At 39.8% G+C, this 111,336-nt stretch overlaps 1 protein-coding gene across 2 annotated transcripts; it reads right to left on the bottom strand.

The window, feature by feature from the left end:
- Window positions 1-13,716: 13,716 nt before the first annotated feature.
- Window positions 13,717-96,510, bottom strand: Kitlg (KIT ligand). Of its 2 annotated transcripts, XM_027394143.2 has the most exons (10): window positions 96,308-96,509; window positions 59,994-60,107; window positions 48,526-48,588; window positions 38,685-38,855; window positions 35,864-36,020; window positions 35,056-35,139; window positions 27,985-28,094; window positions 27,291-27,358; window positions 25,562-25,637; window positions 13,717-17,888 (listed from the first exon to the last, which is right to left on the bottom strand). In XM_027394143.2, exons 1-9 carry the CDS (start codon window positions 96,320-96,322, stop codon window positions 25,598-25,600), a joined length of 822 nt encoding a protein of 273 aa, XP_027249944.1. In that variant the 5' UTR covers window positions 96,323-96,509; the 3' UTR covers window positions 13,717-17,888; window positions 25,562-25,597. The 2 variants fall into 2 exon arrangements, with proteins under 2 accessions (XP_027249944.1, XP_027249945.1); XM_027394144.2 differs by lacking the exon at window positions 35,056-35,139 and having other exon boundaries at window positions 96,308-96,510.
- Between the last annotated feature and the right edge of the window lie 14,826 nt (window positions 96,511-111,336).

Below are 111,336 nucleotides of genomic sequence, written 5' to 3'. Positions count from 1 at the left end.
ACCATTAGCAGTGTAAGAAGATGAAGATGCTTCTTTATATTGGTGAATTCTGCTTTATGGATACCCCACTATAGGATACTTGACACTTGAGGAGTGTCAAGACTGAAAAGAATTTTCTTTATCTCCTGATATTTAGGGCAGTACATTTCAGGAAAAGCAAAGAACAAGATCAAATACTTTTAAGAAAAGCTGAAAGGTTTTAAAGGGCCTGGGATCAGGTAAGTAGGGAGTTTGAAGACATTCAGTGAACTAGAGGAAAGCAAAAAGAAAATGTCCAAGATGATAGATTTCATCATAGCATTTCCACACTTGGATGTCATGGACTTTGACCCTAATGACCTCATAATCCCTCTCAGGTTTGTATCCTTCCTCTCAAGAAGCACCCTTCCTTTCACAGATTTTTAGATTATTATTTTATTCAAAACATACTAATACTAATAAATTTCCAGTTCCTAGCAGCTAACACATACAAACCTGGCTGACTACAAGTTGTCTACTAAGTCTGATGTAGACTACTGGTCTGGAACAGTGAAAAAAGGCACGTTCTGCATTATCATTTTGTTGGATTTTGAATCTTTGAATTATTGGTACTCTTTTGCTTCTGTGAGCAACACTACTCCAAAGAGAAAGCCACTCTAGGGATGATGCAGGGCAGAGCAGAACACAAGAACTATTGGATAACGTCAACCTCAAGGCTGTTTGACTTCAAGACTTCTCATGACATGAGCCGATGCTCACCCTTGTAGGCTAAAACACTGAGTCACTTCCATTATTATGCACTGCAATGCACCATTCTCTATGATTGGGGTAGTCCCTTCTTTTCTTTATAGAAATGGAAAATATCCTTCATTCAAAGCCAAACTAAATGATCATATCTTCCATTAAGCCTGCCCTGTTATAAGGATTCAGGCATTATGCTGGCCTGCCCTGTCACCTGGCAGAATGCACTTAGACAGTACCCTTATCAGCCCAGGGTTCCATGGAGGTACAAAGGACCCCTTTAAGAGAAAGACCCTGCCCACTTTAACGGTCTTTTCTTTCTGCTCTCTTCTCTTTCCTGCTCCTGTCTTTCCACTCTCTTTCCTGTTCTCTTCTTTTCCTGCTGTTCCCCTAGCACAGATCAGATTTTTCCTATCTCCCTCTTCTCTCCCGTCCTCTGTCTCTGTGTCTCCTTACCTCTTTTCCCTTCCCCCTTCCATCTCTGTTCCCGATTGGTCAACACCTACCCCTCCCTTTCCCAATAAACTCCATGTGAGTTTATTGAGTTTTGTGGTTCGTGTTTCATCACCCACAGTAGTTGCAGCAAAACATTTTTTCACAAAACTCAACACCTATCCCACGAGCAAGAATCATTGATACTTTCATTCTCTCATATTTTTCTCTGACTTTATGATGACTAATATTTATGTTTCAATTTGACTAAGTTAAGGATTGTCAGAACAGTTGGTAAAGCATTGTTCCTCAGAATTCTTGCAAAGCTTCTAGAAGAAATTAGCATTTGATTACATAGGCTATGGGAAGATGGTATCTGCTAAAGACTTAAATACAAATGTGGAAGGGAAGATTCACTTTCTAAGTTGGGACATCCATCTTTTCCTGACTTCAGATGTGGGTACTTCTACTTCTCAGATCTTCACATTTGATCTGAACAAAATTGCAACTTTCTGGTGGGTCTAGGGGTGCTGATGGCATACAGTGTGACCTAGCCACAATAATCATGAAAGCCAGTTCTTCTAATGAATTTTTCTCTTTTTGCTTTCTATTTCCTTCCCCATCTTTCTTCCCCTTCTCCACACATATGTGTGAACATAAGAACACATACATAATTGGTCTGTTCCTCTCTAGAATTCTAACACATCTTTCTACTAGTCTTCCATCCACTCACTGTATATTTACTGGGGATTTGTATATGGCAGTTTCTCTTATAGGCAAAGCCACATACAAATGAAGACAATGGTGAAACTCCCAGTATACTTCATGGAACATACATTCTAGATGGTAAAACAAACTAAGTACCAGCAGGAAAAAAATGTTTGAAGGGTATTTAAAATGTTTGATGGTGAGTAAAGCCAGAAAAAATAGGATGGGAAGCCAAGGGGGAGTGGCTACAATATGAAGCAGAGGGGTTAGAGAAGGTTTCTTTCAGAAGATGACACTTAACCAAAGATTTCAAAGGCATCAGGAAGGCCAGGTGTGCTTGGGTTACACAAGTAATGCCACCACCTGGGAAGTAGAGGCAGGAGGATCACAGGTTTGATGTCAGCCTGGCCTATGTTGCAAGACTCTGTCTGAAAAAAAAAAAAACAGTAAGAAGTAAGTGTATATTTGGGGGAAATGAGGCAGGATGCTGGCCATGTAAACATTAGTGTGTCATGGAAGAGAAAGAATAGAGAACTAGAGAAGGTCAGCTTCTATAGTGGGACTAGACAGGAAGAAGAGAAGAGGGAATCATATAGGAAGCAGAAGTCAGATGAACAACATGTTATATGACCCTGACCTGGATTTGGGCAGATACTGCCAAGTTCTGACTTCTGACTTAAAAGCCTCCCTTGGTTGCTGATTTGAGAAATAACTTTGGGAGCATATGTCTCAGTTGTGATTGTTACTTGTCTATTCATTTCTAGCATTTCTCCCCCTTTATCAAGATTGAAGCTTGCTCATTTTGATATGCTTATTACTCAACATTGTATGACTTACTGAGTGGTTATCAATTTGTTGACTTTTTCTATTTCTTCGTTAGTCATCAGATGTGTGTGTGTGTGTAATGCAGTATATATAAATATGTGCATGTGTTAAATATAATCTGAAAAGGTATGCTAAGCATATTTCATAGAAGATGAAAACTAAACATGCAGGCAAATTTAAGTAGGGAAAAAGAGAAAGCTACAGAAGCTTGCACATAGGGAAGTAACAGATTTAAAACAAAGAATAGAACAAAATGCTATTAGCTTCCAAAATGAATTAGGTCCTAAATGGATTTAAGATTATGGCAAAATAAATGTATCAGTTCAATATCTAAAAGGACAATCACCCTATAATGCTGCCTATTTCCTTTAAAATTAAATGTTTCTAAAAGCCTGGGAAGAGACTCAGATGGCTATGTTGAATCACTGTTAGAGGCAAATCACCAGGTAAGTATTCCACAGCTAAAGAAACTTGTCCCCAGAATCTAAATCAAATGTGTGCTTGAGGCACATCTGTTACTTCAAGTACAAACTTGCAACTTCATTGAATTGTCAGACAATTGATAGGTTTTGCTGAACTTATTCTTTAGCACCAATTGTCTGGTGTTTGAAAAGCTGTATTCATGAAATCTCTGGAAAATATTTATAAGCTGCATGGTGCCAGGCACTGGCAAATGTCCTCCCCTGGACATGTGCTGAAGCAAATAAACCATACAGCAACTTCCCTCCCACATAATCTCTATGGTTCAGTGGGATTGGATGACCTTCCTGGGAACTCTTTACTGTAGTCCGCATGGGTGCCAAAAGCCCAAGGAAGCTTGCTGCGTTGTTCTCATTCAAATACTAAGCTTGCTGGGTTCTCATTCAGGCATCTTTAGACACACTTCCTTCTTGCTCAGCAAAAGTGCTAATTGGCACAGGAAACATCCTGGCTTTGTCTGTTTTCTATACAAGTTGGAAATGCTTCTACCTGACTATGCTGACAGAATTATACTTTCAATGGTGTGAATGCCCCAGACATTTCAATGACAACTTTGGGAGCAAAGTAACACATAATACAGTTAGCTAGTCTTCAACTGTCTCAGGAGACAATGTAAGTCATTTAAAGCAAAAATCCTCGGCAACTGGGGATTAAATAAAATATGTGTTTGCAATATAGCTACTTAAGTTTGGTGAAAGCCGAACACAGGACTTTTCTGTTTCTATGTTCTGCACCTTCACTGGCCCCCACCCACAAAAAGTTTAATCTGTTCACCACTTGCTGTAACTTAAAAGGGTAATTATAGTCGCTTTCCCAAGAAATGGTTTTTCATAAGCTCAAGAAAGCATGTTGTATTGCCAAAAAGAAAACTCAGAAAATAGTTCTTGTACTTACTGCCAGCCAAAAGCCCCTGTGTCTCACAAGGATTTCACGGTGGAGGTAGGGGCGGGTAAAGGAAGCCTTAATTCCTATTTTTAGCTCCTTCCTGCCTCTCCTGGACTTACATAGAGTGAAAAGCAAGGGGGAGGAATAATTAATCACTTATAAGCATATTGGGGACTTGGATTTAAATCATTATTATTAAGGATGACATTAACATTCTGAATATACTTGCCCAAGGCACCTTAAATTATTAGCGTATGTGTTTGCATATATTGGGGGGGATTTTTGTAGCTGCATCAAGTTTTACATGAGTCTTTAGGGGCTGTCCTTAGAGGATGGTATGTTCTGTTGTGATGATGTATTCTATTCAAATGCATCACTACCTTGACTAACAAGGTAGATGGCTATGTATAGAAAAGTCATTGCTAGACTTTTCTACACTTCATTAGTAAGAAATCCACTCATGCTACCTTATTTACAGTGTTAGAAGTTATTTGAGTCATTCAAATCCTATGTGCTGACAATATGCTCGGAACTGTGATAAACATTTGATGGATGAAAAAGAAGAAGCCTTTGCTCTGACAATGGTTGAATTGTGATTTAAAATTCTTATTTGTTGGAATTAGCTTTTTAGAGAGAGCTTGGAAGGGTAAGATATTATGCCTTAAACCTCAACTTAAATATTCATTAAATATGCAATGCTAAACTAGAAAATGTTTTCAGGATCACAGTGAGTTAAATAGTCAGTCTTTGCAAGGGCATTAAAATGATAGATAAAACAGAATTGACAGTTACTGAAATAAATACAAAATTCTCATGGGGATTTGGTGTGCGGCAAAGCTGTTACTTCAACACAGGGAGAGAAATCAATTATTTACTAAATAGGGGTGAAACAGCTGGCTAGCCATTTGGTTGAAGTTCAAGTGAACTCTACATTTTTTAATTGAAATAAATGTTTTAAAACAAATGGCTTAATAACAACACTAAAGGAACATTGAAAAAAGGTAAAATTTTTCTCTATTATCATGAAACAGGTAATGTCTTTTAAAAAATAAACCACCACATGCAGGATATGTGGAATCAATGACAGAATTGACTACATAAGAACTTGAAATTTCATATAACAGAATTATATAAAACACAGCACCAAACTGAACAGATAGAAAAAATATCACTAAAATGTACAAAGAAACAAACAAACAAACTGGTAAGAATATCTGCTCAACATAAAAACAAGAATTGAATTTCTAGGTGAGCAAAAATATTCTCAAACCCACAAAAACAATGAGAGGCACTTAATCAGCAAAAATGTAGACAGGAAATGCACAGAAAAGAAAACACAAAGGGGTGACATTCTTCCTCACCCCAGACCTGAAAATCATCCATTTTCCAAAACATTTATTGAAAAGCATGGCTATTCAATGTACTTGGAGTATCTGAGAGAGCAAAGCAGAGGCAAACCCCCGCACTTGAGTGCATTCCATCATGATGGTGATGGTGAGAAGCCATTTGTTTAGTTTGTCAATACAGAAGGAATTGTACCTTGGATTGACTTAGCCCTTCCTTCCCAATAGATACACTGTTGAAATTGCCAAGGATCTGAATATTGGTGTTCCCCAGATTTGTGTGTGAGAACTTAATTCTCAATGTCACGGTAATCATAGGGAAATGATTAAGTCATGAAGGTCCTACCCTCACAAATAGGATTAGTGTCCACATAAAAGAAAACTCTTTTTACCTCCTCTTCCATGGTCTGTCAAGCTGACAGCTGAGATTAACCCTCCTAAGTAGCCTTTCAGTTACACTGGTTTCTAAAAGCTTCCGGAAGGACATTACACTAATATATTTTATATAACCAACATTTCACATTAATGCACACTAGTATGGTTATACTTCATTAGATGACTTTTTTCCTTTTGCTTATAAAAGGAAACTATAGAAACTTTCATACCCTTCCCCAATAAAAGCTGTGTTTTGAGATAGTTTCAAAATGAAAATTAGGATATATAATAAATACTAAAGTGAATATTCCTATTCAGATATACTTAAGTCACAGCATGAATATTACTTATGTATTGTCATGTAAGTATTTTTAGGCAAATTAATTTTAGTTTAAAAAAGGGTACATATTAAAATTTACTTTGTAGTGTGTAATGTTCAAATCAGATTAAACATAGCTGTTTCTTCAAACATTTATTGTTTCTTTATGATAAAATCTCACAACAATTTAAAGTTATTTAAATACATTATTAACATTTAAATACATTATTAACATCTGTGATTACCATACTATGCAATGGTACATCAGAACACCTTATTCCTACACAACAGTAACTTGATGTCATTCATTGATTAACACTTAGCTTCCTCATCAAACAGTTTCAACTCAGGTCCTCTGGAAGAGCAGCAAGCTCTCTTAGCCATGGAACCATCTTTCCAGTCCCAGCAATGCTTTACTCTAGCAAATAATAGAGTGATGGAAGGTTATTCATCTAAGAGATATCAATTTAGGGTATAATTCTTAGTAGTTCTAAGAAGCCATTTGGATAACCTCATGTGTGTGCTGGAATTGAACCCAGATCTGTGGAAGATCAGCCTGCCATAGCTGACTGAGGAAGTGAGGCCTATCTAGTTGAATGAAGTAGATCACTCCTCTCTTAAGCTTCTCCTTCCTTTTTTCCCTCTCTGTTTCTTCTTAGCTTTCTGTCCTATAGTAAGTGGAGAGCCTTCTCTAGCACATTCTTCCACTGCTGTGACATTCTAACTCACCCCAGACCTGAAAATATTAGATCCCCCAATATTAACAGAAATCATGAGCAAAAGTAAGTTCTCCTTTAAAGTTATCTTAGGAATTTTGTCACAGTGACTGAAGTCTGACTAACACAGGCGTAATCAAAGAAGATGGGAAATGTCTGAAAAATCTTACAGCTTACGAATAAGAAAAAAATTTACATAGGACTTTCCCAATTTGATAATTCTATAAATTTACATGACACTGCAAAAATGAGCCATGACGATGAAAGAAACTTGCTATATTATCCAATTTTAAAAGTTCATTGGTCATATCATCCATGCTAAGAGTGTAACTTTGGGAAGACTGGTTTATATATATAAAACATAAAGAAAAGAATTGTCGGGCTGGAGAGATGGTGAGGTAGCCCAGCAGTTAAGAGCAGCGGCTGCTCTTCCTGAGCCTCTGAACTCATCCATTGATATAAGGAACACCCTCGTGATCCAGTCAGCTTGCCAGCTGTCCCCCATCTTTATCAGCAGGGTGAGCTCTCCAGCACACTGCCCCTTTACCTCTTGCTAGCTTACCCCTTGCAGCAATGAGCAAGGGGCGGGGCCAGTTCTACTGCTTTCATACCCTCTGGGTCAATTCTCCCACACCTGGACCTCAGGGCCAGCTCTCCCGCTGCAGCTGGTGAGGGGCAGGAACAGCTCTCCTGCTCTCGTGACCTCAGGGCCAGCCCTCCCACTGCCACAGGCAGGACGAGGCCCAGCCCCAAAGTTATGAGGGTGGGAGAGCTGTCTGTCCCCACTACTGTCTGTCATGCAGCTGCGAGGGAGAGAGGTTGCCCTCTTCTCCACTCCTCTCTTTCTTCCAGAAGAGGGAGACGACCCTCCCCATATCAGCTGTAGCGCTAGGGAAAGCGAGCTCTAGTCCTCACCTGGACAGCACAGCAGAGCTGACCCTATTCACAGGGGTACAGGTGAACTGGCCAGAAAACTGGACTTGGGAGATGCAGCTACACCCCTCGTCTACCATATGGTAGTGTGCACAGGCCAGAGATGCCTCCCCCCTTGCTGCCTGTGACGATGGAAAAGCAAGCCTTAAGGACACAAAATTACCAGTTGTATATGATATGTTTTTGTAGAATGCTGTTCTCACAAAGAAAATAATGCAATTTTCTTTCCTCGGTGATCTTTATTGATTTTTGCTTCATATTTATTTTATTTAAATGTCCTCTAAGTTATTTAATAACTGAGTACAGAGACAGAAATGGATTTTTAAATCTGTTTTATATGTTGAAATCAGGGTTCAATAATTTCTAAATTGTTTCTTACGATACATTTCATAACATCCTTCCAAATTAGAGTTAAATGTGGATACATTTTGCCAATGTTTTATTTATTTGTTGTGGCTTTTTTTACACATTAAAAATACATTCAAGAACTCTTTAGGATGGTATATTACATTCTATTGACATTAGCATGCGGTATACAGCATCTTGATATTGAAACCTCTTAAAAACCCCAGTTTTCGAGTGTTTAAAAATGTTTCTTCAACATGAGAAACCCAGGACAGATGTGACATAAGGGAGTAATTAATCTTGGTACCATGTAGACTGCTTTGTGAGTTGTGCTCTGTTCTTACATGAACAGAGTCACAGATTTGGAAAACACTGAGGAGAATGGGAAAGTGAGCCACAAGCTGGGGTAAAATGTGTGCACATCACATATCTAACAATGAACTTGTTTCCAAAATACACAAAGAATGCTTAAAACTCTAGATAAGAAAACAAACAGCTCAGCTTAACAGCGGACAAAATATGTGAACAGAACCCTGGCTGCACATATACAGATGGTGAATAAGCATATGAAAGACACTCGTATCATTTGTCACAGAGGAATAGCTTTCTGAACAATAACGATGCACTATTACCCCAGATTAATAGGCAAAACTGGCAATGACAGTTGCTGGCAAGGATGGGGAGCCGCAGGAAGTCCTATTCATTGCTGCCACGGATGTAAAATGGCATCATGACTTGGGGAAATAGTTTGGCAGTTTCTTCCACACCTACACATAGTTTTACAATATAACTAGGCAACAGTATTCCTAGGCATTTATTCAAATGATTTGAACACTCAGGCCCACACAGAAGCTTGCACAGTAGCACTCAGTTTCAATAATAATGTTCAAAATCTGGAATCACTCTTGATGCCCCGTATTAGATAAATGGATTTTTAAAAACCCTGTGATATACATACAACAGAATTATTGAATGAGATCCCAGGACCCACATGGGTGAAGGAGGGAGCAGACTCCTGCATGTTGACCTCAGATCTTCACATGGATATAGAGTTACACATACAAATGTTATTAAAGTTTCCCTTTAAAAAAGCCAATTTTTTTTAGTGGAGAATTTTTTTTTAATGGAGAGTGCTAGATGTCTCTACAATTTTGTTTAAATGACTGCAGAACCTGGAAATGCTGTTGCTGTTATTGATGCACAACATACTGCCATTATTGATATATATATATATATATATATATATATATCTCCAATTTTGTTAAATTTTATTGCTTAATGAAAAATAATGTCTGTTCTGTGTATACCTTCATCCAATCAGCCCTCATGTCTATAGGTCCCATGACCATGGATTCAGTCAACTTCTGTTAATAATTTTTCAAGTGTCTGTACAGGACTGGATGTTTGTACTTTATTGTGGTTATTCTCTAAACAACACAGTATCATACATATTAATGTGGCATTTTTATTTTATTATAATACATGGGGATGTGTATAGGTGAAAACACTATGAGACCTGGGCATCTTCGAGTTGGGTGTGGGCAGCAATCCTCCAGCATCAAGGAATAAGTGAACTGCCTTACTGTCTCTCAGACAAGGAGAAATTCTGTTTAGCCAGACTTGAATGAAACCAGTCTCCCTTTCTAATTTTACACAGCAGGTAAATTAGCAGTTAGGAAAATATTCTACAAAGTGTCTCTGGCTCCACGCAGTTCCTCATCTCTCACAAACATACTTCAGATACCGGGTCCATAGAACATGTTTCTACCACGTTATAGCATCCGGCTATGCATCATTGGGTCATAACGTGTTAGTGAACTGGTGGTTAGTGTCTGTCACTGGAAGCAGTCCCTCCATCAAAACAGCTACTGATAAATGGAGATGGCTGCAAATTTACAAAAATATGTGTGTGACCATGTGAAGAGATGACGGGATCAACTCTCAGGACTTATAAAGTATATGTGAAACGAGAGATTCTGACATTATAGACTATTTAGTATGACAGAAAAAAAAAAACCAGAAACTAAGACAATAGTACAAACAATCAAGTGATAGTGATCCAGGCATTGAAAGCACCAGGGAACTATCTGAAAATCTGTTAGCATGTGAAAGGAACAATGAATGACATTAAACGTACTCTGGCCATAGATGAGTCAATTTAGGGACCCAGAAAGTTGCCCCAGATGATGCAATGAGGAGTGGAGAACTCACCTTCAATTGTGTGGCAACTGTGGGGGAGCATAGCCATTGACGGAGAGGACTGAAGAGGCAGAGGAGTCTTGATAAGGGGCCACATTTAATTCAGACATGATGAAGGGAAATTTTGGAATGTATCATGCATTGGATTAAGCATGGACTGAAATGTCAAAAGACACACAACCTTAATGCATACCTGTGATTTCCTGGCTGTTGATGTATAGTGCAAGATTTTTCTAGGCTAATGCACATTCTTCTAAGTGTAACAGTCAAAGTACAGACCAACATTACATTTGTGTGTTACATTTAAAAAAAAAAAACCATTCTAGGGCAGCAAGAAAAGTTAGAATTGATACTCCTGGGCACAGCCAATTGTCCTGTTGAGAGATGATTGTAGGGTTAGGGCTAGTAGGGCTAGGTTTAGACTTTGAGCTGTACTTTATTCCTTAGTTTAAGGTAGTAGTGATTCATTGTAAAATGTGAAAGAGCTAAAAATATGAATAAAGTAAGACTTTATTATCAGTGGGATCCAGATCAGTGGATTCAACCAGTCATATAAAATGTTAGATAAACTATTCTATGTGTACTGAACACACATTGTTTTCTTTTTCTTTTCAACATTTCCTAAACAATTCAGTATAAAGACTCTTCACATAGCTCTTACACTATATTATATAAAACAGTTTACATTTTTATTTGCATTTATATGTGATTGTGTGTGTGTGTGTGTGTGTGTGTGTGTGTGTGTGTGTGTGTATTGTATGTATGTGTGTGTGTGTGCATGAGCTTGTATAGTGGAAGTATGGGCTCATATGTGTGCAGGTACAAATGAAGGCCAGATGCTAGCATGATGTCCCCTGAAGCTGGAGTTACAGGCAATCATTAGCTACCTGATACGGGTGCGAGGAACCACATCCATGTCCTCTTCAAGAGCAGCAAAGTGCTTTTCAGCAGTGACTTGTTTTTGCCAGCTTCTCTATAAGAATTTTTTTGGCATTCACCTGACAATATTATGAAAGGAGAAAAGATAAGGTACTAATAGAGGATTTGGTAAAAATAAGAAGTTTTAGGGTTGGACCATTGCTATGGTCACCTAGAAGTATAATATGTTCTCATGTCTATTTTTATATGCTGCATTTCAAATTTTCCATAACAAAAGGCCTTAATAATTTTTACCAGTGTGATAAATGATACCTACTTAGCCAAAGTTTGTTTCAGTTGCATAAGTACTTTTACTAAATTTGAGAAATGTGATGGTATAAGAATTTGTAGGCTTACCTCTCACATTATCTATGCCTTAGAAAACAATTAGCATGTGTAGTTAGAACTTTTTCTCTGTCTTGCTTGGTCCCATTGGTCTAGTTTCTTTCCTGACTGCCAGTCACTTCAGCTGCTTATTAAATAAATAATTCTAAGGCTTAATATTAATTATAATTGTTTGGCTGATGGCTCAAGATTCTTCCCGGCTAGCTCCACCTATAAGTTAACCCATTTCTAATATTCTATATTTTACCATGAGGCTCGTGGCTTGATACCTCACACCTTGCTTCCCTGACTTCACCTACTTTCTCTCTGTATCTGTTTGGATTTCCCACCTGGCTCCATTCTTCCTGGCCATTGGTCAAAATAGCTTTATTCATCAACCAATAAAAGCAGCACATATTCACAGCATATAGAAGGACATCCCATATCAAGTATGTCAACTCCTTCAAAAATTCTGTGATAGATAAAAGATTGGTGAGTCATACTGGCGTTTGTATTTTAGCATGAGAATAGTATGACTGTTTCAGTCATTTAGATTGATATTAGTAGAAAGGAAATGGGAGACGTGTAACTACTATGTCACAATATCACAGCCTGGAGGTTACGCCAGTGTTTTTGGTTTTTTGAGACAAGGTTTCTCTGTGTAACCCTGGGTGTCCTGGAACTCACTCTGTAGACCATGCTGGCCCTGAACACAAAGATCCACCTACTTCTGCCTCCTGAGTCCTGGGATTAAAGGCATGCACCACCACTGAACCCCTCATGAAGTTATATTGTCTTAGAACTCCCTCTGCTAAATGACTTCGTCCATTACTCTTGAATTCAGCCTCATGCATATTCTCAGGACACTAGCAGAAATCTAGCAGATTCCTTGTCAGGATGTAACAGAGATGGCCTAGCCCAGTTCCCCTTTGAAATCCCATAAACCAGGCTTTCACTGTCTGCACTTCTCTCAGCCTCTGGTATTACAAACTCCCATCAGACTGGCCTCCAAACCCACCTTGTAACAAGCTCAGGCTTCTGTAGCCCACCCATATCTCCAAATTCTTCAACAGTCCTCATAAATCCTGTGAGAAAACATTACAGTGACTTCCTTTTAGTGCCACTATTTTGCATTAGTAACTTTTGTGGCTGTGACATATAAAAACAATTTATGGAAGGGTTGTCTTGGCTCTTCAGGAATGCAGCCATGATGATGAAGGAATGACAGCATGAATGTGAAGTGTCCTCAGTCAGACATAAAAGCCAGGGTCCCATCCAACTTCTGTTTAGTCTGGGGCACCAGCATATGGGATGGTGCAGCTCACATCATATTCAAGGTGGGTCTTCCACTGTCAGTTTAAACTGTCTTGAAAGGTCCTTGCAGATAAACCCAGTATAATTTTTTCTAGACAACTATGTACAGTCAAATTGACACAGAGATTAATCATTGCATGGTCTCCAGCCAGTGCTAGCCAGAGATTGAGTAAGATGTTTATATACTGCCTAAACCACAGACATCATAGTGAGTTTAATTGGCCAATGATTTTCTGAAAAACACACATGAATGTGGACACTAGGGCTGTGTCTTCATTACCTGCTGTACCATCCAAAGGTCTCATCTCTCTGTGTGTCTCTTTTATATAATATACGCTCAGGGTATGCTTGTTTGATTAAGTAGAAGAAGCTAAGAGATTTTTTACACTTCTTTGCTTTCAAGTATGAGAATGTCTAATCCTTGTTTAAAAAACTCTGCCTGCTTTATCCATTTCTTATGTGTACCATAAACAGGTTAACTGGACTCCAGTTTAGTATGTAGGTAGCTACTTCAGTGTGACTTTGCACACATCATTTCTCTTCCCCACTTAATTCTTGAAAGCAACCCTTGATTATCTTTGCCTATTTGTGATGAAAATTTCTTATCTATTTGCATTTATATTTCTACAGAATGCTGACTTGACAAGGTTCTACATATAAATTGATTTTTGACTTAATAAATGCTAATCCATATTATTAATATTTAATAACCTGAAGATATCAAATGAGAGGGCAGATTTATGAGGGTGCATAAAATTCTTTATTTAGAACAATAAAGTATATGTTTATATAATGTAATTTCAAATTCAAACCTTGTATAAAAAGGGTCAGGACATATACCTATTTTAAAAAGTACACATACAGTATATACACATACACATCACATTTTACAACTTTTATTTAATTAAACTTCAGTCATAAACTATTTAGAATAGTGTTGACATACATTTACATTACAATATGCAAACTCCAATCTATGACTGAACTAGCAATATATCTGTGAAGCCATCTAAATGTCTGAATACTTCTCAAGTCTATTGACTTAAAAAAAAAAAACAGTGGCAGGTGGACACAATAATCACAAACCAATCCCTAGACTACTGGAGAATAAGACTATAGGAATTTTGATTGGAAAGTTTTATTTAGTGAAGTCTTATACCCTAGAAATTGAGTAAATGAAAATACCATGGTTTTTTTTTTCTTTAAACAACTTTCTTTTTCTAAAAACAGTATATAAGAAAATATTTGGAGATGGCAGTTGTGCATTTACAATACTTAGCAAACATTCCAGGATCATAAATATCCACCTTAGTATGGATCACTCCTAAACCCACACCTGGTATGAAAGAGGTACCGCTAATTTTATTCTGACAAAAGCATTTTAAGACTGGTTAGTGGAAGGCAGTAATAGAAATTGTGTAATCAGATCCCATAAATAATTTTTGATCTGAATGGTGACGTTTAAAGCCAATTTCACAATATTATTCCAAAGATAAACCAACTTACTTTAAAATTCTTGTCCTACTTTTCCAATTTTAAATGTAACTTATGAATTATCATTTTACAGATTGGCTCAAAAATATCTCTTGTCATCCAAGATCTTTAGTAGCACCCTACATTTTTTTTGTTCTTAGCTTTCAACAAAATGCGAACATTTACATTCATACTCAGACACATTTCCAAATGTTACACACATCTTGTATCTCTTCCTGATGAAAATTCACTACTGGTTTTCATTCCTCAGAAGTGATCCCAAACATTCATTTAAGCAAAGATAAAAGCCATCTCATGTGTAAATGGTTATCCAATTCACCCTACTTAAGACTGAATTTCACTTTTACTAGTGGACCCTATTTACATTAGAAACTAAAACAGAAAGGACTTCTACCGGTCCAAATGCTTATGCAGAAGCCCAGAGCTGGGTTTTTTTGTAGAATTGTTTCTGCTGTTTTCTCTGTTTTGTTAATCGTGTGACATAAGGGCTCACTCCTGAAGAATGACCTCAGAGCATACCCACACACGAATAAAAAACTAAGATCCAAAGAAGGAGGTGACTTATATCAAGTGTTCAAGTAGAGCCCCCTGACAGTCTTTCTCACTAGTCACTCAACTAAACCTAACTGCCTAATTTGAAAAATATATTTCTTCAAGAATGTGTATAGGATAGCTAAAATTCCATATTAGAATTAAATCATGAAATCAAAAACTACAGTAGAAATCATCACGATTCCAGGATGGATTTTTCTGTTCATTTATTACTTTGATTGAGTTAAAGAACCAAACTATGCCACACTGTTTTTTCAAAGCACATGAAAGCTTACTGAAATGTGTTCATTTCTTAATTAAAGCACACACTTCACTGTGGATACATACTTTTACATGTTTTCACTTTTTCTCAATACTTTTTTGTAATGCAGTTCTTTTTCAATAATTGTATGGAAAAATTCTTTTTTCTCTGATTAATTACAATGTGGCAGTGTGTTAAGCATGTAAGATAACAATACATAACCCAGGACTGCTCTAGCATGATCCACTGATCACACACATAATATTGTTAAAGGCTTGATTTCTCCTGAGGAGGTACAAAACTTTCAATACAGTTCACAATCTGCAGATTTCTTAATTTTCATTAAAAAGCAAATTTTAAACATTACAAAAGAGAACTCTCAGAAAATGCCAATTTAAGAGGTGATTTTACACTTTATCTTCTTGGTTGGGTTTTTATAATTTAAGAAAAATATTCAGAACATACACGGAATAAAATATGCAAAGATACATATTTTTATATGTGAAAGCAGATATGCCATAGTTAATGTCCAAGCAGCTAGCATTCAAAATAATGTCCAGCATTTTCCTATTGTTCATGCATTTTATTGAACTTTAGTATTTTTTAAAAAATTGGCAATCCACATAAATCTCAATGAACCAACATACTTAATAGGCAGAACATATCTTCCACATTATACCATATCAGACTTTATAACCTGTTAAATTTATTTATTCAGCACTATTGATTAAGACCATGTTTTTGCATGTTAAAATCCAACTGATAGCTTTAAGAACCTATGTATATTTTTTGTCCTCTCAAGCTCGGCAAACAGCATTGTCATAAGCTTGAGCAAAATGAAACGGCAGAGAAATAAATCAAGCCACAAAACTGAGAAATAACAGCAGCCTCTCTACATACACCTATGATTTGTGCTACCCTACACCTATTATTATTCTCAAAACAATCAATGCCAAACAACAAAATAGGCCCTTTCACTAACTAATCTCATTTCTAGTTTATTACTAACAGGTTGCATCCTGGGATATCTGAGGGCTTGAGCAAGTAAGTAAATGCAGTGTCTCAATGCGCTTAGCTTCATCTTGCAGAAATGATAGCATTGGAGAAACCTTGGAGCTTTAGATAAGGAACTATAGAAACCATCTGAACTCTTTGGTATAAAGAAGAGCAGCGGCCATGTACTGGAGTTGTGTTTGGACTAGCTTGGAATGTAAGCTAGACGTTTTCATGCACTTTCAGGACAGAATGGAAGTTAGCAGTATCCATGCATGTTTGCATCATTACACTGAAAATGGTTGTCTTAAGGTTTTAGCACAGGGCAAATAAAATTATTACAAGGATTAAGCTAGAATAAAAAGCTTTAAATTTTGCATATGTCTATGGTAGGTGAAAAGAACCTTCACCAAAATAAAATCAGAAGAAAAGTCATTCTTTGATTTTAACCAATTGTTTTCATGACTGAAAGAAAAGAAAAGGATCAGGGGAATCCACAACACATCTTGTAAGTTCTGATTTTTCAAAGCACAAGGTTCATTGTGGAATTACTGCCAATTTCTGTCTAATATGAGAAATGCTGTCACACATTTTAAATAGCAAACTGACATGCATAGCTACATAAAGCTCTCTTTTTATTTCATTTCATAAACCTTAATGAATATAGAGTGTCTGATTTTAAATAAATGGCTACTTTAAAGAGATAATGGTTACACTGTAAATAACTAATGTTTTTCTGATTCCTCCAATTCTTGTACAATCTGAGTTACTTAGTTTGCACCACCCATATTAGCATAAAGTGTACATTCCTAACCTTAGGTACTACACACCATCATTGATTTTTATTCTCTCCCATGAAATTTTTAAAGAGTGGGGCCCTTACACATTCAGCATTTCCTCCCAAGACTGTTTTCATAGCTCTGTAATAGTTTCAAAACATAAACATGTCACATTATATTTTTGCAAACATGATTTACACACTCTAGAGTGATGGTCAAGGGAAAGGACCGGCTTCACTAGGGGCCAGATATCTTTCTTGGCATGTTCTTCCACTGGTCCATGTTGACAGTGTCTGCTGCAATGACTGCACTGGAGAGTTTTCTGTATACCATGGCATCATACTTCAGTTCAGCACTGGTTCTGCTGCATGGCTAGAACCAGCCAACTATGTCCATTTTCCTGGTGGGATATGGTGCACGTGGTTTATGTCAGGATGAGCCGAAGCTTAGGCTCCTCTTATTAACCATTAACTACAGAGCAGATCTGCCTGATCAAAAGAAAAAAAAAGATCCCCGTGGCTTTCAACTCCATACAGTGGCTGTATGCTATGGAGTTATTGTTTTTAAAACTGCTCTTTACATCCCTTTGTGTAAAAAGAAAAAATCCCCCCACCCCACTATCCAGGCTGAGATCTACTTGCAGAGACCAGAATTAACTAGAGAGTGCAGGTTGTAACTGAAGAACATAGCTGTGTGGGTGTCAGCACTTAGACATTTCCCAAGCCTTGCAAATGTCGAGAGTGGACAAGACACGTGTTCTCTTCCCCATCATCATTTGCAAAACCTCCAGAGTCCTGCTGCTTGTGAATTCTTCTTTGTAGATGATAAATGCAGTGCCAGTTGCCCAGCTGAACACTCTGCTACAACTTCTGAATCATCCATACAAGGTCATGGGTAGCAAGAACAGGTAAAGATGAGGGCTGTCACTTGAGACAGAATAGGAATTGGTTTAAAGCTGCTTCATTTATGAAGCAAACATGAACTGTCACCAGCCTAGAGAGGGAGAAAGAAGAGAAGGATTAAGATATGTCTCTCCACCTTCTTTCCTATGTCAATAGCAAAATGCACAATACACATAAAACCCCAGAATGAGTAGCAGAGTTAATAATATGTTACACTTAGCCTTAAAGAACTGGGCAGGTTCTATTGTTTTGTTTTGTTTTTTAATCAGCTGTGGTGATCAGCCACTGTCTCCTTGGGAAGGCATATTATCTCAACAGACCTTATGTATGGTCTGTTGTCCATTTCTTCTCATTAGACTTTATAAGGTCAGATGACTTTGTCTATCATTTTCATGGTTGCAGCACAACTCTTAGAACAGGGTCTGGCATACAGAATTATATACACACAACAGACATTTATTGGACGTAAGAATGGATAAAATTTCACAGCTTCTCTCTTCATGAGAGCAAGAAAATGGAGCCAGCTGTGGTGCCCATTAACAGGTGGATGGATACTGAAATTGGGTCCCTATACACAATGGAATTGTATTCAGACATTGAAGAAAGGGAAAGTACAAATTTGGAGGAAAATTTGCATCTAGGATGTATAATATTAAGTGAAGTGACCTAAACCCAGAAAGGAAGAAAGAAAGAAAGAAAGAAAGAAAGAAAGAAAGAAAGAAAGAAAGAAAGAAAGAAAGGAAGGAAGGAAGGAAGGAAGGAAGGAAGGAAGGAAGGACGGACAATAACAACAACAATGTGTGTGGTCTTCTACACACACACACACACACACACACACACACACACACACACACACACTCACACACACACACACTCACACACACACACACACTCACACACACACACACACACACACACTCACACTCACACACACACACAGGCACATGAACACACAAACAAATAGGTGCAAATGTGGATAAAACCTAATAAACTATAAATGAAACCAGAGGGTGAAAAATAGGGGATGAGGAAGGATGGGGTGGGGTGGAGAAAAGGACATAAAAGAGAAGTGAAAGTGGAACAAACAATGCTGGGAGAGGGACCCTTACAAGGTGAGTGTGCCCTAAAAATCCAAGGTAAAAAATTGTAGGCTTTTTTCCTATACAGAAACAGCTGTAAACTATAGGGAAGTAGGAGAAATGAGGGGACAGAGAACCAAAAGCATACTTTATTCAAAAATATTATAATAACATGAGACCAGAATGATGATCACTTAAAAGTTAAAAATAATAATAAATAGATAAATGGGCTGGGGAGACAGCTCAGCTGATAAAGTATCCACCAGTGAAGTATGAGAACCTGCGTTTGATCACCAGAACCTATTTTGAAAATCACATATATATATATATATATATATATATATATATATATATATTATGCTTACATGTACACACATGTATGGTCATACTGAAACCCATTTCTTTGTAAGCTAATAAAAATAACATTTAATTTAAAAAAATCTAGATATGGTGGCATGTACTTGTAACCCTGTCACTATGGAGACTGGAGACAAAGATGGATAGATCCTGGACATCACTGGCCAGCCTGCCAAGGTGAATTGGCAAGCTCCAAGCTGATAAAAGACACAGTCTCAGAAAACAAGATGGCTGACACCCAGAGAATGAGAGCTGAAGTTGTTCTCCTGTCTCAACATGCATACACTCACATGAACACACATGCACAAGAAAAATGAATGAATAAATTAATAGTGTGGCTTTCATGCCCCCAAACCACCACTTATCTCGGCTTGTGGCAGGAGAGTGAGCAATCTATGTAGCTTTGAAGTTCTCTAGCACCCAGGGTAGTAGATGGATGATGAATTAAGAAGGTTGGAAGCCCACGGAAGTGTCTGGAAAGTGCAGAGGTGAAGCCAGATGGAGTGGCATAGGAGACATAGGGGGAGCATGTGGAGAGGCTTGCTGGAGGCTACCATACCAGCCTCATGGCTGGGCAGCTCCAGTGTTCTGGCTGCCTAGCTAGTTCTAAGCAATTGCTTCTTCCAGCTGAAGAAATCCCAGCAACAGGCTCACATTCTGCATTTCTAAACCAAGGAAAATCTACTGAAAGCCTCCCATCACACGCTGAAGAATTCACTTGGCCTCAGTCTAGTTTATTGTACTTGGTGAAACAAGAAAGGCATACTTTGTTTTAGTTTTTCAGTGCTGTTTTTAAATCACTGAATGCTCAGATATTTCTGCTTTCCAGTAATTTAGGAAAGCAAATTTAAATCCCCATAGATAAATGAAGACAGATTAAAAGAAAACTACAGAGACCAAGAATACATTGATTTAAAGTGGAGCATGGCAAGACAAGCAAATCAGAATAACAGGAAGCAAGGAAGCCATGCATAATTTGAAATTCTAGAGTTAATTAAATATAGAGAAACCGGATTGGAAATCTATTTTGGATTTTTGTCCTTGAGTTACTAAAGCAAAGAAAATAAAATTGAAGGCTGACAACAATTTTTCCATCAAACAAAATAACCTTGGATTTTGCAACACACTCATGGGAATAAATAGAATGGGCAGTATTTTATTTATTTATTTGTTTGTTTGTTTGTTTTTCAGACAGGGTTTCTCTGCGTAATAGCCCTGGCTGTCCTGGAACTTACTCTGTAGACCAGGCTGGCCTCGAACTCACGGAGTTCCACCTGCTTCTGCCTCCTAAGTGGTGGGATTAAAGACGTGTGCCATCATGTTAGTTGATTTTGTTGTAGAAATGGTGTAAGTTCAACAAATCTAGGTGGGCTAATGTGCTACAGAGCTAGGCTATATTACAATGGCGGCATTATATTATAAATCCACCCTAAGTGTGGCACTGGCTGAAGCATCAGCATATGCCCTGGGCTTGCTGATGAAAACACAAAGGTGACAAGATTCTAAATCATCCGGGATGCTACGACTAGCTGCAGAGCCACAGCTCGAGCTCAGGCCTAACCTAATCATCTCTAGTCTTTTGCTTTAGAATATGGAAATGAAAGGCAAAAGAAAAAACAAAACAAAACCAAAAAAACCCTCTCCAAAGCCAGACAATTTTAGAAAATATCTCCTATAGCAATCCGGGACCTTGGATCCATTTCCAAGCCTGCACCCCAAATGTCCAGGCATGTTTTGAACTTGTTCTCCTACCAAGTATTGGATGTGTTTCTCCCAGTGTAACTAAGATCTACAGGAAAATTTTAGCTTGTGCTGTTTTGACTCTTTCTTTATGGCTTTCTACTCATATATGTGTATACATATTTACATATACAAATCAATATATATTTCAAATATACTTAATTTTAGAACTTTTTGAAGTTATAATTTACTTTCTACTATTACAACGGTGAAATAACTGAAAGTAGCTAAGTGCATGCTACAAGTACCTGCTATTTACTACCAGCTAGCCTGCGCCTTCTCTGTGAGCCAAAAGTGTTTTTCTGAAAGTCTTAAGTAAGATTCTGTGTAGATGACTCTCAAATTCCAATCTGTAGTTCCAGTCCCAGGTGACCTCCATACTGTGAGGTCACTATATGTGGTAACTTCTCAGAACTGTCAATATTCACCAAGAGCTCTCTCTTGACTCCAGACATCCAATTTCTTTTAACAGCACCACCATCCTTTCTTTCTTAAATTCCAAATCATTGCAGAGACCCATCAAGCTGTTCAGTTGATTCTTCTACTGCAATATCTCCAAAGTGGTCCATCTTTTTTTTTTTTTTTTTTTTTTTTTTAGTTGCCATGTCCCTGACCCTGGTTCTCATTCTCTCCCATCTGAATGGAAGACAGTTCTGAGGGCATAACCTCTACCTCCAGTTCAAATCTCTGTCCCTCTGGCCACACCAATATTTGGTAAGTGTCTGCTTTCATGGCATCACTAGCACTTTTCCACGCCTTCAAACAGCTTTTAGATTACCTAATCCAACATAAACTATATTCCCAGAATGCAAACTTGCTTTCAAACTGATACCCACTCTTTCTTTTTAGCATTGAACCCAGGTGCCAGATCTCCCTCTCTCTCTCTCTCTCTCTCTCTCTCTCTCTCTCTCTCTCTCTCTCTCTCTCTCTCTGGTTTTTCCGAGACAGGGTTCCTCTGTGTAGCTTTGGAGTCTATCCTGGAACTCGCTCTGGAGACCAGCCTGGCCTCCAATTCACAGAGATCCACGTGCCTCTGCCTCCCAAGTGCTGGGATTAAAGGTATGTGCCACCAATGCCTGGCTCTCTCTCTCTCTTTTTTTTTATGCATCATTTTGTTTATTTTACATACCAACCAGTTTCTCCTGCCATCCCCTCCCTCTACCTTCCTTCTCCATTCAGAAGGGGTAAGGCCTCCCATGGCAGTCAACAAAGCATGGCATATCAAGTTGAGGCAGGACCAAGCTCCTCCCCTCTGCATCAAGGCTGAATAAGCCATCACCCCATAGGGAGCAGGTTCCAAAGAGCTAGATCATCCATTAGGGACAGGTCCTGGTACCACTGCTAGGAGCCCCACAAAAGACCAAGCTACACAACTTTCACCCAGATGCAGAGAGCCTAGGTGGGTTCCATGTCAGCTCACTAGAAGTCCATCCAGACTCCATGAGCTCCTACAAGCCCAGGTCAGCTGTCCCTATGGGTTTCTCCATCATGACATTGACCCCTTGACACAGGTTAAAGTCATCCGAGAGGAGGGAGCCTCATTTAAGAAGATGTCTCCACAAGAACCAGCTGTAAGGCATTTTCTTAATTAGTTATTGATAGAGGAGGCCCAGTCCATTGTAGGTGTTGCCATCCCTGGGCTGGGCTGGGTTCTATAAGAAAGCAGGCTGAGCAAGCCATGAGGAGCAAGCTAGTAAGCAACATCCCTCCATGGCCTCTGCATCAGCTCCTGCCTCCAGATTCCTGCCCTATTTGAGTTCCTGACATCCTTCAGTGATGGACTACAATGTGGAAGTGTAAGCCAAATAAACCCTTTCCTCTCCAACTCCCTGTTTGGTCAAGGTGTTGCATTATAGCAATAGTAACCCTGAGATATTCTCTCTCTCTCTCTCTCTCTCTCTCTCTCTCTCTCTCTCTCTCTCTCTCTCTCTCTCCCTCCCTCTCTCTCTCTCTCTCTCTCTCTCTCTCTCTCTCTCTCTCTCTCTCTCTGTGTGGTGTGAAAATGACAGAGAGAGAGAGAGAGAGAGAGAGAGAGAGAGAGAGAGGACTTCCACGAGAGTCCATTTGTAACAGCTGTACTGCTCTGTAACAGTTTGTACTCTGAGCCCCTCCTCATCTTGTTCATGCCATGTGAAGTATCTATATTAACTCTCTGAATTACTAATGAAATCAACCACCATTTGACGTATGTATCTAGCATAAACATCACCTCTATCAGTCACAGAACCAAGCCTATCTTCTGTTACCAGTGATTTCTCCACCCCCTCAGATAAAGACTTTGCCTTGAGTGAACCTGGCACAACCTAAGAGATTCTGTCGTCCATACCAATATCCGGGGTGTGACAAGCTCACATCTTCTATATATGGTGGCCGCCTCTTTTAACTTCTTGCTGTGTATCCTTTGCAAACTCCACTATTTATTTGTGAACTTTGTAGACTTATTTACTTCAAAATATGAATTACTACCAATTGTAGGCCATAGTTCACATGAGGACACAGCTATGCTATTCTTTTGGGCATGCACCAATGTACCTTTTACAGTTTGTTGGAGTAAAATTGTGAGGAAAATAAAGAACACAATTTCCTTATGATGTACCAACATAAATGAACCTTTTAATGTAAGTTATCTCTATTTTACTCCTCTCTTTTAAGCAATACTCCATATAAGCCAATTCATGAGTAAGCTGCTATCTGGGTAGTTAATATCATCTAGGTGACAAGCTCAAATTCTAAAGTAAAATAAATTTTTTATGTTTGATGTCAAATAAACACAACTCTAACACTTAGAAAAAAAAGAAAAACAAATTAGTCTTGTTTCCAGTTCATCATTTAATTCCTTCCACATTGTTTCCTTTCCTTTAAAATATTACTCTTATTTCAGTCTACAAATTTTATTTCCTTTGGAGAATTGACTATTCAGTGTTTTCTCTTTCACTTTGTTAAAATAATTTATGTCACTCAACAAACAACAAGAATCCGTATTGTACTTGCAGTGAGCTCAGTGCTAGGAATATGGCATGAATCACACAGACCCAGCTCCCATCCTTGCAAGGTATGAGACCAGTGCAAGTATGCATAACTCCTTTGATTATGTTGGTTCTAAAATGTCATCAATTCTTTTCTTCCTAAGCAGTGGCTTGGGTTCCCCCATCATATCCAAATGTCACAGGGCAAACACCACAATCCAAACCACAGGATTGAAGAACCATGTACCAAAGCCATGTGGTTCCCAATCCAAACAACAATGGGTATCACCTGAGCTTTTCAGATGCAATTATGCATTTAAGGGATGGTGTGTAAATGACTGGTATATAAGGACATGAAATGGCAGTTATGAGACACAGTGAAGCTTGTGCTAGGGCTGAAGGACAGAGAAAGGGGCTTCAAGGAAGAACAATGACTTCATCTTAAAGAATACCATTTTAGAAGGAAAGGAGATTCCACTTCCTCATAGTTTTAGAGAGGGGAAAACATGATCCTCAAAAGGCTGGGAGGGGAGCAGGTAAGAGTCATAGTCATACTCTCTCTGCACACGGTAGTCGGGGTGGTGGCTGACAGCAAAGTCAAATGTATGCGGAGCAATTATCTCCAATTAAGTCCAGTTGTTAAAAATGGTTTTGTATACCAATCAAAGGAAGTTATTAGAGCAAGAGGGAGAGACTATGACCCAGGTTCCCCAGGGAAGATTCATTCTGAAGATAATTTTGGAATCTAGGACAGAGTGACAGCTGGAAGAACAGTGACCCTATAGGGAAAGGAGAGAGTCCAGCAGACACTTTATCCAGAAATAAGAAGTAAATGGTCCTCTGACATGAAGGTTTGTAGGAAGAAGTGAGGCTCCAGGGAGGGGAGCAGACATTCCTACTAGCTGTGGAAAATGCACCCAAGGCTCAGAGAGCAATTATTAATGACCAGGTGCTGGAAGTGAAAGTGAGCCAAGGGTTGAACTGATATTGGATCAGGTAGATGACTTTCTGGGTGTCCCACCAACCACGTCTGTGCCTGAGAGCAGGAAACATAGATAGCATGAGAGATAATGAACATCTGTCCCTTCTAGCCATGCCAAACTCTCCTTTACTGCACAACCACATCAGGTATCTGTTCTTGGTTTATACGATCAGTATATGGAGCAGGCCTGCACTGAGTGCCATTTGCCTTGACAGTTTTATTCTGGCTATAAGATGCTGTTTTTTTTTTTTTTTTTCTTGAAATGGCAGGAAAATAGTTTGGGGTTTTCTCTTTATTAAATATCTAGCAAGTGGGTCAATGCCATTTGACAGTAGACACACCTAAATGAAATTGGATGTTTATTGTTTCTTAATTATTTCCTTTTACTCTAAGTCAACAATCAACAACAATTAGTGTTTTATGTATCTCCCATTTAAAATGAATCCACTAATGTGGACCAATACTACCTACCTTTCAAAACCTGAGAATTTGCTAGAGAGAAAGAAGCACAATTCAACTTTGTAACTGCCCCTAACATTTAGACACCAGTGCTGTCAAGGACATAACAATAAAGTTTGTTTCTAAATGTTGGTCTTTAAGATCCTCTATGGCTCTTGGATCTTGATTTCCAGCAACTTACCACTGTGCGAAGGTAACAATGTTGATACATCCACAATTACACCTCTTGAAACTCTCTCTCTTTGTGTTGCAACATACTGAAAAACAACAAGAAAATCCCTCATTTGCTTCTGGAGAAATTCTGAAGTACATCACCTAGATCTAGAAATGCAGTAAATACAGTAGCAAAAGACTGCAGGGAGGGAAGGGGATAATTGGAACACTTAAGAAGCTTAACTTCATGGCTGTCATATAGGGAGAGGGATGATGTTGTCCCAACATCATCAGCTGAAGCAGTTAAAAAATATTTACTGAAAAAAAATATATATATGGTCTGTGTGTGTGTGTGTGTGTGTGTGTGTGTGTGTGTGTGTGTAGATAACATGGATAATATAAACCCAGAGACAGATAATGGGATTCAAGCTGAAAATCAGAAAAGCAAAGCAGTCTGCCCGTAGCTTTTACCTCTATCAAGGCTGAAATAGAAATCCTGTCTTCCCTATGACTGAAAATTGAATCTCCCATGAGACCTTTTGCCTCTTCCTTATATACCTCTAGTGCTGGGATTAAAGATGTGAGTTCTGTTACTCTTTTAGATTGATTCACTCTTGTGTAGCCCTGGGTGGCCTTGAACTCACAGAAATCCTTCTGCCTCTGTCTCCTGAGTCCTGGGATTAAAGGTGTGTGACACCCCTGCTAGGCCTGTATGACTGACTAGCGTGTCTGGCTTTGCATTCTGATCCCCAGGCAAGCTTTATTAACTCATAAATAATGTATCACTGAGAGAGACAGAGAGAGAGTGAGAGAGAGAGAGAGAGAGAGAGAGAGAGAGAGAGAGAGAGAGAGAGAGAGAGAGAGAGAGAGAGTGTGTGTGTGTGTGTGTGTGTGTGTGTGTGTGTCTGTGTACTGACAGACATAATAAAATAAGATACTATGCTGAATATTATAATCTAAGGCGGATAAAACTATGTGCTGGAGAGAGAGGTGGAAGAGCCATCTGGGTCAGTTACAGTAGGTTGGAAAACATTTAAAATAATGATTTTGTTTAGCTTTAGATAAAATATTAAATAAATTGAGCAAAGTTCAGGGCTTCTAAACCAAACTGAAGCAAAAAGTTACATTAAGGCTGCAAGAGAAAGTCATCTAAAGGGTTTTGAACAGGAAGTAGAATCACAAACAGAGATCTAAGAAGTAACATGACAAAGAATGTGTTTATAAGAACTCTTGAAAAAAGATTCTGTGATAGCAATTAAGGTGACAGATACAATGCAGACACTAGACACATGTGAAAAAGTTTGTCTCCAAAGGACATAGATGTCTGTGGAAAAGGGTTAGGATTAGGGTTAGGGTTGGAGTTGGAGTTAGGGTTAGGGTTAGGGTTAGGGTTAGGGTTAAGGTTAGGGTTAGGGTTATGGTTAGGGTTATGGTTAGGGTTAGGGTTTAAGGTCAGCATTAGGGGCTAGGGTTTAGGGTTAGGGTTAGAGGTTAGGAATATGGTTAGAGGCTAGAGGTTAGGGTTAGAGGGTTAGCATTAGGGGTTAGGGTTGGAGTATCTTCAGAGACAGTCCACAGGTTAAGATGTAGGATTGAGTAGACAATGGAAGGTCAGATACAGCAAAGGATCTGGAATACACTAAATGGGAGGTGCAGCCCAACAATGAACAATACCCTAAAGATGTTTATGACCATGCACAGCGAGAGAAATGGCAACACCAAGCTTATCCGAACACACAGTTTAGAGAATAAAATACCTTATCTCATTATCTTCTTCATTAATCTGTATATTTTCAACGGCTCTTGTAAGACTTGACTGTTTCTTCTGGGAAAAATAAAAACAAAAAACAAGCCAATGACATGTATTGCAGAAACACCAATTGCTGCTGCAATGTTTGAGATCAGTGGGCTCCACTTATACCATTCAAGGCAATCAAGTGCCATCCCAGGTGCTTTTTCTTAAGCATGCAAGCATTATCAACATTTTTAGGTTGTTCTATAAAGAGTTATCAAATTTAAAAGATAACTTCTTAAAGCTGAGTCATAATGATTTAGCGCATCAAAATTTTGGACAGACTTTACTCAGAGAACAAAAGAGGTGGCATTCAAAGTAGCAGCCATATATGTTTGGCTTTTAAGCGCAGCATATGCTTCTCAATATATTTTCTTCCTTTTTCTATTCAATTTGGACCATTAAACTGGGTCCCATCCCTTATGTGTACATTCTCTGTTACAATGCACAATGAAGAATGATGGAAATTTTTCTAAAGCTTGAATTTCATCAAGGCTTTACCTTATGATAAGAATGTTCTTTTTTTCTCTTTTTCTTGATAAAACCATTTCTTGGAAAAGAGGAATAAGTTCATCACGTGTACATATATACGGTTTATTCGGTATGAACAAACAAATACATAAAATTGATGATAGGATGTGAAGAATAGCAATGCTCACCTTCCAGTATAAGGCTCCAAAAGCAAAGCCAATTACAAGAGAAATGAGTGCCGGCAATGCCATGGCTGTCCACTGTAATCCCTGGTCTTCAGGGGACTTTGCAGCTTTCCCTGCAATTCAAAGAGTATGGTGGTGAACACAGCTGCTACATTCTGGCGGTCTGCCCATTAGGCTGTGGTTGTTGTAAAGCTTTCTGTACTGACATGTACAGCCCTTCACAGTTTTCAAAAAGCCAGCCCTTCTGTGGAATTTTGATTTTGCAAGCAGTATAAATCCATTCAATCTTTAAAAGACGAAGGCATTCAAAAAACAAAGAAAGCCCACAGACAGAAGGAGACTTAAAGTGGTTAAGGTCCATGTATATTTGGAACACAGACTTGGTATGTTCCCGAGCAGGAAGGATTTCTCCCAGCAAGCAAATCTTTCTTCTCTAATCAATTGGCTGACTTTATCTAGCTTTCTCGATCTTGGCATTCTGACTCCCCAGCTTTAAAGAGCCCTGCAAGGTAGATCAGATCCTGCATGATTTCAGTTGGGGTTAATCTGTTGCCAACAATAAATCACTAAATGCATACTGCAGCCACAGCTCTCTAAGCAGCCTTAAAATTATGGCTCTTTGCTTATTCACACCCTCAGTACACACAGAGGAATGGGAATTTTTACTTTCTACATCACAAAGTTTGAAACTACACTGAAGAAGGCTGAAGCCACCAGTGTCACCCCATTCAAAATAATGACTTCTGGACAAAAACAAATGGCACTGACTATTGATCCCTGGGCCTGTTTCACCTTTCTCTAAGAAATGGAATGAGTTACAAAATAATCTCTTTCTCCCAAAGTGAAACTGACTTTGATTTTCATATAGGACTCCTTACAATGAACAATTTAGTTATCTGGAATCACTGGCACATTTGCTACCATGGAATTTCCTTTCAAAGAAATTAGAAATTTCCAGCCATTACAGGACTCAAATTAAAATAGGACCAAGATAAAGTGACTGCTTTTAGCTAACCTTAAACAGGAATTTGATCACAAGGTCAGCTTACAATTGCTTAACATCTACTACCCATCCAAGTGATTACTATAAAGGAACAGATCTACTGCCCATGCAGACAATGGAGAAACTTATACATTTAATCTAAAAGGTAAGAAATAAATAAGAAATAAATCTTATCTACTATAGTGAGAGCAGAAATCTTCTATTCCTTTAGCACATGTGAACCACAGGAAGGAATTTCCTTATTTTCTAATTCCTATACTTCCAACATCATGTTTGCTTGTGAGCTCATGCACACGCGTGTGTTAGAGGGGTTGCTAAGGGTGGGTGTTCATTACAAAATACAGGGATTGTGTGGGGAGTTATGGGAAGGGCTGTCATCCATTTATATAAGAATAAAACTACCTCGAGACAAAGTTAACAGTGCTCTGCCCTGCTACATCATACGGTCTTGGCACAGACATGTTTTAGGCATCCTAGGTTAGGGAACAATATTCATTAATCTCTCCAAACAAAATAGCCCTAGTTAGAAACCACTGAGTATAACTGAAGCAGTAATGTACATCACAATCAATTTTACCAATTTAGGAATTTCAGTATTACTGTCTACAAATAAATAATTTGGTTATCTGTGTTTGCATTCCTTTTGAAGGATGATCAGCTATGGCCACCACTGTCTACTGGAACTGTTCACCCTAGCACTATTGGTAGATACAAGTTGTGCAGTCTAGAATGCAGTAACATTCCATCTGTAGGAGAGGAAGAGAAAGGACCCTAATGACAAGGGGAAGAATGATATTCCTTCTCCAGACCCTAAAGACAAGGGGAAGAAAAGGCATGGATGATATTCCTTCTCTAGAGGTCAATGTTGCTTTTGGTATTTCACACTTGAAAAACCATGCCTCGGTTCTCACATGTATACTGATCATGCCAATCCCTGCAGAGAGTTATCAGAAAAGGCTTGCTCGAACTAAATCCCCAGAGGACGTCAGCACCGCCACCTCAGCTCTCCACCAGAATCGAATGCCTCAGAGCCCACAGGAAGGATATCTGAACCAAAGCTCATGTACATAACTGAGCTGTGCTTTAGTACAAAAATTGCTTGCCAAGACCTTGTGGGAGAGAGAGAGCCCATCCAGACAGGATCTGAGTCATCCTCAGTCCCTGGGTCATAACTGCATAGATGGTGTCTCATTTTTACTAAAACCTGTCCATGGTTGAAACAGCATAAGGACTGATTTGTTTGTTACAAATCACAGTAATAAACATCTGGAAAACACCTGGAACACAGACAACTCTTCTAATCTTGCCTGGCTTCTTTTTAGGGCATTAGCCTGCTTAGGAATGTCAAGACAATGGCTCTTTTGGAGCTTGGGAAACAGGCAAATGATTTAGATTCCAAACTCAACAATCACTGCCTCACAGACTCAGTGTCCCACAGTGTCTTCATATTAATGAGTAATACTTACTAGACATAAATGGGCTGCACACACATATATGCTAACTCATTTAAATTCACTGAAGTCCTGTGAAGGAAGATCACCAGCATGCTCTCATATGTCCATGTACTCGGATTCTTTTTTTTTTTTTTTTTTTTTTTCCGAGACAGGGTTTTTCTGTGTAGTTTTGGAGCCTATCTGGCACTCGCTCTGTAGACCAGGCTGGCCTTGAACTCACAGAGATCCGACTGCCTCTGCCTCCTGAGTGCTGGGGGTTAAAAGTGTGAACCACAATGCTGGACCATATTCTGATTCTTAACAGATCTCTAGGAGATATGCAGTTTATTACAAAGCAAGACTTTCTTTCTATACTATTTCAACACTGTTTGGAAGGCTCTCAAACAAGTGTCTGGAACCACTGTTTTGCTTTGCATAAAGAATGCTCCTATTTACTCTGTAACTATGATTCCACTCAGATAGCTAGTAGGCCTGCGTATGGCTCTCCCCTATCCATTCACATCTTTCATATGTCCTGATCTTCTGATTGTCACAGTTTATAACTCCTCCTTCTCTTCATCTTCATTTTTGGTTTTTCAATACAAGGTTTCTCTGTGTAGCTATGGCTGTCCTGGAACTTACTCTGTAGACCAGACCAGCCTCAAACTCACAGAGATTCACCTGTCTCTGCCTCCTGAGTGCTAGGATTAAAGGTGTGTGCCACCCACCACCCGGCTGCTTTTAACTCTTTTGTCTACAGACGATGATGCTTTTTTTTTCAAATTTTCCTGATCATTCTCCTTAACAGATTTATTTTCTTGATGCTACCAGTAAGAACATTTTAAAACTTCTATTGTGACTCATATTATATACTGCCTTTCATTCATATCTCTTAGAATGGGCGTACCATAAAGACTATTCTATGCCTTGGTACTTAATTTATGAGTGACATTACAGCTAGCCAAGTTGTAACATGTAAGATCTATGTCTCAACAAAAGAAAGAAAGGGGGCATAAGTTGAAATGGGGAAGTAGAGGAAAGCTAGAAGAAGGTGTCTACTTTGTTTTTAAAAAAAAGACTCAAATAGGTTTTAGACTTTGTATCTAGGTTTTTTTGTTTGTTTGTTTTGAAGTTGGTAAGTAGTAAATTCTTTGCTTTGAATCATGAGGGTGATAGCCTTCTCACTAAATAATTATTATCCTGGACACATCAAATGAAACAACTATTTTCACAATTTATCCCACCAACAGTACAAAGGTGTGCCTGTTAATAGCAAGAAATGCACTGAGACCCACTACTGATTCATTTCTAGCTTTTGGCTTCCCTGTGCAGGGAAGACAGAACTCTACCAAGGGTCAGTGTTCTCTTGAGATATGGAAGTTCAGTGTAAAGTTGACCAGTTGCATTTGACGGAAAAAAAAAAAAAAACTGTGCAAATGAGAATTATCACAAACCTTTTACTGAGTCTCTTTAGGTATCAGACAAGTAATAATCTGCACATGTGCAGGGAGAGATGCAACAAAGGCAGATAAGAACACAGCTCTTCAGCAGCAGACACATTGATAATCCCAAGGCAATACAAGGAGGTCTGTGGCACAGACTGTTCCGTATTCACAGTACTCTGGAGACATCTCAGAAAGCCCACGCCTTAAGAATGAGATTACCCTTTCCTTGTCCCTAACCACATTTTAAAACAAGCCTGGAAAGGAAGATGAAGCTTATCTATCAATAAATGAACCTCTAACCACAAAACTCAACAGCCTCTGAAAGAATGTTATGAAACCCAGAAGCTATCTAACAATACAACAGTCATAATATTCAGCATATGTTAAAAAAAAATTACAGACTGTTAAGAGAAATATCTGGCCACAATCAGGAAGACCAGAAAAAAAAAAAAAAAGAAAAGAAAGCTATAGACATTAAATGCGAAGATGACAAGATGACATAAATATTCACTGTATGTTCAATGTAGGTAGTAAGAATGTTAGGAAAAAAAAAAAAAAGAAAATGTCCTGATATGAAGATAAAAAAATTTGAGCACCAGAACATAAAAAGTAATCAGATAGAAATTCTGGAACATAAAAAAAAAAAAAAACTAGAAATGAAAGCAAACTCTGGTTGTAAGATTCAGTCCAGATATAGTAGAAGGAAACCTTAGTGAACTGGAAAACAAAAGAAGTGAAAATTATATATTGATATCAACCATGAAAAGGTGGTTTTGTAAAAATTAATACATGTAATCCCAGCATTTGGGAAGTGGAAACAGATGATCAGAAGCCCGTGACAATCCTAGCTACACACTGGATTCAGGGATAGCCTGGACTATGTGAGATTTTTTTCTTAAGTAAAAAGAAAAGGTAAAATAAAAGCAATGCTACTTTTCTGACACCTAACACAATGCCAAACTGACAAAATTATTCCTGACTGGTTATCTTAGGAGAGGAACAAGAGAATAAAGAGGAAATGTTTGCAAAAACTATGAGCAAACTCTCCCTAGCTTTGGGATTGGAAATAAACTCAAAAATTGAATAAACTAGACAAACATCAAGAAAAATGAATACAAAGAAAATCGCCCGTCATTGGCATTTTACACATTACTCAAAAAAGAATAAGGGGAAATATGTCCAACATAAAGTACATGGAGAAAAACAACACAAATGGTTGCTTTTGCCTTTCAGATATAGTATTTGCAGAAAGAAAATGTAATGGTGTCTTTAAAGGAATAAAAGAAAAAAATTACTAACTCAGAATTTACTATCTAATGAAAAGTACCTTTATATACAACGAATATTACAAACATTTCTCAAATTAAAAAAAAAAAAAGATTTGTTGCCAATAGATCTGTGTTACAGAAAGTGTTAAAGGAGTTCTATTTTCTGAGAAGAATTAATGCTAGGTAGAAAGTTGGATTGAGGAAGGAATGGAAGGTATGAAAATAACTTAAAAGGTGACATACTTTTTTCTACTTGAAAGGATAGGTAGCTGCTTAGAACAACAGTTGGAAAATTCTAAATATGGGCGTTTATGACCTAAGGGTATGACATTTATAAACACAATAGATTGGTCCATGTGTTTTCTTGAAGTACACCAATATTAACTTTAAGAAAAATATTACAAGTTAAGATGTATATTTTAGTTCCCCAAAATCACTATAAATAACGCAAAGAGATACTGAAGATCAAGTAGAAATGAAATGGATACCTCAGAATAAAGAGGCCAGAATAAAGAAAGGGCCAATAAAAACTGGAACAAGAAAGCAAAGAAAAAGTGACAGATCCAAGTTCAGCCACAACAATGACTTTACATATGAAGAGTTGAAATTCCAGAGACAGCTGGGTGTGGTACACATCCCTGTAATCCCAGCACGTCAGAGGCCGAGACAGGCAGATAGCAAGCCTGGTTACACATGAAGAATTTGTTTCCAAAAAACCAACGCACATACGCATACTTTTGAAAAAACCACAGAAACACAATATACAAAAATGTATGGGACTCAGCAACACTAGTGCATACAAAGAAACTTTCATCCTTAAAAAAAATTAGTTTAAAACAATGTTGTAATTTTCCCAATTTAAGAGTCTGGGACAGGTTGAGTAAGTAGTATGGAAATAGTAAATATTAATACCAATGAGCCAGGAACTGAGGGTATGAGATACTAAAAGTAGTTTCTCTGAAAAGATGAGTAGAAAACCCTTATGATGACACAGGCATACAAAGTCCAGTCCCTTTTAGAAACTTATGAGGTCTGGAGTGTTATGAATGCAGTTCAGAATTTTAGGTTTCCGAAGATTGTTGTCCTGCAAAGACTGGGCATTGTAGACTGCCAGCCAATGAGTTCTGGCAGCACCCTTCCCTCAAACGTATTAAATATCTATGCTCTGAAATGTATCGATGTCTTTTAGATGGATATAAGACTATATATAGCTTTATTTTAGGTTCAGGTCAAGGTTTGATGGAAAAAAATTCTAAAACGTGTACTTCAGAGATTTTTCTTTTAAAATGATGTAAGTTACTATAAATCTGTAAAAAACGAGGTCCAAGAATACACAGCACAGTCAATAACCTTTGTAATTATCATTTCACAGACTTGAAAAATAAGACATAGGCTTCCAAGAACCTGGGTTCTTGGGTGAAGAGGACAGAAATTTAGGGAAAGAAGTATATTCTCCTCCAACATACATTCTTAGGTAAAATAACAACATCACCAATTTCCCAAACATGCAGTAGTAACTACTGAGACACAAAACTGAAAATATCCTGGGAACTGAAGAGAGTTAGCACATGCACTTGAAATCTGAAAACTCCATTTTGGTCAGGGACATTCCCCACAAAGTTTATTTTAAGCCTACATGATTGAAAAAAAAAGTCTTTACCATATTTCTACAATTAATTTCATGCCTTATTTAAAATAATCTTACAGAAAGTTTATTGGCCTAATTCCTTCATCATTATCTTAAGCTCTAGGGAAACTCAATTCTATAAATCAGATTTTAATTGTCAAGAAGACCATACAAGGAATAACAGTAATAGAACAGTATTATTAGTAATAATGTATAAAAATTTCTTTAAAGTCCATGCAATACTCCTATAGAGGCTACTTGGAGCCATGCATGCATTAAGTCAGATATGTGTACTTACTATTACTGCTACTGCTGTCATTCCTAAGGGAGCTGGCTGCAACAGGGGGTAACATAAATGGTTTTGTGACACTGACTCTGGAATCTAAATAGAAAGCAATAACGTGTCAGTGTTACATGGTGATTTATATGAATTACAGAGTCCCCAAAAGGTGAAGTGCAATACCAGAGTATGTGCTGGGCCTGCTCCCCAAATCTAGATCATTCAGTTCCTATTTATTCCACACTCAGCCCTGCTGCTCACTTTCATCAACAAATCCACCATAGTTATCTTCCAGGACAATGATTTATTGCATGCATATACATGCTAAGAAATAATGAAATATGAATGAATAATGAAAAGTTGTTGGTAATTCGTCACATTTTAAAAGGAAGCAATGAAGTTAGTTCTATCATAGGGACCCAGCTCAGGGAGAATAGGGATTAGAATTAACTCGTGAGGATCAGAATTCAAGTCTTAAGGAAAAGATATGAGAAGTGAACATTAGGGACACTGGAGATGAAGAATACCATAATTCTACTATACTAACAAATAGCAGATAAGAAAATAATAATGTGAGCCCCCATCATGGATTGGTAAGTCACACAATGCTTCAATTCAAAAATATCAAGTATTGTTTTGGTCTTGGATACTGACATCTTTCTAATTATTAATAGATGATAATCATTAGTGGTCATCAATAATTGCTCTTTTATTAGAAAAGCACACATGTTCTTATTATAGCAACACACTCAGCTGATTCAGTAGAGTCTTACAGAAGCCCTAGCTTTCTATGTACATTGAAACTGGAAATGCTGAAATTCCTTACCTTTCTCAGGACCTAAAGTTGATGAAAGCACACAATCACTAGTGTCCGATGCCAATGTAAAGTCCTTGAAGGCATCAATGGACCTATTGAAAATACTGAAGAACTCTTCAGGAGTAAAGAGTCTGGCTTCTGGCCTCTTCGGTGATTCTTTTACATTCTAGAGCAATGAATAAATGAAGTAAGTAAACAAGATCCTATTTTTCAAATAACACACAGACTTGACTGATATCAAAATAATGGACAATTTACTATGTCCTCAAGATTCAAGTATTTGAACTTTACAAGCCAACAGTTTGAGCAGTTGTTCTAATAGACACAACTTAAATGGCTAAGGAGGATAATGATGGCATCAGATCAGTCTCAGACTCAAATGCATGACCTAAGCAACTAGACAAAGCAGATGAAATACAACAAGACAATGAAATGATTCCAATAAATAATTAAGAATTTAAAAAATACTAAAGTATGAGTGCTAGCTATTATTATTATTATTATTATTATTATTATTATTATTATTATTACTGACTTTTTGAGACAGGATTTCTCTGTATAACACCCCTACCTATCCTGGGATTCAATTTGTAGACCAGGCTGGCCTAAAACTCAGCAATCCACCTGCCTCTGCCTCCTGAATGTTGGGATTAAAGGCATGTGAAGGCATGTTCAACCACTCCCAGTGAGTGTTAGCTTTTACAAGACTCCTCCATAACACATGTTCCAAGAATTTACATCTGGGCATCCCAAATATAGACAAGGATTTGAATTGAAGGGAACTCTTTTAATTTTTTTAATTTCTTACTAATGAGTCCATATGTGTTGGGGGTGGTGGTGGTATGTGCATCTATGAGTAAAGATGCCCAGAGTCCAGCAGAGGGTCTCACATCCCCTGGAGTTGGAATTATAGATGGTTGTGAGTGTCTCAACATAGGTTCTAGAAACTAAATAAACTTGGACCCTTTGCCTGAACAGCAATTGTTCTTAACTGCCAAGCCATCTCCCCAGCCTCCCAGGAAACTCTTATACGTTGATCTAGAAATTCTGCTAATAGGCAAACACCCTACTGAAACTCTCATGCACATATATCATAAGACAGAGATAAACTGTTGCAGCAGTATTTGTAATCCTTGCCTCAATCAATGGATGTGTGGCTTAATAAATAATGATATTCTCAATAATAATGGAATACTCTATACACAACAAAAAATCAACTGTTATGTGTATGAAAATATATCTTATAAACAATACTGGATAAAAGAAACACATAAAAATAGTATGATTGACTTATATAAAGCTTGAAGATTCAAATCATACCAATATGTTAGGAACATATAAACAATATTTATAGTATTAATAGCACACATCTATAATGTCTTGGACTCTAGTAAAAATGTCATAACTAGCGAATGCACATTCTTTGTTATTTATAATACTTTATCCAACACTGCCATTTATTAAACAAAATTAATCTTCAAAACCTCAATATACATGATATTTCCTTTGTGATAACCTTGTGATGTACCCATTCTTCTGTGATTCATACTTGTTATGAATGAAATGTCATTCTATCTGCAACAGTACTATGATGTACGTAGATAAGTCAATATTAAGACATTGTGAATTTCAAGGTATGTACTAAGTTTAGAATTTAGATAGTGAAACAACAGAAGTGGTAAACTGTCATGAAGAGATTATTAATATGACAAGAACACCAAGCAAAGACAGCATTAAGTAGGACTTGAGTCTTGAAAAGTAGCTGGAGTTTTGATTAGAACAGAGTTAAAAGCAGTCAGGTCTTTCAAAAAAGTGTGTTTAGACTTCTAGAAGTTCAATAGGGTAAACTGGCTAGTTGAACCCTCTATCCAATTAGATAACTGGTCCTTAACCTTCCTAATGCAGTGACCTTTTAATACAGTTCTTCATGTTGTGGTGACCCCCCAGGCATAAACTTATTTTTGTTGTTACTTCACAACTGTAATTTTGATTCTGTTATGAATCACAATATAAATATCTGATATTCAGGGTATCTGATATGTAACCCCTGTAAAAGAAGAATGTCCCAAAAGGATGTGTCGCACAGATTGAGAACCATTGAATTAAATCCTCCAAGACTTAATCTATTACAAAGATAGTACTACAAATAACAATATCAAGATGCATCTACATTTATTTTTGCTGGATCTGTTGCTAAAGTACTCATCAGAGACACTCTATGGTTGATCCTTGGGAGAAGGATTGTGCCACCAACCCATTTTAGACATAAAGAAAGTAAAATACAGAAAAGTTAAAGATTTGTAAGATTGATCAGGGACAGAGTTAGAATTTGAACCTCTTGCTGTTACTTCCTTCAGTCCTGGGGCACATTACTGTTTCACAGCCTCAGAAGCCAGAGCAGAGTCATGTGATGACCCTGAAGATGCACGAGGAATCAAAGTGCACTGCTGTTGTCACTGTGTGGTAATTACATCACAGATAACAGGGTAAGTTGTCTGAGTTTTCCAAGAGCAACATTGGGTTTAAGTACACTTGTAACTTACTAGGAAGGTGGTATGAACTTCAATTAGTATGAAACAAAAATGCAAAAGCAAAATTGTTTTAGCATTACTATATTTTCACCTTAGGTGGCAATATTTAGGCCTGGATATCCATTTTAGCATTGCAATAGAACTACAGAATATGGACTCAACTTAAACTATTCTTAAATTAAAAGTTTATAATTCAAAATAACACAAAATCAGGAGGCACTCATCCCATCAATGCCATTGAATAGGAAAGGTCTTAAGATATGTAGAAGAAAAATTGATTCTGATGGCTACCACATTACCTTAGGTGCATTTTCTTCCATACATTCCACAAGGTCATCCACTATTTTCCCCAGCTTGTCTATGATGGAGTAATTGCTCAAGCCTTCAGAAATATTTGAAAACTTGTCCAGAAGGTCAGTCAAGCTGAGTGACAGTTGTATTACCATATCTCGTAACCAACAGTGACTGGGCTGGAAGATATTCAAAGAGAAGACCAAGCATCCATGAGTAAAGTAGAGCAGACCCAGAGTATTCTTCAAATCTGCTGGTGCCTTAGTCACTGGCTACAAGACAAAGGATTTCCTTAGAATACAGCAGGTCAATTCTTGTCCCAATCAAGTCAGATTTAACAACCATTTCAAAATAAACAAATGCACGGAGATCAGAGGAAATGCTCAATGATTTTGCCCTTTCATGGAAGAAAATGAAGCCAACATTGAGCCTCACCCTCCCCCCACACAAAACTCACCTATTAATGGCCTTAAATTCTATGGAAGATTATTTATGTTCTACTCACTGTGTCCTCAAATGAGCATTAGATACAGGTTGGATTACCAAAAGTTACTGGGGAAGGGAGTCTTAGCTCTGAAAGAACTCCCAGGCTAAGATAAATTAACCTGAAGGTCTTGATAGGTTTCAAGGCTTCTAGACAGAGAGATTACATGGGTAGGAACGTGGTTTGAGATCTGAATCGAAGCACTTCTTCCTAGTGACAGAACCAGCTGTGTTATTTGTGGGAGTAAGTGCAAAGTGAAAGTGTATTTCTTGTTCAAAATTATCATTCAGCAGTTTGTTCACAAACTATCTAAAATTTCAAGGTTGTGATAGTGGAACAGTAAGCCAAGCAGGCCCAGCTCACAGAGCCAGTTCTGCCCACTTGTTAGATAACCCCTAGAAGTTGGAATCAGGCCTTACTGCACTCAGGTCTAGCTGGGAGACTCCAGGCTAACGACATAAACTCCCAATCACACATTGCATGTGTGTAGCATAAAAATAAAGGAGATAGTATAAGAACAACATTTAAAAAAACAAAAGTCTTGTTCTCTGTGGTGTGTCTACTATAGAGTATTCTGGGGCATGTGGGGGTTGCTGAGAAACTACATATAAAAGGATATATGAATAAGTGGAAAAAAATTCATTAGAGGCTGGAGAAATGACTCAGTGGTTAAGAGCACCTTTGCTTTTGCAGAGGACTCGGGTTTACTTTCCAGCATCCTCAGGATAGCGCAGGAACATCTCTAACTCCGGTTCCAGGGACATAATGACCTCTTTTGGCCTCTGAGGGCACCTGGCAAACACACAGTGCACATACATGCAAGCAAGCACTCAACATAAAAATGTCAAAACTGCCAAGCTCCTACTTGGGTTACTAAGAAATCCCTTTCAAACCTGTCAGTCATCCAAGTTGATCCATTATGTGAGTATCATCTTCCATCAGGCCCTGAGAACTGTCAGGTACAGCCTTCTGAGCAAGGGCCAATAGGCTAGGAACACAGCACGCACTACAATACCATTTATACAGTAGAACAGCCATCACCAACCGGGATAATCAGCTACCACTATGCAAATTTTCAGCCATAATTTAGCTCTATACCACGCTACCAATATTCTTGTCTATCATCTTGGATCTTCTGCCACAATTAAATTCCTTTGTTTTGAACTAAGGTCCCCCTTTATCCTGTGTGGTTTCTTTAAAAAAATAAAAGTGTTCTTTCTCTCTTCTCTCTTTCTATGCCCCCACCCAAGACCTCCTGGCTACCATGGCAGACTATGCTCATTTGTTTCTTACTTTAGACCTGGGGAAATGTCAGAAGATTCACTACCTGCTCTGTTTAGCTCCGCTTACAAAATTTCATCATCTCCTTTCTATTTAGTTGTGATTGCTCTCATTTTCATAGACCTAAATCAAGTCTGAGCAATGGGATAGCCCAGGGCTTATCCTTTCAAACACATGGACACCTTGTCTTAATTATAACAATTTCTTTGACATAATGCCATTCATTCAGCCGGGCAGTAGTGGTGCACCTTTAATCCCAGCACTCAGTGGGCAGAGGCAGGTGGATCTCCCTGCGTTCGAGACCAGCCTGGTTTCAGAAGGGAGTTTCAAGATAGCCAAGGCAGGGAAACCCTGTCTCGAAAAACAAACAAACAAACAAACAAAAAAAAAAGCATCCATTTATTCATTCATTTCTTTCCTTTATCCCCACCCTGTTACACAGATAGGATCTTGCTATGAAGTCCAGATGAACCCCCTCTTTGTGATCCTCCTGCCTCTGTCTGTCTCCCAGGTACTAGGATTAGAGAAACATGCCACCATATGCCAGAATTGCTATACACTTTTGGGTATCCTGTTAAAAATACACATATTTCTAAGCCCTTGCTATATTTATCCAAAAGTCATTATTGTTCGTGGCATAGTTCTCTTGAAAAGACTGCATCTTTAAATCAGCCCCATGCATTCACTAATCTGTTTACACAGCTATGCAGCGGCTTTTAAGACTCTTGGATCTATTGGAAAGACAACCAAAGTAAACAATTTGTATTCACTGTCAGCCTCTTTTCACCTTCCTGCTGGGAACAGGGTCGGGCGCAGTGCAGGGGGAACCAGTTTTGACTAGAACATCAAGCAATTTCTCTTCCTTCTTTTTTTCTTTTTAATTAAATATAGTCAATGATTTGCAAAGAGAACAAAGCACAGTGGACTAAGCATTTCATTTGTGAGATGATAGGAAGTCTGTTTCTCAATTCTTCCAAGATTATGATTATGAAATAGATGATTAAGTGTTGTCAAAATCACAAACAGAATCTTTTCTCCATTGCCTTAAAATGGCATTATCACTGCTTCTTATCTTTCTGAGGCCATTAAAACTTTAATACTTGAAAACAAATATTAACTTACAGCAGTCATTAGAAGATAGAATGTTCTCGTTCACTCAAAGAATGCACAAGATTGGGAAAGTAACCCAAGATGTCAGAGACAACACATGGCTTGTACATTTCTAAAGGACATATAGTTTGATTAGCTTTCCTTTTTTTCTAATCCATACATATATCGATCAAAAGAAGAAATAAAAACTGCTTAGAACAGGGAGATTTGCCTGAGTTTTTCCTTGACTCCACACTACATATAATCTTATCTTCCTTCCTGGTACTTTCTGACTTCCATTTTCTAAGTATTTCACTCGTAAGATGATAGGAGGTTAATTAGAGTAGTCCTGTCTGAGACTCCTGGAACAGCTTGTGCTTCCTACTCCTATACATTTGTAATCTGTATTAATCAAAAATGCTAATTGACTTCCTGACATTAAACCAACATCTTTGTACCATGAGCAGATCACTGCTATTAGTGATTTAGCTATGAATTTTCTTAGGGATTTGAATGGACTGTGGGCACCAAATATCATGATTTCACTACATGACTAAGGAAAAGACACAATGAAAGGCATATATAATTATCAGTATTCTAAACACGAGTGGGAATATTAGCGGCAATGATGAAAATGTTCATGCACTCCTAAAGCCAAATATTCAAAAGGAGATGCATGGATCCTGTAATATGTGTGATGGAGCCATTCTGCAGTACTAGTACTAGTCAATTTGAGCCATGCATGAAGAAAACGCAATAGAAACACCTTGGGGCTTGCTAAGTCTGGCATATTCTGTCCTCTAAGAATCCAACACGTGATTCTGCATCAGTTTCAGAAGTACAGTCTCATTGTGGTCACTATAAGATTCATGGGCTCACAGTAAATAAAGCATACTTGGTAGCCTCATACTTTCTTAGGGAGCCTAAATTTTGTATAGTGCCAATATCAATCAAATTCTGAGGGAGAGACGCCCTATCTGGTAATCTATGAATGATATTTACAAGGAGTATTCACCCAACTTCTTTTCCTAGTTAAGCTTGATTTCACTATTGTTTAAAAAGGACTAAGGTTGTCCTTATCAGTGTGGTAAGATAATCTTCTTCAATACTTCTTTACTACAATTAAATGTTGTCTAGGAAGTAGTTTTTGAGTAAGGAATACACACATTGAGTCACCTAGAGAATGGAAAGGAATCCAACAAGGTGAAGAGGCCATTCCTGTTCTTTCTGTAGTTAAGAGAGAATAAACAAAGAAAACAACAACATCATCATGCCATCTGGGCATGGTGGCACACCCGTATAACAGCAGCCAGCACATGGGAGGCTGAGGCAGGAGGACTTCGACCATGAGACCTGCCAAGTTGTCATCATCAAAATAATAATGACGAAGATGATGATGATGATGATGATGATGGCATGGTTATTCACATGGCATACATAAGGCTTTTTAAAAATATCTTAATTATTCCTTACAACACTCTGAGATGAGTGCCTACCACATACTCGTTGATTGCCCTGTAAGTAATAGGCTGTTACACCCACAATGAATATCTTTTAGGAAATTACACAGAAATCAAGAGATACTAAGACAACATTCCTTCAGCACACACAGGGTTAGTGCACTGACCACTGTGTCTTCAGTATTAATCAAAACACTCAGTTCAGATTCTATGTGGTGCTAATTTCCTAGGGTCCCATATTAAAAGGGGAAGAGAAAGCACAGTCTAGAATGTAGATAAAGACCTTGTGTGAAAGCAAGACCTTAATCTGCTCTTAAAAGAGCCGTCAGCTAAGATATGTTCACTTCCCAAACAGCCACAATTGCATGGTAGGGTAAGTGGGCAGGAGCAAGGATATCCCTAGAAAGGGGAAGCAACCTCAGCGTAACACAGGAATGGAGAACAGGTAGGACTTCAGGGGGCAGTGATACATCGGGCTGGGTGATGAGTTGTGTAGAGGAAAAATGGATATTACCATGGGGAGCCAAGATTATGGAGAGTCTTTTTTTATAAATATCAGGCTTAGGGATTTGGCTTCAGCAAACTAGAACAAGGAGATGGTTCTTGAACAGAAATGATTCCATACAAACAGATTAGAAGACTCAAATTCAGAACTTAAAACCTCTTACAACCAAGACTTTATGGCATGGGCACAAGTTTCAAGGCATAGGAGCCTTGCTGAGGTTCAGATACTTGGAGCTGAGTTGCAGGCATCCAGCCATCACATCACCTGGGACCTCAAGGAAATGACAAGTGATGACACATCAGGGAAATGTTTCTACTTCATTTCCTTGCATCCTTCCATCAAATATTTATTAAATGCCCACCACTCAGAAAATACTGCAGGTATAGAATAGCATGTTGAAAGAATACAACATGTATGTATAGTCTTCATTTTTATGAAATTCGTTGGCTAGGGGAAGATATAAATCAAATAGCCCTGTATCCAATCAGGAAACTTCTGCGTCCTTGTTGCAATATTGCCTTTTCCTGTTTCAGAAGATGAATGGGAAATCATTCAGCAGATATACAGGAGAGATAGATCCACAATTGTATAATCATTTTGAAGTCTTTCTTGTCAAACCAAGAACTAACTAACGTACCCAATAACAAGTCCTGGGATGGTGAAGAACAAAAGAACACAGAGCCGCTGAAAGAGCCTCACAGAGTGAACCTGTTTGTGTCAGAGGAGAGCTACAGAGAAAGACAGCTAGGAAGCTTACTGTCCCAGTAATAATAAAGGCCCTCATCAATCATTTCCCTCTTAGCTATTCCTTTAAAAAAAAATACTTTATGAACTGGGCCTATGACTCAGTGTGCCTGGAATGAGCACAGTCTTGGGTTTGATCCTAAACACCAAAACAAACAAAAACTGAAAACAATGTACCAGTGGAGATTAGCTCAGGTAATAAAGGTCAGTAGCTATAAACTGAGATGAGGAGCAGGGTTAATGTGGGCTTAAAGTGTCTCCAAGACTGCTAATGGCTACATGCACAGAAATCAGGTGCACACCCTCTCTTGGGGAGAGAAACAAGCTGCCTTGTGGGAGATGGCATTCGGACCTGGAAGGGACAATCTGATCAAGTGTCATCAAGTGGCACCATGGCTTAGAATGCCTAAATTCCACAGAATCAGTAAGAGCTAACAATCACATTTCCAAGGGAAGGCTTTATCAGGAGGAAGGCTCCATTGCCATGAAGACAAAGGCTGAGGGACTTCTGAAGGGGACTTTAAGATAGAATCTGTTGATTTCCTATTGTAGCTAGAACAAATTACCACAAAGCTGGCAGACAAGATGAAGTTCATTTTACAGTTCTTGAGGGCAGACATACGGAATAAATCTTACTGAGGTAAAATTAAGTCATTCACTGGTACTGAGGGAGAACTTTGTCCTGCCTTTTCCGGTTCCTACAGGCTACCCACCAGTACTCCTGTAGCCACTGCTTTCATCTCTAAAGCCAGTTGAGGAACATTTGCAAATCTCCCTCTCTATCTCAGATCAGATTCCTTGATAAGGATGCAATTACATTCAATGGCTGGGCCCACTTGCCAATAAAATCTGAACTGAACTACTTCTTGATAGTCCAAGCTAATCTCATCTAGAAATCTTAACTGAACTACTTCTTCAAAGTCCCTGTAGCGAGATAAATTAACTGGACTATGATATCTTTGGGGGGAGGTCACTATTCTTGATATTAAGATCATGATACTGAAGAGATGGCTCAGCACTTAAGAGATATACTTCTGGTCCATGCTCCAAGTTCAGTTCTCCAGCACCCATGTCTAGCACCATAGCACCTATACTCGTGTGAGTGTGTGTGTGTGTGTGTGTGTGTGTGTGTGTGTGTGTGTGTGTGTGCATGTATGTGCACCCACAATTTAAAATAATAAAAATTAAAATGTAAATCATGATCATGAAATGGACCTTTACCAGAAGAACAGACATGAAAACACGAAGAGATTAAAACTGAAGACAGCCAATACATTAAGATATAATGACTGTTGCTAAATTTACTAGAGAAGAAAATGCCTTGCTGATAGGGAAGATAATTATTCTCTACTTAAGAAACACATACTAGCTGGGCAGTGACAGGCAGATCTCCGTGAGTTCGAGGCCAGCCTGGTCTATAGAGTGAGTTCCAGGCCAGCCAAGACTGTTTCACAGAGAAACCCTATCTTGAAAAACCAAAAACCAAAACAAAACAGAGTAACACATACTAAAGTATTTAGAAGCAAATGGCCACAATTTATTTGGAAAGATAATATGAGACATATTTATATAGGAAAAGAAAACCTTGATAAAGCAGATGGATGTTGAGGGAGAAAAAAAAGCAGTTGAACCTGGATTAGAGCATATAGTGTTCTTCTAATATTCTTGCAATTACTCTGCATAATGAAAGGCATTTCCAAAGAATTATGTACACACACATACACACAGAGAGTTTTCTTTTTCTTTGGAAAAAAAAATATATATATATACATATATATATGTATATATATATATAATTAAAAAATGATAATTTCCAGCACCTCCTGGTCTATGGACTGCTACACACTTTAGAACACACACAGCTTCAGCAACCCCATGTCCATTCTTTCTATAGTAACTGTTAGGTGAATGAAAGAGACAGCAATGTTCATTCAGGTATTTCTAAACTTCAGAAGTTGAGGGGAAAATCCTACCCATTCTACAGTTGTGAGGATTTTGAACTGGTGAATATCAGTAGACTCAAATATAACTGGATGATCACAACCTGCTATTTCTGAGAGAAGATCTGCTAGGTTACTTCCTAAGGCCCTTGAGTGAGGAAAGTAGACTTTTCCTTTTCAGTGTTTAGCTGGTTTTTATAATAAAAGTGAAAAATAAACAGTATCCTGCCCAGTGCCCAAGGCTGACTTTTATTGCTTTGGCCCCAGGGAATCTTTCTGGCATCAAGTCCCACTCCACCCTCCATTGTTTAAAGACAAAAGATTAGGCAGCTGGGGCTCTGACCACCAACAAATCACCACAGGCCACTCAACTGGGAAACGCCTCTGGTCTTGGCAGAAATGAACCCTTTAAAACGAAGGTAAAGGGTAAGACCCCAGTTTCTATGCTAAGCCCTCCACACTAGATTGCTTTTCCTGCCAACAGCAGTGGCCAAGAACAATGTTTCTCAGTAGTTCCATGATAGCGTGCCAAGACCAAATAATAGCAGGTTTCTCTCAATTGCAGAAACACACACAAAATATGTGGCAATCAGTCGGCTTTATTTTTACAAGCCTGGCTCTAGCTATCACCAGCTCATACTGAAATTTATGATTTAGCACCATCTATGATGAGACCAGCACAAAATCATCTATTTAGTTATTCCCGCCCAACACTTGCTTTAGCAAAGAGCCTCGGGGTTGCTTTGAGCAAGTCTGGCAATTGCCAGGCTCAAGGGGGCTGCAGTCAAGAGCGAGGAGTCTTTATTACCTAGAAACCTCCTTCTAACACTTGGCTCACCACTGTAATTATTCACATGCCCATTTTCAGTAACCCAGGGTTAAGAGTCAGATGGGTGGGGTGGTGGTGGTGGTGTATGCTTCTTAGGTCTGTCATGTTCAAGCTGTAGAACCCTGGTCAAAATAAGTCTGGGCTGCAAACCTCCTTGAGTCTTTTGTAAAATATGAATAATAATAGTCTGCCTAATTTAGAGGCTCTCCCTCACCTTTGTTGGGGGGAGGGGGAGTGACATCCTTCATTTTGAAAATGAAAAAAGAAATGTTACAAAAACGTTACGTACTCTTCTCTCAATTTTTATTAAGACGTTTTCATTATCTTCTTTTTGGTGCTGCGGATGGAATCCAGGACCTTACATATGCTGGGCAAGTACTTGAATGAATGCTGAGGCTAGGTTTTTAACCTTGTGAGCACAGGCTCAGTTGTGTTCACTTGTTGACTATGTGATCAAACGACTGCATTGACTAATTTTCAAGCCGCTCACTCTACTTTATGTTTCTATTTGCAGAGAGCTCTGTCACCTGAATTGACAGATGGTGGCCAGGCTCAAGGATGGTGGTCCAGCTTTAAGATCCATGTTCTAGGGAGTTCTAAAGAACATTCAGTAGTTCATGCTAAAATGGTCACCAAGTAAAACAAGTATAGCCACGGACAGTCTCTTGAAATGAAAACCTCGTGTAGTACTTGAAAGGCGTTTTAAAGAATGCACTAGTATGTTTAAACTGGTAATCATTTTGATTGATCCACAAAACCCAGAAACACCACATGGATAACCAACACACATGGTGAACATTTGGTATAGGGAAATATGGGAGTTGCAAAGGAGAGGGAAGCCCAAATGGCTTTAAATTTATTTCAGGGTTACACCAGCTACAGTGAATCAGCATGCACAGCATGTATGTTGAAAACATGTGACTAAGTTGCAAGCTGGAGCACACAGTATAACAGCATTAATATTACATGTTTTAGTATGGCAAACCTAGAGGTCTTATTGTGTAAAAGCATGCAGAGTTACTCTGTATTATTTTGGTCTACATAAGTCTACTGGAGTTTATCAACAGATTAACATCCAAGAACTTCCATAAAAACAGAGAATTCCAGCTCAGAACAACTTGTACCGTATATGTGTGCGTGTGTGTGTGTGTGTGTGTGTGTGTGTGTGTGTGTGTGTGTGTGTATTATGTAGGAGACATTGTCAAGGAAAATAATTAATTAACATGATTTTATATTCAAGCCCCTTTGGCAGATGTTCAGCGGAGAAGGGGACATAAGTTGCTAAGTATAACAAAGGTCAGATTCCTTTTAGTTTACAGGCCTAAAATACAAGCTAGAATGCCCACTGTTAATCGAGCAATGGCTTGAGGCAAACATTTTTAAAAACTTGTATAACTCAAAACCTACAGATATCATCTTCAAATCAAGACAAAGAGTAGAGAATTTCTTTAGTGTGGATGATCCCGTTTCCCCCATTAGCTACTAAAATACAACTCAGAAATGTACAGATTACATACCAAAACATCCATCCCGGTGACATAGTTGAGGGCTATCATATAGTCATTTGGAAGATTTGCCACCTACAGAGACCAATAAATAAGTGAGTAAATACAAAAGAATTCCTTGAGACAATCCATACATTCCACCTGTTATATAATTTACATTCCACTCCCCTTTGTAATCCAAAACACAGTGACAAAACAAAAACTTTTGAATTCTCAAACTGATCATGGGTGGCTAAATAGATTCCATACCTGGTACTGGAAACCTAGTCAATTACCCATGGCTAGTCACGGACCTTGGAGGAGAACCTAAAACCATCACTTTATTAATTCTACTGGGTTTTGGAAAACGTAACATGAATCTTCATTTCCCACTGTAGTCCAGGAATTCCCCTTCAGGACAACTTTCCAATTTATTTCTATGTAAGGCTATTATGCTTTTCTCGTCAGTAATTCTTAAGGCGATAGGTCAGGACGAAGAAGGAAACTTCTAGATGTACAAGGTCTCAAGTCTCAGCAGATGTGCATTTCATCTAACAAGTCCTGTGGGGATGCTGACAAACACTCTAGCTGGAAGGGTCCCATGTTGATCTTAGGAAGAGGGAGGAAAGCTTCCAGAGGACAAGGCTACTCTTGTAAGAAATGGACATTAGAATTAGAAAGGTTAGCTGGGCGTTGGTGGCGCACACATTTAATCCCAACACTCGGGAGGCAGAGGCATTTGGATCTCTGTGAGTTTGAGGACAGCCTGGCCTCCAGAGCGAGTGCCAGGATAGGCTCCAAAGTTACACAGAGAAACCCTCTCTCGAAAAATCAAAAAAAAAAAAGAACTAGAAAGGTTTAGATAGGACTTGGTTCAGTTACATGACATGCTTCATCAACCTGGTTAACTTCTAAGGGCTCTGAAAAACATCTAACACGCTTAAAGCAATAGATATAGCTGGTATCAGTGAATCAGCAATGGGCTGATGGATCACACTAGAAGAGTTTGGAATTAAGCTAAACTCTCTTCGTTTCCTTCATTTATAAAACAGATCCAGTTACCTGTTATCAGGTAAGTGAATGTGCCAAACACATTGTAAAATAGCAACCCATGTACTTTATTGAGAACTAGCTAGGAAACCTGTTTCAAAGGCGTATAATGTCTTTATCCTCTGTCTGCTGTCTTCACTGTTCCTATAGGAAGCTGGGATCACATGCATATTTACAAGGGTAGGTTATCTCCGACAAGTTTACTATGACATAAGACATAGCTGCTTCTTGGTCTTGCCAATAGCTTTTAGAATCTGAAAGCAATTTGGTGAGAAAATGTCAGGTAAACACAAGTGAACAGAGCAAAACTAAGATAGTAATTAATCCCACAGTGGCATTATTCCACCGCTCACCCATTTTGCCTTCAGTGGACAAATTTAACAATTGGGATTTCTGCAATACATGTGATGATTAATAGCAAAGGGGTCTAGCAGTTTTCAAAAATTCATGCTATTCTAGGCACTGGTATCTCTGTTTAACAAGTAAGACCAAATCACCTGATTGAAGTCACTAGCCTCTCAGGCGTTACTTGTGGACTAGAATCCAGGCTTTCCCAGTAACGGAAGATGCATTGCTGCATGGCTCAACTGCACATGGTCATCTAGTGTTCGGCCCCATGTGCGTTGGAATAGACTGTACCTAACAGTCTACATGTAAAATGCTATATACTAGCCTAGCATGGTGACACATGTTGGAACCTTTGTGAAACTATTATCCAACTTATACTATTCTCACTGCCAACTGGAAATAAACCCCGGCTTCTGTAGAAGGTGGTGCTGTTTTATTTATTTTAGGAGTTAACTCTTGCATTCTACACTTTAACTTTCTTCTTCTCAACCTTTCTACCATGCTTTTATTATTTCATTTGTCTTCTATATCTTTACCCCAACTTTGCAAAGCAAAACAACACAGTCATTGTACACAAGCCCCATCAACAAAGACATAGTGTATACCTTATATACCTTAACAGGCATGAGTTATTTATAGTTCATGATGGACTAACCATGTAGATTAAAGTCATTCCATGAGGAACACACAAGGAATGGTAATATGCTGAACACAGGTTGCTGAAGAGCTGGTTTGTATCACTTTTCAAAGTCGAAGTTTAGAATTAGTGTTTAAAAACCTTAAGACAGAGGTAAGGGAGATGCTGGCCAACTTCATTTTTATGAAAAATTAACACACAAAAGTTGATTTAAATAAGCCAAGGAAACCTCACAAAAAATGTCTATGTCCAGGGCACTAGCATCTCCACTGTGTCAGCGAGAGGATGCAGCTCCCACTAAGCTATTTGGTTCATGGTGAGACCAAAAGAAAGAAGAGACTGTATTTGAACACGGCTTTACAATTCATAGTGTGTTTTCATACAGTCACTATTGTAACCCCATGAGACATGCCTTATTAGGCCTATTTCACAAATGAGACTGGGGAAGGAAGTATGAGGGTATGGAGGTTAAGTGGCTTCTCCAAGGTCAGAGGTACCAGGAGGACCTGGAGGAAGGAAAAAACCCTGACTAACTGAGCTGCTGTCTGCCCACCAAGCCACTGTGAAGGCTCTTGTTAGCACTTGGCTTTTCTTGTTTGCTTTCCAATTACCTTTGGAAGAAAATTTGAAAAAACAGAGCTGTAGATATTTATGATCGTTTCATAAGTCCTTGTATTACTTTCTCAACATTTGCAGTATGTTGAATAGGACTGAGAAAATATGAATAACCCAGAAGTAAATTCCATGTCTCTATGTTTATTGATCGCCGTGGAAAGTTTTATAGAGAAAAGAGAGCCTTCAACCTGACAGACAGATATTACTTGAAGGTGAGGAGTTTGAAGTTGGGGCCAACAGTGCAGGATCTGAAGACAGACATTTACATTGGATGCTGGCCCGCCACCTGCTAACTGAGGTGTGGGAAGTGACTCCAACCACTCCATCTTTCATCTCCATGTGCATAAATGGAAATTAGACTAGACTGTGGCTAAAGGATTTATGAGGATTAAATAACTCATACTAAAGGCTAGCTGGGCATCATGGTGATGCATGCCTTGATTCTCAGCTCTTTGGAGGCTGAAGCAGAGGGATAGTCATCAGTGTGCGACCCCAGAGATACAGGATGTGTATGCAGCCCTTCTAGGTTATAGGGCACCAAATCCACGGTGGAAGAAAGGAAATGATGGAAAGAAAATAAGGAGGGAGGGAATGTAGGGAGGGTTTGGACATGGTATATAGTAGAATGCAATAAAGTGGGGGAATACTGCATACAAAACTATCAATGAAAAGATTGTGGTATGTTTGAGAGACTAGATAGAAAAGAGACATTGAATTAGAGAGACATTTGAAGGATAGCTGAATAGCAGGCAAACAGATTCCTGTGAGAGGCAGCACCACTCAATGGGAACAGTGGCCCTTAGGGACATCACATTATCTCCATGGACTTTCCACTTTGTCTGTGAAAGAGGATTAAGTGGATAATTACTAAGATTAAGTCTGGTTTAACTTTCTGGCAAGCAAGGAAGGAAAGGGGCAGTAAATTTAGGATGAATAGTCTAGAAGTACGAATGGAAAAATGGAGATGTCTGAGATCAGCAGAGAGTTATAGAGTCACTAGGGGCGTTCTGGACATTGTTCAACATTTGCACAGAGAGCAGAAATCTCTAGAAAAGCAGTACTAAAGCTAACTGTTGGTGTGCACACCTGTAGTCCTAGCACTTGGGAGGTGAGGACTGGAGGATCAGGAGTTCAAAGTCAGATACAGACTACATGGAGGGATGGCGAATTCAAGCCAGCCTAGGCTACATGAAATGTCAATGGAAGAGGAAAAGATAGAAGGATGAAGGAAGAGAAAGAGAAAGGGGGAAAGAAAGAGAGCAGGAGGAGGAGAAGAGCGGGGACATACATGGGCTGGATTCTTCAGAGGTAACATGATGGTGGCAGGGACCACACGATGCACTAACTGTACTAGAAGGACCCATTTGCAGTCTTCCTTGGATGGCTGAGGATTGACCGCACTTGGTGACATTGGAAAAAAACAGCAAAGGAGAAGAGTTTTCGGAAAGGCTCAAAACTTTGCCAAGGAAAAGGTCTTGGCAAGGCAAGCTGGCACTGGCTGCTCACCAGCCCCTGCAGGTATTTGGACTCAAGAGAAAAGAACACAAAGTTGGTACACTTAACTCCATCTCAGGGTCACTGATCTAAAATGTCTGGCTCTCATGACTCAAATGTCATCAAGGTCCCTAAAAGTCATGCAATCAATGGGCACTTGAACATCTGTTACAAGACCCTAATGGTCTCAGTGTTTCTCTCAAGTCCACAGTAGTGACTCATGGTTTCCTTGGCACCATCTATGCAATGTTTTCCTTTTCTGACCTCTCTGAGAAAAAAGGTCATGATCTTTGGTCTCATCAGAAGCAGAGATGTTTAAGAATCACGGCTGAAGCAGAGAATTCTCAACACATCCATCTCAGTTTGGTCAGCTTTCTCTAATGTGGCTTTTGGTTCTCAGTATACTTCAAGAAAAACACTTTTTAGTGTCTTTGGACAACTTTTTTCCTATTAGTAATGTCTAAAAATCTAATTAACTAGATCTGCTACCATTAATTTTTCAATGGTATCTGGGTGATTTGAATTGTCATTTTAAAAACTAAAATGACGACTTCAGAAAACTCCCCTTTTGTCCCCCCTTTGTCTTTTGACCCTCCCCAACATATGTGTACACGTGTGAAAGTCAGAAGACAGTTTGTGGGAGTCAGTTCTCTCCTTCCTCCTGGAGGTCCTAGGGTTTCAACATAGGTCCTCAGGCAAACATCTTTGTTCACTAAATTAACTCAACAGTCCCTCTTGCTGAGATTTAATTGTGAAAGATGGTGGGAACATGAGGCACCTTTAAGAGGTAGCTAGGATTCTGTCCTTAGGAATGTGGGTTGCTCTCTTGATATAATATATATATGAACTGGCTATCTCAAGAATATGATTGCCATATAAGCCAGCTTGACCAGGTCTTAGCTTTGTTTTCTGTGTTATTTCTCTGTCTTAGGACTCTGCAAACAGAACCACTAGCTACAGTCTTTGATGTATACCAAAACTATGAGCCAAATTAGAACTCTTCATAAATGACCAATTCTGAGATACTATTATGCTATTAGCAACAGGAACACAACAGGATACATATATATACCTTATGATGATTCCAGCTAAGTTATAGTCATATAGCTTCTAAATGTAATAGCTTCCAGTCACAATGAGAAAAAGTGGTTCAAGAAACAAAATTCATTGTCTTACTCTGGTAATTCACAAACAACAGCTGAAATGTTTACCACAGGCTGCTGGCAATGCCTTATCAATTATGAATATCAATCTACCACAAGAAAAAACCCTTTGAGAAAGACAAATCATGATTCAGCAGATATTCAAAGATTAAACAAACCAGGTAAAAAGATTTAAAAATTCACATGTAACTAAATTCTCCCAAATGAAGGGAAAAGAGTACCACAGATGAAGACTAGGGAGAACAGATGGAAAGAATCCCCTTGAACTATTTCAATATTTGGATGCCTTCCTACATGAGCAGTGACAAACATGAAGCACTGTATCCCAACTGTCCATAGAATTTTTCAAGTCCATCCTTTCCCTGGAGACTCGACACTTTCCTTAGGTAGGTCTGGGTTTGCCATTTAAAACAAGTCTTGCAACTTTTTTCAAAAACAGAGCAAAATGTTCTGTAAATAGATGGACTATTATGCTAAGTAAACATGCCAGAAGGATTTTAAATAAAAGCTGTGGGGACCATAGAGGCAGTACAAAATGTCCAAGAAGAAATTAAAAGAAAAAAATATAAAGCTATAAATCATGTGCTCGTGAGCCATGAGAATCACCCAAGCAAACATTCTTTAGGTCTGTGGGTATAGTGCAAGTTGTCACCTACTGTAAGGACACAGCTGGCAGGGAGTACAAGGGAATGATCTCCACTGGAGAAACGGCTGTGAGCCCAAAGGAAAAACATAGTGAGAGTTCAACGTTCTTCCCGTCACAACAAATGCACCGGGGTTACGCCTGCAAAACCTCTTTTTCCATACAATTCCCTTTGGTCTGGGCATGTTTGATTTATTGTAGGTGGTACAACCTAATTAGTGCAGAATAAAGTAATATAAAGCTCAGAAGGGCTGCCAAATTCTCTAATCATAATAGATCTTCTTCCTGAGGCCCCGGACTTCTCTGAGAAGTGAGGAAAGCTCCCTCATAAATGAACATAAAGGATAGGAAAGTACAATTTAGAGTTTGAAACATTAAGGATTCTGTGGTGCTCATATTCCTTGCTTCAACATTCAGAAAAGTGATTCCTAAAAGGGTCCAGTAGTTTGCCCATGGGCAGATGAACAGCTATTCAATGGTATTTAAACCACTCTGTGTCACCAGCTTCCACCAGCATGCTGTGCCCTACCATTCCTTAATAGAAATTCTGTAATTTTATGCCTCCATATTCTCAGCAGTCCCTCCCATTGGAAGGAATGGGGCTGCTCGATTAGCACAGAAAATGCTTATCTTTAAAATACACACACACACACACACACACACACACACACACACACACACACACACACCAGAGACAAACCTACATAAGCACTGTGGCATCTGGTGAATTGCCTCTATCCTACTTTGTAGCCTAGCAAGCCTAGGCCCACTTACAGGAACCACACCTCAGCACTCTGTAGTGGGGCCCACACAGCTGCCCTAGAAACTGGTGGAGCTTTTCTGCTCTAGACTACCAATTTTGGTGACAGCAGTAGCTTTTGAGCAATCTTTCAAAACCTCACCTGCGTCAAGCCAAGTTTTATCTGGAAGCATAGATCTCCAAACAAATCAAAGGTCTTGGTAGCTCTAGGGACCACTGACAGCTATTGCTCCTGAGGGCACAGAAGAGGTTAAGGGCCCCAGAGCTGGGCTTCACCTCTCCTACACTACAGTTTCTTTTTTGTTTAGATCATCTTTACATTCCCTTCTACATCCGGTATACTAGCACTACCACCATAAATGGCTGAACATCAGAAGGTGCTGGTCCAGACACTCCTAATTTCAATTCTCACAATCATTTGATAGGATTAAGCACAATTAATTTATTGTAAGTGGCAAGAAAACTGAGGTGGAGAGAAACTATGTGATAACTGTTTTTTATAAAAAAACAAAAACCTTATTTAATATCTACCACAAAACTGGGAAGTAGAAACTGAGATTTAGAAAGGTAATTACTTATCTAATGTCAAAGAACTTGGATGTAAACTCAGATGCGCCAAAATGTGTTATTTTAACCAATGTACACATCAGCACAGATGGGATCCTATGCTATGCTGTGGAATTTTAAAAAAAATTAATTACAGTTAGTGTGTGTGTGTGTGTGTGTGTGTGTGTGTGTGTGTGTGTGTGTATGTCTGAAGGCAACTTATGGATGTCAGTTCTCTTCTTCTTCCATATTGGGTCCCAGGGATAGAACCTGGGTGGCTAGCTTGTTATAAAGTGACTTTGCCTGCCGAGCCATCTTGCTGGCCCTGCTGTTTTTTATACAGGTACAGTGGGGCACTCACACTGTAATTCAGAGAGTGAATCTATCAAACCCCATCAATAATTCCCTGTGCTCAAGGGTTGTTTTATATATTTTAGTTTCCTTCTTCATAAAATATAGGCTGTGAATTGTATAGGTCTTAATTCAGTTACAAGTGACCCTCAGAGTCCTTTTTCCTAATTTGACTTATTTTCAAATGTCTTAATATAAAATATCCAAGGAAACATTTATTTCACTACAGGAACTCTTGGATGTTTTTCCCAAGTCAAATGCTGGAAGGCAGAAAACCTTTTTTTGTTTTTCTTTTTTCGAGACAGCGTTTCTCTGTGGAGCCTGTCCTAGAACTCTCTCTGTAGAACCTTGAACCACAGAGATCCACTTGCCTCTCCCTCCTGAGTGCTGGGATTAAAGATGTGTGTCACCACCGCCCAGCTATTAAACCTTTTTTTCTTGTTCAGTGATATTAACATTTTTGCTCAAAGTTAGAAATTATATTTTACTGTCTATATTAACAAATGCCCCTTTCCAAGCATTTCTTCTTTCCTTTTCTTTCTGCTTCTTAATGCTTTTGGAGTTTTTGTTGTTGTTGTTGTTGTTGTTGTTGTTGTTAATGTATCAACTTATTATTAAAATTAACTCATTACAATATCGACTTATTATGAAAAGGTAATACCTGCCGGGCATTGGTGGCTCACACCTTTAATCCCAGGAGACAGAGGCAGGAGGATCTCTGTGAGTTCGAGGTCAGCCTGGTCTACAGAGTGAGTACCAGGACAGGCTCCAAAGCTACATAGAGAAACTCTGTTTCGAAAAACCAAAATAAATAAATAAATAAGATAAATAAAAAATAAAAAGGTAATACTTGGCAAACAAAGACAAGAACAGAGAGTCTTGGAAAGTGTTTGTAGTACCCACCTGTGCTACTCGAAAATACCACTTTGACATTTACAAGAAGTGGTGCTTATTAATTCGTGTCCCTTCAACACCTTACAAGGAACTTCTCTTAAGCATTGCAATTCATCACCATATGTTCAGCCTGTGGTCAGATATGCCTCATCTTCCGACAAGTGGACCACCTGTTTTAAATTTATTTCATTTTGTGTGTATGGGTGTTTCTGCATGTCTGAATGTTTACCTCTGCACCATGTGTATGCCTGGTGTCAAGGTCAGAAATGGGTATAGGATCCCCGAGAACTGGAGTTACAGAACCCTGTCATCCAAAAGAGCAGCTTGTACTATTGACCTCTGAGCATCTCTCTAGCTCGTGACCACCTATTTGAAATTTGTGGCACCTCAAACTTATTCTCAGCATCCACCAATATAGTAGCAGCTCCAGGAGGTTATTTTCCAGTGACCTACTTTAAAGCGTATGTTGGAACTTTGTGTTAACCAATATTCTTAAAATCTATACAAGATAGAATCACTTGGAGATAAGAATTGGGACTGAATATACAGCAAAGATAATGACCTCTAGATTGGTTTTATATTAATATTTATTTATTTATCTGTCTATTCGTTTACTTTTTGCAGCACTCAATGTTGAACTTATGGCATCACACATGGAAGTTTTCTAGCCCTGAGCTGCACCTTGAGCTTTTGACAGAATAGGCCATCTAAAGCAAGCTGTTCTGAAACCTCCTTACAGAACTTCATGAAAAATGTAGGTGCCTGGACACTTTCCCAGACATACTGAATCAGTTCCCTGGATCAGAGCCCAATGTTTCACAAGCTCCTCAAGCAATGGTGATGTGCATCAAAGTGCAGCCTGTGCCTTCTCCATTCACCCAATAACAATGGATGATGATGAGTGTCAGGGTTAGTTTTAACTGTCAACTTGAGACCACATAAAATTACCTGGGGAAGGGAGTCTCAACATGAGGTTGCTTTGTAAGCATATCTGTGGCAGGCTATCTTGGTTGCTCTAATTGGAGAGGAAAGACCTACCCACTGTGGGTGGCACCATTCCCTGGGCCTGAAATGCCTACTGTATTAGAATGAAGGAAGTGAACTGAGTGCTGGCACCCATGTATTAATTTAATGCTCTCTGCTGACTGTGGCATGATGTTACCAGGAGCTTCAAGTCCCTGCCATCTTGACTTCCCCTCAGTGGTGGACTATAACTTCGAATTTTGAGCCAAATAAACCCTCTCTCTAAAGTTGTTTCTGTTACTCACAACAATGGAAAGGAAAACTAGGACAATGAGCCTGGTGTATGATGGCATGAATTAAAAAGATCACAACCTCGATGAGTTCAAGGTAGTCTACACAGGAAAGTCTGAATTTAAGAAATGAAGCAAACAAACAAACAAACAAACAAAAAACCACACACACACATATACAAAAGAAAACAACAAATTTCCCAAATACTTGAATTTTGTGCTGGTGATGCATGTACTCAAGAATAAAGCACTTACTTAGCTAATACCACATACCCAACACACAAGGTGGACGGGTGGTTCAACAAATTAACATCTTCTATTAATATACACAAAACTTAGTATATAGACACAGATTGTCTTTTTAATATCTCTTGGGTTGCCAATTAATGGGAAACTTGAAGAAAAGGGCCATGATCTATGTTTCCAAAACTACTTCCTCCTCACCCCCATATATCTGGTACTTGACACTGAGCTGGAGAGCCAATAGTGGCAAGTACTTTGCTCACCAGACCTTCACGTGAAACATGCATACACTGTCAGCTATTTTATGACTTTCAGCGCTAGGGAACAGACTCCGGGCCTTGTGCACACTGGGCAAGAATGCTTTTAAATCTGGAATGTCTTGGCATGCCAAGGAATCTGAATAAATTGTGTGTGTGTGTGTGTGTGTGTGTGTGTGTGTGTGTGTGTGTGTGTGTGTGTAATTCTTCACTGAAGCTAAGTTAGCCAAACCATAACTACAGAACTCAGTTTCTATTTTAAAGTTCTGTTATGAACAACACACACACACCCACAATCAACCTATAAACCAGTAATGTGTATCTAAAGGTAGAGCTTCCTCTGTTTCATATATTAATACCAATGAGTGCACTTTATTCATTTTCTCCATATAACAACTCTTATTTCTTCCCCTTTCTTGTATCACCTATGTTCTCTAGTTCATTTTTAAATAACTGAGAGTCTCGTAGTTAAGGAATTTTCACTCAATTTGCTTTCCTTTCTTTTATAAATAGGCTGTTATCCACCTTATGATTTTCCTGTCTCAGCTTCTTGAGTCATTGAATGTGTACTTCGTCATGCCTAACTCAAATTTTGATGATACTGAAATCATACTCGGTCTCCCAAGTAAGTATAAAACATCTCTCCTAGGTCACAAGAGTGCATTCCAGTTGTGCTTTGCTCTGACTTGAGTCTTGACAGAAGCATCAAGAAAAACAAAGTAGGAAGCTGGCTGCGGCCAAGCCACATGTGTACAGAATGACTTTTGCTGAAGGAAGACTTCCAGTGTGACAAGCATGGAGGTGAGTGGTTCTAGGGTGTGGGAGAAGCACCTCTTGCTACATTCACTGGGAGCAAATCTCTTGCCACACATGACAATCTTTTTGCTTATAGGGAAACATGACCATCATAGGTGTCCTGCAGCTAAACTTCCTACAAGAGCAGAAAGGCATGTGACAGACATAGTCACTCGGAGAAACTCCCTCAGCAGATAACGGGGAAAAGTCAGCCACTGTCTATGCTGGGGACTAGACCAGCAAAGAACTAAAGCCTGCATTGGTGCTCAGTGGGCCAGTTTTTACAGACAACTCCTCCAAGACCTAAACATCTCTCATGTGCTCTATAGAAGCCCTTCAAACTTACAACACCCTTGTCTTAGAGAACTATGAACTCGGGGCAGGATTGCCCTAAGTCTATGGTCAGCAAGCACAGGGAAGAGTCATAGCTGCCCAAATCATTTCTTACTTACCAATTTTGTGATGTCTTTTACATTATCAGTCACTGGATTCCCGCAGATCTCCTTAGTTTTGACGAGAGGATTAAATAGGAGCAGTTGAAGATAAATGCAAGTGATAATCCAAGTCTAAACAAAAACAGAAACATTTCTTGGAGCCCATCGGTTAAAAACCCATGATTATGCAAAACAGTAGCCACCTTATACCATATGCAGTACATGCAAATATACCAGCAAGTTTTCAAAAACCTGATGGCTTAAATATAATTAAATGTTAAGCATTCAAGCTGCTCTCATCAACCTTAAAAGAAAAAGAGCAACAACAACAAAATATTCCTGGATACAATTCTGACTGAATTATTCTTTCAATGGCTTTACTGTTAAGTTCTGTTGTAAGCTTTCTACAGCCAGTTTCCTAATAGCAATTAGGAATGAACTTGTAGCAACATGTGGAGGAATTATCACTTAGAGGGGAGGAATTATCTCTTAGGGGGACCTCAGAAAAAGTAGGAATGCATGAAATTCATACCCTGAGGCTGAAGGGAACCACTTTCCTTTTAAATGTAGACAGTTTGGCAAGCAGGAACACAACCTTGAGAGGGACTTTCATTGAGACCTCTACACTGGCACACCAAGCCACAGTGAGGCTGGGACATGTCCTTAGATGGGAGGCAGAATTTAAACTCATTTCTAAGACCAGAAGCGAACTGCTGTGTGGACTCAGTTTGCTAGCCACTTTATAGGGAAAACATTTTCTTAGCCAATAGTTAGATATTTCTGAACTCAGATGGGAACCCCCCTCTTTCCCCAGTCCCTCCTTCCCTCTCTCTTCCCTCTACCCCTCCCTCTCCTCTCCTTCACCCCTATGCCCTCTCCCCTCTGTCCCTCCCTCCCTCTCTCTCCCTCTTCAGTGGCTCTCTTCCCCTCTCTCTGTCTTTCTCCCTCACCTCCTCCCTCTCTTACACACATACACACACACACACACACACACCCATAAGAAAATAACACCTACCACCATGGATTAGTTATTTTTATGCATGACTTGTTTTTCTTTCTTACAACATATCATAGAATTTTCAGAACTTAAGCATCTGATTTGCTTTTTTTTCCTCTCTCTCTCTCAAGCATCTATGAAGCACACACACCAGTGTCTTGCATACAAAAATTCCTCAATATATGTTTGCCGGATGAATCCATGGCCAAGACAAAAAAATCCATTCTAATTCTTTACTCCAGTAACCACTTACAGAACAAGTGTTAGCAGGCAGTGTCTGCAGCAGTCACCATGAAAACAAAGATGATGAAGATGTCCTTGAAACACAGAGGCAGGTAAATAAATAATACCTCAATCCATGATAAATGTTTTGGGAACACAGAGAAGAAAGCAGTTAATCAATTAATCATAAGGGGAGAGAAGGACTAAGAAGGCAGCTCCACAGAAACTGAGAGAGAAAATGTGACTCTAGTTAGACCCAAAAAGACAAGGACTTTATAAATGACAATAAAGAAAGAATGGCCATTGCAGAACAAATAAATAACCAAAGCAAAGGCTCGTGAAAGCATTTAAAAACCCACTAGGTCTTTTATGAACTAGTCATCTGTGGCATTTTAAAATGATACAAAAACACAGGTGCCCATGACTAAAATCTTCCCTACTTCTGTAGCTTGCCACATGTTAAAAGAAACTAAATATTTATTTTTTAAATAAATATCTGCACACTGACACACTGGACCACATGACCATTTCCATGTCACTACAATAGCAGTTTGGTGGATGTAGTGGCTTACAAATGGAATTAAAACCTCTTATTCTTTCACTACTTGGGGTCTTCTTTGGCAGGATTCCTACTTTAGTTTATTTAGGGCTACTTTGAGCACTGTGGGGACATACTCTCATTATACTATCTCCCTTAGCCCATAGCAAAGACCAAATTGTACAAATGACCTGCCTGGGGATCTCTGTTTGGGGAAATAACAGTTCTCCTTCATGGGTATTTATTGCATTATGCCTTTCTCTTATATTGCTGATGCTGAGATGTGACTCCCCCTGAAAATTATTTCTCCAAGGCCCTTTATCCTGATTAGATTTGGGAAGCCTCCCCAAGGACCTTGGTAACTGGTCAACCTGCCAACCTCTCCAAGAATAATGTTCATATTGTAGGTCCTAGGAAACATGGAGGCAGAAGATGTTTCTTGTCTTCACCATGCACTATGTCTGATACTGAATGCATAAAAGTTGCAGAGAGACAGAGAGGGGGGAGAGGGAGGAACAGAGATAGAGAGAGATAAACGTTTCTCAATTCATTCAGCGAATAGTTATTGGGTATATATAATGTGCCACACCCTTGATATTGGGGCTATCCATTGAACAAAAGGCAAAATACATCTTCCTCCATAAACCTCACCTTTAAACTTAGGGAGATGAACAAAAAGCAGGAATGAAATTGTGTTACATATCCTGTTATAAGGATTTAGGGAAAAGAATCTTTAGAGCCAGGGAAAGGGGTTGGTACTAAAACAATTAAAATGAGATAATATGAATCAAAAATCACAAGTAGGCATCATTCTCTAAGAAAAGACCTAGGTATGGGAAAGCATACTCAAATTCATTGGGCTCTACTCTGTTGCACTTCAAAGCTATTGCAGTTTTTACAGACTGAAGGTTTGTGACAAACACATAGTGATGGAGTCTATGGGTGCCAGTTTCCCATACCTCTGGCGATCCTCAGAATTTTTAGCAATAAAGTATTTTTAAATTTCACTTTAATATGTACAAGTGTATTTTTTGCATGTATATCTGTGTGCCACATACATTCCTGATGCCCACAGAGGCCAGAAGGGGGTGTTAGACACCACAGAACTGGAGTTATACACAGTTTGTCAGCTACCATGTGGGTGCTGGGAATCGAACACGGGTCTTCTGAAAGAGCAGCCAATGTTCTTAAGCTCTGAGGCCTCAGTAAAGGATTTTACTTCAGCTGTGCATACTGTTTATTTAGACATAATGCTGTTACATACTTAGTGCTATTCAGTGTAGTATAGACATGCATGTTGTAAGTACAGGAAAATCAATGACTTAGTGACTCTCTTTACTGTGATGGTAGTTTTGATACAATGTTTGGAATGGAACCCACACTGTCTCCAGCTTCAGAGAAAAACTCTGGACAGACAGCAAAGAGGGGATTCAGCTGAGCTGAAGTCTCACAGCTTCCAAGCCATCTCTAATGTCTACAAGTCATTGCACACTTGGGATGCTCATGATACTGACAGATGACAGGTATGCATTACCGCCCCTCTAGCTATAACTTGCCAGTTCAGTGGCCCTTTAGAGACAGAAGCCTCATCCTTCTACCAGAGTGGCTGTCCCTCACCAAGACTTACCACAGCATTTAAGCACTAGTAACACTTTGTGTGCTACTTAATATCTTTAGCCATATTCTCTTTGATGAAATACAGACATGCTACATGCAAATCTTGAGTTTGAGTGTTTGGAAAAACTTATAGGGAGGATCAAATTCCCTGGCATCCCTGAGTCTAAAGAAACCATCAGAGCTAGCCTTTACCATTGTTCTTCCAGGACTACAGCATGGGTACGAACAGACCGCCATTTTAAGCACAGTGATCATTGGGTGCCTCCTGGGTATTTCTCTCCAAGGACTGGATGGAACTAAAGTAGTTCACTTAGACATCTGTGGGAAAACGCTGCTAAAGACAAAAGAGGATGCCAAGTCCCTGAAGGTATACTGAAGGGATCATGTGTATTTAAAGAGCTAGAGTAAACGGGAGAGGCAGATGGCATCAGAGAGAACTGGGGTGCAAAAATCAAGAGTATTGTAGTCCTCAGTCCAGTTGTACTGTGAGTGGGACAAGATTCATGGGAGGGATACGAGCAGACTTCAAATTAAAATAAAACAGAAGTAAGTAAAGGGCTGGGGGTAGAATGCTTGTTAACATGCCTAAAGCCTTGAGTTCAATCCCTGGGACCACATAAACCAGGTATGTTGTTGCACACCTGTTATGCCAGCATGCAAGAGATGGAAGCAAGTTTAAGGGTCAATGTGCAAGGCTATTCTCAATTGGATAGCAAGTCTGAGGCCAGCCTGAGATACAAGCAACCATGTCTGCAAATAAACGCTTTCATGATTTAATATTATATTAAATTTAATATTAATATTAAGACTCCTTGAAATAATCGCTGTGATGGCTTTAGGGTAACAAAGGGTAGTGACATTTTAAAAAGAAGAACGTAAAGAGATACCGATGAAGAGTTACCCCTCTAAGCCACCAAAGGATGCTAACGAAAATTCGTTCATCAGCACTCAAGAATCTGGACCTCTGAAGGCTAACCCCTGAGTGTGGGGAATTACAGCTGGAGTGTGAATTGAGACTCAAGGCAACTCAAGGATTTGCACCTGAACAAATGATTGGTGTGAGACGAGTGTGGGCCAGACTAGAAGCTACACTGCATGTAAGGTAACTTGTAGTCAGTCTTCCAGTAATGACACCAGGTCAGGACACTGGAATCTGGATTTGCAGTATGGGATTGGTTGGGACTGGAAATGAAAATATGATCACCTTCAATAAATACGTTGGATTCTAAACAAAGAGGATGGATTAGGTCACCCAGGTATCCTAAAGAGAAAAACTAACAAAGCACTGAACATCATACTGTGTTGGAGTTCAGGTCCCACAGAAGATAGAATGCAGGAGCTGTATAGGGGGACATCAGAAGAGTAGGAAAAAACAACTCAGAGCAGAGGATGTATCGCATGACTACAAATCACCCCCAGCACTTGGAGCCTGAGGCAGGTGGATCACAATGCTGCACTGGATTTACACAGTGACACCATGACTCAATAAGAAACAAAAACAGATAAAACAAAAACTAGCAAAGCAGAAGGTGTCTGGGCCAGATTATCTTAAAGACTGAGAATCAGCCACCAGATTAAGCAACATGGAAGCCATTGCTAATATTAACCAAGCATTTTGACTGAGGAAGCCTGGGAGAAAAACTTGTCTGAAGTGTTTTAAGAAAGCATGAGAAAAAGTGAATCAGACAAAATATGAAACTCTTTTGAAGACTGTTCCTTCAAAGGAAAGCAACTTAGTAAACAGACTACAAAAATAAAAACAAAATAGAGTGGCAATTGACAAGGAAGTAGGAGTTGTTGGAGGGAGCATTTGAAAGAAGGTGGAAGCATCAGCATATTTGTATGTGATTTGGGATTGTCTAGTGAGAAGAAACAACTGGAGATACTGGTCAAAAGAAAGGGAACTGCTCATGTGGCATATCTGAGTAGACAAGATGGAGTAAGACCTGTGTCTAAAGTACAGTAGCTGACTTTGAATAGAAGTGTAGACAGCTCATCAAAACTAGAAAATATTGGAATGCCAGTGCAAGCATAGGAGGGGAACAATGCAAGGAATAAAGCTTTTTGTTTTTCAAGATTTACTATGTATGAAGCATCTTGCATATCTAATAACAAATAAGACGTAATTTTGATGTATCCTAATTTTAAAGATGAGGAAATTGAGGTGATTTCAGAATAGTGAAACCAGTACACCAACTTGAATCTGTCTGATTCTAATTTCTGTCCTTTTCAGCACAACATACCATCCCAAGACTACAGGAAATCTGTCAGATCATTTATGAGAACATTAAGGCATATCTCTAGTACTTTAATAATTTTGCAAATACCAAACATATGGGAATGCATTTGTTTCATATTCCATGCACAGCTGACTATTCAGCACCATTCAGATGACTGTGTTTTTAAATCTATGTCCTTTGGTAGTTTCTTAAAATACAATTAAGACAGATTGCTACAATTGCAAAATAATTTCACCTGCACAGCCTCAATTTTTTGCTGTCAGTCAAATACAAATGTCTTTGAAGGTATTTTTGTTAATTTTATAAAAGTGTATTTGGATTAAGGTAAAAACCAAATCTGTGCTAATTTAATTGAATGTCATCGGAAAAGAAAAAAAAAGCATGTCTATTTCTTGAATAACTTTCCTTCAAAGCTATTACAGATAAATCTGCATGGTAATGGAGCTTTGCACACACTTTGATGGCACTAAGGAAGAACCTCCCTCTTGCAAAGAGCTTCCTCTTTAGCATAGCTCAGCACAAGAATGAAGGAGCAGAGGTGAGAAGGCAGAACTCACAGGAAATATTCAGGATCAATGATTCTGGAAGAAACTATATGGTCCACTCTATTCCCTGATATCTTAAACCTCAGCTGAAATATTAAAGTTGTATTCAATGGAAGCCTTGTAAGGCAACTAGGTTATGCTGTTTTGACAATGCTCTGAATTACTGGACTTGCAGGAATGTCTGATTTTCAATTTTCATTTCAGTTTGTTTCTGGTCCTCTGCCCCACAGTCATTATTCACATACTATTCTTACTAAAACTGTGTTTCTTTTCTAGCCTGCCGAAGGCCTTCTTTTTCTTCCTTCTTTTTTGTTTTGTCATTTGGGTGCTCTTGCCTTCTTAAACTTTTTTCATTATTTTTATTTTTTGAGCTAATATAATTATATCACTACTCCTTCCCTTCCTCCCTCCAAGCCCTCCCATATACTTACTTCCCCTTGCTCTCTTTACAAATCATGGCCTCTTTTTTCATTAATTGTTGTTACATACACACATGTATATGATATACATATATATTTTTAGACACATTAGTAGACCTGCTTAGTCTATGTTTGTATGTATGCTTTCAGGGCTGACCACTGGGTACTGGAAAACCAATTGGTATACTCTTTCCTGAGGAAGATCCATTTCTTCTACTTTCCTGCTAAAGGCTTTCTTGTGGTGTGTGAACACCACAAGATGTCTTGTCCATCATGGATACTCATGGGAACAGTATACTGGCCCTAAAGGTAACTGTCCTAATACTGGAACCTGTGAATGTGTAGTTTCATGTGATCAAGTGAACTAAAACCCACTGTCTTGGGTTGTGGGACCCAATTATTTACCTACATCCTTAAAAATGGAGAATATTTATTGTCTCTGGTCAGAGAAATCATGGAATGAGAAAGTAATGATTCACCACAGCCAACATTGAAAACAGAGAAAATAATCCAAGAGTCAGGGCCAAGGCCACTTCTAGAACCTGGAAAATGGAAGGGAATGCTTTTTTCCCTGGAGTCCCTGGAAAGGAATACTTTATTTTCAGACTTATAGTCTCAGAGAAATCATAATATGTTTGCATTCCATTAAGCCTCTGAATTGGTAGTGACTTTCACAGCCAAAATATAAAAGCAAAACAGACCTCAAGGAACATTTTCTGAATGAATTGGTGAGTGAAGGATGTAACGTGGCCACACCAAGCCATTCTTCCTGGGGAGAATGGTATGCCTCCACCAGAATTCTAGGCCCCTAACTGTTGAGGATCTCCAGCTTGGGGTGGGCCATTCCAAATCTCAGCACACCAGGCATCAGCTCCCTGGAGCTGTCCTCTCCAGACCCTGCCCAAAGAAAGTCCTCCAAGGGTCAGCTCCTCCCTCAGGGCTGCCCAAGACTATACCTACAGGGTATTTAAGACTTGGTCAGCAGACCTGCCACGTGATTTTTCTCTCCTGCCTCAGAGTCACCCAGAAGTTGCTTTGCTCTGTTTACTAAACCTGGACTTACTAATTTGGTTGATTGGCTTATTGCATAGGCAAAAGATACCCAATAAGCGGAGATCAATACTTATCATTAACCTCGATTTTAACAAAGAAGTCAAGCTTCTTTCTGTACTGTCTCGTGTATTCATGCCTCTGAATAAGATTTGGTTTGAACAATGTTTTCTAGGGGTAAAGACTCCCTTACACACTTCCTCTTAGAAACCATGAGAAAAACACATAAACTCCAAAACTCACAAGCCCCTTACCATATGACCTTGAACAAGTCAGTGTATTCCCCTGGCATACAAATACCATTTATCAGACCCACACGAAATGAGAAGGTAAAATAAATGGATAAAAGCCTCACCCTTGTCATGAACTGGTGGTAAAAATAAAATGAAGAACTCTTCCAACCAGAGAACTATACAACCATTCATTGTGTGCCTATGAACTTTGGATTGGTTAGATGGAAAAAGTTGAGGAATGTTTGAATAAGCCCAAGCGCTGGCTCACACCTATAAATTCTATCACTTGGGAGGCATAGGATTGCTGTTAGTTCAAGGCCAGCCTAACCACCCAGTAAGTTTCAGGGCACCCTGAGTGTCACAGTGGGATTTTGTCTCACAAAATAAATAAAATAAGAAACAATGAAAAATCTGCATAAAAAGTTTTAAGAAATCCTTTACAGAGTGAACTAACAGTGGTGTTTAAATTATAGGTAACATCCTATCTGTCATGTGGAAGGTGAGACTGGACTTCTATACACAGATATTGTGGCACTGTTTTGGGGGCCGGACACCATGCTTTACTTTTCAACTGTGTTGAGAGTAGAGACAGTTAAGAAAAATCCAAGTTAGGAACGGAATCTTTGTCCTCATTTCTTTCACCGAGTTCTACAACCTTCAAGGAGAGCCTGTCCAGCAGCGCCTCCCCGCCTCCCCACTGGGGTGTGCTCACAGACACAGACGTAAGCACATACCCCAGTGGAGATAGGGTGCTGAAGCAAAATGTGACTTCTGTTCCAAATGTATCTCTTCCTTTGGCAGAATCACCTTGTTGTTTTGTTCTGTAACATTCTCTCCATTTGAGTGGCATTTGCTTTGGCTACTTTGTGTTAGTGAGCCACAACTCTTCTCTCTAGGCCACACTCGGTGTGTGATAACCTCCCCTTGGAGATAACCTTTACTGCACAGACACATTAAACAAATCTTACTGAAAGCAGAGCTGGATTTTTTTTTTTAAGAAGTAGGGATCAAAAGCATCTCCCAAACACTCCCCATAAAACTTACTACAATATCCTTTCATTGCAAAAGATTGCTTTCAAGTTATAGGCATAAGAGGAGGAAAATAGTGAAGAATCTGCATGTCCTAGTAGGACCCAATTCCTCAATAGAAACAGTCCTGGGAGAGGGAGGGAAGTAATACAGACTACAATTCACACTCCATTGAAAAGGGCAGAGCTCAGGTCTTTTCTGAGAGGTTTTATAGTCAGAGTGGGTAGGGAAGCTGGAGGCCACCCTTGCCCCCCAAAGCACTGTTGGGGAAAACATTTAAAAGGATCCCAGTGGAACATTCATCCAATCACCGATCCTTCTGAACACAGTTTGCCACACAGTCCAAAGCTACAAACCAGAAAGACGGTTTGCTCCCCGCCCCCCACTCCCCGAGGTGAACTATTTACTTGACCCAAACATGTGCCCACACAGAGAAGTCTCCTAGGTGGCACTGCTGCGGTTTCCTAGGCCGCACTAGGAATCACTGGGGACACGGGTCAGGCTGCTCAAGAAAACAGAACACCCACTTTTGTAAACCCAAACTACAAAAACCTCTTCTTCCCGGTGTGCCTATGTGTGTGAGTAGTTTTTAAAGCCGTACATTACCAGGCTCCACTATGGACTCTGCAATGTCACAAAGGGAGGGGGTTGTGGCTCATGCTCCCTACTCAGGGAACTGACAAAATGGATATTAGAAGTGCGGTGAACAAAACAGCCGCTGCTACCAGAAACGCCATTCATTTCCTCTTTAATCTCACCAGCCCTCTATGGAAGCCAGCAGTTTCCTTGTAGCCCAAATGTGTCTTGGAACGGAGCCATCTGGCTTAGCCACCCAGAGCCAGGAAAGTAAATTATCAAGACACAGGTACAGCAATTAGTCCTAAACTCGGGTTCTTTGAGGTCATAAGAAGCAAAGACTTTTCCCAAGTAAACCAACAACAGGATTCTCACTTGGCGAACAAGCCCTCTATGTTTTACTACCTTTTCGGTTTTTTCAGATTTTTTTTATTGCTTAAAAATTAGCATCAAATATTGTCAAAAGCACAGCTACTCCCTGTTCACTGACTCACAGTTTCTCTAATTTCTGTCTTGTCATTTCCAAGGAAGGAAGGAGACAGCAGAATTCCTGTCTAAATGTTCCTGCTTAGTTAAACGTGCTAGCAGGATCGCCACTTTTCTGTAGGGTTACTCTGCTGCATCTTTCCTTCCTCTTGTAAAGTTACACAAGACAGACATTTTTGGGAAAGGAAAATTAAAGATGTCTTAATATATGCCTGCCTGACACTAAGTGTGTTGTGAATAAACTCTTGTAACAAAAAACCTAACACCGACCTTAGCATGGTGGTGGATACCTGCAATCCCAGTGCTTGAGAGGCTGAGTGGGAGCCTAGATAACATAGAAAGTCCCGGGCCATCCTTGGGATACGAGAGAGCTACTCTCACAAGCAAGCAAGCAAGCAAGCTATTTTGCATTTCCCAGATTGAGCTGTTTAATATAAAAGGCAGATGGATTTAATAGGAACTTTAAAGCATTAGTCTATTGTGGAAGCGGAAAAAAACACTCAAGAGTAAAAATCCTTGTTATATATAATGGCTACGTACAGGGTAATTCAGCATATATTTACTAAGGGCTTCACATAGGATGAATAATTGACAAATAATATTGTATAGAACACTTTCATTTACCAAGTAAATACTGCCCTGTTCTGGAGGCCAATAAAATACCATACTGAGAAATTAAGTAACTTCCTTAAGGCCCTGCCCCTAGTAAATCACTGTTAGGTTTTTGCCAAGACTATACTATGCTGCAAAGAAAAATACTGGGCCAGTGTGATAATAAAGCTGATTTCATTTACATGCAACGAACCATTAAGTTTTATGTAAAGATCTGTGCAGTGGGAGAGATACAGTTTCCTTTAACTTAATCAGTTCCTGGGCCAGTGCCCTAGTGAGCTCCACCCCTAACCCTTTAATGAGTTCCTCACTAGAAAACCACAAGGCTGAAATAAACAGGCAGGGCAGGTAAATGGAGGTATTCTAAACCAGTAGTTTAAAAGAAACAAGTTACACACCTAGAGGAAGGGGAGAAAGCCAACATTTAAATTGAAAGGTTCCCACCACTAACAAATACACACTTCTAAAAATCCTCCCAGAGCCACTTATTTAACAAGCAAACTTCTGAGTACCTGAAAAATAGATAAGATAAAAGCAGACAAGATACGGACTACCAGAGAAAGCTCAAGGTACTCACAAAGCGGCTGAGTGGGAAGAGCCAGGATATAGGTAGAGGGAGGCTGGGACAAGGACCAGTACCCGGCAATCAACTTATAATTGAGTGAGATGTTCAGTATGTCTGCAAATCCTCTAGCGACGGGGGCTCTAAGTCGGCTTGTTGGAGACAAAATTATCTTCAAAGGTATACAGGAGATAGCCAGGGGGATAAGAACTGTGAGGTGAGTACCCAAGGAACCAAGAGGTCAAGAAATGGTCACAGAATGCCATGTTTGTGGAGTTGAGAGATTTAACTGAGTTCAATTATGGCAGTGGGGGTAGGGCTGTTATGGAATGTGGGCCACTGATCAGTGGTTACAACACGGAAGAAAATGATGTCCTCTTCCCCCAGCATCCCATGGCTGTCCATAATCCTTCAGTGAGGGTTGGGAACACATGAACCCCTCTAGCACACAAGATGAAATGGTGTCAGTTAATCTTATGCTGCAGTGAGTGCAATGGCCAGGCCAAATCCAGAAGAGGCAGCATTCTTCCTGGACATCCCCTTCATTCTTTTCTCACTCCCTTTCAAGGAATTAGCCTCGGAGGGGATAATACAGATATTATGCTCAGGGCCAGTCACTCCTCAGTCATTTACTTTCCTCAGATTGACCAGCTGTGAGTCTCTCTGAATTAACTGCCTACTTCAGTTGGGAGCTTCTCTTATGAAGGTTAAGGGTAGCGTTCATATCCAAGCAAAGACAGGCAGGGAATCAAAACCAATTGTTTTGATTTCCCTATGACAGAATGATTGGTGGCCCTAGAAAGATAAGAAGGGTATTAAAATCTGACTTAGTTCTGGAAGGTTGATCAGGCATCACATGCAAGGAGTGGGGGTGGGGAGCAAGTTTAAAGGCAGGAGGTCCATAAGGAAAGTTCTGGCAACTCGACCCATATTTGGGCAAGATGGGAGACAGGGTTAGTTATAGTGGAGAGAAGTGGCCAAGCTCCAGATGACACAGAACTAGAATGGAGGGCCTTCTTGGCTAACACATAGTGAGTGGGGCAAAGGGAAGGTACAATTGATTTTCAGGTTACAAACTGTCTGAATGGGCAAAAAGCGGCAGTATTCACTGAGCCATATAGATACATATATGAGCAGAAGAGAAGCCTGATCTGAATGGCCTATGGCCAACAGAAAAGAAAGAGCTACATGCAGGATGTGATGACTAAAAAACGCACTAACAGAGGTCAAATAAATGGCAGTTCCTAGCCAGCTCACAGTGTGGAAGACCTTGACGAGGACAGTGCAGTAATGGAACTGAAATCAGACCACAGGGGAGAGGTCACAGACTTGAAAGGGGGAGGGACCACAGGCATGCAGAGGAACAGCTGGTCATAAAAGGACAAAGTGGATGAGCAGCATCTGGAACGGTAGAAAGTTCACCTCTGCCTTGATAGATGGGGAAAGAATGAGGCAGAAGTGACAGTCTCAGCAATTCTCTTTTTCAAATGGCCTAGAGGGGATGACTCACCTGTGGCTTAAGGAAAACTGCCTCAGCTCAGAAGTTTTGACCTTGAGGAGGAACCAGACACTGGGCTCAAGATCTGACGCTATGATTTTCAATGCATGTGTGATCAGCATTTGTGCTGGTGTATATATTATTCCACTAAAGACAAGAGCAAAAGTACAGGTCATGACATACTCCTATTAGCAGCTCTTTATTAGTTGTACCAAACTTGGGGTGGGGGGACCTCTGCTGGGTAGTCCACTAGAAAATGGAGGTAACAGCTAATTTTTATCAATTTTATTAAGATGAGATGTGACTGAATTAGTCAAGTAGATTCTGAACACAGACTCTTTGGGATATAGTTCTCTTTCTTTCTTTCTTTCTTTCTCTTTCTTTCTTTCCTTCTTTTTTTTAAAAAAAAAAAAGGAACAGATCCCAAGCTGGCCAGAGTATGGAAATATAGTTTAATTTAAAATAATAAAAAAAAGCAAACAAAAACCTCCTGACCCTTTTGAAATGTCCACGACCTCCGTAGGCACTGGTTCTTGTATGATGACATAGTTCAATCATACACCAATTAGCTGCTCTTCAAACTGAACCATGCAGATGTGCAAAATCCTGAGTGTTGTAGCTGCCCCAAATAAAATTGTGAATTGCAGTTTGCAGAATCCTACAGAGGAGGCTGGATCCTGAAATGAGTTATCTTGTGAAAATCGAGGGCTTGAAACTCTTTAAAATCTGTGAAAATCTTCCCAATTGCAAACAGTTCTCGGGTGGGAAATGGGTGTGAGCTCCCACTAAGTCTGGAAGTGAGTGCCCAGAACATCCTAGGATCCCCTGTGCTTCCTGCCAGGGATGTAATTAAATGTGAATTATTGTCAGGTTAGCTGCCAAGATGGTGGCATGGTGGGCTCATGGGCCACTTTAATTTTTAACAAACTCTACATCAACCCTGAGGACTCATATGCAGTTAACAGTTAATTAGGAGGGACAGACATTTTCGTTAGAAGTGTAGTACTGATAGGACAGACAGAAGCTGCTGCAAACAAATCTCTCACCCACCATACTTTTGTAAACAATCCTACTAATGAAACATTGAGTCACCCCCTAACTCCTCAAAAGAAAGAAAATGATGTGAGAGCAGAAGGGGGAAAGGATTAGCAAGGGGAGTGGCAGACAAGGAGGGAAAAGGCGAGCTGGTATAATTAAAATACAACATGCCACAATCAAACCCATTATTTTGTATATGATTACTGATGTTAATAAAAACATTTTAAAAAAACGTCACATTAGGAAGCAGATCGGGCAGTCTCCAAAAAACCCAAAGTTTTCTGTTTCCTGGGTTTTTCACTCTATTATGATAAAATCAACTTTTATGAAATCTGGTTTAGTACTTTCCAAAAATCCTCAAAACTGGCAGGGATGAGGGCATGAACTCAACGAACATTTACAACCCTGATCATTCCCTTCATCACATCGGATGACACACACAGGTCAGGGGAACTAGCATTCCAGATTGCTCAGTGTGTGCTGGACACACCAATTGCCTTCTGCTAAACTACATAAATTACAGGGACCTGCCCCTTTCATAGAGTGTATCCCACGTAAAGAAGGGGGGACCCGGCTTTCTTATGGTAGGAGGAAATGGAGTCATTTGGGATATTGACTTAAGATGCAGAATCCTGCTTGTCACAAGGTATCCAGATTTACCAGGGTGCATCTCGGGCTTGTACATCACGTGTTCTATGTGATTCTTACACATTCTCTGAATTCTGGGACACTATCTTAGGCAGCCAGTAGGTATAACATGATTAAGGAGAATACATACAAGTCTCTAAAACGGTACACGGGTTTTATCCCATTCAAAAGCCATCCAGGAGATGCCTGAGATTAGAGTAACTTGGCACAAATATAGTGAGTGTGGGGGACTATAACATCATTAACCTTTCAAACCCCACTGTACCTTTCTTCTAGCATATCCTGTCCAAAATGCCTAGAAAGCTAAAAGCAAGAGCTCTCAGCCTTTGCTTATTTTGCTAGGCTTGCAGATGTGACTTAGGCTATTGGACATGACTTGGCAAGATTTCTTATGAGAAGGGGAAGTGGGAGAGAGGCTGGATGTGTGTTAGCTGCATCTGAGCAAGACAGCAGCTAGCAAGGCTCTGTAGGCGGCAGCGGTAATGCCATTTAACACTGGCTTTAGCAGCCTTACTGACAGCACTGGACTCAACTGGGTTCTGAGTGTTGGAGGTGTTCCCAAGCTCAGCCCACACCCTGTGCCTGCAGTGGTTCCAACGGTTTTATAGATCGTCCATTGCACTGCAGCAGGCCCCTTTCTGTTTTATGCCAGTCATTGTACATGACATTATCTGCAGAAATCTGACATTAAAAGGCAGAGTTATTAAGCATTTATTCTCAAAAAGCTTTGTCTAAAATTTTTCCTGGGAACTTTTTATTACCAGTTGACAATTAAAACTGTAAAACAATGATCATTTAAAATGCTTTTAAGAGGAATTTTTGGTAGTCAATTCTTGAGGATTTTAATACACATTTGCTACTTGAAGGACAGTAACACATTTATGGGGCATGCTAGGGACATGTTCTTGTGGTGAGAGACTTCAAAGCAGCTTCCCTGACATGCCTGAAATATGTTCACCTCACACATTTCAAGTGCAGGGGTTTGTTGTTGTTGTCCTTGTTGATACTGTTGTTGCTGTTTGTGTTTTTCACAAAAGTGACAGTTTTGAAGTAGAACATCATCAAAATAAGACCTAGGTTCAAATTTTGGTTTTATCACTTTTGTGCTTTCAGCATAAACAAATTATGAGACCCCCTCTGGGCCTTGGTTTTCCTGAAATGACATTTAAATTTTTTTTAAAAAAGCTTAAATAAGGCATTACATGAAAGTACCCATAAAAGGAATGGCAAGTAGGAGGCCATTATGTGACAGTTAATGCCAATTACTATTTTATTAGCAGTAGGAAATCCCTTAAATGTTGACATCTACAAGCTGCACCTAAAGTCAAAGACACTTTTCTGGGCAGGTTCTGCCTTCCTGTAGATTAAAGACCAGCACACAGGAGTGATAAAAAGTTGTGAAATCACTGCTGGGTTTGGATTTGTATCAGCAGTACCCAAGGAGGCAGGCTCCTGCCTACCTGCTGTAAAAATGGGAAGGCTTTGTTTGGGCAGTAACTGAATGTTAACATAAATATCAGCTTCAAACGTCAACTTCAGCTTCAGTGACAACACCAAGACAGCTGGAGAAGTCCAAGTGTTTGTTTATTCTTTCACGGGGGTAGTGGGTGACGGGGTGGAGTAGAGGAATATGGGAAGCATCTATTTCAGAAGCAGATTGCCCAGACATTCCTCTGCTCTGCTGTCAACTAACCTGTGGCCTTCAGAAACTTATTTACTCTTTCTCTGCCTCCACTTCCTCATCTGTATCATGGGCATAAGAAAAGAAACCACTTAGGCATATGGAAGACTAGATGGAATTGTTGGAATAGTGTCATTTGATACATTACTTGAGAAATGTCCCAAAAATTCTCTGGCTATTATTATCAGCCTCAACCATAGTTAAATAAGCATAGCCAGTAATACTATTTCCAAGCTTTGCAGGATGGTAGTTCAAGCCAAAAATCTAAGTATCATTTTGATTCTTTCCATTTCCCTATTTCTACATCTTGTCTGTCATGTTTCTTAATAACCACAAACAAACAATCTAAAACAGTCAGTTCTCTTGCCTTTCTCTTGTACCACCACAGTTCCCACCAAGCCCCATCACCCTTACTAGAGGATATTATAAACAGTTTTTTTTTCCCTTTTGTGCTTGATACAGTAATGGAAATGTAACTGTCACTGCCTACTTGAAATGTCACAATATTTTCCCATCACACCCCCAGTAAGATTTGAACTCAAAACCAAGGTTTGTACAACTTACTGCTGTACTGAATTCCCATCTCTTACAAAACTTTCTCTCTCCTGTGGTCTGGCTATATCAGTCTCTTTAAATGCCAAGAACATATGGAATGCACTTGTCCCTCAAGCCCCCTGTGCTTGCACTGAGTGGCAAGTCTTTCTCATTATTCAGAACTACTTTCTCAGGAAAACCTTCCAATGTTTAGTTCTTATATATGGTTAAATATGATATATACAATGCAGGCTAATTTTTTTTTCAGTACTTGTCCCTAGCTAGTGGGCACTATTTAGGAAGGCTCTAGAACCTTTGGAAGGTGGAGACTAACTGGTGAGAGAAGACTGCTAAGGACAGGAGCCTGAAAGGTTCTAATTCTGCCTGTTTCTGTTCTCTCTGCTTCCTGTCAGCCATGATGAGAACAGTCTCTGCCACATGTAGCCACCACCATAAACTGAACTCTGCCATAATGAACTGAAAACCTCGGAATGAAAGCCAAAGTAAATAATTTTTCCATCAGTTGTTTGTCATGTATTCTGTCAAGCAGCACAAAGGTACCAGTGTAGCATCTGTCATAATTTTCTTTTCTTCTCAGCAAACTAATTTCCATCACCCAAAATGATGTATATGTGTGTGTGTATAATGTATATGTGTGTCTGTATGTCTCTCTCTGTGTATAATATGCATGTGTATATGTCTATCTCTGTGTGTATGATGTGTATGTATAATGTATGTATCTGTGTGTCTCTCTCTCTGTGTATCTCTGTATGTATATAATGTGTATGTGTATCTGTGTGTATGTCTCTTGTGTGTGAATGTGTGTGTTTGTGTATAAGTGTATGTATGTATCTGTGTTTCTCTGTGTATGTTTGCATGTCTGGGACAAGAACTCATTCTGTAACCAAGGCTGGCTTGAAACTTATTATGTAGTCCAACCTGGCCTCTAACTCATGACAATCTTGCTTTAGCCTCCACACCTGCTTCAAATAAATGGTTGTTTTTTGCTTACTTCTTTGCACATGGTAGACAATCTACCTACATAGTAGGTACTCTATCACTATTACAACCATGGCAGAAATTAGCATGATAACCTTGTAGGTCTACCTGCCATCTGCCCCTTGTAGTGAGTTTATATACAATTTAAAAATGAGGGGTTTACTATAGTTTATACTCATTCCATTTGTGAGTGGTGTGCATTATTCACTATGTCTTGGATAAGATTTATAAGAGTTGTGAAATGCAAGGAGTGATGTTGCAGTTTTGTAATCCCATCATTTAGGTGTCTGAGGCAGGAGAATTGCCATGAGTTTAAGGTTACACTAGGCGACATGATGTGTTTTAGGCCGGAAAGACATTATATCAAAAAAACAAAACACACACACACACACCTTATTTCTCCTGCGACTGAATTCTCTTTTATACAGTGTAGACCATGATGGTGGCAACATGGACTGGCTGGTTCTGTGTGTCGACTTGACACAAGCTAGAGTCATCAGAGGAAGGAGCCTCAGTTGAGGAAATTCCTTGATGAGATTAAACTGTAAAGCATTTTCTCATTTAGTGATAAGATGGTGCCATCCCTGAGCCATTGGTCCTGCATTTGGGCTGAGCCAGCAATAAGAAGCAAGCCAGTAAGCAGCTTCCCTCCATGGCTTCTGCATCAGCTCCTGCCTCCAGGATATGCCCTGTTAGAGTTTCTGTCCTGATTTCCTTCAGTGATGAATAGCAATGCTGAAGTGTAAGCCAAATAACTTTACTCCCCAACTTGCTTTCTGGTCATAATGTTTTGCAACAGCAATAGAAACCCAAACTAAGACAACAACCATATTGAGAATAATCCTAAGTATGTGAAATGGACAGAGTGGATGTTTTGGTAGTGTTTAGTTCACTCCTTAGCAGATGGTGTCCATATTTACATAATGGGGTTAAGTTGCAACATCCCTAACCAGTTTTGCTTATCTGTCTCCCACACTGGAGTGTAAGCACCATAAGACAGAACTTTCAAATTTTCCATGGTTCTGGGGAAGGTAGTTGGCCTAGTGTCAAGTTTGAAAAAGTCTCTTGCAAATATTTTAAGAATGAATGAATGAATGAATGAATGAATATCAGAAGAGTCTTCTCATGGTTGAGTATAAAGCTCTTACTCTTGAGTCTAGTCACTGCTGAAGTCTAAGAGCAAACTGATCAGTTAACAGACTGCTTCTCTGTTTGAACTTCTGGTTTTCCTTCTACCTTGACATTTCTCTTGATCTAGGTAAACAGAAAATTAGTACATAAAACCAAGAGCAGATTGCACACTCCGTGGAAACCAAAATGGAAAAAAAAAAAAGAAAAAACATTTCAAGTGTTTTGCTTATTATTGAATCTCCGGGTTTCAGAACAGGGTAGAAACTAAGTTTTCATGAAGAAACAACCATTGGAAAATGTCTCTTCTAGTAGACGGTGCAAGAACGTAGTAGTAAATCTTAGTGTAAGATCCAGAGTTTCCCCTTCTAAAGAAATAGGTAAAGATAACCTAGTAAAGTAACTTTCTTTGTTAGTTGAAACATTGTTTCAACACAGTGGTAGCAAATAAGGCCACTACAGTGTCTTGCAAAGCAAGTCTCCAATTCTGTCTTGCAAAGCAAGCTACAATTCCATGCAGCTCTAACTTTCTCCCTATAATGCAAATGAGATGCCATTGATCCAAATTTCTAAAGCAGCACTTCATCAAAAAAAAATTATTCACAGCAGCAACTCTGCAGAGGAAGTGTACACAGGAAGTAAGATTTCACCCAGGGACAGACCTCTTTGGAAGTGATGACATAGGTTAAACTTTTAAATGCTAATCACATCCCTTCCCAAAAGCTTTAGATGACTCTTACCTATTTGTCGTCCCTACAGAAGCAGGCCAAAAAGAAAATAAAAAAAGACTCATAGACTAGCACGTTGATATGCCAGCCTGATTTTCACTTTGACTCAAGAACAACACTAGCTACCTTTTCTTCAAGGTCACTTGGAATAGTGTGCTGACGCACCCCTCTTACAGGACTTCTCATAAGAAGCAGAAAGTAGCATGCCAGATAATTCATGTTGATATCTCACCCTCAACACACACACACACACACACACACACACACAGGCTGCATTATTGCATTTTCATACTAATAAGCATGAGTAAGTGAGGCAAGCTCACCTTTTAAGCTTTTCTATTCAATTTTTTTTCCACCATGACACCTGGGAAATTATACCTAGCATTTTGCATATTCTAAAGGATACTCTAAAGGCATGCATGTCCGAGATAAAAAGAAACAGACGTCAGTTTTAGACTCTATCAGCACAGCAGGTAATGGCAGACATTGTTATTATTATTAAATGCTTGTTTGTTTAGGGAACAGGGTCTCATTGTGGATATCCCTGGTTGGCCCTGGGACTCACAGAGATCCACCTGTCTCTGCTGTCACAGTGCTAGGATTTAAGATATTTCACATCACTGGCATGATTAAAGGTTTTTAAAGGTTCTGTATTATTGTTCTTTTTCTGATATTCTAAATGCTTTCTTACTCGAGACTTGGGGAAGATTACCAACTAATCTAAGTTTAGAAATGAGAAGACTAAGAACAATGGACTTCAAGAGTTCAAGTCCCCCCACTAAGTGATGCTGGGAGAAGAAGAAAGAAAGGTTCTCTGATGGACAGGAAAGACGGTAAGTGGGTAAACTGTCCCAGGGTAATCCTTTGGGCTTCTGTTCAAAGCAGCTGCTTTGCTGAGGATTCAACAGAGGATGGAGGAAGAAATGTAAACACGAGACTGTTTGGAAAGCAAAGAGACTCTCTCACCAGATGGCAGAGAATGGGGATGGGATCGCCTTCCTCAGGAAATGGAGAGAAGGGCTTGTGAGCAGAGCATCCAGAAAAATGAAATTAAGACGACATGCTTCAGCTGCTACAGTGTCTGAGTGCCAAGTCTGCACTGACCTTCCTGCACACAGGCTTCATCGCTCAGTTTTCTTTGTTATTGCCTCCCTCACTAATGGTCCCTTCTGGAAGTCTGCTTGCAAACTGAGGCAAGAGCTGAGTTTTGCTCCAGGTGAGAAAAGTATACAAAGTTTGAAAAGCACTGGCTTTGGAACTGCTAACATGTTTGTTTGGTTTTTGTTTGTTTCTTTATTTGTTTTGAGACCAAGTTTTGCTAAGTGGCCTTAACTAGCCTTGAACTTGCAGCAATCCTCCTGCCTCAGACTCCTAAGTACTGGCATTGCAGCATACATCACCATATCCATCACTAAGATGCTGCCCTCTATGAGCATATGTTATCTAAAAACACCCCTTCTTGCAAGCCCTTCTCCAGAGATCTTCATTCCATACTTAAGTTATCTCTAATCTTAACTGTGGGAGTAATCTGATAGACTCCTTAACCATTATCTGCATTTCATTTATAAATATCACCCAGATGGAACCATCTAAAACTTCTCACACCAATACAGTCCCAAGTTTGCCAGTTACATGCATCACAACTGGTACATATATTCACAGCATCATCTGCATGTCTATTGCACTTCGACCTCGGACACCTACAATGTAGTCTAAAATATTGAGAAATTTTTGAAGAAAGTATGATACACACAGGTGACCTGGGGGAGGGGGGTGGAATCCATTTGCTGTAACTGCCTTGCACAGTATCACCACTAAACAAGAAACTGAGAACAGATGAGACTTGATGATGGTTATAAAATGCTGAACAACTTGCTCAACCCCTCTGAACCCATATTCCTCTCCTGTACAAAGGAACTTGTCACATTGCCACTCTCACAGACGGGGCAAATTAGGACATAAAGTATGTGACACACTTAGCTCCCAGGAAAGAATCTGGCACACAAAATGAACAGTTTCAACCCTACAACCCTGACTGGCTCTTAATTCTTCCATATATCCAGCATCAGCAACTGGTACTTGCCTTTCAAGCTATCACACTTAAAGGAGTGTTTTTTAACCTGTGGGTCAAAGACCCCATTGGGGGTTGAGTGACCCTTTCACAGGGTTTACCTAAGACCAATGAAAAATAGCTATTTACCCCGAGATTTTTAACAGTAGCAAAATTACAGGTATGAAGTAGCAATGAAAATTATTTTATAGTTGGGGATCACCCCAAGATGAAGAATGTATAAAGGGTAGGAAGGGTGAGAACCACTGCCTTAAAGAAAGGCAAGCAACTGCCCACTGTCTTCCAAAACCTCAGTACAATAGTCATCATTTTTCTCTCTGAGCAGAATTATGTTGGAGAGACATATGTGTTTATGCAGGGGACATGGTTTCACGTGTCTCCATTGACATTGATGTGTAACAGTAGTAGCCTCACTTCTTCCTACTTTCCAACTTACCTCCTTGATGCCCAAAATGTGTGAATTCACGTCAGTAGGCATGAAAATATTAAATGCCCAAATCTATGCCTAGACTACTAGACAGTAGGCATGATTCACTAAAAATCTTAGTTCAGGGCTGTTGAGAGAGTCCAGCAAGGAAAGGGACTTGCTGCCACTGATAGCATAAGTTTGATTTCCAGAAGCCACATGGTGGATAGGAAAAACGCAGTCCGGCAAGTTTCCCTCTGACCCCTCTATGCATGCCTGCTGTACTATGCACACACTGGATAAATGTAGTAAAATCTTTTTTTTTTTAATCCCTTAAGAAATCTTCACAAAGACATTGGCAGTGTGTTACTATAAGAAACTTAGTTTAGCCAAGTAACTAAAAAAGAATTTTAAGTTATTGTGAATAGTTATTGTGGACTTCTGTGTGTGTGTGTGTGTGTGTGTGTGTGTAGAAGTTCAGGGAAGGAAGAGGAAGAAGAAGAGCAAATGGACCCCCTCGATGCCTCCCTGGAGAAAGACTCATCAGCATTAGGCAAATGAGCCACGGGGCCTTTAAGAACATTTGCTATGGCATGAATGTTCATGCACTCTGTCATAATTAGAAGATGCCGAAGTGAAATTTATTAGTCAGGGTGTGGTGGAGATAAGCAACAGCCAAACCACAGAGAACCTTGCATAGTGTGCTACGGTCTTGAATTTTATCCTGGTACTACAAAGACCAGTGGAAGAGTCTAGCCTGGTTAGTCATAGGTTAGCTTTGCCTAAACAACCATGCACAGTACACACTACAGAGAACCTCTTAAGGTTCCAGGACCCATCGTTCCTTTTGTGTACAATGAAATGGACATCTTCTCTGTGACAGACTATAGGCCAATACCAGACACTTGAATATAGGAAGGGAATCTCCTGTGCTTCCTTGCAAATTCTTATTCTGCTTTTCCTGGGTTGTCCCTTAAAAAATGAGACTCACCCAGACCCTTGGGAAAAGGTGGAAACTTCAGCTCTTTAAAAAAAACTCACCCTGCTCTCCTAAGGCCTTTATAGACATGGTCAGTGTCTTGTTTGTTCTCTTCCTTGAGGGGAGGATATCACAAGTAGACTTCCTACCACTACCACCCACCACCACCATCAACACTCATCAACATCCACCAACAGCAACATCTACCAACATCCACCACTACCAACAGCAACACCCACCAACTTCCTGATCACCACCCACCATCACCATTCAGCACCACCACCACCACTCACCAGCATCCAAGCCCACCACCCATATTTACTATCCACAACCGCCACCACCCACCACTTACCACCAACATCCATGACACCCCCCATCACGACCTCCACCACCCACCACCAACACCATACACGAGAGATTTCCCATCTGTTTTTCCTTGGTTGGAATTTTTGTGTCAGATCCTCCTCTGCATTGAACCAAATTTGGCTTTACACTTGTGGCTTGGTGAGTTTTGTCAAAGACACCCTACGTCTGTAGTAAAAGATTCAGGCAAGAACCCCTAAAAACAACTGAGATTGGAAAAGATTAGAAAGCAGGAGCTGTTTTCTCTTTTTCACCAGTGCTTTGAACAAGTCAGCACACCATCAAAAAACATAACAATTTAATGTTCCCTCGAAGAAGAACGGAATGCTTGTTTACCTGAAGTAATGGACTGACAAAAGAAACTGTGTCTGCCTTGATTGATACAAAACTTACTCCAAGAGTAACCTGCACAATTAAGACCTCAGGCTCTCAACAGAGCCACTGCCAAGAGGCTTGGGGTTTACTTCAATTGTACAGCATGTGCTTAGCATGTGTGAGGCCCTTAGGTTCAATCACCAGCACCAAAAAGAAAAAAAAATCACTGAGAAGAAACAGAACATGGATTTATAAGGGAGATTTTGAAACTGTGTCTCTTAGAGTTATTAAAGTTACACTTTAAAAATTAAACAATATAGTCCCTCCCAAAATACATTTAACTGGAAACATGAAGAAGTTACCTAGGTTTTTGGAACCCAATTTCTAATCCTTTACATACTTAGTTATTCAATGATTGTACTCACCTTAGGAATTAAGACTCTAGCCTCATTTTACAAATGAGAAAATCTAAACATCAAAAAAACAGAGTGCCTCAAAGTCTCTCAATTTGAAGAGCAGACTCTATGACAAAGAAAAAAAAAAGGAAAGGCTCATTTTGAAAGACATTAATAAACTGGTATCTAAATATCGTTTTGAATTTTTCTCCTCACCACTCTAAGCTGACAATAATATGTCTTTTGCTCTAGAATAGGACAAAACACTACCCTACTACTCATCACTGCCTCTCTTTACTCTCAAGAAATTATGTTAGCATCCTTACAGACATCCACGCCTTTTTGCCAGGCTGTTCGTAATGAATGACACAGCCCACATCTCATACTGCCCACAATCTTGCTTTGCTTTTCAATGAGAACAGCTTTTAAATGATGATAGCCATGCTACACATGGAATAAACTGACAGAGTAGGCAGAAGATGCACCTCCTTACAGAGAGAGGCACCTAAATTAGACAATTTCCCTGTACTACCTCATTTAATCCTATATTTTAACTTAAATTACCCTGATCATGCTTCATCTAGATCAGTGGTTCTCAACCTATGGTTGTAACCCCTGTCAGCGAGGGCATCAAATGACTTTCCTAGGGGGCACCTAAGACCATCTGCATATCAGACATTTACATTAAGATTCACAACAGTAGCAAAATTACAGTTATGATATAGCAATAAAAATAATTTTATGGTTGGGAGTCACCACAACATCGAAGAACTTATTGAAGTGTCACGGCATTAGGAAGGTTGAGAACCACTGACTTATAAGAAAGAAAGAAAATCATATATGATGGCATAAATGATTGACAGAGGTAGGATATATGCCTCATTGTGGCTCTAAATCTCCCTCCTTTTCCTCTGGTGTGTGCAAGCTATCAGTCAACACCACAAATATAGAATTTGCCAGCTAACTTTATAGTAGAAAACTTGTTTAACTCTGAAAGATTTCTTTCTATTTGCTTGTTTGTGGCTAGGGATAGAGCTGGGGCCCTTCACAGGCTAGACTAGCACTCCACCAATGAGCTGTATGTCCCCAGCTCTGCAAAATACTTATCGTAGAACAATTCTGAGAAAGTTCATCACATACATGTTATTTCCAAATTTAAAAGGGGGTGGAGAAGGAAGGAACAAGGAGAAGGGGGGAGGAAAAAACAAACAAGTGGAGGAAGAAAGGGAAGCTACAAAGTCTCATCACTCCATTTTGCCTAAGGTTACAGAAAGGTTAAACAAAGTTAAACACATTGCCTAAGACCCCACAGCAACCTAGAGTCAGAGCCAGTAGAAAATCCAGGTGCCTTTAACACAAAAGCCACATTCTTCCCACTCTGCCTCAACAATTAGGCAGATTTCTTCAGATGCTAAAATTGACATCTCTCAGCTTAAAAAAAAAAAAAAAATGTCAGGGAATCATGCTCTGAATCAAAATGGGAAAAGGTTAACATTGAGTCCCCCCCCCACCCCGACCACCACCCCCCTTAGGTTTCTGGCGCCAGGTTTACCCATGTGGACTTTGGATACAGACCTTCTGGCTCATGAGCCAGCCCACCACTGATGAGCTCTGTGACCTTGGGCATGTGACAGAAAAGGAACTTTGCTCTTGGTAAACTCTCTTGAGAATGGATAAAAGCTTCTACTCTTCTGGTTCACCCTTACAGTCTGGGCTTGACAACTGATTTCTTTAGGTAAATGAGCCATGACTACAGATGGACACACTGTTCCCATTTTCTTGGTGCTAATATAGTAACTTCCCTGGGTTTTATTCAGAGTTTCCTTTTTACCAGGCACTGGCCCAAGTTCTTTCTGTGGGGTTCATTCTTCATGGTCTCCTAAGAGAAGTGTATGTTCACCCTCTTTGATTAACAGGGAAACTGAGGCAAGGAGATTACATGAAAGAGCAGACCATCGGCTGCCATCTGGCCTAGCCTCTGTTCACCATGCACTACACTACAAAGTAGTTACATGGTAATACTGTTGCTAAGGATGCTGGAACAATGGTCTATAAAAAGTTATCACTTTGGGCCGAGGTAGAAAATGAGTCAGTATAATGCTTGCTGGGCAAGCATGAGGACCTGAGTCCAGGTCCTCACATAAACAGCCACCAGGTATGGCACTGCAGGCCCACAATCCTGGTGCTAGGTTTTAAATCTCTTAAATTAATTGTGTTGTGGTCTTCGCTGAATAAGTAAGGAATCCTGAAGTAAAGAACACAACACAAATGAATTACAGATTTAAAATCCAGACCTGATCATAAAGGCATTTTAATGAAAGAGTTTCCTTATCTGACTGTGGCCATTTAAGATTTTTTTTTTTTTAAAGCATGGACATAGAGTCAAAGCAAATTGATACACATAATCTCTACAGGACCCCTCTTTCCTCCGATGAGTTATCTAGAAGCATAATTTAAAAATATTTAAAACTCTGCTCCCTGCCTTTCAAGCACAATTCATTTGAAAGATGCCAAATCCATCAAGTAAAATGGCATTTTTACAGTTTATAGTGGGCCTCCCCCACAATCGTCAGAAGGCTTGGGTCCAGCACTTCCATCTAAGAGTTCCGGAAACAGGAGTTGGGGGGGGGGGCTGGAGAACTGCCTATGAAGGCCAGGATCCCTGACTTACAAGCCCTATTCAAACATAAGCATTGACACTTGTGGCCAGCCCTGAGGAGCTGGAATCAGAACACATTTTCCACTTAGCTGGAAACTTTAACTCAACTTTGCCTGCTCTCAGGTTCCCCTGGTTCAAAAAGATATGGGGGAGGAGAAGAAGATGGAGGAGGGGAGGAGTTGGAGGAGGAGGCGGCAGCAGCAGCCACTCAACCCTTACAAGTTATGTTCCTTTCCATAGCTGTGGAGGGGAAAATTGAGATGATCAACTTTGAAGGAAAGGCTTGGAGTTTACAAGGCTGTAGCACACGGTCATGCCGCCTCCTTGCTTTGGGCCTGTAGTAAGCACAGTATATTATGGTGCCAAGAGGCCTGTTCACTTTATGGTTGCCTGAAAGCAAAAGGGAAAAGGGAAATGGGAGCTCTGGGGCCCCGTACTCCCTTCAAGAACATGGACTTTTAAATGATCTGACTTCCTTTCACTAGGTCCACCCAGTAAAGGCTCTACTACTTCCCAACAGCACTTCAGCTGGGGACCAAGCTTTCAGCACCTTCCTTGCCTTGGCAGAACACAGCACTATGGCACAGGTGGTGTCTAAGCATGTGTGTAAATATGGGTGTGTGACATGTCAGTGATTAAGAGGGATTTAGTCTTTAGGATTTAATAGGTGGGGCTTCCGGTTCTACACCTTAGACTTCCTTGCATTTCCCCAACCCTCCCACCCCTGTTAATCTCAAGCAGAGCTTCTGAATCTTACTGAACTTTATTTATTTTGAAAAACTCTGGATTGGCAAAAAGGCCATTGTATTATGCACTTCAAAATAGTTTTGCTTGAAAATCTTGTGTAGTTTGTGGCTCAGTGTCTCCTTCATGCTAAGTTCAACATACACTAACTTAATAACTACTCTTATTATCCTTATCCAGTAAACAGCTCTTTCACTTCTTAGGCAGCTATGCCTTTGGGTACCTTTCACAGAAATGGTAATATGTGAAATGCCAGTTGCTAGGGCATCTGATAGTCTATCATTTGATTTTTGCTATGGATATGCCTACCTTGTAGTTACTTCTGTCCATTTAAATATGGGGTAAGTAAAATTCAGAGAGGAAAATCTAACTGAGGGCCACAAAGCCACAAAGTGATGAAAACAAGAATGTAACCCATCCTGACCTCTCTTCACTCAGATGGTCTCTGGTGATACAGGATTATAATCCTCAGTAATGAATGAATTGCCTACTCACTGAAAATTATTGCTGTATGTGGTGCACAGAGTAGGCTCCAGAGTTAGATGAATATGAAACCAGTAATAATTTTTTAAATTTAGTATTACTTTCAAAAAGAAAATCTTGCAAACAATTGTACCAATTGTCAACAACCCAAATCATCAGACATTCATTTATTTCATTGTGTGTTGACTGAGCATATACCATGAGCCACTCTGCTAGGCAACAGTAACTATGATTTTTTGTCGAAATTCTATTCCTGGCAGCTGTTTTCACTATCTGAATCACTTTTGCTTTCTCTTCAGTGTTCCTGTAAACAGAATTTGTATCTTCAAAGTACTGAACAAGTCACACTAATGTGCTTGTTGAGTCACACTACATCTCTTTGGGTGACAATAGTGGCAACATCACAAATTCATGGAGGAAATGCCTATTTCAGTTTCCTCATCTGCATAATGAAATTTAAAAAGAAATGACATCCACCTCCCAGAAGAAAAGTGAAATGAACTAATTAATTCTGGAACTACTTCCTACTAAGCCCCACTTTGCAATGTTTTATTTATTACCAGAATGGTTCAGTTATCTAAAACAATGGTGGGGAACTTTGAAAGAGCTTCACACTTTATTACTTTACATGGATTATAGCAAATTTCAATCCTTCAGGCTGAGTTATTCTTAAGAAGGCATGTGCACAGAAGTATCAACCATAAGTGGCCAAATCAGCTTTGCATTTAAAGTCTAAATTGTTTAAAATGTTGACTCAAATAAAGGAATTATTACCCTCTCATTGTGAATGGTAGATTTCAAAACTAGTTGTAAGTATTAGAAACCATTTCTGTTTTTTAAGATTAAAATTCTTCACAGTGAAATGTACATTTACATGAAATAAAACTCTGCAGCTTAGTAAATTACCAAACATAGCCCTAGAAGTGGAAAAGAGATTTCTATTGTTTTCTAAGTTGAGTTAAGGTATAGATTACTGTGGCTTTTAGACACTATAAACATACACAAAAGCTTTAAAAACACTCTCCTGGGAAGGTCTTAAATGAAACAACCAAAAAAACCCAACTTTTAATTTGTTACAAAAATAGAAAAACGATGCAAATTGTATTTCTATATAAAATTAATTTCATCTAAATATTAAAAACTTCATATTAATCATCTCTGTTTCATTGCTCATAGCCATTGCCATTCAGCTCTTATGAGGACCACCTGGAAATGAAATGCACCAGGCCCTCATCTGCACAATTGCAACTTTCAACAGGAGAGACCTGTGTGATGGGGCAAAGGCTCCATGGAGAACGTACCAAACATGTCCAGCGAGGTCTACCAAACACAAGCTTTTGGGACGTGTCACTGATCCAGGCCAAAGCAGCCACAGAGGTCTGAGTTGGTCGTGAAAACTGGAAATGCTTCATGCATTTATTATTTCATGAATGCTAAAGTGTGAGTTTATACAGAAGCATAAGTAATGACTCTGCATATGACTCCTGGCGTTTGTTTCACAATCCTTGGGCTTGGGTTTTCTAGATCCCATTATAAACTAGTTTATATGAAAACACCTCTCCTCTGCCTTCTCAGGGCTCATCCAGCTACCATTCCACAGTGACTTGAGTTTTAACACACAGCGCCCACAAAGGACAGACCCCAGGCAATAGCAAGACCTTGAGAACAAAAGAATGTTTTCTCTATTAACTTTCTTCTTCCAAACCCAGGAACTGGTGTGTTCTCACAGGATGGTGATGGGGATGGGGTGGGGACAACCCAGAAGCCAGCAGAAAGCTCATCACACTAGACTACTAGGACCCCTCCACATGCATCAATCATGCCACAATTTTGAGTGCCGGCAGCAATCTTGTCTATGTGCACTCAACACACACAAGCCAGCAATGAGATGTGATTCACCCTGAAGTTTAGTAAGAAAATGGAAAAGGCCATTTGCTTCAGGGATTTCATGTACATCAATGTGAAAAAGAAGTTCTAAGCACCCATGGGGCTTTTGTTCCTAAGATGAACTTCTGGTGGCAACAGAATTATGTGTGTACAAAGCAAATCCTTTACACACACACCCAACCCCGCCAGGCTGTGTTCTTCCCTCCAGGGTTTATACGGGGACACAGTGAAACACCAGAGACGCCCTTTCTGCAAAGATGACCCAGCCTTGCTTTTGTAAGTGGGTACTGTGGATGGATGGGTTGCCCTGTGCTCTTTTCGCAACCTCTTTCATGGTCACCCTAGAGAGCAAAGGCATTCTTTGCAAGGCAACTAGGAGATGCTTCAGCTGCAGTCTGTGTACAGAGAGCACACACAAAAAGGCCACCTAATCACTCCCGTCCTGACAAAGCCAGGCTCTAATCTGCAGCCCTCAAGTAAGCCAAGCATGGCCAAGAGCTACAGGTGCCGAGTCAAGTGCTAAGTCTGCATCCAGATAACCAAAGGGCTGCTATTGCTGTCTTTGTTTTTCAGTTGTCTGGAGTGTTGCCTCAATTGGGAACTTTCTTTTAATAGGCAACTCATTACTCTCTGGTAGTACTCAGAATTGAGCATTATTGCCATTGCTGTGGCACTTTTTTTTCAGAGGAATCTCTAGTCTCTTGGCTGCAGGAAGGTCCAGCTGGCTTTTAAATATTCTGATGTCAACAAGGAGAACCGTGGCTTCTGACATCTAAAGAAAATCTGTTGCCAGCTATGCGTCCTGTATCCAATATTAGCCAAGGAAGTGAGGTGGAGGGGATTGCTTTGCAGGCGCTCTGGACCCTAGTAAATGCTGAGGCAAGCAGGGACTTGGCAAACATCACTACAGAGCTAGCCTTCCCCAAAGGCTCCCAGTTCTGTCCATTTCTGTGACCTCAGCTACAGCCTCTTATTTCCACTGTCTTCTCAGTATTAACTCTTGGATGCTATTCAGGGATATTAAGCCCAAGGTCACGTACCTAGAGACAACAAAACCCCTTCCTCTGGCTCTCTCTGCCACATCACCAGATTTGTCTTTCTGTTTTCACCCCATACAGATCTCGGAGCCTGGCAGGAAGACACAGGAAAGCACTACCTCAGAAAATGTATGCTGTGGGCTGTCTGACTCTGTTCAGGATTCTCTCTCACTCAGAGAACTCAAAAGATTAGACAAAAGTGGAGGTCTTCTTCAATTAGAAATGCCATTCTTGTTTTAGAGAAATAACAAGCAGCAGGAGACATTGCTAAATAAGAACAGTCTAAACTTGAATCTTAATGTCCCCCCATCAGCTGGTGCATCATCATAAAACAATGGTAATAGCTGGTATTCCCACAGAAGCAATGGCCACATAAATCTCAAAACCAAAGGAAGCTCCCACGCCATATGGTTCCAACGTCTCTCTTAGAAGTATTTTAGAAGAGAAGGATTTTTAGAAGCAGAAGCACTTAGAAATAACCAGTCCTACTTTCCCTTCTTCCAGTTGAGGAAACAGGTTCAGAGAGGTCCAAATAGTCTCCCAAAGTCACACAACTCAGCATTCAGGTTAAGAAAAGAACACAGGGGCTTGAGCAATGGGTCAGCGGAAGAGCACTGGCTGCTCTTCCAAAGCACCCAGGTTCAATTCCCAGCATCCACATGGCAGCTCATAACTGTCTGTAGCCCCTAGAACTGTCTAGGGGATCTGATACCCTCACACAGACATACATGCAAGCAAAACACCAATCCACATGAAATATAAATAAATAAATTCAGAAAGAAAAGAACACTGTCCCCTAATAGTCAAGCCAGTGTGTCAGCCTAGAAACAACCAGTAAAATACAGCCAAAGGACACAGGCGGCACAGGTAATCTTTCCTTGGATGACAGATATCATGCTTTGGGGAAAAGGGAGAGAGAGAGAGACAGAGAGACAGAGAGAGAGAGAGAGACAGAGACAGAGGCAGAGAGAGAGAACTAGGAGGCCTAATTATATGAAAAGCACCTACCTTCTTTTTTTTTTCTGGACAGACAGAAATAGGTAGGGAGAGATAATGATAATGGCAGTCCTAGCCCCTGTAAACAGTTTTCAGTATGCCCATAATTAAGTCAAAAGGCAAACATCTACCGCATCTATAAATCAGCAGGGCTGGAGTCAATGGTTCCCATGAAACAGAGACTGTATGCACATAAGAGCCCCCAGCACCAAGCACTGCACAGGTATCTGGTCCCCATGGTCTCTCTCCACACATAGGTGACTAAGCAAATGCCGAATTCCTGCAGCTGCTGGTGATTCATGTTCCTGAACAGATAACAGATCTCTACCCAGAGATTTATATCCTAATGCCTTACCCTGTTTTACAGATGAGGGTGGGGGTCCCCAAAAGTGCATAAAGGGGGTATCACTAGTCATTGCCTGGTCGAGGCAACAAAGAAGAAATGAATGAATGTGTATCCTCACTGAAAAGAGCAATGGCAACAGCGTGATAGGAAGCTGAGCAGTTCTTAGTCTTAAGGAAGACAGACCCTCAAAGCCATAGAAGATGAACTTGGTGCTAATATACAAACTGGAGAGAAATTAAAGGAATGCCCCCCCCACTTGTTTTCCACCCTAGTTCTCTCACTTTCAGCCTGAAAGAAAACTTGAGAGAGCTTCCCATCAGCAGGTCCACACACCACCCTAGCTTCTGGGCATTCCTAGTTTGGCCTGTGCTAAGGACAGCTGATAATCAGATGTCAGCTTATAATGGAGGCCAGGCACTGAATTAAAGGACTCAGATTTAGACAGGCCAGCACTCAGCCTCATCCTTAGAGGTCATTTTCCTCTGGCTTTTAAGGTGACAGGAAGGCAATTCCCTTCTCAGGAATGTATTTCAGACTGCAGTGACAGTGGGCTGCTATGCAGATATGAGGACTGTTATCTATAACAGTCCTTTAGTCCTTTTAGCCACCATCTGAGACACATCTTTATAACCATTTTACCAGCATCATACAGATTACAAAACGGAAATCCCAAGATGCCTTTTGCCTAAGGTCATTTGTCTACCAAGTGGTAAAACAGGAATTGGAGCCTAAGTCTTCACAGGCTAGAGCCTAGAGTCCTCCCTCTACCATATTTTAGGTTCTCCACCAACAGGGAGAGAGAGGAAAAGGAACATGAAAGAAACTTCCCAGGCTATTTTGGCAGGGATTTTATTTTTAATGTTACTTAAGGAGGCGCTAAGATTTCAATCACCTGTCATTAAAGAACAAACGCTCACTCACAATTTGCTATCTTCCCATCAGCAGTTAGACATAAATAAAATTTAGCAATTTTAATTGGTTTGGCACTGACTTTCAGATTTCCATATGGTTATTTTCCCTGTTTTATGTTAAATGTAATCGACTTAGCACTTGAGTCTCAAAGCCTTGGCAGAATGTATCAATTAAAAGCTACATAAATTAGGACTATTGGAAGCACACACTGCAAACTGAGTGACTGCAAAGACGGGATTTTAAAATGCTCTTTTCACAAATATGTTAATTTTTCTATATTGTAGCTGCCATTGTCACCCACATGACAAATATTTCATAGGCAAAAGAAGAGGGTATTTTTCTAGTATAGTAAAAGCTAAAATTCTATCTGTTACTTCCGAGAGCTTCAGTATTCCTAAAATAGACCTTTCTACATTGTTTTCAAGGTAGATTTTTCTTGTCTCCCTAGTTCTGACATTGACAGCACTCACAACAGCTATGGAAACCTGTAGAAAAACTAAAACTTAAGCATAACAGGCATGAACACAAACATTGACCATACCACTGGCTGCCTCTCAATTGCAATGTAACATATTAGAGTCCCGTGTTTTTTAAAGTAGTTACTTATAGAGAGTGATACTTGTTCTAAAGCAGAATCACAATTTTCTTTAGACACATGCAATATGGAAAACACACACACAAAGACAAACCTCAAAAATACAAACCACATTCTTCATTACAGACTTAAGACATAATTTCTTGTCCCGATTGCTCAGCATGACTGCTGTGTGTACTTATTTTCCAAATACAGAAGTATATCACTGGTATTAAGTAAATCAAAGAGAAGTCCATCAAGCCCCAAGTGGCTGCTGATGGAATTTTCACACTTATTTAGCTTGATTGAAGGCTCAAAATGCCTGGTGTCCCCATGATTCTTGCAAAGCTATATAATTTAGATAAGTACTTTCAGAGATTATCATTAAATTCTTTTTCAACTTATTGGGTAATGAGAGCATATCAAACAAGGGGATTATAGGGGAAGTTGGTATTGATCCCATATTTATAGTAGACTATTTAATAAAAATATTTTCCTCCCAGGCAAAGATAACACCAAATTTAAAAGGAAAAAGAAAACTGAATCTTTCTTAGTGTCCAGTTCTCTTACACATGCAGAGCTGTGCAGAAAATTCCTTTGCAACTCTTGGATTAGGAGAGGTGACAATAGGAAAGAGAATCTAATCCCCTCCTTCATCGCCATGGATTATTTTATTGATTTTGTGCTATTTCCAGTGTCGTCTTTTTCAGGGACAAGAATGTGAATTGCTAGAAGTATCCTTTAAAGGAAACCTTGAAGGTCATTAGAGACAATGAATGCCTTCATTCAATGTGTGTACTGCCCTCTTTTTTGCCTACAAACCCTTTATCAGCAGCAAGTTCCCCCCAAAAGGGCCTGCACTTTAACTTGGTCCAAACAGGTCACATTTCTAAAATACTTAAGTTGTCTCAAATATCTCTGGTCGGCAGCACTGAGTCACTTGCACCACCACCACAGTGTTTCAGGCTAGATCTACCTCTTTCTAGTTTTCAATGGAATTATTCCATGTAATCCTATTTACACAGCCATTTCATCAAAGCGAGAAAGGCGATTACAGAGCTCGGGCTTGTTTTGCAAAGAGGGTGCAAGGATCATCAATCCTACTGACTCTCAAAGTGACTCCATAGCACATTGCTGGGCTTTGGCGTGTTGGACATTAACCTTGCCTGTCTCCTGTTTTCTTGTTTAAATACGAAGGTTGGGGCTCTCTTCCTGAACCAGAGGCTGCTCCACTCAGAGCCGCCACCATTATTCATTCAAGCAGATGCTATTATAAAAAAGAAATAGGTACCCCGCCCTTGTTTATTATTGCACAAAGCAGAAGGCACGCACACACCAAGCAATCACAGCAAAAGTTTTCTTTGTTGCAGGAATCGTTAACATCCGCATCTCAAAAGAGGACACTACAGGGATTTCAGGTGTGCTGCACTGGGTAAAAACTAACCTGCTTGAAGGGACGGATACCGGACTTCTATTTCTCCCCCAACCTCACTGACTCAAGGAGAGTGTTCCTAGGGAGAACATCTTCAGTATACCAGGCCAGACTCCCTCCCCCATCCCTTTCCAAGTCAGGGATAGGTGCTTTTATTCTTGCTGTTTCCTAATGGGTCCGTCTTCAAGCCTAGATATCTATTTAAAATAAGACGCCATATGAGTAATTTAATTAATTACTTGCAACCAACTGATGCCTTGATCAAAACTGAAAATGAGTACAAACCCTCAAATCCCAACCCCTTCCATACATTTCAGAAATTGCAATCAGCCACAGAATTGGGGTGGGGGTGGGGGTGGGGGTGGGAGATGTAAATGAGCAGCTTTAGCCAACCTGCTGCAGCTAATAGAACAATTGGGAAAGGAAGAAGCATGAAGAGGTAGCAACCGCGAGGGTGAAAGGAACTGTAGAGAAGAATACTACAGTGGCTCTTTCAAACCCGCAGCCAGATGTGTGCGTCAACGAAGAAAAGACATAATTGTACCCCCGGGCAATGTTTTATGCATAAAGGGCAATTTAGCGATCCTGGGCATTATCTCAATAACTATCCTTAGGAGGTGCACATTAGAGAAAAAAAAAAAAAAAAGAAGAAGCAAAAAGAACTTTTACTGTTCTGTAATGGAAGAGGGCGTCATGCAGTGTGGAAGTACTACTACTCCATCTAGAGCTTTCTGGAGGGCCCACCCAGAGCTGTGAACCCAGCCGACTTCTCAGGCTGCCAAGTTTTCCCCGCCTGCCGGGCAGGTTCTGCACCCGGCCTGGCGCTGCCGCCTAGGAGCTCAGGGTTGGCTTCACTCCAGTGGCTGCACCCGCGTCCGCACCGCGTCCCGCGCCCACCTGGGGACTGCACAGATAGATCTGACTGGGAGAGCGAGTGAGGGTGGCGCGTGGGAAGCTGTTTCATAATCTCCGAATCCACGGGGAAAGACCTCCCGAGCAAAAAAAAAAAAAAAAAGCTGTCCCAGTGATAACGCGAACTCTCAGGCCAAAGAGCGAAGCTTGCATCTGCGGTTTGCGACTGACAGCTCCAAACTTCGCTGCTGCGGCTGCAAACTTGCCACCGGCTCCCTCTCACTCCTGGCGCTCCCCAGCTCCCGTGCTCACCCCCCTGGGGGTGGGGGTAGGCTCGGGCTCGCACAGCATGCCTGCCTCCCCCGCACCTTTCTGGCTCACCCGGCGGGCGCAGCCCCACATGGCCCGGCTGCCGGTCCCAGGGCGCGCCGGGCTCCCCGGGGCTCTGGGCGCGATTTTCTTGGAAAGCCTTCGAGCTCCTCCCGGGCGTGCCCTACTCACTTGTGTCTTCTTCATAAGGAAAGGCAGCGCTGCGATCCAGCCCAGGCAGCGGTGTGGCGACTCCGTTTAGCTGTTCTGGAGCTCCAGCATATTGCACGAGCAGCGGCTGCAGGTAGTCCCAGCATTGGGTAGCCCGAGCGCAGCGCCCTGTCCTTGGCCGTTGCTTTCCCGCGGCACTCCCGGTCCCAGTGACACACAGCAAACGAAGCCCGGACTGCTGCGCCGCCAGCGCTTTTTATACAGCTCCCTCGCCAGCCCGCCCGCTCCGGACACGCCTCCTTCCCTTCCGGAGCCTCAGGGAGGCGAGCAGCGCGCTGGAGGGCGGGGATCGTCCCAGAGGTTGGACAGATCGGGCCTCGTGCGTCCCCTGCCTGGGTACTGGCCAGAGTCCACCCGGGCGCGGGGCGTCTGGGACGCAGCTGAGCAACCTGCAGCGGCCGCCCGCTCGGCGCGAGTCCCAGCTCTGCAGTAGGCTCACCTCGCACCGTCGGGGGACCGTGGTTACACCCCGCGCTCCAGAGAGGGTCCCAGCTCTGTCCTTTAGGGTGTAGCTGCGCTGCGCGACAGGCTTCACCTGGTTCTCAGCAAAGATTTTCCCCACCCCACCCCCCACCCCCCCCGCCCCCGCCTTAGGGAAATAGAATCAACAATAAAAAAGTTTAATTACAATCTATGATTTAGCCATTGTCTTAAGCAGTCTTTCTTTCCTTCCTTCTTTCTTTCTTCTTCCTTTCTCTCCCGTCCTTCTTTTTTCTTTCCTCTCTCCCGCCCTGCCTCCCTCCTTCCCTCCTTTCTTTCCTCCTCAGTTACTTTAGTGAGCAAATTATTGAGCCAAGGTCAAATGTTACTAAGGCAGATGTTGTTTTCAAGAGTTTCCCACCTTGCCTTTAGAAAACAAACTTGAAAGAGGTTGCTGAATATGCGAGCTGTCCTCACAGCAGGGGTTTTGAAAGGTCCACTTTTTGGTTAGGAAAGTTTGTAAAAATCGAAACGATAATGCAACAGTCAGAGTAATAGCTAACACCATTATGCGATGGCTCGATTATTACGATGTGCAAGAACCATGCATAAATTCTCTCTTTAAATCTTTCCCATGGACCTAGTGTATAGAGCCGGGTGCGGTGCGTGCCTGTGTGTTTCCCATTTTACAGATAAAGGAAACAACTTCAAAAGATTAATTTTCCCAATTAGTCAAGTACAGAGTTATAGTTTAAAAATCCAGAACCTTAGATATACTGCCTTAAAAAAATGCCAAACAAGAATATTCTTGATTTTCCAAAAGCACTTCAATATTTTTACACTCAATTGAGAAATAATAAACAGCGATTGGTTATTTTTATAAAGACAATGTTAACCCAGCATCCCCATCAGTAATCTTTTGGAGCAAGGATGCTGCATAAATTTAGGAGTCCAGTCATTCTCATAAGAGAGGAGTATTCCAAATTTGCTCTGATTGGTTCAGTTGCCATTGTTTAAAAACAAAACAAACAAACAAACAAAAAAACACACACACAAAAACCGGAGTATGCCAAAGTCATTGTGCTTCTTGCCTACTGTGGCTGTGAGAATTTAACACAGATAAAATGGTGTAAAACATCACACGTTAGTCTTAGTGCTGGGGGTCAAAAGTCTAAAAGGCCTCTTGTTGAGGGAAAAATCAGCTGTTGTCAAGACACATTCCTGTAGGCAGGCTGAGTGAGAAAACTCATTTCCTTGCCTTTCCCAGCTTCTAAGACTGCCCAGGTTCGTACACTCATGGCCACCTTTATCTTCAAAGTCAGTAATGCTAAACTGAGCCTCATATCAGACAATGCTTACCTTCTGGTCTGCCTCCCTGTGGCACTTCTAAGGATTTAGGAGATTGCATTGGTTTACCTGGGTTATCCGGAATAATCTTGCCACTTTAAAGTCAATTGTTTAGCAATCTAAATTCCACTGACAGCCTGGATTCTTGACAGAACATAAATCACAGATTCCAAACACCAGAGCATGACTACTTTTGGGGCTAATATCCTGTCTACTTCTCTCATCCACAAGTTTGTGGAGAACAGAGCAGAGGTAAATCTCTGCATCCTTTGTGGAAGCTCCCAGGAAGAGTGAGTCCTTCTTCAGTTACAAGATTACTAATTTTTGGTGGTGGAGACCAGAAGAAAAGCTGAAACTATTATACAATTGACTGATTTTTTCTAAAACTTTCAACCAAAAAGGTGCAGCAAAGCATTTTTATGGGAAGTGCAAAAAGGCTAAAACTGTACCAAATATAGCCACATTAGAAAATCTGCAAAGAGCCCCAGTTGAGGGCCCTACACTGCCTGGGGAGTGGTGGGTGGATGGGGTGGGGGGTAGACTGGGGGTGGGGGAGGAGGGTTGGGGGTGAGGGGAGGGAGAGGGAGAAGGGACTTGAAATAAGCTTGTTCCCTAACTAGAACTAATAAAATAATAATAATAAAAAAAGAAAATCTGCAAAGTAATCTTAACATAGCCTTGCCGTGTCTCTTTGGTTTGTCAGACAGAATCTTCCCAAATACTTGCTGTATGTACAAAAGAGCTTTATCTCTACAATTTGCATTGAGATCTATTGAGAGATAATTTTGAAGAAGGTTGATTCCCCTGTAGACTGTAAAAGTTGTCTCCAAGGTTCAAAGCCAGGCAGGCACTTATAGCCACAGGAACCCTGAGATGACTTCATGTGCTTGATGGTTTACAAAATGGCAAACTTGTTTACAACATTAGTATATGCTAAGAAGTATATTTAATAATACAATAATCAACAACAGAATGTAACAAATGATTTCAAATGGATGTTTTCTGTATAAATTTTCTCTATCGAGGAGAATTAGTATTAACAACAGCAGGCTTGGTGGTACATGCCTTTAATCCCAGCATTTAGGAGGAGGCACAGGCAGGTGGATCTTTGTACCAGTCTAGCTAGACAGGGCTATATAGTAAGATTGTGTTGAAGAAGAAAGGGAGGTATGAATATAGATATGTAAAGTATTAAAAAGAAATGCTTAATCTGAATAACTGGGGCATAGCAAGTGTTTTCCTCTATTAAACTTACGTTGTAGAGCTGGGGAGGCAGCTCAATTATTAAAAGTACTTATTGCTTTACCAGAGGACCCAAGTTTGGCTCCCAGAACTATTAGGTGTATGTAACTCCAGCTTCAGGGAACCCAACCCCCTCTTCTGACCACCATGGGCACCTATGCACCTATAGCAGACACACAGATACACACACACATACACATGAATAAAAATAAATATTTTAGAGAAAGATTACTTTTATGTGAGCCAATGTGATGGCTTAGCAGGTAAAATGTTTGCAGTGCAAATCTGATGACCAGAATTAAATCTCTGAAACCCATGTAAAAGCAGAAGGAGGGCATCATCTCCACAAGGTTGTTCTCTGCCCCCAACATGCACCCTGTGGCATGTGTGCATCCCCACACATACTGTACATATGCATGCATGATAACAATAAATGGAAACATTTAAAAATCATTTGAAGTCAAGTATTTATTTTCCTTAATGTTAATGAAGTGTATTTGACAAGTAAAAATTGCATGTGTATCATGTACAAATATATATACATATATATATATATAATTTAAATTCTATTTTTTTATTTTACATGTATGGGTGTTTTGCCTACATGTATACCTGTGCATTTTGCCTGAATGTACATTTGTGCATCATGTGATGCCCAGACAAACAAGAATAAGGCATTGGGCCCCCAGGAACTGGAATTATAGATGGTTGTGAGCTGCCTTGTGGTGCTAAGAATTGAATCATGGTCCTTTGGAAGAGCAATATGTATTCGTTTTTATAATTAAACGTTTTTAAAGATTTTATTTATTTATTATGTATGCAACATTCTGCTTCCATGTATATCTGCACACCAGAAGACGGCACCAGATCTCATAATGGATGGTTGTGAGCCACCCATGGTTGCTGGGAATAGAACTCAGGACGTCTGGAAGAGGAGTCAGTGCTCTTAACCTCTGAGCCATCTCTCCAGTCCCTCAATATGTATTCTTAACATTTCAGCCATCTCTTTAACCCTACAGTGAAATTTTAAAATCAAGCTAATTAGCATGTCTGCATTCTCAATGCTTAGAATTTGAGGACTGGGAATATTTAAAGTCTACTTTCTTAGCAATGTCTAAGTAGGCAGTATATCTTGAACTGTAGTTATCACTCTGTCATTTCTGTGGTCCAATCAAGTTACTTGAAAGTCAAGGAAATAGAACCAAGACAGGAGAGGGATTGGGAAGAGCTGATAGTAAACAGAACATCACAGGTCAGCTCTTCCTAAGCTGAGGAGTGGGTCAGAAACAATAGCCTTTATAGTTGGAATTTTTTCAGCAGACATAGGTTGGCATGCAGTCCTTATCATGAGAGAAACAAAGAGCTATTAATAGAGGAAAGATGATGTCCCACTAGACAAAGCCAATGGGGTGTTTTCTCATGGAGTAGTAGGCTCCCTACCACACAGTTCAGAGTTCAAGATACAGCATGCTGGGCAGAAAGCCTTCCTATGATTATTTAGTCTTCTGGACTTCAGTGCTATTAGTAGGGTAGTTCTTTGTACATTTTTAAAAGTTAATCCAAGTAATGGAAAAATTGGGGACATTTAATATTTTTGTTGTTATTAGGCATGTTTAATTTAGAAAATAGATGTGACAAATCCTTGTCTTGAACTCAGGACCTCCCCAGCCTCATGTACCTGTTCTTTTTAAAAATGGCACCCTGTACTGAAACCTGCACTGCCTAAGCAAATTGTACCAGAAGGGTGCCATCCATTTCCAATTTAGAAAACTAAAGAGGAGACCAGGACAAAGGACAAAAATCATTCTCTGCTTATAGAAGTGCCTTTGCTGGAAATCCTTTGGTGGCTTGCCGCTGCTCTTGTCACAGAGACTCCAGAACCTAACAAAGGCTTTAAGGCCTCGCAGGCATATCCTGAGGTCCTCTAGAGGAAAAGCATCTCCTACTCCCCACAGCTCTCTCTCATCTTAGTGCATTTGCATATGCTCCCTTCCTCTGCTTGGACTACTTTGCTCCACTCTCTCTGAGATACCTGCTCAGTATTTAGGGTTGAATCAAGTACCCTGTATTCTCTTCTCCAGTGAAGCTGCTCCTGATGGCTTCCATTTGCTCAACTCCTCTTATTATAAACTGGATCATGAATCCCTTCCCTTACACAAAACAGCTGCAGTTTTACATTTGTTTGCTTTTGTGATCATTTCAACAAAACCAAAGACTGTGCATACCTTCGTGCATGCATAATTTCATCTCCAGTGTCTAGGACTGTGAGCACACACTTCCAAATCCCACTCTCATAAATTAAAGAGACCAGTTATTGGGGAAATGTCTTAGATGTAGAACTTCTAGGTACAGATCAGAAGTACTAATTCCATTTTACAGAAATAACTCTTGTTTTTAACTCACTGGCTCACTTAGTAGACAAATATTTTAATACCTCTGTATAGTATTAATACATTTTCATAAAATTAATGTTTTCCTAAGGCACTATTTTTACCCAAATATTAACAATTAATAGTCAATCACTTATTTCTTCTAAGATGCTTTAATATTATTAATAATTTCTTCTAACTCATTGGCCATTCTTATCACTTTAATATTGTTAATGACTTTTTTTCCCAACTCATTGGCCATTCTTACCCCTGTCTTTCTTCAGAGAAGTCTTGCGACTCTCACCTATCTGTGGATAGCATTTCAACTCTGCTGCCAAATTCACTGTTATATGTGTACAAATCCAGCCATGATACTTCATTGCCAGCACACGTATTTTTATTTTTGGTACCCGGGGAATAAAATGTAAAGATTCACAATTTGGCCACAATATTATAGATGGCTTCCTGCGCTGGTTCATCTATTGGAGTATCCACCTCCTTTCAACTGTTCCATTGAATATCTAACTGTTCCATTTGGATGTCTAACATTTTTCTCTCTCATGCTTTTTGTTCCTTTGCTCACTGTTCCTTTAGCACGAAACAGCTTTACTTCCATTTTCTGCCTGAAATCTTCTTTTCATTACTGAAGCCTGGCTCACATATCACTTCCTCTTTGGAGCAGAGTAGTTGTTCATTCCTTACAACTTTAATTAGGTTTACTGCTAATGGGAACATTAATTTGTAATACACAAGTCTCCACTCCATGAAGAATAACGAGTATTGCTCAAGATACACTTAGTGGAAGAATAAAATAAGCTGTGGAAAGCTGAATGGAGCATTCTAGAGAGAGTATGCAGCTCGGATTTGACAAAGACTAACTTCATGTCATTTCTCTACTGAGTGTAATATTATTTTTAACTTAACACAATTTGTTTTCAGATAAAAGAAATGTGATCATTTTATTTAATTTGTCTATTCTTCTACTCTTTAAAGATTTTTTAGAAACTGTTGTTATTTCATGAACAAAGGTTAAAACCTGACACAGAATTTTGGTAAAATGTAGTTACACAACTAACCGGCAGCTAAGAGAACAAAACCCTGAGGACCAAGATGAGCCCATTTATAGTAGAATGAAGAACTATTCACATGTCTAGACCTGACTTAGGAGAACTCACCCAGCCAATCTGGAGTAGAGCTGCCAATAAAGATGAAAGAGAAAACATTCTGTTCCAGAAAGAGGTAAAAAACAAAACAAAAATCAAAAACAAACAAACAAAAAAGACAATGCATTTGTTTTTTAGACATGGTCTCCTCATGTGGTTACTTTTGTTTCAAGTTCCTAGGTTCCAGTGAATAGCTTCCTAAGTTGGTGGTACTACAGCAGGCATGTATGACCTCACTGGAATGAGTGGTTTCTTTTTAAAAATATTTAGTTATTTGTGCGTATGTGGATATATATTCATTCACATGTGTTCATGTACAAAGAGGTAGGAGTCCCAAGCCTTTGTGGGGATTATCACCTTGTTACATGTGTGTTCTGGGATCAAACTCAGATTGTCAGGCTTGGTGACAAAGTCTTTACACAATAAGGCATTTCACTGGCTCAGTGATTTTAAGATTGCTCATATAACAACTTTTAGAAAAGAAGAAACGGTGAAATTGATTTTCTACATGATGTGTTATTCTGTTTTTATATATTCTGGAATGTTTTTATATATTTTGTTTTCTCACAATATAAAACTGTATGTGTATACTTTGGATGCTCAAATGTTTTATAGTTCTACAAACTTTCATGTGTTTTATTACATAACTCTTCTCCATTACCATGTATGACATATCATATAATTTCACATTATTATATAATTTTAGTTATGTCTTCTACATGTATGATAATTTTATGTGTATTAGATAAATTTATTTAGGCAGTGATGTTATCTGTTTTCAATTATTTTATTATAAGGAAATATATGGGCCTTGTGCTGTTTTCTCACATTCAACTTTTGAAACATATGTCCTCTAAAGAATCATTTAAATGAAAAGTTGCCAGAGCATGGTCACCTAATTGATGAGTTTGTTCTGTATGACTCTCTCTCTCTCTCTCTTTTTAAACAGGAGCAGAATTGTTCTTTCATCAGGACAACTGAAGGCCACCAGTGTCTCGGCAGGGTGTATGACTTTGGAAATGGTAAAGTTAATGAAGAAGGTAGGGGCAGAGATAATTGTACTACTTTGAAATGTGCTAGCTGAAGATGTAATCTTCTAATCTTCCTGTAAAAATGAAGAGGGACCATGAGGTGGCTCAGCTGGTTAAGATATTGTTCTGTTAAACCTGGTGAGCTGAGTTCTAGTCCCAGGACCCACAGGGTAGAAAGAAAGAACCAATGCCTGAAAGTTCTCACTGTAGCATACACAGGTGCCCCCACCCCGAAGATAAATACAATAGTAAAAGCTGTAAACTCAGAAGAAACTGTCTATGTCATGTATGTGGTACTCTCTTTTTTGTTCAGAGTAGGGTGGGGCATAGATCTGATACTAAAGCAGTTAGACAATGGATGGACTTCACACTGTGGATTCCACAATCTGAAACGGTCCCTGCAGACACTTTTTTGCTTTCTTTTCTTTTCAGTGTATGTGCAACTTGCTCAGACAAGTAACAGATTTTTCATGTGTTCTTCCAACGTCATCACACCCCTTATCAATTTGGATGAAAGATACTGGTTAACAATGTGCCTTATTGTCTGAACTTTCTCTCAGCTAGAAACGGCAGGGTAGCAAATGACCTCCTTCTCTGGAGGTTATGTGCAGCTTGACCAGTCTTGAACAAACTCTCCAGAAGCCTTGAGGGAAGCCATGGTGTTTGGGCTTTAAAGATCCCGAGCTAAGAATGAACTGTAAGCTCCTAGAAACTGCTACCATTTGAGACATGTATCCCCCATTTTTACCCACCCTCCTTTTCTCTTTTCTGTTTCTATCTATGTTCTAGAGGCTTCCATGTGCAAATCATATATAACCCAGATGAAACAGTGAATGAAAATAAGGTGATCATTGTTATAAGTAAACATTTTCTTCTGAATGATAGAGGATGCATGCTTACATTGGATTCATTATTGCTATGATAGCTTCCATTTCCCTTATTATATTCAAAGTGGTACTGTGTAGTGTGCCGAAACCCAAGTGTTAGAAGGATTCTACATAAGAATTCAGTCCATCGGTAAGTCGACATCAAGTTCTACTAGAAATTTCCAGGTACTAATGTCAGTACTAATGTAAACACTCCAATGCAAGTACTTCAATTATATGAATCCATTTTAGGATCTAGCTCATGTGTTAACATTGGAAATATACTACAAATTAGAATGTGTGGGCATATTCACAAAGAGCATATTATATGGGAAAGTAAGAAGTTTGGGATGGGGAAAATAGTGGCTAATCAATCATTATCACTAATCTAAGAAAAGAGTTCTCATTGGTAAACTAAAACTCTTAGGATTGGCGGACTAGCTAAAATTAGTTTGGAGGTAGTCATTCTTAAGAAAGGTCTGAGAGGGGAGGGGAAGTGGATGGGAAGGAGAGGTGGTGGGGAAGGACTGCGGGAGGGGAGGGAGGGGAAACTGCCGTTGGGATGTAAAGACAAGCAAGTAAATAAACAACCCAAACCGGAAAGGTCTGAGAATTCAAGGAGATAAAATAATTAACAATTGAAACACTAGGGATTTGATCCCTAAACAATCTCTAATACTCCAGCTACTGGTGTGGGAAGATGTCTAATGACATATTTATCTTAGACAAATGGCTCAGCCGAGAATTTAATGGAAGGATTCAATCAAATCCAGGTCTGGAAATTAATTTTCCAAGAATTTTTCATATGGCCTGACCTTTGTCTACACAGTAACATATTGTTGAAACTCTGTATTGATGGAGAATGGAACATTAGCTCTGTCAGAGGGTACTTGTCCTACAGGCATCAGAACTTGAGTTCTGCTGTGACTATAATCCCAGCATTAGTGAGATGGAGACAGGCAGATTCCTGGAGCTTGCTCGACAGCCAGTTTAGCCATTTAATGGGTTTCAGCTTTGGTGCGAGAACCTATCTAAAAAATAAGTTGAAGACGTAATTGAGGAAGACAGTTGATGTTGACCTCTGGCAATCACATGTATGCTATTGGCACCCACACTCATGCACATCCACACTGAAACATAAATACAACCTCATCTTTCTCCCAAAATCTGTAGTGGCTTCACTAGCTGTATGATAGAAAGCCTTCTTTATTCATTGAAATTGAGGATTAAGAAAAAACATGTATTCTATATATTAAAATAGTAAACATGGGAAAGTTATTTTTAAATTTTACTGTGTACTTTACATACCTAGTTTACATTTTATAATAGGAATACTTATAATGTCTATATATGTGGTAATACATAAAATCTATGATTTGCTTTCAATTTAGACCATAAAGAACCCAAGAGTCACGCATGCTGAGTGGGCTTGAAGCCAGTTCATAAATGTCTATGAGCACCTCGCAAACATTAGGTACTATATATGTGTTAGTGAATATTCATTTTTTTTTTGCACAATAGTGCTCTCAACTGTTATATGACAAAATGTTTCCTGGGAAAACGAAACTCTGTTCACTCAAGATAGGGAACCCAGAACACACCAACATACATATACCACCAGAATCCAGCTTGGTAAACCAATGTGTTTTATTGGGGTTACTTACAGGAATATGAGTGAGAGGTTATTTACAGGAGCAGAAAGGACTCAAAGACAGCTGCAATTGCCAAGCTGGGAACCTGGAGCACACTGCACAGCCTGAAGGCAGCTCAACAGGTTGGAGATTGTCCTTTCCAGATGGCTCAGTTGGTCTAAACGTCTTCCAGGCAATTGTGCTGGTTTCTGCTTCCTCGAGGCAGCTGGTCTGGTCTCAGTCTTCCTTGAAGCTTTTCTTCTCTGGGAGTCTTGTTCGCAGCTCAGCTTTGCTTGTCTGCGTGTCTTCTTCGCCCCTGGAGACTTACTGTTTACTCTTTTAGGGAGGGGCCTGTGAATCTGGTAAGTTTCAAGGAGTTCTTTAAAGTACTTTTTAAGATGTTTACCTGCTGCTCAAGGAGCTCCCCTGCAGTGTTTACTATCAGAGGAAACTGTTACACTGCACAATAACCCCTTTTGTACTTTGTTTCAGGTAGGTCATTTGTGCATGGTCATTATTTACAGAAAGAAACATGGGATGATCATGTTCACCAGTGGGGTGAGTGGCATCCCATTTTACAGATGATCGAAGTAAGTCACAAGATAGTTAAGAGACTTCAAGGTTACAGAGCTAGGATTCCACTGGACTCTCAAGGCCATCATCTAATCATGAGGTTTTACTGTATAATGATGCACTATAATAATTCTTTGTGTCATATATGGCCTAAAAAGTGTGTGTGTGTGTGTGTGTGTGTGTGTGTGTGTGTGTGTGTGTGTGTGTGTGTGTGTCCATCCAGTATTTACACTGCAGGGTTTTCCTATTTGGCTGAAAGGTAAAAAGGTAACCTGTCAAGTCCTAAGGAATGCTGGGTAGCTCCCAGGACTGCAGGATAATTAAACACCTTTCTAAGCAGTGCTCTCAGCATGGAAAATGTCCCTAAAGACTTTGATTCAAATGACTGATTTCATGACAATGAAGGTCTCTAAGAGGAACAAGTTTCTTTTATGTAGAGCAAAGGCAATAGTCAGGGCAGCATTGAGCCCTTTCGCAGTGGCGAACATGGGAATCTGAAGATTACTGGTACTGATTTTTCCCTTAAGCCCTGTTATTGGGTTTCTGGTTACCCGACCTTAGTGAGGCCTATACAATATCATCTCTGTAACCTTTGTGTTTGGCGGTTTATCTTGATGAACTCTCAGTGCAAAGTGAGAAGCCGCCTTCTTCTTGCTTCCAATGGTGCTAGCTAGAAAAGCAGAAATGAAAGAAAGTTTGCATTGAGCAGAAATAAGATATGAAAGCAGCAACAGTGAACTTAAAGAAGGTGTTTGAAGATGGTAGGATTCCTAGGGAGGAGGTTCACTAAAGAATAGCCTATAACCCAGGACATTGGGAACAAAGAACGGTGGCTACAGAACTGATTATTTTCAGAAGTACAAAGTTTTATTATTTGAACTTTACTAAAAAGTTTTTGTCAATTCATCCTTCTGCTGAAGCTGCCCACCTGAATCTCAGGCATCAAAGATTGACACTGTTAAGAAAGATAATCCTTGAACTCCTAGAAGAGACAGGGAGAGCTTGTGTAAAAAGAGAAAAGGGGGTAGGCAATGTTCCACACCCCTTCTTTACTGGAAACAGAAGTTTGGATCCTGGAGACCAAGGGACCCTTAAAAGAAGAGAAAAAGGCTTCATAGCCAGGAAGAGAGGAAAAAGTGAACCAGGACGTAAGAGGCACCACCAATACTTTACAGCTGTTTATTGAATGAAAGGGAAGCTGCAGCTTGGTATCTAACGTGGATCCTTCACCTCCACAGCAGTAAGAACAGCAGAAGTGCAGGAGCTAGACCTGGTATTAGATCTCCATGTTTCTGCCTCCTCTTTGGAAAACTTGGGAGTAGCTTCTTTAACCTGCCTGTACCTCACTCTCTATGAAGGAGAAGCAGAACTTCAGAAAGTCCTCAAAGTCCTGTGGGGCCCCGCCTATCTCTTCCCAGTCTTCTATGTGACTCTGAGCAACTCAACCTGCAATCTTCAGAAACCTGAGGGAATAGTAACACTTTATGCTCTTCAGCTTTAGAACTCTGTCCTGCACATGGGAACAAAACATACCGGACTGATGATCGTTAGTGATTTGTATCCTCTCAAATGATGGTAATAATGACTACCTAGTACTACTATTTTAAAGATTAAGCAATGGTGAAGGTCTCCAATTCTTAGTACCCAGGTAATAAGCACATTGATATTATGATTGCATTATCAATTCTTTGAAAAGTCTGTTGGAAGCATTTGCTTACTCAATATTTACGTTTATAGAGGAAAATGTACATAAGCCACAGCAGTCAAAATACAGCAATAATAACCCACACTTTAATTTTCTTTTTTCAAATTTCAAACCATAGCCGTGGTTTCATGAGCAAGAACGAACACTACACACACCCACACACCCACACACCCACCCACCCACCCACACACACACACACACACACACACACACACACATACCTTTGTTTTCCAAAGGAGGGGGCTGAGATCCAGAAATATTTGGTGATTTAGAGATGACCTCATTTTCAGTAGAGGAGTCACAATGGTATCTAAATGTCTAAGTTCTACTGAAGAGGTGGCTCAGGGGATAAGAATGCTTGCTATGCAAATATGAGGATCCATGTTCAAATCTCTAGCTAGGTGTGAGTGCGTACAACTGTAACTCCAGTGCTAGGGCCAGAGACAAGAAATCATTGGGGCTTTCTAACTAACCACCAGTGTAACTCCAGATCCAGTGAGACACCCTGTCTCAAGAGAAGAAGAATTAGAACAGACATAAGACAGCCTCTTTTGACTTCTGTACACAATGGGCGTTATGCCTCACCCATATACACACAGAAACAAACACCACACACATAGGCAAGCATGTGTACACACAGGAAAAACAAAACAACACACCCATAAATTCCTAAATTCTGTCCAAATTACACTAAATTCTTGCTCTCCCTTTGGTCTGCCATCCTTCCTACCCATTCTTGGTTAGACTAAACCTCTAAGAACAGAAGAGAAGCAACCAAAATGGACTTCCCTATTGTGATTCCATTATATGTCAATAGCCTTAGTTTGTAAGTGTCAGTTTCTTGGAGAGAGAGGGTGGGTGGGGGTAGAATTTGGTTACAGACCAAAAAAACAAAACAAAACAAAACAAAAGACAAACAAAAAAAACTTGAGTGAATTTTATTACTATTGGTTTTAAGCTTTGAACTAATTTTCAACCCTTGAAAACTGAAAAATCACCAAATTTACCAAATGGTTTGCTATCTCTGAAAAATAAAAAAAAAAAAATATTGAAATGAGCCCCTAAGACAACACATCAAAACTTTCCCCTCCAAACAGCTAAAAGAAAAATTGGAATATTTTGAGTGACAGAGCAAGTTGAATATCAAAACTATTAAAATTTCTTTGAAATACCTGTTTCTAACAGTGGATCATTACTGTCCATATATTGCTTAAAAGTCTTGCTTCTTTAATATATTTATTTTCTACAAGTAAAATATTTTCTTATCTGCTTTGAAGTTTTGTTAACAATATTAAAATACTTTTAGAAAGCTACAGGAATATAGAGAGAAATTGCCATGTACTATTGACATATTTTAATTCAGGCCACGGAGCTCATTCCAGGTCTGTTCCAACAAGCATGTAACACTCGGCGTTAACCATGGTCTCTGCATGACAGGGAGTGGAGTCTGAGTTTTATGGTGATATGTGTGTATAATGTTAACTTCTATTTAGCTCTAATATATTCAAGCTACTCTGCCAAGATTTTGCACACATTTCCCTTTTTAATCACCTCCTGCAAAGTTCTTTGAAGATAGTATCTCAGTTTACAGATGAGGAAAGAGTACTTGAGATTAGGAAACTTATCCAGAGACACACAGCTTAGAAATACAGTTCAATCTACTTTCTTAATTGACATACAAATGAACATACATATGCAAATATAGAAACACAAATATAAAAATATTGCATAAATCCACTTTGTTTCTTGTCATCAAAAAAGGAGTCATTGCTGTTTCTCCTACTTGCTCTTGTTCGTATACAGGTGATGTGTGGGTAGGATCACTGGAGTGCAGAAAAGGCTATGCCTTAACAATGATGAGAGCAAAACTCTTCCAAGACCAGTAAGTCCAACCTTGCACACTCTCACCTCACACAGCAGCCTTGCTTTTATTTTGAAAAAAAAAATTGAGATCAAGTATAAACAAAATGGTATTTAAACTTAGGGCTGGCTTCATAATAAAATTTCTAATCTTAAATCACATTTGGAATTGTATTTCATAAAAGTACACCAAGCACATGAAGTCAGAATATTTTAAATAGGAATTCATAGCAGCACAAATGGAGATTAAAAAAATTCAGGAAAGCATAAAACATTAAGAAAGAGTAACTTCTCTCAATTCTACCTGGCCTTTTGTGATGGAAACCTCTTTTATTTTGTACTTCACCATCTCCTCCCCCTTCTCCATTTTTTTTCCTCGTATACTAATGACTAGTTTATATTCAGGTCAACCTTTTTTTTTTTTTTTTTTTTTTTTGGTTTTTCGAGACAGGGTTTCTCTGTGTAGCTTTGGAGCCTATCCTGGCACTCGCTCTGGAGACCAGGCTGGCCTCGAACTCACAGAGATCCGCCTGCCTCTGCCTCCTGAGTGCTGGGATTAAAGGCGTGCGCCACCAAAGCCTGGCTTCAGGTTAACCTTCTTAACTTCCACATATGAAAGAGAAAACACATCAGTTGTCTTTCTTCATTTGACTTATTTCATTTAACACAGTGTCCTCAGCAGGGTATAACATTTCAATGATGCTGGTAGTCATGTATTTAATTTTTAATATTTTACTGCCACTTTTTCTTTCTTGGTTTTATCTTTGCCTTTGTTCTCGAATT

Source organism: Cricetulus griseus, assembly GCF_003668045.3.
Source record: "Cricetulus griseus strain 17A/GY chromosome 1 unlocalized genomic scaffold, alternate assembly CriGri-PICRH-1.0 chr1_0, whole genome shotgun sequence".
NCBI classification, from domain to species: Eukaryota; Metazoa; Chordata; class Mammalia; order Rodentia; family Cricetidae; genus Cricetulus; species Cricetulus griseus.
The sequence above is the reverse complement of the archived record's forward strand: the minus strand, read 5'-3'. Positions and strand labels throughout refer to the sequence as shown.

Bases quoted from the DNA above. Each gene is read 5' to 3' on its own strand.
- Kitlg (XM_027394143.2), bottom strand. The intron at 48,589-59,993 runs GTAAGTAAGAAA...TGGTCTCTGTAG, and splicing joins TAAAAGACATCACAAAATTG to GTGGCAAATCTTCCAAATGA. The intron at 25,638-27,290 runs GTATTTTATTCT...GTTGTTTTTCAG, and splicing joins GAAGAAGATAATGAGATAAG to TATGTTGCAACACAAAGAGA.